This window comes from Epinephelus lanceolatus, chromosome 14, assembly GCF_041903045.1.
Source record: "Epinephelus lanceolatus isolate andai-2023 chromosome 14, ASM4190304v1, whole genome shotgun sequence".
NCBI lineage: Eukaryota > Metazoa > Chordata > Actinopteri > Perciformes > Serranidae > Epinephelus > Epinephelus lanceolatus.
The window spans coordinates 15,777,036-15,921,214 of record NC_135747.1 but is presented as its reverse complement, the minus strand read 5'-3'; the positions used below and the strand labels follow the sequence as shown (position 1 = coordinate 15,921,214).

Below are 144,179 nucleotides of genomic sequence, written 5' to 3'. Positions count from 1 at the left end.
TGGGAAGTGTCAAGCAGCATGCAACCTCTAACCCCAGGGCCACAGATGTGAATTCTAAAAGGAAACCAATCACTCAATCAAGTTTTCCACCTTATACTGGGCAGCCTAAAGGGAGATACCTCAGCACATTAATGTAAAAGCTAGTCTTGACCTGATCTGATGATAGAACTGTGTTGTTCAGACTTGTATTAAAAAAAAAATCAGCCACAGTATTATCTTCTAAAAGTAAGCTAGAATCTCATTAGGGTTTCAGTGAAACTTCAGTGTTCTCTCACTGGCAGAATATTGGATGTGACATATTTTGTTAGTGCAATATTTCTAAGATATGGCTATCATCAATATGATTTGCCAACACTGTAATTCAACAGATATTAACACAAGGTTGTGACAAACATGATGATAAAACCTAATCTTTTTTTTGGTGTGGAAGATATCTCAGTGCAGTGACACTGCCTTCTGAGTGAGCAGGGTTTTAATTAAAGCCCCAAACACAAGAGCTATCGATAAAGTCTTCACAACTTAATGCCTTGTGAGTTGCTGCCATGGATGTGAAGAGATTGGTGGGGTTATTTACACCATAGGGGCAGAGTTAATCTGCCTTGATGCTCTTAGATCTCTAATCAAATACAAAGAGATTGTAAATACCACAGAATAATCCACCCAACTCAGTCAGATGACTTCCGGAGTTTATAAACAGAAAAAAAAAAAGAGTTCAGTTTTTTACAACAGAGGGACAAGTTGATCAGACAGTATGCGGAGTAAATGCTCTTGTGAGAGCATTATGTTTGTTCCACTATGAGTGATGCATCAAGCTACTTATAGAAATATCAAGTTCTTGTCATGCTTAATAAAAGCCAACAAAGGCCACATCTTACAGAAAAGCGCAGCCAAAGTGGCACTGAAATTGCAATTTGCTCGTTCAGTCTCTCAGTCTTTCTATACTCGGCTGAGACAAAAAAAATCCACAAAACAAATCACAAATGAGAACATTTGTTGAATACATATTTTTAATAAAAAGAATAACCAGAGTAAAATATGAATATCAAATGAAACTCTGACGTGTTGCAATTCCAACCCATATCGGCCAATCAAGATTCATTGTTATTAATGTGAGATCACTGTTAGTCTCTAATTACTACTATTATAAGCGTAATCTGAAATCTTTCTACACATGCACATTTTCAAATTGTTGTAGTTGCCCAAAGTCTCCACTTCAATCAGCGTTTATTCAGTCATACTGCAACTCACAGTGTAAACTCAAAGTGATAATAGTTTCACATTTTGAGGTGTGAATGACTGAATAATATTACTGCCATTTCTGCATTCACAACCAAACACCCACCACTGACACAAGTGGTTTGGTGGTGCAGACCATTGACTCAGAGCAAAAAAAGTCTGTGGTTTAAATACTGCTGACCAGCTTATGACTCTATCTTCTTTATAGTTTCTCAGGCAACACAACCTAGCCCTTAGAAATCAAACTGCTCCACTACATGTGTTTATGTGTAGTGTATTCAAACTTTTTTCTAGGATTGTGATTTCTGTAGGATATAAATAAATGAAACATATCCTCCCTACAAATGCTTCCCTTTAGTATGCACATCTGCAGCTGATTTGAAATATGGATAATTTTCCATGCCTAACTGTCCCTAGCAAAGTGCATGAACCTTGGTAAATCCAACAGAACATACAATTAACCACACTTATCCTATCTCGCTCTACATGCACAGCCCTCACTAAAATGCAAATGCATTTGGAATAGAGGGGCATTTCAGTGATTGCATGCAAGATGTGCTACAGATGACAGGCAAGAATTCCATCCCCAGAACAACCTGTCCCCACTCTCAACTTGTCAAATACCAATGCTTGGTCAGTGGCTCTCGGCATCAGATACCAACATACAGAGGCACCCTGTGTGTTTTGTCACGCGACCTTTATCACATGACATACATGACATTGGTAAGATGTACTTGTTTTAACCCAAACCATGATCTTTTTTCTAGACCTAACCAAGGACTTTTGTTGACTTAACCTAAAAGGAAAGAAAACCTTAATTGTGAGTTTGAAACGAGACTGCATGCATTAAACATGTTCACATTTCCTGTGAACATGGACGTTTATGTTGAAAAGACACAATGTATGTAAGAAACTGACACTCTGTCCCGAAGCAACTAGAGCGGCATAGTTTAACATGTAGGGCCTCTGACCAACCGCTGGTATTTGACGAGTTGGAAGTTAGAATGTATGATAACAAGGGGTGTAATGGCACACAAAAGTCATGGGTCTGTTCATACCCTAGTTAAAGGAGAACTATTATGCTTTTCCTCTTTTCTGTGAAGAAAGACAACATGCACTCTCAGAAAAGAAGAAAAAAGTCTGGAGGTGCTCGGCCACAGAACAACAGTATTAACAAGAAAAAGCCAGCAATACTCGGTGTCCTTCGTTACCCACTAGGGCTGCACGGTATATGCGGTAGATGGTAGAAATGATATACATTTGGCCCACAGTAGAGATTTGCGCTCTACCGTCCTATTGTCGATGACATCATCGCACCTGCCTCAGTGTGAAAATGGCTGCGAGCAGAGACAGCGGAGCAAGAGGAGCTGGTTCACGTCCGTGATTTAGCGTAGCTCGTGCAACATGTGTTGCTGGAGAACTTGTGAGTGAGTGAGTTATTGTCTTATGAACAGCCCGGGACTTTTCAGACTCTTTTAGCGACTTACCACTCAGAGGGAACTCATTCAGTGTCTCCTCTGGCAGCAGCACAGCGTCTCTCCCTCTCCTCTCTCGCCGTGCGCACACGGGAGTTGGTTTTTGGCAAGAGAGTTTGTCATAAACCTTTGGTAATGTAAACCTATGTGACGCTAGGGGCTCCACAAAAAACTCCCTATGTGAATGTGTGATAGTTGTGGTATCATAACAGCCTGTCACAGGTTATAGCCTGATGATTAGAGGAGAAATGGCAGAGCATAAAGGTCCAGGTGGAAAAAACACAACTCAGTCATTTAGGATTTTGCTAAAAGAAGGAAATTACCTTTTGATATAGATCCCAGGGGACATTTTGCACCATAGAGTACTGGGTTTTAATTTTGAGTTTTGAGATCTGCATTCTGCACAATACATGCTCTAAAAAATACATTATATCTTTGCTTTTGTTGTTGTTGTTGTTGTTTTTTTTTTTTTTATCAATTTAGCTTTGCTAAGGGACTACAAAACCCATTCAGAAACACTTCTATTATAACTTTTACATTTAAATTTATACCGCGATATATACCGTTACCGTGAAGGGATTCGATTTATACCGTGATATGAATTTTAGGTCATACCGCCCAGCCCTATTACCAACCTTTAAAGGGACATTGTGTAACATTTTCAGTTGTTTATTGCCAAAAATTGATGTCTGCATTCATAAATATGTCATCACTGGTGTACTATTACCTCCACCAATAATCTGAGTTATTCTCGTAAAAGGAGAATTTCGGATTTGTTTGTACATTGCGCGGGTAAGTCGTCTGTGGGGTTCCATTACGTTTCGCCATCTTGAGAATACACCTGCCACCAAGGGACATACAGCACCGCCTTCGGCGTTTTCGTTGAGAGCCAGGCCAGCACTGCGTGACTGAGGAGCCGAAGGAGAGGAGCAAGAGGTGCTTCGCTACTACCCTGGCAAATTTGAAACAAAGTCCCACTCTTTGAGCATAATGCAGGATCATGCATATGCAGCATCATGGGAGACGGAATCCTTGTCGCCAAGAAAGCGCAAAAGGGAATAGAAAAGGCAGCGTGACCGGCGAATTAAAAAAAACGAAGGCCCACATCGGGGTAGCCTTTCCCAGGTAGAGAGAGCTGCTGAAGGAGAATGGTAATGCAATCACAGGCCTGATCACAGACCTGTCGCTAACAGCCTCATCCCTCTCCTCGCATCACTGCGCCGCTGTTAGCTGTTAGCCGCTGTTAGCCGCTGTTAGCCGCTGTTAGCGCTGGCCTGTGATTGTATTACCTTTCTCCTTCAGCAGCTCTCTCCACCTGGGAAAGGCAACCCCAATGCTGACCCTTGTTTTTTTAATTTGCCGGTCACGCTGCCTTTTTGATTCCCTTTTGCACTTTCTTGGCGACGAGGATTCCGTCTCCCGTGATGCTGTATAATGCATGATCCTGCATTATGCTCAAAGAGTGGGACTTTGTTATGCAGCAGTAGTGCCGCTGGCCACTAACAGCTGTTAGCGGCGCAGTAATGCGAGGAGAGGGATGAGGTGTGTGAGGTTGAGCCACTTGTCAGTTGTCAAAGGACAAGACGTGATCGGTTTGTTTCAATTTACATCCGTCCCAACAGTCCTACGTTGTAAACACAGCCAGCATGGTGAGGAGGGGGTTTGTCAACTCGCGTCGCATGTGTCTGTGTAGGAGCCTGAATGAATACTCCATGTAGTATCGGATGACATGGTTTCATCAGTGTTATCATAGCTTTTTGGTACACAACGGCTACCGTTGTTGCAATACGTGTTTGAAACAGTGAGGCGCTAGAGTGCGCCATCTGTTTGAACACAATATATGATTTCAACGTTAGATGGGAGAAATTCCTACACACTGTGGCTTTAATACCTCACTGGTACAGGCGATCAAACACACAGACCGGTTTCGACAAGTGCCTTCCTCAGTGTGTGAAAAGCTATAAATGTTGTTACAATGTTGCATACCCGTGTTAAACGATGCCAACGCGTCAAATAATGAGGTTCGTGCATTTGGAAGTGAGCCCCGCAAGCTGTTTTGGATGGCTCTGCACGCTGTGTTTTACAGTCTTTTTTTAAACAGTGTAGTCCGTGTGACGTTAATGCGTGCCGGACTTACTTATATGGGCATGCCTAGGCATGCCGGCAGCACTCGGCAACCCTTCGGAAGTCCTCGGGAGTGTGACCAATTACAGCGGAGTGGGCTCGGTGGGAGGCGAGGGCCGGGGGTGGAGTAAATTACACAGACCGTTTTCGCGGGATGCAGGAAATACAAGGAAGCAGTGCAGCGAGAGGCACAGCGTCCTGAAGATCTACAAAGCTTTATGTGCAGGTAATTGTGTGTAGCTGCTCTATAGGAGTCCAGAAATCAAATACAAAGGCCCGAAAATGAGTATAATAGGTCCTCTTTAAGGAGCCAAAGTTCGGTACAAATTCAGTACAGTGAGAAAAAAAAAAACCTAAATGTATAAGGATATATTTCCTGTCATTTATTTTGAACAGTGTCAAAGACAAACAAAATCCTCTTGCTTGGGACTGAGGTAACGTTTTTGCCCACGGGCAACTTTGATAAACTATTTTCATCATAAAAATAAGGAACATGCGAAAACACTTCTGTATCAAACTGCATGAGCACTAGGGCCGTAACGGTACATGTATTTGTGTCAAACCGTTTGGTACGCGACTTTCGGTTCGGCACGACCCTGTACCGAATTATTGGGCGCAGGATATTATTTTATTTTATTTTATTTTATTTTGTTTTATTTTAATTCCGTTTTTGCGAGCCGAACCATTTAAAATATCTAGTTCCCCGATGGACATAACTGAGTGACGGACCGAGTCCAACCGTAAATCTCCGCTTTCACTTTGTGCAAACTACGATATCGTCGTCGTTTAAAAAGAAAGAGCGTTTCCCTGACCATCGTGCTAAAGAAATAACCAACGCCATTGGAGTTAAGTAAAATTGTTTAAGCTGCACTTTAGATATAAGCATGTTTTGTTTACTGCACTTTAACAAAGTGGGAAAGCTAAGTAAGTTCCTAGTAAAACTGAATCTGAGCAGGCTATATTTAAACATTCAAAGCAGCCAAACATTTATTATTCCACTAATTTGCACATCTGGATGATGCTGTTTAATATGTGTTAGCGTGTCAGATATTTTTCCATTCACATACTTACAATGGTGGAGTAATGCTGACACAACATCATTGTCTTGTACACAATTCTCTCCATTGCTGTCCCTACAGGCGGCTCCCCCAGCTGCAGCGTTTCATTTCCATAGCGTGACTGACTCACATGACAATCTGCTAATTGTGCTAACCTCAGCATATGTTGCGAACAGCACACGGCTAAATATTGCAGGGCGGAACTTGTAAACTTTGGTTCCACATTACGTGCAGCAATCAGCATGTGTTTTCTGCCTGCACCAAACCGTGAGCCCCATACCGTGACATGGATAGACCATTACAGCCCTATTGATAACAGTCATGCACATCTCTCAGCACAGAACGCATGAAAACAAGGTTTTGCAAATCATTATTATTATTTGTCTTTTAAATTAAGTTTGAACACATCAAACTATGATACACTAGAATAAACTAAAAGCACACATAAGCACATACTCAGGTGTAAGACTGGTGGCCAAAAATACAATGAATTGATGCAGAAATTCTACAGTAAGGCACGGACATCAAACAGAAAAAGTTTTTTGCTTTGATGTCTAGTTAGTGTCTTCATAGATGAAATAGTTCCAGTGATCTTGTCCAAAATGAGGCAATGTGCACAGCCTCTATACTGGAAGAAAAGAGCTATATATATAACTCCATTGTCCATCTCCAATGAAACCAATCACACTCTGAAACCAGGTAAAAAAATATAAGGGGGGAAGTCTTTGATTCTTCAATACACTGTGGTTTATATGCATATTTCTTGGTTTATTCATATCTCCCATACAACTGTGAGAGCCTTAAGGCCAAAACCTCTGCTGAAAGGATTAAGTTCAAAGGCAAGCGAGAAAATTACTCACAGACTCAAAGTCTTCAGCCGTGCAGTGGGCCTTCTTAAAGCGACAAGACTTCACCATGTCCCACAGGCAGTGAGCTGAACGGTCGTATAGCCTTTTCCAGTCAAACTGGCCACAGCATGGTAGCTCTGCTTTGGTCCCATTGAGGTATTTGAAACTTTCCCTATTCACCTCAAACATAGGACTTGTGATGTTCTCTGTATGCTCTGCAGGTATATGCCAGATCCTCAGATGTTTTATGTCACAGGCAGTGAGTGTAGACTTTCCAAGAGGATTTATATTACAGAATGTAAAGGCAGGGAAGGTTTTCTCTGACGCCACCTTTTCTTCGAGCTTGGTGACACAATGGGACTGAAAGTAGTACACGATCCTGCTAATGCTGTGGTAGATGAAGAAGCTGAGAAACCCAATAAAAGCAAAGGTCCAGAGGCAACACTGGACTCCTCAGGATCCCTTGTTGACGACATGCACCAGACCATGCAGAGAGGTCTTTCTGGCAAACTGCTGCAAACTCCCTTCCTCTGAATAAGTGTGGGAATGGTTCAGACAGGGGGGTGACAGTGGGTCAGTGTGACCCCAGGCCCCAAGAGAATGTGTTGTTGTGCAACTCATAATCAGCTAACAAAACTAAAATGGAATCTATGGGTTTTAATAGGAAACAATGGGTGAGGCAGAGAACAGTAGGAGGGCATTACATTATCTTTATACATAACAAAACCTTTTTCATCAGCTATCCATCTCACACAAACAGGAAGCCAAGTTCAAATCTATGTAGGCCATTAAAAAAATAAAAGCAACGTTCATGCAAAATGGAAGTTAATGAAAGCTCCCATTAAAAGCTTTTTCTGTCTGACTGAGAGTGAGGAGTTTCTAATGAAACTTGTTCCCACTGGTCTTGATAAAAAGGCATGATAAAAGTTCACTGATCTACAATTAAGTTTAATTTATCTGCCACAGCGGCAATAAATTTAAGAGGATTCAAAATGAAGTTTTAGCTTGAAAGCACTATAGCAAAACAAATTTGTGTTTTAATTATTTTCTCTGTAAACAATTAAAGTCTAACTCTCGCTTGACAGTGTAGAGTACTAAAAATGTATGCAAAAAAAAACACAACCAATGCCTACATACATGTCTGTGTGTGTTTGTGTGTTATGGCACCTATTAGGGGAATACCTTATTAACATAACATCTACACATCATCTAACATCCCACAATTAGGTCAGTATACTTCCACAGCATACAGAAATTAAACAGCTTCTCAAAAAAAGCTTTTTATTCAGGGTGAACTCAAACCAAGTAAAAAAATGCTTACAAAAGAAAAATGTATTCACCCCTACTGCTCCTGTGTTAACAGATACATGGTATTTAAAGGAGCTGTAAGCAACATTCAGGACATTAATATAGCCTCAAAGAAAAAAAAGTTGCTATGTAAAGATATGGGGGAATAATGGCGTCTTGACCCAGGAATGTGGTCACACTTATACCTCTGTGTGTGTTGTTATCCAAACTTCTCTGTCCAGTGTTGTGGTAGCCGGTCCAACCAGTGTGCATGTTAGTGCATGTGAGTCCCTGTGTATGTATTTCACTGGCTAGCTAATCATGGCCGCTCTGCACTGTGCTCATACGGCAGTTACCACTAACCCACTGTGGCAGCGCCAAAGCAGAGCACCCATCACAACCTTCATTCAACAAGGAGGACACATTGAGATTAAAGCCAGTTTTGCAGACAGGGTCAAATAGCAACAGCAAACAAAAAACAGAAATATTTAGTGTTGAGTTTATTAGTTAAATCAAGCAGCTGCAGCTAGCCATGACCACTTCCTTTAAATTCTTACTTGATTTTTTTTATTTATAGTTTTACAATTCAATGTTTTTATGACTTTTGATCAATTTAAAATTATGGTTTTGCTATGATTAGTGGGTGGTGGATTTGACAGAGAAAGACTGTGGAGAGTTCTATTTGATCCACAGTGGTAGTAGATCCTGGGGCAGCTGTTGGCTGCACCCAGCACAGACAATATCCGCAGTGAGGTTAGCTCTAAAGAAGACATTGGGTTAATCAGTGTCTGTTGGTGGGTCTGTGCCCATTGGGAATTATAGCTTCTGATTGTTAATGACGCCTGAAGGCCTAAAGGGTGACACAAGAAGAAATATTATATGAGAGTTTGATTAACAGGATGTCAAATCACCACCACTTTTAAATGAAAATTGTAGAATCAGTTAATCCATGTTTTAAACTATTTTTAAATGTCCGTTTATACTGAATAACCTTGTCTGTGTTATGTTCATTCTGTCTATTTTCATGTGAAGCACTCGGTGCTTATAATGTCCTTATGTAAAGCACTCTGTTATGCATTTCTTGTACAGCAGGTGCTATATAAATACAGGTTATTATAATTATCATTATTATACATACTAAATTTAAAATCATTTAAAGGGATAAGGGTCTTGAGTTCGAGCTTGGCCTGCAGACCACTCCAGCACCAGAGAGCAGCCTCTGTGCTGGTGAAAGGCACTTGAAGCTACTTATGTGACTTACAATTATGACAGATTTGCAAAGATAAAAACTCAGGCTTACGTTAGCTGAAACTTTATCTGAGATATTCTCATTGACTAGAATGTATCAGTGTCATAACCAGGGTTTGAAATTAGCACCAGCCAAATGCTGTTAAAATATGCAAGTGGCTGCTAGATTTGCTTCACTTACCAACCTTAAATACAATGATTGCCTAGTAAATGGATGGTAGACTGTGGAATTCACCAGCCACAGTGGCAGGTGGGCTAAAAATTTACTAACCAACCATGGTTGTTACCCATGCAAAGTTAGGGATGACCATCCACCATGCTGTGTAAGGCACAATGATAGGTCCTGATGCTAGATTTAGTAATATACCTCAGGGCTGAGTGATGAAGGGTCAAGTCTTGAAAAGATGGGCGGTGAGGCACATTTGCAAATAGTATCACCAAAACCAACCAGTTAGAGATAGGCAGGAGAGTGTTTTCTCGATGCAATGGAAACACAGGACTTTAGCCTGTACAGAAAGACTAGTGAATTTTAAAGTTTTTTGCAAGATAGTCAATGTGGTGTTTAAAATTGAGACTCTGAGATTAACTAAATCCCCAGGTATTTTACATTATTAACAGATTGGGGGGAGAGGGTTGAAACCTTTGTTTGCCTGGGGAGAAAGCCATAATTTTAGTTTTGGTTGAGTTTAAAATCAATTTTAGATCCCTAGGGGCATGCTGCAGGGTGTTAAATACAGTCTGCAGATTTAAAAAGCTATCTCTGCAGTGGGGGCACAGGAGTACATGACTGTGTCATCTGCATATAAATGGTACTTGCACATTTTTAACTTAACACAAATATTATTGATATAAACTAAAAAAAAAAGCAAAGCCTGATGACTGATGTCTTTCTCCCTGATTTTGTGTTTAGATGGGAGGATACAATTTCAGAGTTTAAAAAACTCCCTACGTTGCAGAACCAATAGTAAATCCGCAGGGCAGTTTTTCGGTGGCTCGCTGAACTCTTGTGCTTGTAAACTTAGTCCGACTGCATTAAAAGTTTTAAACAAAGTTGCTGTAAGGAGGCAATCACACAGAAATGAGATGCAGAAACGCGGACGCTTCAAAGACGCTTGAAACACTGGAAGCGCTTATTCAATGCGCGCTAGACAAAAAAAAACCAGCAAGGAGCGCCTGTGGAGCGGGGTGCGTGCGCAACCGGGCGACACACACACACACACACACACCTCCTGTTATCTCCCCTTGAATCTAGTGTTTCCCTCAAAGACAGCAGAGAAAGTAGTTTATATGAAACTAGTACTGAGGTGTGCATGTGTTGTATAATTCTTCAAAATCAAATATTGTCAGGATAAATTTCTCGTTTTCGGATTGCATTGTGCTGTCTGTCGCTCGTAAGTACCGTAAAACTGCCGTAACTGCCACAACAAAACAGGAAGGAGGATTTGATTTGATTGGTGCTACTGGCGTCTGACACTCAAAAAGTTGAAAATATTTTAACTTTTCAGCGTCTACGCACATCTAAAAAGACACAGGAAAGACACCTGTCTAAAAAGATACTTGAACGCCGGTGGCGTCGCGCTTCTAGCGTTTCATCTCGGTATGATCTCCCCTTAAGTCCTTCATTTCCACAGTTTTGTGGACAGAGCACACGTTTGATAAAACAGAGATGAATCTCTCAGCATCCATTTTCAAGCTCTCTGTGTGTTTGTTTTCTTGCGGACAAGAAAAGGGGGAGCGCACATTCACGGGGGGATGTGTCCTTTTCAAAAATGAAAGAGGCGTTGCTGTTAAACACACTTTAGAAAGGAGTGTCCCCAGACTATCAGAATGCGGAGACCTCTGATTCTCTGGTGGCGAGACTAACGACTGCATAACTAGATCTAAAATCTGAGTACAATGTCTCCCAATATAACGAAGCAAACAAGATCCTCATAGTCAATCAGGAGAAAGATAAAAGAAACACTGCTCTCATTATCAGTTGCCAACCAAGACTGTAGATCACAGACAATGTATTAGTTGAGGAAATGACAGACCCATACAGTACCAGTCGGTCACATACTTGTGGTCAGTCCAGCATGGCTCCTTACACACCTTCCCAAAGGCAACATGGGTTATCTATTCTGTGTTTACATTTTCTCATGAGCAAAGTGTCTCAGAGCCCCTGAGGTATGACTATCAGTCAATGCTGGGGCAAACAATTTTAAGGAAAATATCTAGCTGTGATTTTTCTGACCAATTGCCAGAAACACTGCCTTTATAACCGACAATATTGACGGTCACAACTTCACTAAACATTTCTACAGCTTATCATCATTATTAAAATCAGGGCATTTGCAATTTGAAAATTGCACTCTTTCAAACTGTGATTTAAATATGAAATTGGATAATTGCTAATCCCTAGTCTCTGGCACAGGCTGACAACCTGCTCAGGGTGTTTACTGATGCAATCTAAGAGAGTCACTGAGAGCATTAAACCTCAATAGATGGATGAAGGAATGTAGAGGGACTGAAGAGGATGTCAGGGAGACATTGGTGAAGGTGCTCTGCAACAGTCGGTAGCTACCACTAACTCTACCACCTAACACTGCCAGTGTTTTTTAGTTTGACTGGCAGGCACATTAATATAGAATTCATGTGTATGTTTTTTTTTTGTTTGTTTTTTTTTTAAATCAAAAGATAACCATTTTTGATAAATTAATATTATATCAAAGCCATGACAGCTTGACAGGCTGACACCTGTACCAGTCCTACTGTGATATGTCAAAATGTCCTCAGTTAAAGAAAATGTATAAGCCCATGCCAGAAAACTTTTAAAGTAACACTGTTCGAACACAGAGATCTTTTACTGATGTTCTGGAGCTCTACTGGAGGAAAAAAAAGTGTCATATCATGCAGGGTGCTCCTATGCCAGCAGTAGGAGAAGTAGTAGTTTTCCCCAGTGTGGTTCCTGTGGTTGCTATGGCCACTAAGTGCCAAGTCAAAAAAAGTTAAATAGTCAACTTGCAGCAAACAGGAGCAGTAACAGTGACAGCACTCCTGCATCAGACACAGTGTCAGTGGCAGAACTGTGATTACACTAGAACAACAAATGTATTAGTGATAAGCACTTACTATTTAAAAGCACAGTACATTTCTTACAGACAGCCTATTCAGTGAGAGTAAAACCTACACTGTTGTAACGTGTTCATTTCTGACGATTTATTGCAGACAGAGAGACCCTTCTTTAACATGCTATCAGTTCCCATTGCAAAGTGCTGTTCTACTAATGCAAACAGTCACCTCTATGGGTAATGAGCCATTCTTGGACTATTGCATATGGAGATCTGCAAACTGTTGAGTGGATAGGAAGGTGAAAAGAGAGTAAAGAAAAAGCCTTATGGAGCATTTTAAGATTAGAACACAATAATATATATTATTAGGGCTGCCCCTGACTAAGAATTTTCCTAGTCGACTAATAGCCGTCAATTAGGGCCATTAGTCGACTAGTCGCCCACATGTTTACAATATTAATATAATCATTAAATCATATATTTTGGGCAGGGCAACACAATGATTTGAGTTTACACTCTGAGAAAGAATAGTATCAGTAACATTGTTAACACTGTGCTACATTACAGAGAAACACAAAACCGTACTAATGAACCTTCATTAATATAGGCCTATATTTTATCTACAAGTGCACGTCACACACTGAGTGAGCCGCCTGTTAATGACGCTATCGGCAAAGCCGTACTGATTGTGCAAGTGGCTAATGGGCATGTAGCTACTTCCATGTTTCAGATGATACGTCATGTTTGTAGTCGACCAATGAAGATGAGTTTACATATCACCTTGGGTTCATCCTTCACCTTCTCAAAATGATCCCACACTTTGGATTTCCTGCCTGACATGTTATTAACTAGCCTGTGGAATAACCGCAGGTACCAGCCATGGAAATTAACGTGACTCCTGTCTGACTGCTGAGCGTGGCCGCTTCCTGTGTCTGTCCTTTCAAATTCAATTCCCACATGGTCCAGTCATGGTCCAGTCAGTCATGTAGGTTTTGATTTATTTTGACAAGGCACTGCTCCTATTAGAGTTTCCTGTTTGTTTTTTGTTTATTTGTTTGTCTTCTGAGAGTAAGTGACCAATGAAATCTTGCCAACTAATGACCTTTCTGGTCGACCAATGTTTGGTCAAGTATTAGGGGGCAGCCCCTATATTGTACTATTGGATCATAATTATTGATGCATCTATTTGTTAATTGCCCTAATGTTGCAGCTGGTAAATGTGCAACTAATTTTTATTTATTTATTTCATATATAACTTTACACACTGCTGAGTAGTTTGTGAATTTCCCTTACCTATAAATCCTTATTGATATGATAATATCATAATTAATAATTTCCTGTTTATGTTTTGTACTGTTAATCTGAACTAAAGTAACTAAAGCTGTAGGACAAGTGGGATAAAAAGAACCATATTTGCTAGGGCTGTAGTCTCCTGGTTGACTAGTCGATTATTTTGCTCTCATCCGACCAAATTCTCATTAGTCGAATAATCGGCGTGTTACTTTCATAAGGAGAAAAGTGCTACATCAATAGCTTTCCAGGATGAATCCATTATTTCCTGCGGCGGGGGGACAGGCTAAGTTACCTGTGAACCTTGTTGACAGAAAGTTGGACTCGCCCGCCCTACGCTCAGCATGGCCGTGATGCAGACCTCATGTCTGTTTCTGTGTACCCAGTGCCATAGTGAAGTTAAGCTGTTAAGCTCATGGAAAGCTCAGATAGATACAATGGTTTATACCAAACTCCAAGATATGATTTGTGTTACCATACCAAAGGACTCAAAAACAACCAAACTCAAGACAGTGAAATATGTAGTTTTAAAGACAGACGAGACAGATAATCTATTAAAAAAAAGAAATAATGCTCTTTCTCCTCCTTGTATTATTTTTAATCATTTATTTATTTTTGAGTGGTATTACTTAATTAAAATGAAATTTATTTTGTTCAATTCACCTGATTTGCATGTGTCTGAAGTGCGGGAGGAAACCGGAGTACCCGGTGAAAACCCGCGCAGCCACGGGGAGAACATGCTCACCTCACAGACAGGAAGAGGGCCAGGAGCTCCTGCTGTGAGGCCACAGTGCTAACCACTGAGCCACCGTGCTGCCCTCAGAAGATCTGTGATAGTTTTTCTATAGCACAACGCTGGAGAATCATGCTAAAAAAAAATAAGGATGCATAATATCTGCACGTCATCGGTTAGTTATTAGCCATCGGTTATCCAAATGTGTTGTTATATATCAGCATATTGACCAAAAATCCAATATCGTGCATCCCTAAAAAAAAAAACTTTCACAGAACTTCACTCGTTATCTTCTATATCCTTTTGATGGTGATGGAGCAGCAGAATGTTTTCCTCATCCAAGAGAAGAAACGCCGCACACAGTTCTTCTTCTTCGGCTCAGCCTCCAAACTGATTGAACTGTCCTCATCTTCCGTCTGCAGCACATTTTTAGCTGCAGCAGGCCGCACCAGGATCACACCTGATGGATGGACTTGAGGAGATAATGCTGGATGGTGGCGGTCTGGATTGATGCTGGTGGTTCTATGTCTTGGTTTTTCTATGGGAGTCCTCGAATAGGAGCTGTGGTGGCCACTAGCAATGAATGGATGAGTGAGGACCTCAGTGGGAGAGATCCTCTCAGTCCCATCCAGTTTCAGCATGGCCTTCAGGAGATCAATATACTGCCCTCGCTTCACAGCCTCCGCTGAGTTGTTCGGATCCAGGTGCAGGTGTTTCAGATCATCCAGAGCGTTACATAATAAGCTTAAGGGACTCCTGGAATTATTCGGTTCATACTCCTCTTGTGTCTTGAGCCTCCAGCTGTTGGACTCAGTCCTGGTGAAATAACACTTTGTCTTATGTCCATTATTTAGAAGATAGTCTGCCGGCTGACCCAGGATTCTATTAATGTACTGCAGTAATTCATACTCCGTTCTTCCCAGGAATAGTAATTGACCATGGACAAAGCAAGCCATCATAATACCCAATGACCACATGTCAATGGCCTCAGAGAATGGAAGGCCCAAAATAATTTCTGGAGCTCTGAAGTAACGGTTTTGTAGCATCTTGCCCTGCTTGGCTTTGGAACATTTTATGGCTAAGCCAAAGTCTATGAGCTTGACTTGGAAGGGTCGTGTCCGGTGATCCACCAGCATGATGTTGTCGAATTTTAAATCCGTGTGGATCACTCCGATGCCTTTCAGCGCCTTGAGTGCTTTGGCCAGCTGCTGAATGATGGTGCTGACGTCACTCAAACGCATCGGGGCACAGTTGGTCTTCACCATGTAGTCGCGCATGCTCATGTCCAACATCTCAAAAACTAGAGCCCTTCCATGGCTCGTGTTGAAGCAGCACAAAAACTTGATTATATTGTGCTGCTCTAACTTGAGACGCTTGAACTTTTTCAACATGGCAATCTCACTGTTGAGACATTCTGATGATTTGGGGATCTTCACAGCCACAGTTTCTTTCGTGTCCTTCTTCCAACATTTCAACACCGTCCCGAAACTGCCCTCTCCCAGAACCTTGAGGAACGTGTATTTGCTAGGGAGATGGAACGCGTCATAGCTGGGGCATGGAGATGAGTTCAATTCGCTGTCTGTCATTTTGTTTTCTCACTAAGTTGAATCACAGGGGTTTGATTGAAGTCCACTGCGTATTGCTCGGTCGATATATTTCTTGAAGTCGAGGGTTGTTGGTTGTCCAACTGCTATCATCAGAATCATCAGGTCTACTTACTATGTGTCTCTCTGTTGTACTGTGATGTCACCAGTTTAAATGTGAACATTCCGAGATCCATTCTAGAATTGGAATGCACATGAGTTGGGCTTGATGGTCAATGCCAACAACATGTCGAGTTTTGTGTTTTATACAGTTTTGTGTGCTGATCAAGTGTTCCTAAGTATTCATCCCTTAAACTGTAGATGATGGTGTCTCAGAGGCTGATTCACCATCATCCTCTGAGACACTGAGACCTGCAGACAGTATAAAGTGAATGAGTATTATGGACATTAAAGCTACAGTTGGTAACTTTTATAAGGATGACTTTTTGTCATATTTTCTGAAACACTCATCACGTCCACACAGTAGTACACGAGACAGATAATCTGTAGAAAAGAAATCATGCTCCTTCTCCTCCTTGTAGTGCTTCTAATGATACTTACAAGAATCTACTACAGCTGGATTTAAACAACCAATCTGAGCTGAGGAGTCTAACACAGCTGTCTATCTCACCTCAGATGTTTTTTAGAAACATATTTTGGTGCACCGTTTAGCTGTAAAATGAGAGCGTTATGTTCGTACATAACTTTCTTTCATGATAGCATTGTGGTGACAATGTAATCACTGCCTGAATTATGTTCGGAGAGGTTTTTATGAGGCAAAGAAACACTGCACTTATGTACTGCACTAGGGGCAGCTGTGGCTCAGAGGTAGAGCGGGTTGTCCACCAAAGGGAAGATCGTCTTCTCCAGTCTGCATGTCGCCGTACCCTTGGGCAAGATACTGAACCCCAGTGTGTCTGGTGGCTGTCCCATTGGTATGTGAGTGCATGTGAATGATTACTAAGTAGCAGGTGGCACCATGTATGCTAGCCTTGGTTACCATTGTGTGACTGTGTGTGTGAATGGGTGAATATGACATGTAGGGCTCTAGTTTCCCGGCACAGCGCAGGTGGCGCAGGGTGGCGAACCCCGCGCAGAGCTAGTTTCGAGCAGTGCAACCCGAGGCGCGCTCAGTTTGGTAGTTTGGCAGACCGAGGTGCGCTGAGATGGGTGTGGCAGCGCAGCAGGGGGAGGTGTCGACAGATCTAGCTTGGCGCAGTGACAGTTTCGTGCCAAAAGGCTTTGCCGAAGGTGCGCTAAAAGCTCGCCATCTGAAACCAGGTCTACTGTCAGCGCAGGGGGAGCCCAGCCGGTGTAAGCCAAAGTTTGTCTCATAGGAAGGTTTCCAGAATATCAGGCACATTAATAAGGCAATAAATATCTAAAAAAACACTATTCAATGCAACTATCTGCAATCAGCACATAAATGTATCCCTATACCGACTGTCCCGTTACATCTGATGTCAGATCAAAGGGGATTGGCACCGTTTGGCACGTTTGGCACGCGTAATGGAAACCAAACCTAATTTGATTAACACAGCCTGCAAATTAATGAGTTCACATCCCTCTCAGCCAACCACAAACAGCCACAGCATCAGATAGTGAGTATATATTCAGCATCTGTCATCTTAGAAAAGTCAAAAGAAAAGAAACAGAGTGAGACTGCGAGAGAGAAAGAGAGAGCGCGCGCGCACGAGAGAAACGCAACATTGATTTACAATTGTGGTGACCTCCTCACAGGCTATACCTTTGCATCATCAGCCCGTGGAGGTCTGCTCGGAGTTCCATATATTCGGACACTGCGAGCTTGGACCTCCCGGACCAAAACATCAGTTTCCTCCTAAGAGAAGTTTGGCCGTCTGACGCTGCTGCTCTCTTCTGCCATGGCGAATTGAGTAAACTCTCATTACGCCTTTGCGCGGCGCATTTAAAGGCGAGGAGAGGGGCTCATTTGATTGGTGTGATGTGTGTAAAACCCACTCCACGCCTTCTCTCCTTCCTCTTTCCAACTTGCGCCGGTAGGAGGGACGGAGGTGGGATAGGGGAGCAGCTGCACCAGGGCGCACGGTGTGCCAAACTTACAAAATCCACTTAGCCACACCCAGTTGGCGGAGCGCAGGTGCGCAAAACTAGACCCCGTAATGTTGAAGCGTTCTGAGTGGTTAGAAGACTAGAAAGGTGCTATACAAGTGCAGTCCAGCGGACCTACAAAGTGCATTAATATAGCAGCATATCACTATTTGCTATGTACAGGTATAGTGGAGTGATGGTGTCCTGAGCAACGAAAGAAGTCATGCTACCTGTGTGTGTGTGTGTGTGTGTGTTGTAATCTGAGTTTTTCTGTGGTTTGTTGTGGTAGATAATCCAGCTCCATGTGCACATTAGAGAATGTTTGTATCCCACTGGGTAGCTCATTGCTGCCACTTTGCACTGCGCTTATACGACACTCACTTATATTAGGATGGCTTGCAGAAGCATACCACCAACATTCTGGTTTCCCCCTGGTTGATACTGTTTCGTCTGTCAGCACTGTTGCCGTTGTTAAGTGCTCTTTATGGAGTTAGCACTGTTAGCTGCCAGCTGCTGGCTCAGCAATCTCCATGTTGAGAACCGTGTCCAGACATTTCAAACACTCTACATTTCTCATAGAGCCTCTTTAAGGTTAGGAAAAGGTTGTGATGAAGGTTATGTGTTTTCAAAACACCCCCTTTGTTGACAGAAAGTTGGACTCGCCCACCCTCGCGCTCAGCGTCGTGGAGACACATACCTCCTGTCTTTTTCTGTGCACCAACACCAATGTAAAACCCCATAAACTTGTGCTAATAACGTTAGCATGTTGTATTGGTGGGGGAAATGTGTCCAGACAAAGACAAGTGTTTGTCTGTCAGTTCTGCGATTTACAGTGAAGCCAATTTGCGTACTTGTGTTTGAAATTGTCTCTATTAAGCCATATTTAATGTGTGTTTTGAAGCAACTATATAAATAAAGTTTGATTCGAACTAAACTTTACAGCACTTAACACAGTCCTCCACCACCAACTAGTGCTTTGGAGGTGTAACTGCAGAGTGACACAGACACACCACCGCACATTTGACTCATTTGCCAAGAAGTCATTATCTCCCCATTCACTAAGCACCCCCCACCCCACCCCAAAATTCCCAAGATCTACACGATTCATATGAATGACCTGGCTGACGCTAAAAACAGCTATCATCCTCAAAAGGCAACATGTTTGCAGGTTTGATTATGATGTCGCTGCATTAGCTTATAGTGTTAACATTGAGAGATTAGTGCACTGGTGGGATGCTAAAATGGATTTTTACCCTGTGATCACAAGCTAATGATGAAAAAACTTCAGGTCAACTCATACAAGTAGGTCTATATGGGTGTGTGTATTGTATTCAGCAGACTTAGTTGGGGGGCCGCACTGACCATGTTCCAACCTCAACATATCTGCCTTCTACTCATAAAAATATAAGTGATAGGCACTCAATTTCTGAAACCTCATCAGTACCTTTAAAACTGAAAAAAGTAGGGTCTACCTTGCACTATTATTTTTTTTATAGAGGCTTCATGTCATCTTTTGTAATGGTTAGCTTCACAGACTGTATATAAACCTGTTGATGACAGGCCTAGGTGACTTTAATTACCACCTTAAAGTTTAACTTCTGCCTACAATTTAATTTCCAGGTCCAAGTCTTTTGCCTTTGCAGTGGATGCTCAGGCCATAAAACGATGAATAAAGAAAGCATTTTAACAGAAACTGTGCTTAAGCTGGAATGGTCTATACAAGGAATGGTTGATCATAATACAGAGTTTTCAAGATAAAGTTTGTTTTACCACCTTTTGGCAACATCCTCCCAATATTCCTGTTTGTTTTATTATTTTATTGCTATAAAGCTCTGCACAAAGCCTAACTTCAAATAACCTTGAGCTTTTGCAACAGGGAATAAAGTAAACTGAGTAAAAAGGTGTGCTGCATACCCCACTGGTCACTGCTACAATGAAAATAATCATTAATTCAATGTCCAGAGCGCACAGTTTGAAATTCTCCAAAGACCTCCATAATGACCTTTTGCAGTTTCCTTCAAAGCATTATTAAACTATTTTTTTTTCTCCTTAAATTATTCACATACAGTTCAAGCAATTTATCCTGGTATGTTAACTCTGGAATTGTGAAAATACACTTTCTGCTGCACTCATTTCAGAGTTGTTAATTAAGTTAAGAAAATTCAGTCTCCCTCTAATTGTTCCTGATAAAGCCCCAGGCTATCTCTCCATGTCATCACAGATTAGGGATTTAACTCTCTTGTCTACAAACACCAACTGAACAGTCCACTTACATCTAGATGACATGTCAATTCTGCTTCAGGGATAGGCCCTATCTCTTAGACTAAACCAGTGTGTTTTAAAGTATGTTAAATAGTCTATGATAAATCATTTCACTTAAAACTTGAATTATTACCATTTCTTAATATTATTTGTCGCTTGACTGCTGCATCATTTCCATGCCATTACTGTTATCAGCTCATTCACCAACATGATTATCACTTTTTGGTTATCGTAGGCAAGTTAGTCACAAACATATCTGTGCATAGACAGGATGTGCAGCTTCATTTTTACATTGCATCGTGTAATTTATTCAATAATGTCAAGCCATCAGTGGTCACGAGCATACATTATAACACAGTGTGTTAGACAAGGCAGCAAAATAGAGAAAAATAATAATCTGTAATCTTCTTAGTGTCTGTTTATTACTGCTGCAATGTATAAATATTAAAATCACAGGATGACAATGGATGTTCATTAAACAGTGATAATGATTTTTTAATCTCACTCGATTTGAGTTTCTCCATAATGCTCCAAAATTGCCCTGAAGTAGCTGAGCAGAAGCAGCCATGGTTTTACCTCTTATCATCCCAAATAGAATGAAAAAACATGTTCTGTCTATATAATTAGTTTCACAAAATTATAACACCCAGCTAATTAATATTTTCATGTCTATCCACAGTAATAAAATGATGGATTTGATGAATTACATTGCCCCCCTGCAAGACTCAGCTTAAATGACTATAAATATATGCAAAGAGAGGCACATTTTAAGACCATTTTAGGGGGGTTGGAAACTATTTGAAAATATATTCATGAATTTGCTTTCCATGTACTTTCCTTGGAAAGAGACTACTGGAATCTATAAATTACTGGAATGCTAAAAAACGTGAAGCAAGGTCCATTATAGGAGGCTACAATGTGGCAAATACAGCAGTGTACACTCTACATCTATGGCTTGTCTTAGATGAACGAACTGTGGTGACAAAGGCATTTAGGTACTTTATGGGTACCACATAACAGTTGCCACTGACTTTCCTGTTTCTTTCTTATATGCTACCTATGGAATTTTATTCAGTTTTTCTTTTAAATTTGTCTGCTTTAGTTATTTCTTATGCTTTGTGAGTGTGGATGACTTATATATGCATGGCATTAGGTCCCTCACTCATTAGACTTTACCGCCAACTGTATGCAGCCTCACTGACTTGCTGTCTGGAAAAATTGACAACCTTCACTGCGACTAAAATGGCACATTGATATGTTGGACGCATCAGAACTCACCAAAGGCAAGGAAACTATACTAACTGGTAGAGGCACATGGCTGCTCACCACAGAGTCTTGGTTTTGTTTGAGGTTTCTGCCTCTTAAAGGGAAGTTTATTCTTGCCACTGTGGCACAGTTTGCATGCTCTTGTTGGGAATTTGTTAAAATTCTTTGTAAATCAAAGGAGAATGGTCTGGACCTGGCGTACATGGAAAGTGTTCTGAGATCACTTTAGCTATGACTTGGCATTACATAAATAAAAACTGACTTGACATGATCTGGTGTTTTTCATACTTAGTTTAGATATCATTTAATGAGGTGTGGGGCATGCACGATCAGCAAACTTTCTGTTGCTGCCATCAAGTTTGAACCAGGGCCAGATCGCAAGAATGCAGCCAGTTTCATCCAAAGTAGGTTGAGGTCCATGAATCCAATCTCATACTATATGCATAAAATGAGAGTGTTGTTGTTTGAAGAAATAGAGCATTCTATTACTATATGAACTTACCAATAGTGAAGTGAAGCACATGGCAGTCCTCCTCTGGGCACTCCTCAGACGGAGTGCCCAGAGTACAGTGTCTGCGCTCTGAGAGTGTGGTGCTCTGAATATCCGAATGGTATATATATTCCAACAGCACTCTGGATTTACAAATGGTCCCAGAGTGCACTCTGGCACCAGGAGCGACTATTTATGAATGCACTCAATGTGTTTGTCGTCGTGAGAGTGCGACAGTGGGATGAGCAACTCCAAAAATAGAAAATCAATATGTGGTGGGCGATGTTGATATTGTGGGGGGCTGCGTCAAGTAAATCAATGTGAGGGGAAACCCCATTATGAAAAAAATGTGAATTGGGCAAGCGGCAACCTTAGTGGCTGAAAAATGAGGCCAACGTGGGAGTGGGCAAAAACTGCAGTTCTTCTAAGGGCCACTTGAGGCCGGCTCCAAAAGCGAGCCAGTCCCCATAGACCCTCACGTTAAAATGCCGACTTTACAGCAGCCTGGTACAAAAAACAGTTTTGGTCTCAGTCATGACAACGGCATTAAGGGGTGAATTCTTCTATAACTCAACCATTTACATTTCATGCATCATTAAGGGCAGGTCTGCTTTGAGTGACAGGATGTCTGTGAGGCATCACCACGGTCTATGAGTCAGATCCACTCCTCGCCTCTCCACAGCTCCACCCTCTTGTCAAAATTGGTTACTTTGGACTACAAAAATCTAAGATGGCAATGGCTAAATTGCTAAACTTGAAGCTTCAAAACAGGAATCCACAAACCAGTGGGTGATGTTCCGGTAACTATGTCCATTTTTTTTATACAGTCTGTGTCTATGTCCATATTTCCATTTGCTTTGGTATTATTATCCTCTTGAATTACACCCATTTTAAAGTGAGGCAAATTTTGTACTCTTAGTTCAAGAAACTGAGGTGAAGCTGACATTGTTCCCCATTGACCAGTCAGGATCATAATTTTTACAGTCTAATGCAAGCAGTTTTGAAGTCCTCTTAAAAGGCAGCAGTTCATTAGATCTGGAGAGGTGTCCAAAGACTACAAGACTAACACTGTAGCACTGTATCTGCAGTGGACTCTCACACAAAACCATGATCTTATTACAAGCCAACACTTATCCAAAGCCACAAAAAAAATGCTCCTGAAAAACTCACTGAAGAAATGTACATGGGTGGACAGATTGCACGGATGTCTTGGTACATTTTGTAATCAGATGTACTCCATTTTTTTTGGTATCATTTATTGTAAACTGTCATTTTCTTAACCACATCCATACAGTATAAAGCACTAAACATACTACTGTGTGTGTAGATGTCACTGTCGCACTGTCAAACTGACTATTCTCATAAGTCATTAATATACAAAACATCGCTTACTCACTATTCAACATTCAACAAAGAGATCTCACAAAGATTACAATTGTTTCTCATGCTGCCTATAAGAAAATAATCCGTCATTCAGTCCTGTTGTTTTCTTCATTCAATCCCTAACCCCACTGGACCTCCCTGTCCCCAAGCACTGCGACCTGGTTTTACAAAGACGACTTTTTTTAAAAAAGAAAAAAAAGTGCTATTCTCAAGAGAAACATCTCAGTTGAACAGAGGGAAGTAATATAGCACCAATATCTCCAAAGGGGACTGACTGATTCACATTGACCTTGAAAGTCAGCAACAGTCCTACTGTCTTTCAGTGTTGGATCAAACAGAGTGATCACATGTCCAGATTCATTTTAGTAATCGGGGTAGTACAATCTTAACATATATATATCAAACAAACTCAATGTAGTATTGACTGGAAGATATCTAACCAGTTATACCTCACAGCTTTAAAAAAGTATTGAATGTTGAGTGTTTTTCTTCACGACTGAACAGAACTGATGCAGCTTCTTGGGTGAGTGGAAAAAAAGACTTCAGCTGCTCAAATCAGTGGATTTTGTCTGTACATTTTTGGACAGCTTTACTGACAAGTTGCAGGCTGTGTGATGTTGAAATATGAGACATTCTTAAAGGAGAAAAAATTTTGTTACTATCAACCATGCTATAAATTGCAGGATTAAGTTCCTTTACTTAGATTCAATTTTCTTTTTAAAACTTATAGTGTAGTGCCTATGTAAGTTTGACAGCTTTGACAAGTGAAATTAGCTTATGCACATGGAACTTATTGCAACTGTCACTTATAATCATGAACCACTGGTTTCAACAGTTTGCCTGTCTACTTGGACTTTTTTTTAAGTCACGACCTATGTTATTCTACAACTTGGAAATTCTTTATTATTATCATTATTACGCCCACTGTTTTGTTTAACTCCTTCTACATATTTCAACATTTCAGCTTCATTTAAACATTTTTCAGTGACGTCCATACTAATTAAACGCAATCACACTTTCAAAAAGCCTTTCAAAAACCTTGAGATATTCCACAATATTGGTATCATTCTGCTATTCAATGACATTCATACACATTTACGCCAGCATTGCAGTGCAGCATCAGTTTGTCCTAAAACAAGCAATCAGCATTACAGTGTACCGTCAGCTTTCCAAGAACCTTGAAATATTGCACTGTATTGGTATCATTCAATTTTTCAATTACATTCATGCTAATCAAGCCCATTCCCACCTTTCCATCTATTTCTTATAATTCACCTTCTTCCTACACATTTAAGCCAGCATTGCAGTGTAGCGTCAGCCTTTCAAAAACCTTGAGATATTCCACAGTATCAGTATCATTCAACTATTCAATATCATTCATACACATTTACGCCAACATTGCAGTGCATCATCAGCTTTTCATAAAACATTCAACTGTTCCACATCATTCATACATTCGTGGTATTTTTCAGCGTTTAAAGCCAGCATTGCAGTGTTGCATCAGTTACATCAGCACCCGCAATTTCTTTAGAAATTGCATTCTCTAGTTTTGCTCACCTGAATGCAATTCTACAGCATGTTGAGCTCTCTTGGCCACTCTGAGCACCTTAATTTGACAGCTATACCTTTAATACTAAAGACAGTTTGATTTGTAACAGTAGGAAAACCAGAGGTTAACACTTTAAAATTAATGATGGCTGAATTCCATTTAGCTGCTTTGGTTTTAGGGTCCTGGTGTGGCGCGTGCAAGCTCACTGTTACACTGTCATGGCTTAATGGCACACTTGAGTAGAGCAGTGCCATCGTTAGTGTTATTGGTAACACCTGTGCTTTTCCTGCCATGACAAGTCAAAATATCTGCTGTGAAAAAGGCTTCTTTTGTATCTCAAGACTCTGAGTTAAGAAACACTATAAAGAGCAATGCCCAGACTGCAACTGTATTGCCATGGTGTTACAAATTTCTAAAAAGAACTGAAGCAACATTCTTGTTTTAAGTACTGTACTTATTCTTCACTCCTCTGGAGCATATATTTTTGTAACAAAACTCCTCTGATTAAATCAATAGTTCCAACCATCTGAAACGCACTCCTCTTGTCTGTCTCTTTGTCTGTCTAATACTGTACATAAGATCATCAATTCATTTAAACACATGGTTGTTTGTTGCAAGCCATCCAAATTGAAAAACTTGGGATTTACAGAGACAGCTGATAACCACGGTTGTTGTTCCAGTCATCTGGGACAATGGGCCAGAGTTTATTTTTAGTGAACCAGTGAACTTAGAGATGCATGTTGAAGTTTATGAGACAGAGTGAGTGATGACAAAGACATCTCTCAAATGATGATACTTATCAAAGATAGCAGCTGCACTGAATCCATTTTGTTGAGATTCAAAATATTGATACAACACGCTAATTTCCTTTCACTTAAAAGAAAAAGCCAGGGAAGAAAGAGGGAAGAGATCAAAGAGGGGTTGTGTTTAAACACCAATATTATTTTATGACCCTGTAAAACAGGGTTTCTTCTCATACTCACTGTTTGTTATGTTTATGTGTGGATCCCAGGGAGAGTAGCTGATGTATCTGTATGGTGATCCTATAAATACAAATACATGTTTAAATTATATTTTCATCATCAATGGGTTACACACCTAAGCAGTGGTTATAATGTTAACATTTACATGATTGTTATGCAGTGAAGGAATGAACCTTTGCTGTTGTTGACAAAACATAATGTGCACTTTAGTTTTTAGTAAGATATACTATTTTAAAGAGACAGTTCACCCCAAAATTCAAAATCAAAGCACCAAAAAATACACTTGGAAAAACTAAATATAACTGTCTCTTTCCACAAATCATTACCTGGTTACTCAAGGTGATCCACAGACCTTGTTGTGAGCAGTTTTGTGTAGGAACTATTTTTTTTCAACCAAATTACAGCCACCAACCATATCATCACACTGAAGAAAGCTTGCATCTATTCGTTGATGAGAGGCTCGTGTTCGTGGCAGCATGAGATGTGAACATTATGGCATCCTCCTTTGCTGAGCTGTAATGTTAGCTACCGTAGTGGTGCTAGGTGAACTAGCGCTAGATGCACGCTTCCTTCTGCATGGTGACATGATTAGTGACTGTAGTTTGGTAGAAAGAAAAAACAGTTCCTATATGAAACTGCTCACAACAAGGTCTGTGGATTATCTCGACCTGGTCATGATTTCACCACAAGCCAGATGCCATATAATAATGTATAGTGTATAATAATCTGTTAATGTATATGTAATGTAATCCGTGAATGTACATGCATTTTTGATAATGTTATGTATGTTATGTTTTGTTTTATCTGTTTGGACCCCAGGAAGACTAGCTCGTCACCTAGGTGGCAGCTAATGGGGATCCTTTTAATAAATAAATAAAATAAATATAGTTCCGCTGTATGCGAGTGAAGGTAGACAGTTGTACTGCCCATATCTCCAACACTCTGCAACTCACACCAAAACAATCTAGACGTAAATAGCACCACAGGTAAGAGGAAAAATATGTAAATATGTATATTTAAATCATAGGGGGAACTGTCCCTTTAAGCTTGTGTACCTGCTCATTTTCTTTAACTCATAACTTGGGTTTGCTGAACCTATAAATGCACCTGGAGCCTATTTTGGAAAATGGCTATGGCCCTTACTGTGAAATAAATGCAGTAGGAACATGAATTACAGACTTTAAAAGTGTATCATTACGTTTAACCACATACCCACAGCTTATTATTGATTATCTTTAAGTTTCACAAGCATCTAACAGCATTCTTAAAGAACACTTGGAATTTTACCTGGTCCCTTTGTGTAGTCAGTGTGTTTGCTGTTGATTTAAAACTCATCTAATTAATTATTCAAGGGTATTATTTTCTACATTGAATCTATTTCCTGCATCAGCGATGCCAGTAATGGCTCCCAGAGGATTCTGGAGTGCCACGCTTTCACCTCCACTGCTTATAACACACTGCCTTCATAATGGTGCTGCAAACAAATTCAACACGCATGCACATACACACAAACACACAAATCAATGTTTCAAGAGCTTGCAGCATTTAGCAAAGTACTCTACTAAGTGAATTTCTGTTCTTGGCAAAGTGCAGGGTTTTTGTCAGTGTTCTCTGTCCAACTGAAGACGTTTTAAAGACGTGATGCAGATAGTCCAAAGCATGGTTGAACAGTATGGTTGAATTCAAAAGAGTCTTTGGTTCTAAATTGAGTTTTATGTGACTCATGGTGCTGTTTCAGAACCAGTCTTAAGTGTTTGCTGAGTTGCGTTCCTCAAAGGAGGTCCTGTGACATTCTTAGTCAGTTTTGGCTCCGGACACTGGGAATTTTGTCCCTAGCTTGTTTCTGTCTTCTTCTTTCAAATAATGTATGAAGTTAAATACTTTATTTTAACTGTTAATTTGAGACTGACGTCTAACATTTCACATGACAACAAACACCCAAGATCTGGACTACAAGGGCCATATGACCTGTGGTTGACAGCCAAGAATCACTCCAAATTAGATCAGACTTGATAACATTTAATTATTTGCATGGAAATAGTGTTTTTTTAGCAGGAAAACCAGTATGATTTAGCAATGGGAATGTCATGAATACAAGCAGACTTACTATATTTAGAAATAAAGTATAAGGTGCAAAGAACACTTTTGTTAAGCAAATGAGGTACTCAACAGAGATGCTGTTGCAGTTTTCACAGTAACACTGGGGCTATATGACTTAATCACAAACAAAGGAAAATGTTTTGTACCTACAAGGAACAAACACGCTTTGAATGTTACCAAGCTATCGTTTGCAACGGGCACAAAACTGTTTTCAGAAACCACACTTGTTTGGAGTTTAACTCTTTGCTCCTGTGTTCTTTAGAAAACATCAGGAGCACAGTGTTTGAAAAGGTGTCAGCCAAACTTAGAAGCACCTCATCCAGAGATTGAACTGGTGTTCCTGCCGTGGTGGATGAGTGCTTTTTACTCTCAGCCAACAGGGCACTCAAGGTGTGATCCTAAATGGTGAAAATGATGTAGCCAATTGAGCAGCACTGACATGCTGAATGTGTGCGCAGTATATTTGGCCATTTAAACTTTAGGTGAGGAAGTATGAACAAATGTTTGTTTTTAGTTGGTTAGTTTACCCATATCACAAAATAATTGTAAATATATGTTTAAGGTAGTTCAGAATTATTGTCACAAATAGTTTGACCACACGGGAGCATTGTCAACTGTAAATGTCCCACTTACCGAATCACATAAGGGATATTTATCAAAAAAATGTATGTATAAAAATACAATAAATCAGCTAATCTTATCTTACTATATAATGACAAAACTCTGTCTGTGGGTGTGTCTGTTCCATGTTTTTCTCCTCACTGACTTGGTCAATCCATGTGAAATTTGGCACAATGGTAGAGGGTCATGGGAGGATGTGAATGAAGCAATATTACATCAAGTGGCCAAAGGGGGGCGCTAAAGCAACCGATTGAAATTTCAAACTTTGAATGTGCATATCTCATGCCTTGTATGTCGTAGAGACATGAAACTTTGCACAGAGACGCCTCTCCTCATGAGGAACAAATTTGCCTCAAGAACCCATAACTTCCGGTTATATATATTTTCCGCCATTTTGAATTTTTTGAAAAACACTTAAAATCGATCTCTTCCTAGGAAGTTTGACCCATCTGCATGAAACTCGGTGAACATAATCAAGGGACCAATATCTAAAGTTCCCTCTTGGCAAAAGTTGGAAAACTTACTAAAACTGAGCTTCTATAAGGGAATGAATATTGCAGAGGGCGTGGCTCATCACATAAATGTGTATAACATCTCAAGGGTTTCACCGATCACCACGCAACTCTGTAGGCATATGACCACACATAATCTGAGGGGACCCCTCCATTATTGACCCCATCAAACAAAATGGGGGCGCTAGAGAGCTAATTTCTTATCTAGGCCTAACCGCCATATCGATTTTTACTAAACTTGGTAGATATGTAGAACAGGACACCTCAAGGTGACTGGAGAAATTTAACTCTAATTGGCAACTGGGTGGCGCTATAACAACAGAAAAATGCTTAAAAATGGCTAAAATGCGACCGATCACTGTGGCTCCCCCTGTGGCCGAATGCTGTTGTTTTTTTCTAATTTTTGGTATGACTAAGTCATGGTATGGTATGCTGCTGCAACAAGGGCTAGCCGCACCTTTCCCATGTGAACTACCAGTGCGCCCCACTTTTAAGTCAATACAGCATATAAACACTTTAACTATCTGCCTTTCAATGTGCTACCTCAGCTACTAATGTACAGTTTTAGCCCACTAACTATCCCACTATTGGCAATGGTACTACTGTAATTTCAATAAAGCAATCGTTAATTATACGATCAAATTCACAAAAACTCTGTCTGAATACAATGCTCTTCTTAATGGGTTCAGTTGCAATTTCCTATGACCTGTATCCCAAACACACACCATGTGAAACTGTACGTGGGCAAGTGTGCACTCAATGGGTATGAACTAGAATATCATATTTTTGTAACCCTCAAGTATCAACATCAGTATCCTAATGCAAAGTCACCAGTCCCAGTAAAAGCCCTCTTGCAAAGTAAATTGTGTACATCTGATATTGTGAAGTATGTCTGAGGCTTATTAGGTTTTAGTTGAGGTTAGAAGGTGGTTCAAATTGGTATTTGATCATGGTTTGGCTTTAGAAAAGGGAGCTGGTGAAGAGCTGCAAGTGCTTATTATATTGCAGTCTAAGTTCACATCAAATTTTTATCACAAATAATCAAGACAGACAAAACCTTTTATTGTTATTTGTTTATTTATTTATTGGTTTATTCAACAGGGACTGTGCACTTTGATAAACACTGCTGTAATGCACCAGAGTTAGACAAAAGGCTGATTTTCATCTGCAGTCCCTGGACAGATGCAGATACAAAGTCACCCTAAAACAGAATATTAGATTAAAATTACTTTATAATTGAGATCATTTATATGCATGCAGAGCAATGATAAAAATATATTATTATTAGGATTATTACAGTTATTATGTTGTTTTGCTGTTGTTGTTGTTGTTGTTGTTGTTATTATTATTATTATTAATGTAAGTAAAAAACATACCATATTGGCAGGTGGTATTTAAAACATGCAACACAGAGGCACATAATGTTTGACATCCAAGGCAATGAAATGGGGCGCAATGATATTAATAGAAATTCTGCCTTAATAAGACATTGTCCTGCAGTATTAGACACAAACTGAAACATGTGAAGCAGAAGCACAGACATAAATCTCACATGCAGTATTCATAATACACAAATCCCTCTGGCACAATAAAAGCAAAGTCACAGTACAAGACAAACATGTAGGTATAAACAGAATGGCAATAGCAAGCTAGTGATGGGTGACAGCAGACAGCAAGGCAAGTTCACAGCACAGACAGACTGATGACAGTAAGATGCTATTGATTTTTCGAGCCGTCAGAGCTCAGTGCTAATTATTATCATTATTATTTTTTTAACAGGCTCTAAATAAACCGTTAAACAGCTCCAGTGCTATATAATAGTTGCTGGAATAGAGATCCATTCTAAAGCAGCTTTAACAGAGAACACAGGCTGGTTAAAAGCATTTCTCTCTGTGGAATAATGCAATCCCCTCTTGCTGCAGCCCTTGTGAACTGACATGCAGTTGTTCTTAACTGTCTGGGCAGAGGAGGGTCAAGCTATGTATAATTTTGTGCATAAGACAAACATCTACATTTTAAAAATATTCCCAAGTCAGCATATACACTGCATTTTTTTTTAATACTGGGCAGCGATGAAAATTTTTTAGTTAACTGTCACTACGATTTTAAGTGTTTGCTTGCACAAAGACAAATGGGTGTCATTCACCAATATCTTTTTTTAATTTGTTCCTAAGAGAGATCCTAAGATACATCAGATTGACATGTTCTTAAACCATTCACTCACACAATGTCAGGCAGTATTTCTGTAATTTATTAATAACTTACTTGGAATGTGGCTTGGTCACTTTTTGTCCTGCCCATCCCGATTGCCAGTGATATTATCTAGCATGATTATTCACTAATTATTAGATGGCATGGTTACCATTATCATAAGTGATGTGATGTGAATTCAAGTGTTAGTGTAGCGTTTACTTTACAAGACCATAATGGTTTTTGTTAAAACTATTATATTATTTATTTATTCTAAAAAAAAAATTCTAAAATTATAAAATATTATTGTAATATAAATCCTATATTATTATACATCTGTAGAATTGAAAGAAATATAATAACTAATTATTCTGCACAAATATGTCAGCAGAAATGTGCATAGGAGTGCTTTTCAATGTGCATTGATTCTGCTCTTACCTACAAACAAATCTCAAATAAGAGAACACTGGTGAATGTCAGAATCTTCATGAAAACTGTGCAAGTGAGTTTGAAGAAGAAATTTCTTCTTAAGAATGGTTGGTGAATGAAGTCCAATGTTTTTAGAGTACAGTGTGCTAGTCTGCGATTAACAGTTAGCGATGTGGAAAATGACCATAGAATACATGTACATCTTGGCCACCTCTTCTGACATGTAATCTCAAATTAAACTGAAATTTGAAAGACTGAATTTGACCTGGTTACAAACCTTGAAGGAAAGGTTAGAATCAATCAGAACTCTGAGGTATTTGCATTCTGATACAACCTGTCTCTGCTGATACAAGACATCTGCCTCGACACCGCAACTTGTGTCATACTATACTATGTACATAAATTAGAGTGTTGTGTTATCTGCATACTGGAGGTTAGTGTCATGGTAAACCATTGATGCCTAATGTAAATAGCAATGGGCCCACAACAGATCCCTGTGGAACACCTGCAGACAGAGAGGGGGCAGCTGATTGATGAGCTTGCACTTCAACATAATAAGACTGATTTAACAAATAAAATTCAATCCATGTAAACACATCTGAAGAAAAATTGAAGGCAGAAAACTTAGACATGAGAATTCTATGATTTTCAGTGTCAGATGCTTTCCTGAGGTCCAAAAACACGGCTCAGACAAAACCATCCCTATCCAATACAGATTATTTTCTTTGTGAAAAAAAACAACAACAATTGGCTGTCTCAGTGTAATAATTGGCTCTTAAGCCAAATTGCATTGGGTGCAGGCAAGCTACATGGCTGCCCCTCAATTTCTCAATGTGAAATATGTGCAGAAAAAAATGCTGTGGCGATACACCACAGCTGAATTTTCAGCACCACAGAAATGTTTTGTGGATTGTATTGCACAATGTGCAGTGATCTGTTGTTTTCTTGTCTGCTCTGTTCATTTGTTGTAGCTAGCTTGTGTTAATGCAGTAAGACACTGTTGAAATATGAAAAATGAATGCTTGATAAATTAGTGACAGATAATCAAACATAAAGCGCAGTACAGTCCATGGCTAATATACACTGTGATATTGGTTGTTTGATCCCTACACAGCTGAATCAATGAATTCACTGTGGATCTTGAAGAAACAGACTCCAAGAGACCTTTATGTCTTGTGAAATCATGTCAAATTGTACAAGTGTAGGCTGCCATTATCTGTCAACTGCAACAATGTGTTGGTAAGGACTTTACTGAAAATGTTTTCAGGTAAAAAAAATGAGTCACCCGAGGGCTGAGTGGCTGGTAGGCTGAACAGCATTTTATCACAATCACTGCAGTTGTAATCTGTTCTTTATGACCACTAACAGTGCTGAATGTTGCCACATCCTGGCCTACACATGACGGCAACTGCTCCATGTATTCTGTTCAGTTATAAAGAAAAATAAAATATCAATACTTTAAATCATGAGTAATTACAAGACTGCCTGTTTAAGCATATATCTTAAAAAAGGATAACTGCATTACTAAGAATTTCTCTGACACTTATATCTTAAAAGTGAATCTCCACAGGTCAGAAAAATTTGGGGCGCCCCAGTAGCTAAAGCGCACTCACCATGTATGAAGGCTGACTCCTTACCGCAGCGGCCCCGGTTTGATTCCAGCTGAGGCCCTTTGCTGCATGTCATCTTCCCTTGCTCCCCTGCCTTTCTTCTCTTTATCAAATAAAAAGTCAGAAAAGCTTGGAAGGGGCACCCACCAGCTGACAACTGGTTGTGTTGGTAAGACACGAAGGGCTAGCCGAGAAAGTGCCACTGGATTGGCGGGGGCACTTGCGAGGGTAATAGAGAGGGGAAAGCTCTTGCAGTGAATCTCACTGCAAGCAGGTGAAAAACAGCAGCCCACAAGAACAAGTGCCAGAGAGTATTGTCTTGTGGTGAATCAAGACAACTATCAGCACACAGATCTTAGATCATATTCTTGTAAATTTGCCTTTGTGATTCTCATTTGGGAGTTCAATAAACAAGTGATGCAAAGTGATCCTTAAAAAATTAAGGAATCTGTGTGCGATGCTGCCCCAATGTGAAAACAACAAAAGAATGATGTTATTTTCATAGTATGAGGCAAGATAACACAGCCATCATGATGCCAGTTATCTGATATCACATTAAGTCTGTCTCATATGGATGCAGAGTGAACCAACTTGTTAACAAATGTTTTTTCTCTCAAGACTCAACTGCAGTAAAGGAGACAATTAACAGCAATGTCAGTTTACGTCTCATATAGATAAACCCCATTTTATTTAAATGAACGTGCCAAGTAAATCCAGTGTCTCGTTGCTGCTTGCTGATAATTTTGAGTGTTTTCTAAACAATGTTTTGTACAGCCAGGAGCATAACAGATTCTGCACGTCTCTCCCCATCAGAATGAGACTTTTTTTTTTTTTTTATCAACAAGCCTCGGCAAAAGCATTTAATTTAGAGAGCAAAACTCTATTTCTATAATCACAGTAGGATTATATACATAGGAAATGACAGATGAGGAGACTGGAAAGGACACCAATAATAAAATGTGTGTGTGTCTCTGTGTTTGTGTGACTGTGTGTGTGTATTCATGTGCAATAGAAGAAGAGTAAGGGGTGGTAGGGTACGGATAGAAAGAAAAAAAGGAGGTGAAAGAAAAAGATAAATCAGAAATTACTCCACACAAAGGATCCAAAGGATCCATTCATATAACTCTGCCCGTTTCTCAGTCCAACAGACAGAATTATAGAGACTGGATGATGAAAGTACTAGTGGAGTGGAGACTAACCTGCAAGATTTCAAATCATTCTTCTTCTCTGATGTATCAATTCTCATTTGCATCACAGTAGGCAGAGTTATACTATTCATTTAAAATTTTATAGAAATGTTCAAAGACATTTTGCACATTGGGTCTATATTAATGTTTGTATCTGTGCTCGCACGGCACAACGCTGCTTCTCTTAGAAAAGGCAGTAGCATGAGTCATGAGATATTTAAGTTTACATGTCTGAATCAACATCCCGGTGATAAGACTCATGTGTCCTCATGAATATATCAAAGACTAAACAAACACCTGCTTTTAGGCTTAGGCATGCATCTGCATCTGGTGGTGGGATCCCAGCCTTTTAATCTGCTGCAAAGGTTTGTTAGATCAATAAGAAATGTGATGTATTTTAATTTTATGTGTTTTGCTGTCCTTACAGGAGCACAGGGAATGCTAGAAGTTAAGTAAACGGGAAAAAAAGCATCCAGTGCTACCCTGCATCTTATTTACTGAGTGCCACAAAGTCAACCAAATACAACAGCTTTGCTCAAACACTGTAATCACTGGGGGGGGGGGGGGGGGGGGGTCGTCACACACAGACACACAAGACATGTCTGGCCTCAATGAATACCCACAGTGCCCTCTACTGGGTACAAAGAAATGCACCTTTAAACCCAATCTTTGACAAGAATAATGCTGAACAGGAGTCCCAGTTTAGGAAACGGGTGTTCACATGAAAAAAAGAAATTTTGTTCCTACCTGTAGTAGCACTGCCCTGTGCCTCAGCCACACTGAGAAATTAGAGTGCAGCTTGACTGGATGGTGAACCTCTGGAGATCTGTGAAAAGAACAGTCCAAGAAACAAATAAATAAAAATAAACAAGGCAATCTATTCTATAATTTATTGTATAGATGTTTTTAAAATAGCAATCTAAAGATAATTTACCTTCAATCAGTAGGAAATGTTTGAATAATATTGTTCTGGTATCAGCAAAGCTCAGTTTGTGCAGTCATGTAAAATATACCATGATGGAACCTAAAAGGACAGTTGAGATTTTTTGATGTGGGGCAATGCATTTATTCACAGTCAGTGTATTAACTACAGTGGGATGTGGTTGGTATGCTCCCAGTTTAGAGAAACAGACAGGAGTACCGGCACTGAAGCTAAGTAATGTATGCTATATGTAGAATATTTTCACCTTTACTTTGCTTTGCCATTTGACAGCCCTTTTCTTTGTCACTATATTTTCACAACCATAGAACTTCTATATTCCTTCGCATAAGTGCAGCTGTGCTTTGCTACAGATCAGGTGTTTGGTTCAGAAAGTGCTGTTGCAAAAACGTACCATCTGTGACATCTTTCCAACAAAAAAAAAAAAAAAAAAAGAAGTTCAAATTTGAATCTGCTCTCGTAAAAGCACTCCCTGACTCAAAAAGCTCTACGGCATAATAAAGTGCACAGCACAGCTGGGCATATGTGCAGGAAGTTACAATGCGAAGAAGCGGTTGAGGAAATGTAGCGGATGTCTGAAGGCAAATAAAGCAGTGAAGATATCCTGAATAGTGCATACTTAAACTGTTATTGATATTTTTAGACGGCCCTTCTTCTAGGTGGCTGTAATACATTTTGCTGTGGTTGCCGTCCACAGCAGTACATTAGCTTCTGTGCTGGTACTTCCGTCTGCTTCTCCTTACTGGGGCATGCCGACCGCCATCTACTGTAGGTAATAGCTATGCTGACCATGGATAAGTATCGCATGACACTAGTACTATACATACTGCTACTGTAAGTCCGTTACAGCAGTTAATGTTGGGCAATGAACTTCAGCCTGAGCTAAATGTTGGCAGTCTGGCTCACAGGATGTAGACTGAGCATATAAGCCTGCCATTGGTTGTCTATTTTAGACAGAATTCTCCTCCCCCTCTGCTATCTTTCAACACTTAGCAGTACCTTAGCAGCATCAAGGGCTCTCCAGCAGTGGCACAGAGCTAAAATAAAGTGTGGCTGTGAGAGACTAATTTGGAGCAAACTAAACCTCATCTGGAGTCTGTTTGACTGGTGAAATACTCACAGTATAGGTATAGTTTAATTCAACAGCAACTATAGCAAGTAGTTGAAACCAGGGGTATTTATAGGTTATGTGTTTGCTATAAACTTGCTTTGAACATAATGGAATATCCAAGAATATAAGTACTAACACACACTGCTACTGGTATGGCCTGAACATATTACTGTGACTGCACAATGTGCAGTCCATTCTGTGTGAGTAACCAGCTCACTTAGAGGAAGGGAAGCTGATGTGTTAGTGAACATAACTATACTTTGACAACACATCAATATACATAAGTCTATTTTAATGCAGGAGCTGTCTGACAGCTGCTGCAAGCACAGCAGAAGCAAACACCCCCCAGGACAGGGTGTTCCTCAGACGCTTTAATCTTAGATGTACAGAATGTGCAAAATTATGATCTTATGGAAATGATGCAAATAATCACACTGCCATCTTCCATTATGTGTATGTGACAGCCCTGCATTATGCAACGCAATGCATAGTGCCCTGTCCACCTACCACTATTGCATTCAGAATGCAGAGTGATGGTGTGCATGTCTAATAAATATTGCAGGAGGATACATTTGGACCATCTACCCCACTGCATAAATCAAGAAGCTTTCCAGCTCCACATTATCAAGGCTTCACTTAGCTGCGTGGCTGCCTGAACCTTCTGCTCTCCAGCAACTGTCAGTGGTTACTCCTGAGTATCTGTGTGACTGTCTGCTCTCTCTACGGACTGGGGTCTACACCAAACTACACAAAGTTGAATACACACTTAACTTAATGTGGTGTTGTGCAGACCACCCCTGCAGTCTTTTTGAATTGCTTAAAACAAGTAAATGACTGAGAAGAAGAGCTATAGTTTCAGGGTCTGGAGGTCTTCCCCTAGAAAATGTTTTTTAATTTCAAAATTACCCACTTAACCCCGATACTTTACACATTTCATTATAACTGCAGTTTTGAGTTTTCAACATCATGGAAAAATGCGCAATAAATCCTGTAAATGGAGCTCTATCAGACAAAAATAAATGGCAGCAAATGAGGCACATCTACTAGACTGTCAATACATAGCGCAAACATTTAGTAATTAATTAGTTAGATGAATGCTCTATATTACATTTTCTACCAAATGCTATTTATTATTTGAAGCACAATGAGCTGGTTTGAGGATGTTGGCCTAATTATGTCATGAGATACACATAAACAGGTAGCCCTAGTAAGTTATATACAATATGATTTAACATTACCTGTGTCTTACTGGCCCTTTTTATGGCAGCATAACTTGTCACAGCTGGAGAAGCACAGGTGTTGTGAATGACATTAATTATAGTTCCCCTCCACTGTCCCAGGTAGCCAGTGACCTCCCTACCACGACCCTAGTGCCAATTAGAAATGATATTAATTACACCTGTGCTTTTATGATGCAATAACCTCCTGAGACTCGAACTTTAGTTTGGTTAGCATTTTTAATGTCTCCTAGCTATGTGGAATCAGTAGGACCTGATAAGCATTAAAAAACTACACCTTTTCAACAATACGTCTCAATGTCCTCAAACGAGACGAAAATAAAATCCCAATGTCCTCAAACGAGTTCTTCCTAATTAACAGTATCTTAGCTTGTTCACGCTGCTAAAATTGGTAAAAAAAAATTGTTGCCATATCAAACTACAAACATTATTAATTATAAATAAAGTTTTAACCATAAAATGTGGTCAGGTTTTGACCCTTGTCCACTTTTGTGTCGGGATCGGCTGCAGACTGACTTGGCAAAGATGACTGCCATCTTGTTTTTACATGGATTAGTGTATTGCGCTCTTACTACCACTAGATGGCACAAAAAAGTGTCCACATAGAGGACAACAGGTTTAAGTTAGGCAGAATGAAGTATAAGGTGCAGGAAACCAAAAATGCAATTTCCTCATATGAGGACACGGGGTCTCAGGAGGAGAGAATGCGGCCTGTTTAAAAACACTGAATTAACTTACAGTTTGCTAATTTGTTTTTTTCTGACATTATGTCCTACACAGCTAACTAGTTAAATCGCAACTGTAGCGGACAAATGTTTTTGGAAAATTTAAGTTGAAGAGATTGTTTGCAGTGTTTTCCATTAAATATCTGTAATGTTAATTTGTACCAATAATGTTAGCTACCTTTCTATGTCTATGACTACCAGAATTGGGTAAGGGTTACTTTAAAAGTACTTTACTGCATTACCTTTTTAAAAAGTAACCAGTTACTTTACTGCATTACTCCCTGAGTAAAGTAACTCAATTACTTTAAAAGTACTTCCAACGTTACTCCCTGAGAAAAGTAACTCAAGCACTTTTAAAGTACTTTTGAGTATTCTACATTTCCTATTGGGCAATGGACCACAGGGCGCTAAGCCTACATTTTTTTGTCTCCAAAATTAAAGTTATGGACCACTTGCCCTTCACTGAGATCCAATTCTCCCATCACAGCCGTCACCTTGACCAGTAGAAACACAGAATGATCTGCTGCCGTAGACAACTGTATGACAGCAACACCCCAGCATTTTTAATATTTCCTCTGGGGATGTTACCACACAGAGTAAAAGGGGGAAATGATGGTGTGAAACAGCAGAGGCACTTTGTCAACCCGCTGAGTTAACGTTACTGTCATTAGCATCAAGCTAGCAAACAATGGTACATCCTCATGGTCGGACATAAAGTAGTAACATTAACAAATAGCGGCGGGGCTTTTACTCACCACAACTGCAGAGGCTCCCAGCTTCATTTGAAACAGACGGGCTGTTATTTATTAATCCCTCTGTGTGTTTATATATTTACTTTTTATCTGCTCTGTTGTCTTTATAAAGTTAACATACAACAACATTTCAAACTCAACACTTCCTGAATTTCTTTCAGATTAAAAACCCCTTATAACCTCGGCTAGAGATCCCTCCATTTTCTAAATAGGCTTTTATTGTGAAACATTTGTAGGAACTTGGTTGTGGAGGATACAGTAGCTTGATAGTTTACTTCAAATGTAGCTCCTGCCACCTGCTGGCGCTTTTAGGTGACTACAACAACATTTCAGCTGGCACATGAACAGACACACAGTGACTCAAATGATAGTAATGAAAATAAGACAATAATAACCCGACGACATCACACACGTCATGAAAGGTGAGCGGGGATAATTGGTGAGTACCATCGTGTAGTGTGTCATGTCTGTCAGCCAAGTCACGGCACAATTTTAGGACTCCACAATCGTGTAATGTGACATAGTGACTTTCAGAACGGGCAGTCGTGTAGTGTGTACCAGGCATAATGCAAGTCCTGAGTCTGACCTGTCTGTCAGCGAGTCCTCCTCCATCTTTTTTTAGACTCCACCATAGAGCATTTCTCCGACCACGTAGCGAGCCACAAGCTCCGTGGCTTCTTTCAGACTGATAGGTTTAACGTTATCTCTGTTATTAGAACCAAAAGACAGCCGTTGCTGTTTCGGAGCTGAAGGACCAGCGTTCTAAAAGTAACGGAAGTAACTGATGGCTTGTTTGAAAATGTACACAAGTAGGCCTATTTGATTACTCAAACAACAAACTAACGCGTTAGGTTACTCGTTACTGCAAAAAGTAATCAAAGTACTCTTTGTTACTTTGTAACGCGTTATACCCAACTCTGATGACTACTAGCACTAAACATGTATGTCTCATGTTTCACTGATCATTACATGTAGTCACAAAGGTTTTAAGACACTATTGTTAGAACATCCTCTATCCAGCTGGGATGAAAAATATTCCCTCTACTGCACAACATCAGTGCACAAGTCTGAAATGTAAATATGTGATTTACAGCATGACAGAAATGCACCGGGGCTACATTACTGCTAAGCTAAAAGTATTACAGTAAAGTTTTACAAACAAAATTTTATAAAGATTTTTTAATCTTTCATTTTGTTCACTTTAAATAAAGTAGGCTTACCTACACATACACAAAGTCAAATACAATACTACACCTTTTAAAGAGTGGCTTCATAGCAATATAAGTCTCAGCGCCTGAGAAGTGTTGGCTATTTGCAGTGGTGTACGAAGTAATGATACTTTGTTATAAGTATTATTTGGGAGCATCTGTACTTTACTTGAGTTTTTATATTTCTGTCAACTTTTACTCCATTACATTTCCCCTAAGCATCTTACTGACTTACTTACTACAAAATAGGGAGGGAAGGAAGGAAGGAAGGAAGGATGGAGGGAGGAAGGGATGGACAGATGAATGAAGAAATGGGAGGGAAAGAAAAACTTGTGAATACCTAATTTTTCTTTGTAAGCTCAATTTTTTAAGGTGGTGTACATTCTGACCACTTGCTTTTCTATAAACAAAATTTACTTGTACTTTTACTTTCAACACTTTATTGCATTTATTGTTGTAAAATCTCTTGATTCTTAAGTTCAGTAAATCTCAGATACTTTAAGACTTTTCCTCAAGTAATATTCTAAAAGGCTACTTCTACAAAGGTCATTTTCTGGGAAGATATCTGTACTATAACTCAAGTGTGGCTTTCAGGTACTTCATGCACCAGTGACTATTTGCAGGATCTGATGCCATGCAGTTAAAACACTTTTGAAAAAGCCCATAGGTAGAAAATCAAGGCAGCAGGATTTCCAGTGTTGCGCAATTTCTTACAAGGTTTCATAGTTAATAGGATCAAATGTGTGTCATGCTAATTGAATTGGTTTTAAGTGGATGCAATATGGAACCAATACCTGATATGAAGGTACTGACAGCTTGTCTAATTTTTTTTTAATTTTGTCAGTGAGGAGGAGGCAAATGCGTTGCATGACTCAGAGGGTAGAATTTCAGGGGCTACTGACATGGGAGGGTTTGTCAGCCTGTCAACAGTATGAAATAAGGCCAGTGCATTATTACTGTTCATAATGATGCCTTGCATTTCTCAGTCTCTCTGGATGATGTATTAAGATGCTTTAAAATACAGCTTGACATGTGGAGAGAAAGAGACAAGCAGTGAGTTTGGTCCTAGCAGTGATTGGCTCTTTTTTTCTGGTCAGTGACCTCCAAGAAAGTAAAGGAGGGTGAGATGGTGACTGGAGAGGAGGGTGATCTGGATGGGGTTAGTGGGATAAAGAAGGTGAATCCTCACATGTCGTGACTGGCATATGGAGTGGAGAATCCTTGTCTTGGCTCTGATGTCCCTTATGTTTTAAACTAAGATAGATAATGGATTTTCACTCTGATTTTTCCTGTATCTCGAGTGGTTTAAGACTTTGAGGTAACTCAAAGCTTCATGCTGAGCTGCGGCTCATGAAATACAAAGAGCTGCTGATGAAATCATAGCCAAAGCTGTTCTAGAGCTGAAACTGAAACCAACAACCAGATGAATGTGGATATTAAAATGTACTGGGGAAAAAAAACCTGAGGCAGCTAGGTTATCATGGTGAGGCTGTCAGATAGCAAAGCTGGAAATCTGTGGTTTTCACCTGTACTGTATGCCCTTACCTTACATTTCTGCAGGGCTAGAATATTGGATTTATTATTATTTATCAAAAGGATATGAAGTAAAGATTTTTTTTTTTCCTCTGGGGTAATAAGTCAGCTGAAACATGGACAGAGCTAATATTGCAGTAGTCAAGAATTCATCTTCTGGTGTATAATTTTTATCATTTTTGCACTGCATCACTGCATGATATGTTCTACCCTGTAGTCGAACCCTTGCACCATTCAAGAGCAAGTGGATGATTTGAGTATTTTTTAACCTGAGGGCAGGCTCAAACTTTCGGCACCCTGTTGGTTTTCCAGCAGTTGTAGATGCAGCTGATGGGTTCTTGTCCATGAATGCAAATACATTGCATGTCTGAATGATGGGCAGAATCTCCACTGGCTTATTGGGATCACGAGGGAGCTGATGTCACTCTGCACAAGAGCAGTAAACAGTAATAGATGCACTGCCCTTTTGCAAAAAAAAAACAAATCTTAAATGGTCTTTGTGATTAATTACCGAAATGTTGTCATTTATGGGCTCTTTTTCACACTCATCAGCTATAATAGATGTTTAAATTGTAGCATAGACGCATAGACGTGCTAGCAAGATGTCATTATGTATCAAGATGCAATTACTAAAGGGAGGTTTCATTCTAACTTACATCTAAATTGGAGCTGGACACAGATTGGCTGGGAATAGCAGCATTAAGCCACACAAACTGTGAGTAAAGTAGAACAACACCATAACTGATCACCACACTGAATTGTCATTGAATATCACTTAGTTATTATGCTATATATTAAGTTATAGGCTTATATACTGTCTTAGATGTGAGATAGCAATGATTCAGAGGTCTTGAATCCGGCTACAATATCACACACAGTGTCTCAGTGGGCTTTACAGGCCCAATTAGGGGGGAATGGGAAATGAACACAACAAAGGTCTATGTTAAATTGGGAAACAGGGAATCCAGCTGAAACTCTTTGTGAATAAATAGAGGAGAAAATAAGAATGCCCTTCCCTAAGTTGCATAATGTGCTTTTTGACCGCCGTGGGGCACCGACAGATATCAAACACATAGTAACAGAGCCTCTATACAATATTGACTTCTCCAGTGCTTTTGGACGTACTTACAGAAACAAAACAACACAGGCATCCCATTTGAGCCCTCTCTCCAGCTACCTGTCAAACATTCGTCCGAGGATAACTGCTGTTTTGGCTATTTGATCCGCCAGCTCCTGCAGAAAACATCATGGCCTCCTAAATGTTTGACTCTTTTCATCAGCCGCTGGTTTGGTCTGATTCACCACTGTTTATAATTAGACATACTCTGCCTGCACAAATATGTTCCCAGGAGCAGCCAAGTTTTTATGTTAGTGGAGGGTGGGATTCAACTATGTGGACATTAGACGACAACCATGAGCTCAGGAGACTTTTAAAGTATTACATGTGTTGACATATGGCAGAATATGGACGACATGAATTCACTCTAGACTTAAGAGTCGAGTAGCAAATACTGATATGAGAGATGTATGTTGATCGCACATCCATCCATTTTCGAAACTGCTTATCCTCTTCAGGGCCGCGGGGGGGCTGGAGCCTATCCCAGTTTACATTGGGCGAGAGGCAGGGCACACCCTGGACAGGTCGCCAGACTATCACACAGCTGACACATAGAGACAGACAACCATTCACACTCACATTCACACCTAAGGACAATTTAGAGTCACCAATTAACCTGCATGTCTTTGGACTGTGGGAGGAAGGCGGAGTACCTGGAGAAAACCCACGCTGACATGGGAAGAACATGCAAACTCCGCACAGAAGGGCTCCCTCCTGGGATTGAACTAGGAACCCTCTTGCTGTGAAGCGACAGTGCTAACCACTAAACCACCGTGCCACCTCTTGTTTGCAATCACCAGAGTATAATGAAACAAAAGAAATTCGTTTCTTGAGAAACTGCAGTGTGAATGCTTCACTCCAAAGTGGTCAAAATCCGGCGCTTGGGATACTGACGAAAAAAGCCGTCCTATAACATCAGCATGATACGCAGCCAGTTGCTGTTATAGTTTAACAGCTTGATCCAATAAACACCGACTTTCACCCAGGGGCGAGGTGTTCGCATCCCGTAAGATTCTAAAGCCAAACCGTGTTCTTTTTTATGTTAAATTTCCTGTGAAAAAGGAAGTGTATTTTGACAGAAGACAATGCATGTGACAGGCAGAACTTGACATAGCATCCCAGAACATCAACAACCAACGCACCCAGGGTACCTTTCATGTCGTATCTGGACATTGAAGGTCCATGATCAAACACTGATATGTGACGAGGTCGGAGTGAGAATGTGTTGGACTGCTGGATGTTGAAAAGCTGACACTACACTGTTGGATTAAATGTGTAAGAACAAGTTGAGACAGTAGGAAAGCTGGAAAAGTGGCAATGGGTTTAATTAGTAACAGCAATTACAGCACCAGCTTGGATAAAACCGACACCACAGCCATTGCATTGATGTGTGAATTGTTGTCAGTCATTTGGGTTACATTATAGTATCAAACCCTAGGTTTGTTTGTTTGTTTATTTATGAATCCCTGTACAAGATTTCTATGCGCCCTCAACAGCAGTTTCAAAAGGAGCCAAGCTGACAGACTACAGTGTGCTGTGCTGTACAATACAAGTTTATCACAGCATTGTGCATTTCAATTTAAAAAAAGTTTACACAATTTCACGTTCATGCAGTCGTACTGCTCCGCATTTAATGATTTCTCTCATTGTTTGTGTTAAATCCTGTGCTAAGAGGTATTTGACCAGAGAGAGCGAGCGAGCAGCTGAGTTTATGAAAGTTCAGTCTGCTGAGAAGTGGAACTAAGACTGTTTTCAATGTGGGGATTCTGACTTGGCTTAGCTCCTCAGTATTAAACTTGCCAAAGCATACAGTGAAAGGCACAAAAACACAAATGGAGGTGCAAAACATGAAAATTGGGTTTTAATCAAATTGCATGGCAACCGCGTGACTTTATATTTCAAGAGCTGTAACTAATGCTACATTCAAAGTCAGACGAAAATTGCCAACTGGTGGAGTGTAATCACTACAACACTGCACAGACTTTTTTTTTTAAAGCTGGTATTTAGTGCTATGAAGTTATGAATCACAGTGTTATTAGTCAGACTGTCAACATCTGAGCAAAAATGCATCAGAGCTGTATTTATCTTGCTAAACCCTGACTCAATGTGGCCTGCAGTGGCTGAAATGAGCAGATGGTGTTCAGTTGTTGGTGCAGACATGTTCAAGGACGGTTTTCTTAAAGGGATAGTGCACCCAAAAATGAAAATTCAGCCATTATCTACTCACCCATATAACGAGGAAGACTCTGGTGAAGTTTTAGAGTCCTCACATCACTTCCGGAGATCCAAGGGGAGAGTGGGTAGCAACACAGTTCCACCTAATGGAGGCTTACGGCGCCCCAGATTCAAACGTCCAAAAACACATAATTGAAGTGAGACAAGCGAAAGCAAATGAACACACATGGACGCGGTGCCCATGTCTCACGCAAGCGCACACACATGAGAGGCAGTTAGAGCTACAGGCTACAATGAAGCTATAAACAGAGTTCAAATGACGTTTTTCCAAATAACTTTTTATGTCTGGGCTTCAGGACACTTGGATCACTACAGACAAGCAGTATGGAGATATTTTGTGGTTTCAAATATATTTTTGGACGTTTGAATCTGGAGCGCCGTCAGCCTGCATTAGGTAGAGTTGTATTGCTACCTCCTCTCCCCTTGGATCTCCACAAGGGATGTGAGGACTCTAAAACTTCACCTGAGCCTCCCTCGGCATATGGGTGAGTTGGGTGCACTATGCCTTTAATAAACCTCATTGTGTACATAAAGAATAAGAGGTGGTTCATTGACGAACTTCACATTTATGATGTAGACAATCTTTACCATAGCAAGATCTCCATGATAAGTAAGCTAATGTTCTTCCCACAACAAACACTTTCAAACAACACATATAACTGACAGCTCAGAGATAAAGAAAAGACAGTCAAAGAAAACACATTTCATATGTCAGGTGATTCAGTAGTGAAAGATACCTTGTATTTTAAGGATTATGAACAAGTTGAAATCCGTATTCCTGCACAGTGTTGACAGACTGTGCTGTCATGTTTGTGCCGTAAATGCAACTTGAAGCCCTCAATGTCGAGACAAGTTTGTCATCTAGTTGGCGTTTTCTGTTTCAGGGGGCACTACACCGCATTTATCAAAGTCAGAAGTCAAAAAGTCTGACTTAACATTTCTGGAACACAGCACATCTGCTGAGTGAGGAAACAAAACGCCAGCTTTACACCTCTTAGGGGAACTCGGGAACTGGCGCTCTTTGATGTTTCAGAGCACAGTTTAGCACAACATTAGTATTCACTGGTGATGCATGACAGCCAAATGCTATTTTTCTTTACCGTATGAATTTGAGCAGTGTAAGATGTCAGTTTCTATTTGACAGCTCATTTGTCAGTCCTTTAGGCTTCTGGTAGGCATCATCCTTTTCAGTGTACAGACACGCAAACCCTCCACCTGTCCTCTCACGTGGAAACATCCCTGGACCGCTGCCCGTAGTCAATCTGGCCTGTGCTGCCAGACCCACACACACACACACACACACGTATACAGTAGCTGGGAGGAAACAACGAGCACTGAAGCTGTTTATATTTTATCTATTCCCTTAATATGAACAGACATGGGTTTGTCCACTGTGGTTTTTAACCTCTTGGTTGGTTATTTCAAAGCAAACGTTACAATCTGTGTGTACAAAGTTGGAAATGCATCACTATCAATGTCTCTGCATTCAAGCTACCAAGGCAGGAAATACATGGACAGCTGTGGTAGTATCTGTTTGTTTGGCTCTTTACAACACCAGATATTTTAGCATTCTCCTTAAATTTAGTGTTGCACTCTTATAATATTTCTTTTTCAATGCATCCTTCTTTCTTTTCAAAACCTGGCACCTATATTAGCCATTACTAAACTTGGTTGGACATCTGTGTGTGTTATGGGGAGCATATCTATGTTCCTAGGGTCCCCAAATCATATAAAATCATATCATAAGGGTTTCATGCAAAGCCTTTTTCCACTATATGTCAAATGTTCAGTGCTTGTGTCCCTGGGTCATTATGTTGAAACTGCCAACCAAGTTTTTTTGTACATAGACACTGATGATTCCACAGTGGCTGAATGGATTTTTACAATTTAAACTGCATTTGAAACCTTCATCTCCCTTCGTTTTGTTTTGGGGTTTTTTTTCAGTTTCAGCTGCAGAGACAGCCTTCACCAGTCTCTTACAATGTTGCTTTATATCAAGAGATGCTCAAACAAACTCAACACAAGGCCAGACTAGGCTCTTGGGACCACATAACCCTGGGAACATATGGAAGGCTCCTAGAGTTATACAAGTAACAGCTATTGTAGCCTCGAGCCGTTACAGCCTCGAGCAGAGATGAGGAGCCGGCTATGGATGTCTGGTAAATTCACTTCTGTCTAACTCCACACCCCAAGATTTCTTTTCATTTTCAAACTTGTAGTCTTCGGCCACAGCCAACAAATTTATCAGACTTCACGCTGCTCCCTCTTGAACCACAAAAGGCTTCAACCATTTTTTTTTCCATATTTGTGGTAGCACTGGTTGATTTTAGTGCTTTAGTGCTACAGGAAATTATTTCAACGTCCGATCTTGAACTGTAAAAACTCAAGGTATCTCAAGGTATCTCAAGGTAATGTCCATAACAGTGGGAGTGTGTTTTCCTACCTTGTATGAGCTGTTATAGTGTTTGATCTCCTTCATCTATGAGTTCCTTGTCTCCTTTCCTTCATATTTGAGGAAAGACTTAACAGAGAACAAGGAGCTGAAGAGGGAGGCATGCATTGTTTATGCTCAAAGTGGACTTTTGTTTTCCGTGGCCTTGTCAAGGATTGCTTAAGAAAAACTTAAAGAGCCTCTCATCACACTCTCAAAATGTCAAAGCACCCGCACAAAGAATACAGATTTTGATAACGTGATTAAAAAAAAGCTTCAAGGCTTTCTAAAAGCACATCACTCTCATGTTGAGATTAAGTGGCACTGGAACTGCCTCAAAGCCCATTTTAAACAATCACTGAGAGCAAATACAACAATGACAGTGACTAATGTCTGCATACATTTTTTAAAGAGACTTTTTGAAGTCTGGAATTTAAGTTTACTAACCTCAATATTTTCAGTGGTTGGAGCCAAAACCATTTTGGGCAAATGACAAATAGAGGTTGGATGGAACTCAGTAAGCGGCAAGCATAAGAGCTGAATGCTGAAGATCGAGAGACCTGTTTATCAAGACGCACTCTCGTCTAAGCATCATTATCCTAATATGAGACTCATACAACGAGTCTTTTTTGGATACACTATCTTGCAGCCTTCAGAGGGACACACACGCACAGGCTGGATCAATGTAACCATGGCCTCAAAGCAACTGGTAGTGTGGCCACATAATAGGTCAGATGGGCTTTGGTATCTATTGGACAAATGGATCCAGCAGAGTGGGAGTTGCCTTGAAATGGAGTGCAGAGTTAATGGTAATCAATATAATTATTCATCCTTTTAGTGCAGGTTATTTCCTTTCCAAAATGTCAGTGTGATAGATGCAATTATATCAATCATCAATCAGCATTTTTCTTTACACGCTGCCATTCTTGTATAGGATACTCACCTTGCTTTACCCCAGGGCCACTTTTCCAAAATGTCCTAAGACCAGCAGCCAGTTAATAAAGACACAGTAACAATTATGTGTATATATTACAAATGAATTGCCTGTTTTCAACCTTTCCATGTTTGTTGTCCTTACGCATCTTTGCTAAGAGGCAAATCTAGACACAAAAGCTTTATTTTAATGCTTTTTATGCATTCTGGCACCTTATTTACATTCAAAGTACAAAAAAGTACCCTGGGTGAATCCATTTATTTTCATTGTGAATTAGAAAATGGTCGTCATGCCACCTAGTACTCTATCTGGCCTGCAGGCTGTAAGGTAAGTATTGCTGCTTCATAAGTTCGGGAAAGATCATTTTGCCTAAATGCATTTCACCTGTGTGCATGCTTCTACATATCCCATGTGTATGTTTGTCTATCATTGTATGCTTACACCCTGATATCTCCAGCAGCTCTAGTTTACTAAATTGGCACTGATGTGAAAATTTATAAGCACCTTGGCTAGTTTCATTCCCTCATTTCCCTTTCTAGTTACAGAATGCCTGTCCTGTCACATCTTGTTGCCCTCTGATCAGCTCATAACTCTAACATGTGCCCTCACTAGAGATTTCTGTTAAAAACAGAATGCATCCAGTCACAGGAGACTTTCCAGAGGCTAATCGAGACACTTTGGCTTCCCTCACGCTTCATTTACAGAAGACCTGTTATATTGTACTGACCGCCCTGTGTTAAACACTATTCCTGGCGCAACAATGACTTGTCAGATTACAAAAGCTGTTAGTATATAAGCTTGAAATGAGTAGCTAATATGTCATGGGAATACAACACCTTCTGTGTAATTCAGTCTGATCCTGCTGCCCTTCAACAAATACTTCTATTGAGCTTTACATGCAGGCTGTGTTGGTGCTGTATGTCTAATTTTGTGGTCATGAAGCATCCACAGTATCTACTAGACTACACTGCTTCATCATGTGTTTGCTTCTTCTCTGATTCCCCTTTAAGAGAAACAATTTTTGAACTATCAATGAGCGAAAATATGTAATCCAACACCACTTGGATGTCGCCTGGAAAATCTAAGGCTTCAGCATCAGTGAAGCACCAGGTCTTTTACTTGTAATGGCTGCTGAGTAGTTTGTTTGATGCTGACTGGTTCTGTCCAATTTTACCCCTGAGAGTGCAGTGTGAAAGTGACCCCAGTTTGTAAATCAGAGGCAAGAGATGATTGAGTCGTTGTAGAAGTATCACAGGGGGCCCTGCAATTTGCATTTGTTTTTGAATTTTGTTGAACTGCAGCATCTCAGAAGCATTTTGCTATGTTGATTGTGTCTCAGTTTGACACGTTGTCCCCCCCCTGAAAAGAACTGACAGTGTTTTCCGTGCAGATGCTTCGCGACCGGCATCTTTCACATTACACAGAAAACAAAGTGTGGAGGAAATAAGGATATCAAGATAGTAACAGCACCAGTGGGGTTTTGAAGTTTTATTACGTGGTACACTCTGGATACAGACACTTCTTTGACGTCCTGGACAGGTTTTTCTTCAAAAACTAAAAAGGCAGGAAGTTTTGAACACAAAAGAAATTCCTTAACATCATGTTCACAGCCCAGTCACCAGAGTAAAATGTTGGAAGTGCACATTTCTGCAAACCACCTATATGTTACACTGGTACTTTTCATATATACAGCATAGTTCAGATAACGTGTATTAGCTAAGTTTCTCTTTAGGAGGAGGAGGGGATGGTGGATGGCGTGACGTCTAGGCACTACGACTGTAAACCTGCAGAACCCTTTTCAACACCAACAAAAACAGGTAATTTTAATGACAATTTAGGTAATTTCCAGCCATGTTTATAGCAAGAAACACGGGTATTTTTTAATAAATGGTCAAGACATTTCCAGCTGTTGCAGCAACGAATGCAGGTATTTTTAATTAGGGGGTTGGGACATTTCCAGCCATGTCTCAGGACTTGACGCTAACTTTTTTCCCCAAGGAGCACATGTGCTCCTAAGTTGAAAAAGTAAGGAGTGCACAAAGAACTTTAGGGGCACAATGTAAATTGATCAAATAATGTGTTTTCCGTAATAAATGTGATGCAAATAGACATTTACAAGCAAAATTATTTAATGAATTTGTATACAAATGTACAGAAAGGTAAAATCAACAAGTTTTGAAAAAATATTGCGATTTAATTTTGTCTTTAATGTTATTATCTTATATATCTCTGCAATATGATTATCTTATAGCCTATAATGTTCAGTGTTTCCTCATCCCTCAATTGGGACCCATGGTACAATACCAGTGAAAGTATCATGGTTCTGAGGCAGATGTGCCTTTTGTCATTTATAAAAAGATAAATCACTTTTCTATAATACATCACTGATATTTCAATGGAATAAATTACTTATTGACTTATTCGTACTTCAAAAACAGCATCAATAAGTGATTAACATAGGGTGGATCAAAATAAAATAAATAAATAAAATAAAAATCAACCAGCCACCCTCCTCCCCTGACAGTCCCTTCATAAGCAATGAACAGTCCCTAAAGTTTCTCCTCTGATAAGACACATACTGTGTGCCCCCATGGCTCAGCTGTTCAGGTACTTTTGGGCAGTCATGACAACAAGTTATTCACCTGGAGCCAGACTTCTTCGCCGGTAAGCCGTTATAATGCGCCGTATTTGACAGGAATACGTATTCCTGTCCGTGTCTGTGACCCCCGTTCAACCCACAACCGGCGGGATTCGCCGTTGTTGTTTATCGCCTCACTGCCGACATTTTACCCCATCCGTCACCGCACGCTGTTTGATTGCGTTATCAAAACACGCCGCTATTATTCGACCTTGCTTTTCACTTATTCCACCGAATACCGAATGTGTTGTTTTTTGTTTTTTTTTTGCAATATTCGGCCGAATATATTCGGTGCATCCCTAAATAGGAGCCTTCCCCCACTCCCCACTCCCCTCACCGCTGCTCTCCTCACTGGCTGCTGCGCTGTGCAAGTGCACAGATGTCTGAGTGGTGGTGCATTTGCAAAAATGTTTTGAAGGAGCAGCAGCAACGGCAATAATAACGAATGTAGCGGAAACACTGATGTTATTACTATCCTAAAACATTCTCCAGGTCCTCTGAAACTCTGCAGGACTTATTTCCATCCTGCTCAGCAGCGGTACCGTGGCGAACGGTACCTAACTGCGGGGAGAACGGAGCAGGCCTCCCCGGAGGTCCGCCGCTTTTCCCGGTCCGTCTCCTTCACACTTTGACTTATTTCCACGCTGCCGACAGTGGGACTATAGGCCTATTCACTGTGCCGACAGTGGCTTGGAAAACCGGCCATAACGCCAGGGCCTGCCCTGCCTGCGAAGCGCAGCGCACCGAAATTCTCCCGCGAGCCAGAGCACATTTCTCCACGCTGGTCGACAAGCGGTTCTGCTCCCAGCTGTTGTCTCCGTCACATTTGGGGCTGTTTTTACATCATGGGTAACTACCCAGCTTGACACATTAGCTCGCGGCTCGCGCAGAAAATAGACCAGACGCCGAAATGATGGCTGCAGGGGCGGCGGCGGAGCTGCGCGGTGCGGCCGGTGTGGATGACACAATCGGTTAACATGGACGCCGAAAGGAAACTGGCTTCACTTCTCGGCGCTTCGAGGCTATTCGCGGCGCTTCCGCGGGCGGTGTGGTTCTTAACCGTGTCACATGGGGAAGAGGGAAGAGGGAAGGCGGCTGGAGTTCCTCCAACATTTGTGGTTAGATTATCATATTTTTTTATTGACAAAAATATAGGCTGCTTCGGCTGATTTTTTTATGCGCACACGTGCCCCTAAATATTTTTTACAGTTCCACACACCTACTTTTAGTCGCAAATGCGAGTGAAACGCTCACACTGTCGAGCCCTGTGTCTGTAGCGACAAAAGCAGATGTTTTTAGCAACAGGTAGGGAAAGGTTTTAGCCATGTTTGAAGCGACAAAAGCAGGTGTTTTTAGCAACAGGTAGGGAAAGGTTTTAGCCATCTTTGTAGCGACAAAAGCAGGTGTTTTTCAGCAACAGGTAGGGAAAGGTTTTAGCCATGTTTGTAGCGACAAAAGCAGGTGTTTTCAGCAACATGTAGGGAAAGTCTTTAGCCATGTTTGAAGCGACAAAATCAGGTGTTTTCAGCAACAGGTAGGGAAGGTTTTTAGCCATGTTTGAAGCGACAAAAGCAGGGGTTTTTAGCGACAGATAGAGAAAGGTTTTAGCCATCTTTGTAGCGACAAAAGCAGGTGTTTTTCAGCAACAGGTAGGGAAAGGTTTTAGCCATGTTTGTAGCGACAAAAGCAGGTGTTTTCAGCAACATGTAGGGAAAGTCTTTAGCCATGTTTGAAGCGACAAAATCAGGTGTTTTCAGCAACAGGTAGGGAAGGTTTTTAGCCATGTTTGAAGCGACAAAAGCAGGGGTTTTTAGCGACAGATAGAGAAAGGTTTTAGCCATCTTTGTAGCGACAAAAGCAGGTGTTTTTCAGCAACAGGTAGGGAAAGGTTTTAGCCATGTTTGTAGCGACAAAAGCAGGTGTTTTCAGCAACATGTAGGGAAAGTCTTTAGCCATGTTTGAAGCGACAAAATCAGGTGTTTTCAGCAACAGGTAGGGAAGGTTTTTAGCCATGTTTGAAGCGACAAAAGCAGGGGTTTTTAGCGACAGATAGGGAAAGGTTTTAGCCATCTTTGTAGCGACAAAAGCAGGTGTTTTCAGCAACAGGTAGGGAAAGTTTTAAGCCATGTCTGTAGTGACAAAATCAGGTGTTTTCAGCAACAGGTACGGAAGGTTTTTAGCCATGCTTGTGGTGACAAAAGTAGGTATTTTTCAATGAGTGGTCGGGACCTTTTTAGCCTTGCTTGTAGCAATCAAACAAGGTATTTCAACCTTTCCTCACCTGAATCAAGTGCTTTTTTGTGCCTAAACATAACCACATGTTAACCACATTGCTGTCAAAACATAAAATTGAAAATTGAAACAAAGTTTCAACATATCCCTACAAATGAAATAATTGCAAAAAGCTACAATGTAAACATTTGCTGGTGTTTGGACTGATGTACAACACTGTTTATTTAAATAAACACTGCATATCAGTCAAGTTTGACTAGACAACACTAGTACTGTTACCATTCCCAATGCCATTAATTTGTGTTAATGCTCATCAGAAGAAAGGTATCACACATACTTCTACATGAACAATATTTTAACATGCCTGTTATGTCAGATCTCCTACTTAAGCTTGTCAACACAGAGCGTTGCACTGTGCATTACGTCACAGTGTAAAGACTAATAATAACAAACATGAACACATTCAGTCATTTAACACATTTTTATGTCAAATTATAATATTAATCAATAATGGTATCAGTAAACCTCTAAATGTTGTCAGGTGATAACAATGAATGTAACATAACCTAAAATTAAGAAATCAATGACAACAACCTTTTCAAAAACCCCACAAAGACAACAAAGGCTGTCACAAAAACTAAAGGAGCAGAGAAGCCAAAATCTAAAAAACACTATCTGATCTAATGAATTTTAGGATTGCCTTTTATGTGAAGAGCATCAGGGGTTTAAGCCCAATTACTGAACATCCCACCAAGAGGGTAAAAACAGTGTAATGAGGGGCCCTCGACTGGCATGAGGCAGTTTTACTGGAAGCACTAAGGCACCTGAATCAACAATGGAAAGCACAGGCACCTACATATAAAACCTGAAATAAACTATATTAAAAAAATGTACTTAAACTTGTTTTTTCCGCTTTCACTGGAGGGTAGTTTGTGAGGAGACTTGATTAAAATATATTATACTGCAGTTCCAGTATCATAATTTACATCGCTCCTTAATAGACACTCTCTTTGCAATAATTGGAACAAAAGTGCTGAAGTGATCATGAGTGCTCGAGGGCTTAATAAGTAAATGTTAATGTGCTGTATCCATAAATTGGAACAGTTCCTCCAGTGATTGCGGATGCACAATTTAAGTATCTGCTGCTTATATGGCAGAGTCTCAAGGCCCCCTGCTAAGTTCACATTTTAAAAGGCAACATCACTTGATTGCAATGTAAATCTCAAGCCCGCTGATTTATTTTGATGGCAGTCAATTTTTGAGACAAACAATGAAGATGCTAAACGGTTTTAATCAGAGCCCCACACAAATAATCACCTCTAAAAATTAACCACAGTCAGTAGCGAGGGATTTTTATTTTCTAATAATTCCTCTTCTCATGCTGAAGTAACAAGTCTCAAGTTTATCAAGGGTGCCCTTGAGAAAACAGCATGGTTGTCTATAAACTTTTTTTTCTTTTAACATCATATTACATCCAACCAAATATATTACACTAGTGTCTGCAGTAATTTTACAGTTCGGTAAAGTTAATAAAAAACCAATATAAACCTCTGGCATGACAGCACTTTTCAAGGTGAATCAACATGCGTGATTAGCCTCTCTCGAACGTTGCTGACACCCAATGATGCATAAAGGCTCGAGGACAAATATATAAAAATCTATCTTTCAAAACTATTTAATGAATGTCCCCTATCTTCATTTTTGACATCTTATATACAGTAACTCAGAGGCAGTGCCGGCGTGCGTCCAGCAGCATCCTTCATCGGTGACAGTAAGTGGACAAAAGCTTGAGGAAGATTAACTAGAGAATAATTTGGTTTTTGAAGCTGCGGTTGAGGTCTTTGTGCGGGAGGACAATCGAGTTGAGTATTATCACCTCGGAAGGGATGGTCACATTACAACCTGAGAAGAAAAAGCAAGGCTGTATTTAGTCTGTGCAGTGTGGTACAGTACAGAGGACGAATTATACATCAGTAGTAACTCACACTTATGGTGTATAGGATGTGACCTATTTTAAATTTCTGGTTTGTCCAAGAGGAGCTAAAGGGGAGCATCACTGAATAAAACTTACAGAAAATCAAAAATGAATAGACAATAATAGACAACGATGCATCGATGGATGTACTGTTTTAACAAGTGATCTCTGAGAAGTGCAGTGCAAACATTTCAAAACAATTAACACTGAAAACATAGACGATGGCAGATTTATAATTCAGTGATGCTTGTGCCATGTTGGCCTCTTATTGCTAGAAAATGAAAAAGACAAATGCATGCACAAATATGTCACATTACTATTCAAATACATGCTTTAGACAACTGCTGGGACCGATCCCAGCATGGGCCCAGGAGTAACCCTTGTCTATGCAACCAAAATTTAGAAAACAGAAGCATTTCCCCTCGTTAACTTTTAAAAAGAAGAACTATAACAAAACGCTGAAGACAAAAATACAATTACGATACTGAATACAATGAATAATTATCAATGCATCTGAGGAAGGCAAGTTTCACTTCAGGTCGGAGCACTCTCACCAAGAATAGTAATGGAGGGTGTGAGTTTTCCGTCTCTGAAGAGGGTCTCGCTGTCAATCTTTGCAAAAGGATCATTGGGGTTTGGGTCACTCGGCGTTCCTTCTACTCTTGCCCACTTGCCAATGGTGCTGTCCCATCCCACAATGCTGTTCAAAACACAGCAGTGATCCTACAGGAAAAAAACGACATGGGTTTTCAGGTGTCCATAATGTGTGCTGTATTAGAAATGTGGAGGAAAAAAAAAACAGTGATCAGGGCCAAATCAGAGTACTTATAATTTCAGATTAAAAACAGGTAGTGTTTATTTAGAAATATAGCTCAGCTAACAAATTGTCCTTGTAGGCAGTATGCAATAAAAGCCAATAAGTCACCCGCAGTCTGAATTCATTTTGAAGGCACCCAGTCATCACTGGAGACATTGGATTAAATTATGCCAGCCTCCAAATCGTTAAAAATGACATCTTTGTGAGAGGCACAGGCAACAATATTTCTGGAGTGACAGAAGAGCTTAAAGATAAATTCTAGACAAGTCACTGTTGAAGTGTGGATAATGTTTCTAATAAAATGTTAAGATGTCACCGGCAGTGAATGGCCAGATAAATTTGCCTTCAGCTCACTCAGTTTAAGTCCCACTTTAATTCCAAAGTTGGAGGTTACAGTGCAAGTGAAGTTAATATTCTCAGCAAAGACTGCTCTTATTTGAAGTGGAAACAGACAGGTTTTTGCTTTAGCTTATCATTGTGAAGTCAGTGTTGATTGCACAATGTAATGGCTGTAGAACAATGACACCACCAGCATTTAGACCGATTCCCTATTAGCCTTGTTTTCACTATGCAATTCTGTATGTTGCAGGTTTAATGTCACGGGAAGATTTACGGCACAAAGGAGGTGCGTCAACCATTACACAACCTACACAGGAAGAGGATGGCACTTTTGCTTCCCTGGTAGCTATTGGTAGCTTTCCTGTTACCAAAGATCATTCTGCAGTTACTCTCCCCAGTACCAGAAATGGCAGATGATGGAACAACCAAAGCAGCTGTGGAAAACAAAATGTAGTGTGTCTTGTGTTGTTAGACACTGTTAGGCTCTGAGGAAAACGAAAGGCGAGGGCTGAACCCATCATAATTCAGCACTAAGGGGAAAAAAAAATGTTTTTTTTTTTTTTGTATTTCTTTAAACTAATCGCAAATGTCTTGGGTGACGCTCAGCCCAGGATGCAGCAACAGCGCTCTTGTGAGATCATGTCAGAAAGGAACTTGTTTTGGTGAGGAGGCGAGCCCTGGCATTAAAATGGAGAAATACCCACAAAAGAAAACACCACATAAAACTGTAAAAGACATTTTCGCATGGCTGCTACCTCTTAACTTGTTGTTTCACATGCAGCGCTAAAACGTGTTGAGAAAAACAGCGAGACTAGTTTTACTTAGCGACAGGGATTTTGAGACTGAAGTAGGTAGCAAATAAAAGGCCTTATACCCACAGTCTATATCCTATGAGCCAGACTGCATTAAGCAATCAATTGAAAATAGCACTATCATTTCATATTAGACAGTTCCTACTGTGTACTCTCAATGAGGTGCATGGCAAGACACCAAATACCTAACCAGTACAGATGTGGAAAAGGCTCTAGGGTGAGTCCTGTGTTGCAACAAGCCCTTGCTGGTCCTTTTTAGGCAGTAATAGGAAAGAGAGGACATTTCACAGGGGCTTACCTGTAGAGTTGCACCATGAAGGATGACGGATTCTCGAACTCTGACCCCAGCACCAATTGTCACTCCAGTGCCAATGGAGACATTAGGACCCAACTGGGTTGATAAAGGAAAAATAAAAAGTATGATACACCTGTATTTCACTTTTTAACCTTTAATAACAGCTGGATATTTTTCATAAAATGGTTATCTGTTAAAGGTTCCTGCTCATTTTTGTGTATTTACGGTGCAAAGTGTGACACAATAGGGAAGGATGCTTACCATAGCAGTGGGGTCAATGTTGGCTGTAGGGTGAATGTAGACATTACCTGGAGAAATGGGAGAAAGTATGAATAGATTTGCCGCTGATACAAGACAGAAACAAAAGGAGATGAAAGAATCTTACCACTTATTTTGGGACCTCCCTCCTTATTTGAAGCCAATCTTTCAGGGTGAGTTGTGTGATACTGGTTGAGGTACAACCGACTGGCATAAATTGCAGATCTGGGAAAAGATTTCAAAAAAGGCATCAGTATCTACACTATCAATATCACAATGTTTCTTTTGGATTGAGGCAGCAATGTATGGTCCTGCTGTTTAAAGCACATTTTAAATGTTTAAATGTTAACCAAGGAATCCTTCAAAAGGAATAAAAATAGTATTCAGCTGTGTTCAATCTGACCACACCGTCATTTTTCATAAATACCATTTAAGCCGATATGTATGACAGTCCAATGTCTCTCTCCTCCTCCAACCTTTTTACAGGCTGCAGGGTTGTCACTAAGACAAATATATGTCCTGTTGAATGTGACAGCATTTCTGACATGTGCACTCACCCTGCGGATTTAATCTGGCTCCAGAAGCTGAGGGTTTTATACACGTAGAGTTTGCCCTGCCCTGCCAGGGCAGTGAAAATGTCCTGCTCCAGCCTGATGGCCTCTGCTCGGTGCCAGCCGTTGGTTGGCTCCTCTCTGCAGGAGACAGATCATCAGTTTATGGCACCGAGTTACAAACCAGGGCTGGGGGGCTCATTTATTAAAATACAATCTTGCGCACAGAGTTAGGGGTTAGAATGAAATCCAAGACAGAGTTGGGATCTCAACAGAAAAATACACTGTAAACTGAAAATTGCATTTAGCTAGTTCAATTTTCACTGCAATAACAAAACTCTCGGGGTACGGCTGCCATTATATCAATGTTTTCTCCCCATATTTTTTGAAAAATTGAGTGAAATGTTTTTTTTTTTTAAAATGAGGCAGCTGATTTCCCCAAAGTGCTGTCCCTACAGTAAAGTGGATGTACTGTATGACTACCTAAATAGTAGGCAGATGATGAGACACTGCAGGCAAGGATTCTATATCTACAGTCACTAGTGACACTGACAGCACAAACAAACCTATGTAAGTCTTTTGTGACCAATTTTATCATTCTGCTTGACTACCTAATAAGCAATTTATATATACAGTGTGTGTTGTATTATCATTTCCTTGTACTAAAAATTATGCCAGTAAAGAAAAAGCAATACTTTAAGAATTAAGGATGAGTTCCTTTTCTCATTACTCCACTTGTACTCAAAAAGTCTTTCATATTTCTGTAATATCCGGTTCAAACCATCCAAGTGGAGCCAATAGCTCCAAACTTTTCTTAAAGCCAAGTAAAAAATAAACAAGAACTTATTGCCCTCCTACATCGCCCCTAGAATAAAATGAGAGCAGTGAGTTAAAATGCATCAATGATACTAACTTTGATGGTGTCAGTGCTGGGTTAAAACCAAAGCTGATTACCTAGTAGTGATCCAAAACTTAAGCAGAAGCGTCTACGTGTTCCACATTAATCAGGGTCTCTGGCATAGTGTATTGTGAGAGCCCCAAGATGAAACAGTGTTAAATATTGATGAAAAGAATATTTTAAAGGATTGCACCCATAATCGAAGTTTTAGCAAAAAGGAGGGGATGTGGTTAGAGGCAAAGTGCTCCCCTAGAGATTTCTGCAGTATAAACCATCTCATTTCTATCAAGTATCTCTGATGTGTTCGACAATTTTGCTGATTCAGTGCGCGGCTTGATTTAAGTGCTATTGATGTCAGCAGGTGAATTATGCACAGCGTGGTTTGACCTTTTGTAATATATTTCAGGTGTCACCGGGGTGCCAGATGTTAGGTCTCCTTCACCACAGTGAACATTTGAAAACACAAAAAAATTCCTCATATTTCCACAAATTGGGAAAAAAAACAAAACAAAAATCAAATCCCTGTATTGATCCCATGTGTTATTATGGCTTCTGTGAGCAACCAGTCCGTCCACATGCACATTTAGGCTGTGATCAGACAGGAAGCTTTTCTCATGTTCAGAAGAAAAACACAGCTGGGAGTGTAGCAACTAACAATCAAAGCAAGAACTCATACAATAGAAGACTGTTACATAATTCTCATCGGCAACTGTGTTACATAAAGTTTCTCCAACTGCGAGACATCTTATAAGTCTTTGCTAGCTAACCTTGAGAAACAACAGGAACAACTTAAAAGTAAATAAAAATAGATGTGAGGAAGTCAGTTGAGTGCTTGCCCTTAAGAAGATGAACAGACCATTGCAAAATGCAGGATGCAGTGTTAGACACTTGAAAGAGCGAGCTACAATAGGTTGATTTTTTCTGGACAAAAATTATACCAGACAAAGAATGTTTTGTCTTAACTCTAGGACTTGAGGCAAAACTTAGACATTTTGGGAAAACTGTATTCGCTTTGTGGCTGTTAGGTGAGAAGCCTGATAATCTTATATCTCTCCATTAAATATGAAGGTACAGCCAGCTGCCAGATAGCTTAGTGTAGCACAAAGACTGGACACAGCTAGCCTGCCTCTGTCCAAAGGTAACAAAATCCACCTACATTTTATCCCCAACCAAGTTAGCAGAGGGCTAAACCGGAAGTTGGCTGCTAAGCTGGAAAAGTCTCTAGTGCACGTGCTCAATGGGCCCAACGATGCAGAAGATCTGGGTAATTTTATACTGTGGAAGTCAAACTTTTTTGGTTTCATAAGCCTCTGAGCAACTTTCATGGGACTATATAAGGCCCCGCCTCCAATGCTGTATCCAGTCTACATCCATGCTTTCCAGTCTTTGTACAAAGCTAAGCTAACTGCCTGCTGGCTGTAGCTTCATATTTCCAAACAGACATGAGAGTGGCATAAATCATCTCATCTAATACTCCAGTACAAAGTTACAGCAAGATAAATAAGCATGTTTACCAAAACGTCAAACTCCTCCTTTAATCTTTGACAGGCAAAGACCCCGTAGTGCCCATCTCAAGGACAAAACTTGCCCAAAGACAGAATAAATCAATAAATACATAAAGACAAGCTGCTTGCAAGGAGGTGCATAATTTGGCCAAAAAAAGTGCATAGCAAAAAAGGGCACAGGCAACATTCACAAAGCAGCCTGTGAAATTTCAGCCTTAACATGGGTTATCTTTCTACAGCTCACACCATACGCTAAGTGCTCTATGACTACACCGTGCAGCCTAAATGTACCAACTTACCCATCATATGGATATCTGATGATTGTGTGAGCAAACAGAAATCATGGCGAGGAGGAGAAGGGAAGGAAAAAGGACAAATGAAGAGAAGCAAAGAGATGGAATAAATGGTATTAACATGCATTCCCACTCACAGATCCCCGTGAGGGAGAGCTTCAACTCACAACAGCATGTCCTGCTGGTTCTTCTGGAAGACGGCACCGATATGCTGGAAGATTTCGGGGTTAAAGAGGTATATGCCGCAGTTTATGATGTCGCTCACAAATGTGCTCGGCTTTTCCACATAATGCAAGACCTGAAAAAGAAAAGGGGTACTTGTTATTTCAAGGCTAAATAATAATTAGTGAGTATTAAGGAAAATAAACTAGGAAGGGTTAAATACCTCATTTGTTTCCTCATTTTCAACAATACAGCCGTAATTCATGGATTGCTTTCTGTTTGCCTGATGAGAGAAGAATGGCAGCACAATTTAGGATACATCAAATTTTTGAAATCAACAAACCCAGATCTGATATTTCATTACATTCAGCATGCCAGAAGCAACAAAAAATAAATAACAGAAAAACTTTTTGGAACTCTACTCTGACTACATTTCACGAGTTCTATTAAAGACAGTAACAACTGTCAATAATGATTTCTCACCGTTGTCCCAAGGATAACAAAGCTGTTTGGTTCTCCATGTTCCTTCTGGAAGCTGAGCATCTCTGCGAGAGGAAACGCTGAGCAAACATCAGCATTCAGAACAAAGAAAGCCTCTGGACTGCCGGAGACAATCTGATCTCTGAAGTGATAGATGCCCCCTCCAGTGCCCAGGGCTGCATACTCCTGCAAATACCTGTGGTGCAGAATCAGGAAGAACAGCATACCTGCAGTCATTCGGCAGCAGCAGTGCACCGCAGCAGGAAAAGTACCACCACTTGTACAGAAAACATTAACTTAAAAAGTACAAGTAGAAGCAATATATTAGGTACAGTGCTTCTGTCAAATATCATCACAGTTCAGAGCAGCTGAGAAACAGAAATATAAAAAAGGTTTGCAACTGGTCTCTACTGTTTAATGAATGATGTGTAATTAAGAAAAAGAAGAATTCTTGTCATGTCATAATGTCTTAGTGTTACTTTAGACCTTAGCTGTACATTCTCATAACTCCTACTATTACTTACACAATATAATATACCTATACACTGTATGCAAGTAACTAGGTATGCTTGTACTTGTTTAATGAGATAGCTAAAAGCTATTTTTGTTTACCAGTTTTTGAGCTCTGTTGTTTACCTGATGGAAATTTTGAACTCCTGCTGTGCATTAAACAGGAATCTGGTCAGTTCTTCATTTGGCTGATAAAAGCCGATGAGCAAAATCTCCTTCATATTCGGTACCTTGTAACAGAAAAGATGTTTATTACTGGACTGACAGATTAAGGGCCCAAGAGCCGAAACGTCATGAAAATAAAATAAATGTATATGGAGCCAGAGTGTGCAACACTTGTTTTCTATGATCAAGTCTACTGCTAGTGATCAGCACCTCGTTATCATTCTTGGTGTCTATTACTCTTGCATTTTAAAGAAATTTTTTTGCCAACCAGCAACTGGGAGGACATGCTCTTCACTACTTTAACAACCAGTTAGGCTAGAACAGTGGTTCCCGACTGGTTCAGCCATGAGACCCAGATTTCTCCTTAGTCATTCCTTCAAGGTCCACACAGTTGAATACATTCAGCATGACAGTTTGGCCATGTCGTCATGCTAGACTACTGTCTCTGTCAAGTAGCTGTCCATTAGTCATTAACTCTACAGCAGGAAACAGCACTTAAAAAATACAGCTCTGTGTCGGAAATTCATCATATTTTTTAAAAAAAAAAACTAAAGAGAAAGAGAAAGAGTTTTTTACAACCCAGACATGTTTACTTGTCACTTGCGGTCCATTTGGAACGGACCCGCAACCCATTTTTGGAACGAGACCCACTAGTTGGGAACCATATGCGAGAACACAATGATTTAACTTGAATTTCATTTTACTTTGATTTAATTGAGATTTAACACTAGCATCTGTTTACTAACTAAATGCAATCTGCTACTTGACTATATGACGTATCCATGTTACTTTCAAACAATCTACTTCCACAATTGCCCTGCATTGTAAACTACCTGTGCTAGTACTGAAGTATTGCAGTTACACCCACCTTGGCACATGCTTCAATGTGATGCTGCAGCATGGGTACACCTGCTACTGGAAACAAGGGTTTGGGCACCTCAAATGACAGCGGCCTGAACCTTGTGCCTGCAAAGCAATGTCAGCCATTACTTGCACATCAGGTTAAAATGCAGATCACTTTTTTGTCATGTTTCTAGTATGCACCAAAACTACACAGAGCCCTAAACTACATTACAGGTGATGTCATGTCCTTTGATATAAAAAGAAAACCCTATCAGAAATGTGGTATTTTAAATCACCATCCTTATGGACAGGCTGGTGTCTCAACTTGGTTTTATTCTACTCTCTTGTTAGTATTTCTGAACTGCATGGTGGACTGAAGTCATGCCGAACTTATGAGTGTGTCCTAACGCCACCATTAAAAGCATTTCTTAACGTATTCCTGTAATAAATGAGCAGTAATATTAAAAGCCGCCATTCTTAAATTGGAGTACGGTCACTTGCTATGAGAGATAATGGGTTTATGAGGTGATTAAATGAGCCACTAGTAACTCTCACCGTTAGTCAGTCAGTTAGTGTTGTGGTCATAACAATATTAGGCTATACAGTAAAATGTTCTGTGTCCATATGTTTATGTGGTGCCCCCTCATTATGCCACGTCAGTGATATAAACAAGCTCAGCGGGTCTTCGGATGTCTTGTTAGCATGTTAGCACACCTAGCTTCGCTTTAACCCCGCACAGCTGACAATACAAAACACGACAAGGAGGAGATTTATTCTCACCTTTCTGAGGGCCTCCAATTAAAATAACAGCCTTCAACATGTTGACCGAGAAGATATGTTTTGTGACAGACAAGTCCTGCCTGAAGACTACACCTGTAGCCGCTTGGTGAGTATTTCCGTATCCACTTCCTGGTTGTGACGTCGACGAGATCAGAGTGAAAACAGGGAGCGGAATTAACGTGATGAAACGGAGTGGAGGAGATTATAGAGAGGTGGGGGCGGTTTGCAGTGTTTCCCAACCTTTCTCCCTTTTAAAGGACAACTCTTTTATCATTAGGTAATATTTTATAGATATTTCATATTATATTCACTGCATAACAATAACAGCACGGAACAACTGATAAACTGGACAATTCACCCAAAGAGTGGAGACAATAACTGCAGGAAGTTTGTGTAAAACGAGCAATTTGGATGAATTTCGAGCAGATTATTTCCTGTGAAAATTACAGAGTTTTCCTGATATTTTTAGGGACTGTTCTTTACTTACCACAGAACAGGGGTGGCTGGGGTGTAACTTTTTTTTTTTTACTCCAATGTCCCAAAACTAAAAATATTTTTTCTTGAGCCTCCCTTAACCCCCATACATTAGTTATTCGATTTTTAAAACTTACCCTTGATGTTTGAAAGTTAAAAGTTGAAGTTGAAATCCTGAAGTTGAAAAAAAAGGCTCAATTTTAAATGAGACATAGAAGTGTGTTGGTTGAAATATCACTATTTTAAACTCAGTCTCAGTTATGTTTCTGCTGACAGAAGCATCTGTTGCACATGTTGTGTCCAAGTTTTGGTTATGATTAATGGTGTAATTTTGGCAATTTTTAAAGTTAAAGAAAACATGCCTCCGAAGGCGTTTTCTTTAAAAATCTGTAATAAAATAAATACAAGGTACAGCCATTTCACTTGTATGCCCCTCCCCTGAGCCAAAATTGAAAACATTAATCCCTCCCCCAATGCTTAAAAAATTATTTGACATGCCTCTCACTTTTTGCACCACCCTCTCCCTCATAGGTAAAGAACAGTCCCTTGGGAACTTTTTACACAACTGTCTGTATTACATATTTCTATTTTGAACAATCCTACCTCGTAGGCTTTTTATATGACAAATTCAGTGTTTTCTTCTCCATTAGCTCAGTGGTTATTTTAACTGCGTACCTTTCTGATGCAGGGCAAAGCTGTTTAGCAGAGACTGAAAGCTCTGTTAGTGTAGGTTGTGTTTAGGTCTTCACAATGCCCTTATCCTGTGAGATTTTCATAAGTGTGTATCTCAGGCTAAATGATATTATAATTTAAACTTAAAATTAAACCAATTTAGTTTTTCCTACAGAAATGAGTGAAATCCTGAGATATAGGCCTACTGTATATTTAAAACAAATTTCGTACATCCCTTAAAATTAAGAAGCCCTCATAACCCCACATGAAGCTTTGGCGACCTCTAATGGGGGTCAGGACCTCCAGGTTAGGAACCAGGGGATTAGAGCAACATACACATTACAAGGACACCTGTTACAGTGGGTGTTTTTTGGGTGATATGCAATATTTATCTGTATTTAATGATCAATAAAAGAGGCAGCAAAGGATCCAAAATGAAAAAATAAATAAATAACTGATTAATAATAAATAACTGATTAATAGTCCAATAAGGGGATACAGAACTATCGAACAAAGGGATTTCTGTATTTATCATTTTTAAAAGATAAATTAATGGTTTTCCTTTAAAATGTATTAAACAATCAGAAAACAGTTTATGAAGTTTAAACGGTGACAGTCTGTTGTCCACTTGGCAAATGCTGATGTTCAAAAACATTAACAAAAATGGTCTTGTTTAATAAATGCAACAGCTACTGAATATGGTCCTGTAAAAATGCTTTGAAAGTGTACTGTATGTGTGATAAATTCCTGAAGTATTAAGCAGTTACATTTAATGATTTTTCACATTCTTGACTGCTGCAAAAACATAAACCAGTTCCTTGTGTGAAATTGTCACTTAGAGGTATGTTGTCAAGTTATATGTTTGTTTCCTCTGTACAATCATGGTTATAAAAGTTATTTGATTTACAAAAATTGAATCAGTGATAGGGGCCTTTTATATAGCAGATATTCTGACTTATGGCAGGGAAAGCACAGGTGTTACAACGAACATTAAGGAGTGCTCTGAAGCAGCTAAATAGTTAGACGCTTTATTTATCCCTGGGGCGAAATTCACAATGGAGTTCAGCCATCATTAATTTTATTATTTACACCTGTGCTTTTACTACTGTGACATGTCAAAATGTCTTTGGTTTAAAAGACCTAAACGGAGGAATGATAATAAAATAAAAAGGGAATAGTAATGCCCGTTGCCCTAGAAGAGATGTTGGATTGTATTTTGTACATGGCTTTATGATAGACTGAGTTTGTGTAAGTCAAGGCAGCAGTTTCTGGTTGTGGTTAAATAATGTTTTTTATTAATGTATCTGTGAAAGTATTGAGAGCTAATTCTACAAACAACAGTGTCCCTCTGATTTATAAAGATGACTTTGAATACCAGAGGTGGACCCAAGACACAGAACACTGATTTGTTATCATGCTGCTGGTTGTTCTGTTTCATTTCCCTGCTTTGTCAACACAAAGTTCAGTTACCTTTGTATCTTTTGCATGTGCATAAAGTAGGTTACTCTCTAATTTCAGTTGAGGGAAGTTACAGCAGTGGGAAAAATAACTCAGCTGTCAGTTTTGAACACTCATAAAGACAACAAATACCACATACAGGGCTCTAATGAAGGAGTTTACTTTCATATTTCCTCATTAAAACGTAACCTGAAGTAAAACAGACTCCCATGTGGTGGTATTCATAACTCAAACATATGCAAATAAGATGGGAGTCTGCATCAAACAAACAGAATAACATTTTAGTCGACAATCACCAGGGGACAAGGTGCTTTGATACAAGCCCTACTGCAGGAGAAACGGAGGAATCTGAAGAGCGTTCGGAGCTCCTCAAAAGTTTAAAGGTTTATTCCTTTGCTTTCTGGCCCATCTCCACCTAAACAGTGGCTGCATTATGTTTCTTTTACAGAAAAATCACACAAAGACACAACAGAAACAAATGTACAGGGGAAGAAAACAGTTTATTATACTGAAATTATTCCATCGTATTGTCACAGTATAATAATTCCTTCAATATATTAAAAAATTATGTACAATTTTGGTTTCCAACGTCTTCAAATTGGCTATAAAAACACCTCTGGAATTTTAAAGTGAGTACCACAGTCAATGTCACATTGTATTCTCATATTAGGAAGAAAATGAAAGATTATCCATCACTGTCTTACTCTTTAATATGACACATTTTAAACAAAAATCCAAGTGATTGTAAGACATGGGTGTGTATGCCAGCAGATGGGCTGATTCAACATCACCCTGTGCGTTTAATTTTCTACATTCTAACACTAGATACCAGTCATCCCTTTAACAGCAATTCAGTCATGTTTTATACACTACAATACCAGTCACATCCTTCACATATGTTGCTGTGGTGCAAATACTAACACTTGAAAAACACAGTTCTAAATGATGAACAATTGGTTCGGCAAAAACTAATTTGCTGAAAGGTACAAATAAAGGCTGAAGTAGAAAATGTGTTCCACCTCTAATACCTGGGATCTATAACATAAAACTTGTTGGGGAAAGAAAACATCATAAAGACCTCACGTCAGCATCATCTCTTTTAAGCCAACATTTAACTGGCTCTTAGATTCAGCTAACAAAGATTCACATGAAGGGCTAGTGTACAACCTTGTTTCTGTACATTGTGCTACTGACAGCAAAGAGCGTCTCTGATTTGTTAAATTAACCGTACCATTATTGCTGAAAAAAAAAAAACGACAAAATCAAATATTCTACTCAATACTCAAGTCCCAAAATCACAACTCCCATGGAGAAGCTAATTACTCTTCAGCAACTAATAAAAAATGTGAAACAGCGTACCTAATATCTTAATGTAAGGTTTCTAAAACACTGTATTAGCTCATATAAACCAGGCTGTGCAGTAAAAAAATACAGTACCTAACATGCTAAATTAACCCATGTAGTGTGCAGATCTGCTTCACACACCAGAAATCTGCCTGTAACTACTTGTTAACTAACAGAAAGCTATTCATGCAAATCTACGTTAGTGTTTATGTCACTATGTAAAAGAGGCAATGAATGATCATTGTTCTGTCTATAAATAAAAAATCAGCATAATGTACAGTACGTGGAAAGGTAATCAGCTTATTGATTAGTATCATGTCATGATAAAATTGTGACTATGCTCCTAGTGGTCTCTGATCCAGGTTGATAAAGGTCAAAAATTACTTAATGCCCCTTCACCAGATTCTTTAAACAGATTTAGCCTTTTTTTCAGTACCTCAGAGCTCCGCTCATCGTTCCTTTACAACATACCACTGTCCAGTACAGATGAGCTGGCTCCTCTGTCCGCCGGTGTAGTTGTAGTGTTTCTTGTACTATCTTCTGTTGTAGAGGTCTTTGCGTTTTCGCAGCTCCTCCAGCACCCGAGCTCTAAACTGGGTCCAGTCTTCATCCTGGAACTGCTGGAGGCCCAGGGCCAGATGGAGCTCCGCAGAGTGGCTGCGCAGAAAAGGATTGTACTGCCTCTCTTCTCCAATGGTGGAGGGACTCTGAAAATGAAGAGCACGTCAAAAAAAAAAAGGCAGCCCTCCTCAAAACTGATATGCACTGTCTCACTCCGGCAGCCACAATGATTCACATGCCATTCATCCGTTTGCGAGAGAGAATTGTGGGGTAACGAGTGATTCCTGCCAACTTACACCGGCACGGCTTTGCGTTTCTGCACCTCTGCCCCGATTCAAATGCTGCAAAATGTCTCCTCGTCAACAATAAATCACCTTTTAGCTTTCCATTTTATGCATTTAATTGAGCATAATCCACAGTGATTGCCAATCGAGACGGAAAAACAGCTTCTTTCCAAAAGCTGTGGCACTGCTGAACTCACACGTCTCCTCAGTCTGGCAAGACTGAGCTGCTATCGTTGGAGTTTATGCAATATTTTCTTACATGTCACTCCAAGCCAGCGATTTTGTGCAGTATTCCTACACCTACCACACCATACACAGCACTCCATATGTGTCACACTGCACCTTTACTGGACTTTGGCTGCTTTACACACTTGTTAGTTGTACTTTATCATTACTGTATTATATTTGATATTTCTTACATTTTGCACTATTGTTAGATTCAGGTACTTTTTACTGCCAATATTTATGACCTCTTATCTCATTTGTGCCTTATTCTATTCTTTGTAAATATGAATGAAGTCTTAAATACAATGTATCTATTGAGGCTGGTGCAACTGCAATTTCGTAGAGCTTGTATAATGACAATAAACTTATTAAATCTTGATGAAACCCTGGATCAAAGAAGTTGAAAGCAGCATTTAATGTAAAGCCCTCCTTCCCCACCACAAAGCAAATTTAAGTACACAGCTAATAGACTGTAACATTGTCAAAAAGCTAGTGGAAAAATTTAATTAATATTAGCTGACTTTAATCTAGCAGCTTCAGCTTCAGGGTCCTGGTATTGTTACAGCTTACTGGGACATTTGAATAGAACAGAGCCAACGTTAATGTTAGCAGTAACACCTGCGATTTTCCTGTTAAGACAAGCCAGAACGTTTGTGGTTAAAAAAAATTGCAAATGTGTGAAACTGCCTCTAGCGCCATGCTGTATAGATGTCAGATAAAAACTAATCTAAATTCTGGATAGGCACTTCACTCAACAGTGACCCTTTGCTCTGCTGCAGACTGTATCACAGATGAGACTTGAGCTTGGATGAGAGGAGTGCTCGGGCACTGACAACACATACACTGTAGGCAGGTGATAAAACCTTCTTCCCAGGTGCTGGACAACATGAATCCTCTCTGGAACGGCGTGCTACAGAGGCATAACAATGGCGATATATCATTCTCACCGTGCACAGCTTCTGGCCTCGCTGCAGCAGCACCCACTGATATTTGTTTTCCCTGGCAGCGTTGCGAGGCTCAACCTCAGCAGCAAATAGTAGGTTGTCCTCTGCATACTCATGACCTGGGGGGTAGCCAGTCGACAAAAGAGTAAAAAAAAAAAAAAAAAAAATCATGCTCACGCACATAACCACACTTTAGAGATTATACTCTACAGAAGTCCCCATGCAATAACAGTCTGACTTTACCTCTATAAAAGTACCACCACCATCTACGTGACAAAAACCCCGACACAGAGCCCCTGACAACTGAGATGATTTTCCTACCGGGCCATAATAGCGTATCATCACTCAAGGAGGCGACTGTGTCCAGAGATGACAGCATTGTTGTGGCACTGCCTTCAAACATCCTTCCTGAAAACAACACCAGCAACAGGATTTACTCAACTCAAGAAAACATCAAATTTTAGATGGTATTGTATGCATTTAGAAGGCCAGACTTTAAAATGAACACACTATGAATTGGTCAGTTGGAAATATGACCCATTTCTGAGTCATCGGAAGTAATAGAGGTTATTCATGCATACTGTAAATGCACATTAAGCTGTGCTTAATAAAACTGGTTGTATGCCACTGTAGCTCTGCAGTACCCCAAATAGCACAGAAGGTGCTGGTATTGTATAATGAACAAAACTAAAAACCTCCATGGGCTATTCATATTTTACAATAATTTTAATTTTCAGTATTCAACATTAGCCATGCTATAAGGATATTTACAGACTATGTTAACTTGGGATTATAAAAGCAAAATTAGTTTGCATGCTTGGACAAAAACAGAAAGAGGTATGATTTGCATGTAGTAGTGTTCAGTAGGGATGACAGCGACATACATTCTCTGTTTACTGGACATCCTGCTCTTGAGTGCCTGCGGAGGAGCTCTGTGTGTTTAAGTGTGTAAGCATCAAAAATAGGTGTGTGAGCCAAAGCTATGAATTCCAAATGCATTCCCTGTGCGAGACAGATAGGAGCCATACAAAACAACTGGTCTTGAGGTCTATGGTTTAGGTAAGCCACCAGGTATTTGCCAGCTCAGTCACCAGAATAAAATGTTGGTATCGTGTGTCTCTGCAAACCACGGATAGGTTACATTTGTACGTTTCATGTGCATCATGTCAATGTTTCCAATGTGACGTAATTCTGATGATATGTATATGAGCTGGGTTTCTCATCAAGAGGAGGATGAGGAGGGGATGGTGGATCGCAGTGGTACCTAGGCGAGATTGCTGCCAAGCAGCAGACAGCAGCAGACCGCTGCTCGAGACAAACCAACAACACATTTGAACAACACATCAGGACACTTCCAGGCATGTTTTTGCCGACCACACTGGGTATTTTAAGCCCAAAAAATGTTTTCCTCACCCTAACCAAGTGTTTTTGTGCTTAAACCTAACCACACGTTAATCACAGCATCGGCACAACATAGAATTAAAAATTGAAATGCAAAGAAACTTAATGTTTCAACATATCCTATCTCTGCATGAGGACAAGTGAGGACATGCATTTCTTTTCACTGACCTATTGAGAACATGACACCTATTTATCTTAGCATTAGCAAACAGACAATTCATTATGTTCTTACAGTTGGTCAGTGGTCAATTAATGTGGCTCACAAAGACCCAGATTATGTGAAAAGTTGCTTCCCATTAAGTTGACACATAACAGAGATCTCTGTTGTGTGTTTTCTGGTCCTCTTCTGTGTACAACATACAAGCAAGTTGCTGTGAACCACAATGTCAGCTCTATATGATAATTTCTATGGATCCTGTTCTGTTGTAACTTACCACACCCTGAGAGGAACACCAGGTCACCAGAGAAGAGGCTGCAGGGAGCGTCAACCGCCCGGCCATCCAGGAGGTAGATCATGTGGCCCACTGTGTGTCCCGGAGTGAAGAGGGCCTTAAAGTGCATACGGCCAACTGTTACTGAGTCCTTATGTGAGAGAGGGCTGAGGACACAAGGAAATTATAGGTGGAAAGGGTCAATGGGAAGTAAATTGCTACAGTTAGAGCCAATTGATTTATTTAACAATAAATAATCATACAACGTTAAAACGTACTTGCCAATCTAAACAAATGGGACAACAACTAGTTATCTGGCCTCAAGGCGTGGGGGAGCAGTTTATCATACCATGATAATGTACCATGAAGTCAGCTGCTATGACTGCTGACAGACAGCAGGAGAAAGAGCACCAAGCTGTACGTCTGTTTGTGTGTACAGAAACTAGGAACTGGAGTCAAATTCCTCATATGTGCACACACACCTGGCCGTGTGCGAGCAGGGACTTACTGTGTGAGGCCAGGAATGTTATCAGCTGCGTTTCCATAAACTCTGCATGAGCTGTGAAGCCTTTTCAACCCTTTGTTTCCCCCACTGTGATCCCTGTAAATGGAACAGAAAGCAGATGCTTGCCAGTATTGTGGACACATTAGAAAATTGAGCGTTTGCTCTGGCCAGCAAATGCACACTAAGCAATTTCAACCACATACTCTTTATGTTAGTTTAAGTTTAGAAAGATTATCTGACGTATAAATGTTATGTCCAAATGTATTCGCATTAGTGTGGGTGTTTCCTTTTGATTGGGTATTATACATGCTAAAATATAAACACTAGCAACTGCATGTTTACCAATATTCACTTGATATAGTACACTGTTTTTAAGATCTGTCTTATTTGGTATATTTACCCCCCTCTTAATATGTTAATAATAAATCCCAAATTAAAATATAACGCATGCCTTAAACTGTTAAACTCACCAATGCTTGTGTGTACAGAGTATTGCTTCCAGAGTCACTCCCTCTTCCTCAAGAACTGCCTGAAAAAATACGTGCTGTTAGACTCTTCTTCAAACACCATATAAAACAACACTTCAGCTGCATTTTATTCAAAAGCCCACTGAGCTGCAAAATATTATACTTCAGACTGTTGGCAATTAAAATTAGTAATTTTACTTGTGTGCTCATAGTGGCTGCTGCTGAGAATGCACAAACATGCTCATTCACAACAACTACAGCTATTGACAATCAATAGCAGTAGCTGGAGTAAAATACATAAAATTCTAAGTTCAGAAAAAAAACAAGTGAACTGAAAAGCTGGAAAATCAGAGGAGTCGTTTTACAATGCCCAACTAAATAAGCGAAAGGCATGATTGTCACAGAGGCGGGATTGTGAGCTTGATAAAAAGAGGTTTGTGGTCACGAATTACAATCACACACACACAACACCAATTTTCCATTCCCATAGTACCTATCTATTTGCACTGTATTATGAGTCCTTTTCAACAAGCCATTTTCTTGTAATATAACCAAACTGTTAGAGCATCACTTCGACCATGCTCTTTCTCTTTTTATATTGTCCCCTATAATCCACATATTGATTTCAGTTTATATTTCGCCTCTTTCAGGTAAAACTGATCCAACCCTTGACAACACTTTAAAGGTGTGGTACACCTACAAAATGTTACTGAAATAGAGCCAATGCCCTTCATTTTTTTTAACCCAAAACATGACAGTGGAGTAGCTTAGCTCAAAAATAGGGAGGACTTGTGCACTTTGTGATAAAAGCCTGAAATTTGGTACACTTATAGCCAAAGACATTCTGAAAGTAACTGGATATGGAGCCATCTTGAATTGTCAATATGGTGGCCATGGCCAGCAACAACAGTTTTCTTATGTGGGATTGATATTGAGGACGTAATTAAATTTATTTACTATACCATTGTAAATTGCAGTCCACCTCACAGCTGAAAACTGGTGGCCATCTTGAATTTTCCATGATGGGGAGTGGGGTGGGGGTGTATGATAAAGGCAATTCATAATGGTATGGTAAATAAATTTAACAAATTGTGTCCTCAATATCAAAATATATCCATCACACATGAGACAACGTTTGTTGCTGGTGGCCACTTTGAAAAATGGCTGCCATGGCCTCCATATTAACAATTCAAGATGGCTCCATACCCAATTATTTTCATCACAATGTGCACAATTGTTTTGGTTATCTGCCCCACTAAGAGGGCTAAGTGCAAAGGAAAATGTCTATCATTACAACACAGATCCGAAAGCCCCTTAAAGACAAAAAATGGCTGTAAAATAACATCTATACACAGTGCACACAACTGTCAGTCGTAAAATTCACCTGAACTGTTTGAGGGTCTGCAGGGTCGACAACAACTGCAACACTGGAGGCTGTGTCAATTACAAGGTAGCTGTAGTTGTCAGACAATACTGGGATGGGAATTATTTTGATACCTGTGGGCAGACAAAAAAAATCCTAAATTAAATATACAGGACAATATTAAACTTTTTCATATAGTATGGTAGAAGTAGCCATATTAAAAAGATATACATATAAGGATCAAAGTACATTTGTTTGTTTTCTTGTGTAGCATAAAAGGAACATCAACTGCATTAAGTTGTGCAACCCTGTGTTGTAAAAGTACAATAAATTGAAACTATAGCACCTTTGTACTTATGGTAATAAAAATACTATTATCCTGAACACCAACAGACATGGCCTCTCTGTTTTTGTTAATGGCACTTAATATTTTCCAACAAAATTGTAAAATCCAGACTGCTGCATACCATTGAACTCCACGGGCTGAGCTGTGGAGTGTCCAGCAGGGTAATGCTCTCGGGCCTTCCTCATTTGTCTCTTGTAGTACATGTAGCCAAGTCTGGTCCTGGTGTAAAGTGTGTACCTGGGAGACAGACCAAAAAGCTAGGGAAACATTGTGTCTGGGAACAGGGGATGATTATGTAGTCACTGTCATTCAAAAGACAAGGGGGTCACATTTCCTCAACTAAAACATCTGCAAATTTAGCATGGGTAAAGTGCAACCTACATTAGCTAAAGTACCACTAAGATAACCACCTTTTCGACTCATTAAACTCACCTAATATGAGTTAATTTCAGCATGTTACTATAAACAACAAAGTCTAATATCATAAAAACTGCTCGTTAAAACATATGTTTGTGGCTCGTATGTATGCCGAACAAGACACAGTAGCTACTACCACTTTAAAAACAGGCTTCAGACCAAAATGTCAGCGTACTTTTGTCGACTGGCTGAGCAAATTAAAATTGGGACATATTTGAATGCAGTTTGGTGGGACGGCCTCCTTTGAATGGCTAGATGTTAGGGAGCTACGCTAACGAGAATGATAGCAACAAAATGTTATTTTATTAAAAAAGCAAATTTTATACTCACGCGATTCGGAACAACGGCTTCTCCGTGCGGGCCATTATTTTGTTCAACGCTTTCCTCCACAGCAGCTGTCCTTTGCGTCTGTAGCGGACACATAAGCATAAGAAACACAAGAAGGATGCGGCGGCTACCAGTGTTACTATCCAGTCAGGAAGCGCCATAGCCTCTGAGCGAGACGTGATGACGTAATACGTGACACGCCAACCACCGACTTTCGAAAAAATAATTTTTCAAAATTAATTTTTGTTGTTTTTTGTTTGTTTTTTCCCATAATGGCAGTTCTTACTTTATCTATTATAAGAATTGAAAATTAATATTTAGTAATATAATTTTTATTTACTTTCAGTTGTTTTCAGCTCTCGTTTATTGTTGTGTTCTTGTTTTATACCTGACGTTTTCAGTACATTGTATTGTTGAATAAAGTATTCGAAAAAAACAAAAATAAAATAAAAAATATTTCAAAATTAATACTGCATTGTAATTGTACAGACAGATATATATTTTAATTTTTCATTTTATAGCACTGAAAAATGATCATTTTAACATCATATATGAAACAAAAATATCAGACATGACGAAAGAAAAGAAGATAAAAATAAAAAAAACCGATACACTTACTTTGTTTTTATTACATTTAACTTTAATGTAAATTTTGTGACGTTTTGGGTTAAGACATTTCTTAAACACTACTAGCACTACTACTACAACAACTACTAGGCTACTACTAGTAATAATAATAATGATAACTTTAATTATTCTCCATAAAGTTGAGTCCATGTCCGCACAGACACATTCACACTCAAAGTTGTAATTTTAAGGCTGTAGCCCAGCCCTCACTGTCACTGGCATGTCGCCTGCGACTTAATTCCACTTTAATTAATTATTTGTAAACGCCGTCAATATGGAGTCGAGCCAAGTTTCGGTCACTTCTAAATAATTTAGCGACGCCTAACGTCTCTGATGGGACACTGATTCATATTAGGCTGTATCCTTGTGGCTGCAGCTCAAAGTGAGACACAGTAGGCTGTATGGTAATAATATTTGGGGCAACTTTTAGGGGAAATATAGTCCAATAAGGAAAATATTATCAGGATGACTGCTTTAAAAAAGAACGAAATAAACTCTATGTTGGGAGTAACAGCTAGAGCTTTGTAAGACACAGCAGTCTGTGGGGTTTGTTTTTCAATTGTAGGTTATTTTTATTATTTTGAACAGGAACCTGAACAACCGGAGTCTCCGTGTTTCCCGAGACGCATCAGTAACAGTGTAAGTTTCAGCGAACATATCCTATTACAAAGATGACACCCTCCTGTGGTGTAAGTCTGCAAACCTCCAAGGAGAGAAAGGACAGGAGGGAACAGTGCTCTCATCTCAGGCTAAAGCCAGGTAAGTAAAATAGCTTCCTTTCTTCTTTTTGTTTGTATATTTTCTTTTATGTGTCACTGTTCTGCTAGACTTTTCTAGCATGATTAGGTCATTTTATATTGTGCATTATTTATGCATGCACATTGCTTTTTCCACCAGATAACCAATACAGATATTTGGATGTTATCTTTGTTACAAGGTGGTTTTAACTGTGTTGTATGATGGTGTCATATAACCACCTGATTGTATTAAGTAACTGAAAAGTCTAGGTAAACAATAACTGATTGGATACTGACCATGATTCTGATGTAGCTCATGACCCTCTCTTCAGGGTGAGATCATGACATCTAAAACTGATAACCCTCCATCCTATGAGGACGCGCTGCACCATCCGAAGTATGGAAACTACCCTCACCAGCCACAACATGGCTCCCCTCTTCCACCACCTCCATCTTACAGCCCCAGTCCGGGCATGTGCCATGGCCCGCCTGGCTACTGGGGCCAGGAGGGCGTCTACCCGGCAGCTGGGATGTGGGCAGCCCCTGGCTTCTCTCCATCTGGGGTGCCCACCACAATACCGACTCTGTCTGCTGGAGTGCCTGCATCAAACCAAGGTTCTGAGAAAATGATAGAGGACTTTAGTTAATCACATCCTGCATTATATTTATTTTAGCTTCAAGTGTAATAAGTATAAAATTGTTATTCCCGATTCTGCAGGAGACATGGATGATTTTCTGAGCACGCAGTGGGAAAGCACAGCTATTCGGCATGCCTTCATTAAAAAGGTAAGCTTTTTTATTGATCATCAGACTTTTAATGTGCAAGCCAATGACAGTCCTGTACATCCACTGAAATGTTTCTTTGTGTGCTCAACAGAACTGCTTGGTTTTGTGTTTGTGGGCAGGTTTACTTAATTTTAACAGTGCAGCTTGCCGTCACCTTTTCAGTTGTTGCTGTCTTTACGTTTGTGTAAGTGTCCCTGTTCATCCCAGTCTAATATTCCAGAGCTTAATGTATCTTGATTGGGGGTGAGCAACAGTTAACTCCCAGTGATCCCTTATGTCTGTGCTTTCATTAGTGACCCAGTGAGGCTATTTGTCATCAGATACCCTGGCATCTACTGGGCATCTTTGTGAGTTACACTCAGGGAACATCACATACTTTCAGTGCAATTAGATAAAAAAAAGAGATAGAGCTACTCCACAGAATCATTTATTTCCTCTGTGCTATTATTCTCATCATGACATGCTGTTGTTGTGCTTTATCTCTCCATAGTGTGGTTTATTTTTTGGTTTACTGCATTCTGGTCTGCTGCAAAGGGCCGAGGTAAGCACGGCCTCTCTGAACAAGTTAGAAAACACTTTTACCACTGATAACGCTATGTCTTATTTACATATTCATAACCAGTAATGGCACTTCTGTTTGTTTACATTTTAAAATGTTCATCGCAATTTGTGTTCAGGAGGCGTTTCCCATGGAATCTTGTGCTGCTGGGAGTATTTGTGAGTATTGTTTGTAGGGGTCAGGAGTCCATTTTGTGTATGGTCCACTGGATCCATATGGCCAAACTAAGATATATATATTGTGAGGAGTGACTGGAATAATAAAACAAAATAAAGCCAGTAAGAAAGAAATGGTTCAAATCCTCTTACTGTTTTCATGTTATCTCGCAGACTCTCGCCCTGTCTTACATGTCTGGAACAATCTCGAGGTTTGGCTCCAACTCAGACAATACCCCACAATACACATATACAGTACATTTTGAAGATGGTGTAATACACCCTGTGATATTTTGATGTTTTAATCACTATATGTATCTTTCACAGCTATTATGAAACAAAGGCAGTGCTAATCGCCATGGGAATAACAGCACTAGTTTGCATAGCTGTCACAGTCTTCTGCTTCCAAACCAAGGTAGATGGAGATGTAAACTGTGTCTCTGTGTAGCTCAGTAGCCCGTGGCTTGTCAGAGGATGTCTTTGTTGTCAGTGTAAAAGAACGCCTTTGTCTCGCATTACAATGGGGCACTGAGTTCCTTTAAATATTTATAACATTTTGGGATAAGACATGAACCCAGCTTCTCCGTCTGATGCAACTCGAGATGAATAAGCTACATTTTTCAGCTGGCACGTCCACCAAGCGTTTATTTTTTCTTTTAACCTCATTCTGATCCTCTTTCAAATTATCTTGACTGCTGCCTCATTTGGCTTGAAGCAAATTAACTTCACTTTCATCCCACTAATGACTTGTTTCTCATCACAGGTGGACTTCACCTCCTGCGGGGGGTTTCTCTGCATCGCTTCCATCGTGCTCTTGATCATCGGGATTGTTACGGCCATCGTCCTCTCCTTCCAATATGTGAGGACTCTTTGGTCCAGCTCTTTCATTTATTCTGTCTGCTCGTGTGTCTCGGTGTGAGGAGTTGCAGCTCAGTAGGGTGTATCCCTGTGACTGATTTCACATTCAGAGGCCTTTCTTATATCCCTCAACAGGTCCCTTGGCTGCATATGCTCTACGCTGCAATTGGAGCCATCGTTTACACTCTGGTGAGTCTACGCCCACATGAATTTAAGGGGAGCGTTTGAGTCTGGTGTTTATTACAAGGTTATTGTTGACTAACAAGTGGCACAGTGATCCTTGCACCTTGTAATACATGAGCGTTCCCCAGCTCTTACAACATGCTGAGAATTTGATAGTGCGTTAGATTAATCTGGTTTGTCTTGATGCAACAATCTGCCTATACACGCTATCATTCATTTTCCGTAGCCACTTATCCTGTTAGGGGTTGCAGGGGGGCTGGAGCCTACCCCAGGCGGGATATACCCTGGACAGGTCACCAGACTATCACAGGGCTGACACATAGAGACAGACAACCATTCACACTCACATTCCTACACACACACCTACGGCCAATTTAGAGTCACCAATTAACCTGCATGCCTTTGGACTGTGGGAGGAAGCTGGAGTACCCAGAGAAAACCCATGCTGACACAGGGAGAACATGCAAACTCCACACAGAGGGGCTCCCCCTCCCCAGAGTTCAAACCAGGAACCCTCTTGCTGTGCTTCGTTTTGGCCTGAGAGTGGTGCGAAATGGAAAGGGTTCACTCTTTAGCCGTGTTTGAGGTATGGCTCTTGGGATGCCATTGTCAGTCTGTCAGCTGCTCTGTCAACCATTCAGTCCAGCATGGAATATCTCCACAATTACTGGATCACTTGTCAGATTTTGTACATACATTCATGGTTCTCGGGCACGGTATCTGAAATTTGGTTATCCCCCATCTTTTCCTCTTGCACCACCAAATGTTTAAAGTTTTATCCAGTAAAATACTTTGACAGAGTCATGGGTGGGAACAAAATGTTGCACATTGAAAGTTCCCAGAGGATGTATCTAAATGGCCGTGGTGGTGCTTTGACATTGACATGTTTTTTTAGCCCAACCAAGAGGTTCACATACAGTGCCCTCCAAAAGTATTGGAACAGTGAGGCCAATTCCATTATTTTTGTTGTAGACTGAAAATATTTGGGTTTGACATCAAAAGATGAATATGGGACAAGAGATCAACATTTCAGCTTTTATTTCCAGGTATTTACATCTGGATCTGATACACAACTTAGAAGATAGCACCTTTTGTTTGAACCCACCCATTTTTCATGAGAGCAAAAGTATTGGAACATGTGACTGACAGGTGTGTTTTGTTGTCCAGGTGTTTCCCAATTACATTGATTATTCAAACAATAAATAGCACTGAATGTCTGAGCTCAGTTTCAGATTGGGTACGATAGGTTTTGCCTGTGCAGACTACATTTAGAGGTGGAACCAACATGAAAACTGAGAGCTGTCTATGGGTGAAAAAGAAGCAATTGTGAATCTGAGAGAAGATGGACAATCAATCAGAGCCATTGCACAAACATTGGCCATAGCCAGTACAACCATTTGGAATGTCCTGAAGAAGAAAAAAAACACTGGTGTACTAAGCAACAGACATCGAACAGGTAGACCAAGGAAAACATCAGCAGTTGATGACAGAAACATTGTGAGAGCTGTCAAGAAAGACCCTAAAACAACTGTTAGTGACATCAGCAACAACCTCCAGAGGGCAGGAGTGAAGGTATCACAATCTACTGTTCGCAGAAGACTTTATGAACAAAAGTACAGAGGCTACACCAGAAGATGCAAACCACTCATTAGCAAGAAGAATAGGAAGGCCAGGCTGGAATTTGCCAAAAGGTACAGAGATGAGCCTCAAAAATCCAAAAAAAATTTTGAGATGAGCCTCAAAAATGGGAAAAAGTTTTATGGACTGATGAGACAAAGATTAACTTTTTCCAAAGTGATGGAAAGGTGAAAGTTTGGAGAAAGAAAGGATCTGCTCATGATCCCAAACATACAAGCTCATCTGTGAAACACGGTGGAGGTAATGTCATGGCTTGGGCTTGCATGGCTTCTTCTGGGACGGGCTCTTTCATCCTCATTGATGATGTAACACATGATGGCAGCAGCAAAATGAACTCAGAAGTCTACAGAAACATTTTGTCTGCTAATTTAAAGAAAGATGCAACCAAACTGATTGGGAGATCCTTCATCATGCAGCAAGATAACGACCCAAAACACACTGCCAAAACAACAAAGGAGTTCATCAGGGGCAAGAAGTGGAAGGTTTTAGACTGGCCAAGTCAGTCTCCAGACTTAAACCCAATAGAGCATGCATTTTACCTGCTGAAGAGGAGACTGAAGGGAGTAACCCCCCAAAACAAACAACAGCTGAAAGAGGCTGCGGTGAAAGCCTGGAAAAGCATCACAAAAGAAGAATGCAAAAGTTTGGTGATGTCAATGGGTCACAGGCTTGATGCAGTTATTGAAAGCAAAGGATTTGCAACTAAATATTAAGTCTCATTCACTTTAATCTATTTTAAGTTTATATGTTCCAATACTTTTGCTCACCTAAAAATTTTGTGTTCCATTACAAATAATGCTATCTTCTAAGTTGTGTATCAGATCCATATGTAAATACCTGAAAATAAAAGCTGAAATGTTGATCTCTTGTCTCATATTCATCTTTTGATGTCAAACCCAAATGTTTTCAGTCTACAACAAAAGTAAACGAATTGGACTCACTGTTCCAATACTTTTGGAGGGCACTGTAAGTGTTGCTTTTGAGTGAATTGTGTCATCAAGTACTGGATGTGTTGCCATGACATTCAGGTTATCATCAGGATATGTAGTAACTTTGCTTAGACTTTTATTTTGCACCATTATCATGACAGAAATTGAATTTGTCCAATGCTACAATTTATGACCAAATACCTTTAAAAATAATGACAGTCCCATCAGCCTCAGGTGTACTTGGGTGTACCGGCAAATGTTAACATGCTAACATACTCAGTAAACATTAGCATGTCAGCAGCAGTAAGTCCAGTCTCACAGAGCCACCAGTGTAGCTTTAGATTCTTAGGGTGCTTTTCATCATACTTCCTTGCGCCCTCTCTCCTCCGGAAAATGTACCAATCCCTTAAATGCACCATAGAGCAAGAAAACAAAGGTGTATGCTATGAATCTCTTCCTCGCTTCCCTTTCTCATATCTTGCTTGGAGGAGCTAAGGCGATATGGAGAGGGAAGTGAGGAGACACGTAGGATTAAGGAAAGGCACCCTTTGTCTTCACTATGTGCAGGTGGAAACTTTGGCCTGGTAGGAGCATTCAAGGAAATGTCAGGGGTCACATGGACATTAGGAGTCATTCAGATAGGGAACAAGAAAATCAATATCAAAGTGTTATGGCAATTTAGTTGGCTGTTGTTTAAATAATTTGTCACAATGATCTTTGAATGCAATTTAATGCTTGTGGCTATACTTGAGGTAAACAGGGAAAAATGTCTATTAGTTTTTACTTAACTTTGTCCCATCTTCTGTTTCTCTGTGTTAGTTTTTAACATACAACACCCAGCTTCTTATTGGAAATCGTGAGTTGGCACTCAGCCCAGAGGAGTACATCTTCGGAGCGCTCTCTCTCTACATCGACATTGTTCACATCTTCCTCTTCATCCTTCAAGTCAGTGGAGCTGCCACTGAATAAGCCCCATAGTAAGAGCACATCTACTTCGACTTACAGGATATTGTGTTTGACGTTAAACATAATGCTACATGTACAAAAGTGTCAGTTAGGATGTCTCATTACTAGCTACACCACTGTTGAACTTCCAAACTATTAATTTAGCTATGTATTAAGTTTTTTTTGTTTTTTTTTACATCAGTAACACTTGAGCACTTTGATTTATTCTTGCGCTGTATGAAGCAGGGCAGTGAATGAAGACTTCTTACCTAACTGTGAACGAGGAGAGAAACTCAAACATATAGGCCTCATATTGCTACTTAATATTCTGTCTTGCCGTTTTGTTTCAGCAAGTGTTGCTTAAGTAGATCATGCAGGCTTCATGTAGCCATGAGAGATTACACTGAACCTGTACTGAAAGGGGCATAAAATGTGCATGCTTAAACAAAGCATTCTTACTTGCATCAAACGTTACTGCTACTGAAATTCAGAAGCAGTACACACGTAAAACATATTCAGAAAATGGAAACCAAGTAATCAATGTTTTTAGAAGTTTTTAATTATTTGTCTTTAGTCTTCTAATGACATACAAAACACCTGATGTTACAGGCATACTGCTGGAGACCACAATCATAAGTCGTTAGTCTTCTGTGCTGGTAGTAGGAGGGACTCAGATCTGTATTAACGTAGTTAACATCTCCATAGAAAAGAACTTAGACAAACACTGACTGGATTGAAAGATGGATTAAGTGTGTGCAGCTTCATAGAAACTTCCTGAAATTTCTGGCCAACCCCCTTCACTCTGTTACGTATATTATCTGTTGTTATTAGACAACAATGTACAGCAATCAATAAAGTACACCCTACTGTTGTAAATGCTTCGTTCTGTCATCTTAATGGTTAATCATAGTGGCACATTAGAGTCACAGGGTGGCACGAGCTCCTATACTCTCCCCCTTTTCTGCATTGTGGATTAGTATTGTTTCCCATCACCGGCGTCTGCTTTTGTCTACGTGGTTGAGGGTTCAAGGCGTCAGGCGCTTGGGGTCACGTGGGAACATGGAGGTCTGACGTACGTTGTGGAGACCCAGGTACAGCATGCAGACTCTCTCCAGGCCTGGATGAGATGACAGTTCAGTCACTTAGCAAAACTTTTGCCATTAAAGACCAACCTGGAGCTTGGACTGGGACAATTTTACTGCGGCTCACGATGAAAAAAACATTCAATGAGTTCTTTGTGAATTTCAATTATCGGAATAACTGTGAATATTGTGTCCAGCAAAGGGATTTCTGAGCAGCTGACAATAAAAAGACTCTGCAAAAACAGGCTGCACACCAACCTCAAAAAATGCACTGGCATATTTCAACTCAAAAGACATGATGTCATTCCAAGTAGTTGAAAAGCCTGACTTTTTAAGGTTGTTGTTTTCATGAAAAAGGATGTTCACCACAAAAACGTTCTGATAATATTCTTTTAAAACAGGTAATGCGTTTTTAGTAAAACCTCTGTCTCCTGTGTACTCCTCCTCCTCCTCCAAAAAAAAAAAGATCATTCTTACCAATGCCTCCACCACCATGTGGGGGAGCTCCATAGCGGAAGGAGTCGATGTATGCCTTGATCTTCTCCAGATCTGTCATGAAAGGAAAAAGCTGCTTAAAAACTTGTAATGAACTTCCAACTAACCATCCATCCAATTAAATTTCTGGTGCTGCAATTCATTCTGCTCACCAACAGAGGGAGACAGAAGCTATATATAAATCCCTCAATGCACCTCAGTTTATCAGAGCGATCTCCACACTCTGTACTCTTACCAATCTGGTGATGGGTGGCTCTCTCAGTCAGCAGCTGAGCATCGTGGATTCTCTGAGCTCCAGACAGGATCTCCTCTCCCCTCATGAACATGTCATAGGAGTTGGAGTTTTTCTAGACAGAAAATAAAAAGCAAACGTCACCTATGAGGTCAGGAATTAAATGTAAGGAGAGGAAAAGACCAAACAGACAAAACATAAAGACTTGGACATTAAAAGACGGACTGGGAGTTTAAAGTGTTGCAGTCTGCATCAGTCAGGGTGTGTATCAGTACAAAACTCCAGAATCTGTCCTAAACTGGTTGACAAACTGGAACTAGAAGCCAAATTTAGAGTATTTTCAACATAGATTAGCTGTGCAGTGGCTTTTCTGTGACACTGATATGAAAAAATTCTGTCAGTACTTAAAGGGATAGTCTGGATTTTTGAAGTGGGGGTGTATGCGGTACTAATCCATCGTCAGTGTATGACATACATGGCATTTACATACATACATAAATATACTGTGGTCAGCACACCCCCAGTTTTGAGAAGCAGGCAGGAGTATCACCACAGAAACTAAGCAATGTACTGCTGTGAAAGGAGGCAGCAGGAAAATATATTTCAACCACCTGAAAAAAAAAAACTCTGATTAAGTATGTGCTATACTATTAGAATATATTCACTGCTTTACTTTGCTGTCAGACAGCCCTTTCTGACAGGGAGCTAAACAGGAAATTATCTATGCTCTCTTCAAAGCCAGATTCCAACAGCAATTTTAGCTTGCTGAACTCAGGACCTGCTGGTCTACTGCTGACTCGATCAGTGAGTTTGCTATTGTGTGACTCTGCTGTTCGTTTCGATACATCAAAGTGAACAATAACAAAAACAAACTAACCGATCGAGGCAGCAGTAGACCAATAACTCCAGTGTTCAGCAAGGTAAAACAATTTTGTCAAAGGGGTCTGGCTTTGAAGGGAGCAATAGAACAGCTTCAATTCCCTGTCGGATAGAGCTGTCTAATGGCAGAACAAAGTGTTGAAAATATGAAACCAATATATATTTTTTTTTAATCGGCTAAAAGATGTTTTGCTGCTGCCCCTCCCACAGCAGTACAATGCTTTGCTTCAGTGATGGCACTCCTGTCTGCTTCTCCAAACACGGGGCATGTCGACCGATATCTACTGTAGGTAATACACTGACTATGGATAAGCACTTCATACAACCCCACTTTAAAAAATCCAAACTATCCCTTTAAGTTAAATTCTTCATGGCTACATTGCAAGGAGCTTTACATATGCAACAAAATCCAGTGTGCTTTTTTATCATCCAGTACATCCAGCAAAGGACAGACGGGTAAAGAGTCTTTGGCAAGTCTAAAATTGTCGCTGGCCGCAATGCAGGTTTACCGCAGGTCAACCACAACACTCATTTGCAAAGATTTACGTAACATTTGTCACTGCACATTTCTTACTATGAAGCCAGTGTGTGTGTTCACTGCATGTGTGTGTATAAGTGAGTGAGAGACTTACAGGGTTGTTTGGATCTGGCATCGTGTAGAAGGGTCTAACAGCCAGTGGGTACTTATCCAGCACGTAGAAGTCAGTATCATACTGAGGAAGAAAGAGGTGATACAAACAGTTAATAGTTGTTTTAAATGAGATTTGCTGGATAGACCAGACACCTGTGGATGAATCAAGACAATAGTATCTCCTTTTTTCCACTACAGTTTTAGGGTTGCAACTAACGATTGTTTTCATCGTCAATTAATCTGCCCATTATTTTCTCAATCAATCCATTAATTGTTTTGTCAATAATTAGATCATCTTGTTTTTTGGAGCAACCTGATGAAGGCAGCTGATAAGTGCTGACTTTTAATGCTGCAACCCTTCAAAAGATGACCTTTTAATACTTGAAATCCATCCACACAGGTGCAAATCGCTGTTTTTTTTTTCCACAGTGAGTGTCCAACCACTAATATTCATTATTTTTTCTTTACACTAAATTATACATTAAATGAATGAAACGCATTTGAACATACCTTTTCCTTGACAAGACGTCCAAGCAGCTTTTCATTGGGTGTACTACAGAACAAGCAAAAAGAAATTAACTTGATAACTTTGTGTTATTGTGTCACATGTCTACCTGTGATGCCTAAAAGTAAATATTGTACAATTATTTATTCTCTTCTAGTGTTTTTACAACATAACAAAAAACAGTTTTTATGCACTTCTCAACTGTGCTGTAAATAATTTAATACAAAAAAAAAAAAAAAAGATCACAAGAATGACTTGTATTTTAAAATATTGCAGAGTTACTAGTCTGAGGTTTCGTTTCCTCTCTTTAAACTCGTGTCTACTTGCATTTCTGCTTTCATCAAATCATCTGACACAAAAATGAGTGGGATGTGGGACACAGGGTGTGTGATGTATTCTGACCTGAGGTCCTCCTCGTCTCCCATCTCGACCCCGGCCTCGCGCAGCATGGCCAAGGCCTCGGTGTACTCCAGCCTCAGAGTGGGCTCCAGGAATTTGAAAGGCTCACTGGGGAACTGCTTGTTCACCGTCTGGATCTCTGTCTGGAAGCTGATGCAGACAGACACACATTAAAATCTACTAACCCAAGGTTCAGAATTATTGCCCACACACAGCCAGATGCCAGAAAAATAATCTGCCTTTGGTAGTTAGCCTAACAAGGGTCACAGCCCACGCTGGCTGGTAACTTTGTGCAATAATATAAGAAAGGCCTCTTACAGTTTGTACAGTGTTTGAATTTCAAACGTCATCCCTGCTGGTCAATAAAATGCTCTACAATCAACAGAGCAAAGCAGAGCTAATGGAGGTCAAAAAAAAAAACCCAATTTAAATGTAAAAAAACCAATGCTGACTAAATCACATTTAGAAACCCTACAAAGGGGCTGAACATGAACATTTTAAACAGACATCTATTTTGATACATTTTCAAAGTAAAATGAGACAACTAACAGATCTCCAGGGACAGCAAGTCAACTTTGCGTGAAGTACTGGAACATCGCTCAGACGCACATGCAAAATTACATATTACGTCAAGGAGGAACAGTCTAGAAAGTAATGAGAACAAAAGCAAACAAACAAAAAGAGGAACAGTGGCTGTTGTTGAAACTGACAAATTGTGACTGACCTTTGCACTATAAAGGGGGCTGTTGCTGCAGCTACATGAAACCTAATATGACCTCTGGAGCAATGTTTCCCATGTACATTTAGTTCAGCATTCAAAATGTTCTTATATGAAGTGGTGAAGAAACTGAAATGTATCCATCCATTCAATGTTTGAGCCCATCGGCCAAATCTCCCTGCATGTTTATCTTCAACAATACAAGCATGGCTACAGAACCCCCAGCATGTCAGCAATAAATAAATAAATAAAAATAGCAATAGGTTAAAATAAACTGCCACTAAAATGCAGAATAACTTTTAAAATTCATCTTCAATTCACTCAGCCTGTGCGTCAGCTAAGAAGGCTCTCCTTGTGTCATTTCCTGTCAGTGCTGTCTCGGAGCCATGCTGCCATGACAGTGGGATTAAAGAAACAACTTTGGGTAAACCAAAAGAGCTTTACTCACTGTTTTTATTTACCCATTCATTCTACTTTAACAATTCTCTCCACATGCTGCACTGGTTCACACCACTAGGAGGCAATAAAGCCACATCAACAGATTTGCGACAGAGCTGACGGCAGTGGGTGACACTTGATATGTATTCAACAGTTGATATAGTAGTTTTGTTATGAAATACAATATTTTGACTTGTTGCCACGATCTGAATTTCCACCCAGGAATTGGTCCTGTCAAAATTCACCTCGTGTGTTGAGTAGGAAAATAAAACTTGAGCCTCTATGGGGTGAAATTTGCATCAATTTCTGGTGTAACGTCACTTCAGCTTCCTGAAGATGCAAGTAAAGCAAATACTGAGAGAACCTTTTCAAAAGTCAAAACAAAAATGTCAACCTATTAATCAGAGCTGTATATGAATCCTAATCTTACTTGTCTCTCAGGCCCTTGAAGATCTGCACCATGGTGTCAGTGATGGAGTCAATCACTTCGTGGTAATGGTAGCTGAAGGCCATCTCAATATCCAGACCCACAAACTCAGTCAAGTGACGGTGGGTGTTGGAGTCCTCCGCCCTGAAAACTGAGATGATGCAGATTTAATATCCAACATCTGAACCAAGCAGGCACAATTAGAGGAGAGATGACAGGCTGCAATACATCTTCTAATGAAATTGCCTTTTATTCAATGTCATCTTATCCAGGGGGCACTGAATCCTTAAATGTGCAAAGGGTCACCAAGGTAACAACCTGGCCACTAAATTTAGCACTATCGCATTAAAATCTCATAAAGTTCAGACAATGTGTTAACATGCAACATTGTGCTTCATCAAAAAGTATTTTTTCACCAGAGAGAGGCTTGTAGGAAGAGTAGAAGTAGGCGAAAAACTAATGCTTCTTAAACCAAAGCATTTGTTACTGTAGGAACTTTAATTTTATCCTTCGTTTCGTTGTTTCCTTTATTTCGTTAGGAAAGTTCGTTAACACCCTGTGATAAGAAACTACATCAGCACTGATTGCAAGTACTTGTATGATGAATTAACATCATGAGCACTACATATAATTAGCCAGAGCTGTGAATTATGGTTGTGCAGAGGAATGAGTGCTGTGGCAACGTTGGAGAGTCTCACTAATGTGCAACTGAGCTTCTTTCTTTTTGCTCTTTTAATTGACTGGTGTTCAGACGGGTGGAGCGGTGTCTACATATGCATGCAAGCAGTTGATTAAAGGTGCGTCTGCGTCCCACATATGGCTGAAGGGATCATGCACAAGCACACAAATTCACAATGACTAAGATTTATAAAACGCAGCCATGCATATGTATGGCTTTATAAATCTGTCTGTGTATATGTCTGCTTTGGTATGCACACAGAGTGTAGAAGCTACAGTTTTATGCACCTGACCTCAGCATACATTTACAAATGTAAAACAACTCCAAACATAGCTAATATGACATCTGCTCATGAGACCAGCCTTGTGCTTACATCTGCTTGTTCCCTGATGGACCTCTTTAGCTGATTTCAGATGGTGGTACCACAGTTGTGAAAGCAACATTTAAAAACACCGTACTTCTAGCCACTGGGATTTCGAGGAAAGTTGATCCCAATTCTCCTTACTTGCTGAATAGGTGCGACCGTAACTAAGGCAACAGTGGTGAGTACATTGTTGCTTTTGAAGCAGTGATGACCTTAAGCCCTTTGATTTCTCCGGTGGAGCTACAGAGAAGCAAACAAAGACCTCAGTCCAGTCAGTAGAATACCGAATGAGCACCCCTCTCTCAAATGTTTTATTTATCCTTGTGGAGGATTTGAAAAGGTTTGAAATGTTTTGTATTCATGCATGTTGTTTCGTTACGTACGTATACGTATTCAATCAGATGGGGGCAGTGTTTGCTTACCTAAAGAGCTGGGGGGGAGAGGGGGGGGGGGTCTCTTAAACTTAGTACAGCACCATAAAGTCTTTTACAAGTCCCATTGTGTCACTAACACACTAAACCCTACAGCAGCTCTGACCACAGTGAGAGCAACAGAGGGAGGTCTGTTAAAGTTTAACAATCTAAATGCATTTGCGGCCATTTTCAAACTGTCATCTCAGTTAATAGGGTCTGCGCATTTCACGACACTCTCGCCGCTCGTTTCATTTCGTGTGCCATAAGTGAATGAGAGTGCAAGTGGACAGTCGGGAGGCATTCTCACCTGGACCCACACAGAAGACCTTGTCAAAGTCAGCACAGATGCACATCTGCTTGTAGAGCTGGGGAGACTGGGCCAGGTAGGCGCTGGTTTTGAAGTACGACACCGTGAAGACGTTTGCTCCACCTTCGCTGGCGGCTGAAAGTGGACAAAAACAACTTTTAGATATGGAAATGAGGTTTTTACAGCCCCATGGCACAAAATGACCATTGACTGCAGTGGCTGACACACTTTGCAGGAAACTGAAGGTTTCTCACTTCACAAACCCAGACACTTCCACCTAATGATGATGTATATGTCTCTTGTTCAGTAGATGTTTCAGTTGGAACTCTAATGAGTCAGCTTACAGTCATTTTTCTCTCTTTTTTGCAAATAAGAATATTTCTATGACTGCTTCGGGCCAACAGGAACAGCTCCACAGTACATCTCTGACCTGCTCACTCACTGTACCCCCATCAGACCTCTCAGGTCTTCAGACAGTGGCCCTAAGGTTGTACCCAGAATAAGATCAGGGGGTGGTAAAGATGTTTTTAGTCAGTTGGACCTGTCCCCTAGAATGCTTTGACCGATAAGCTGCAGTCTGTAAAAACTTTGTCTAAATTTAAAGTTAAGCTCAAAACCTTCCTGTTTCCTCAGAGCTATGAACATTGTTAGTGTCTCTGTGTATGTGGGTATTATGGGTATGTATAAATATGTGTTGTTTTTCACTATTGTTATTGTTATGCCATCAAGTTGCACTTGCTTGATATTTTTATGCATCTTTTTAAATGTAAAGCACGTTGACTTCTTTGTAATGAAATGGCCTCTATTAAAAATCATTTAAAAAAAAACTATGCAAATTATTCATCAGAAAAAAAAAAAAACTACAAAGCTACCACGCATGTTTTTCAAAACAAACAGGCCTTGCTCCGGCCCACTTACACAACATATCTGCGGTTCCACATTCGGCATACACGTCAGAGGTTATAATCTGATATTAGCGTGTCGTCAATAGCAGGGTGGGGGTTCACACGGCACAAACTGTTCACTGTGTGTACTGTGGGTGTTGGCAGGCAGGAAGATGCGGTTTTCGCAAAAAAAAAAAAAAAGGGGGGGGCACACAGTGTTGATTTACAAGTGCCGCCAAAATAAAAGAGCGCCACTTTTGAATTTAGTCGTGTGAGGCTAAGTTGATATCATTGGCTCTTGAAGAAAAGAGGAACTAAGAGTGTCACAAGTTTCATCACATTTCAAATCTGAGAGGCACGTGGGAGGCCGAGGGCTGGAGATTAGTGTACACGTTTATGTCTACGTGTTCTATTCACTAGTATACAACTTTCATTATACATCATATACACCTTACTGAGCATTTTCTCAAGGCTTTTAACAATTCATTCTCTACAGCTGGAAAGTGGAAAGGTTTTCCACAAGGTTAATTGTATATATGTAGAGTAGCAAGTCATCTCTCACACCTGATGTTGAGAAAGTGATATCAGGATAAGAGAAACACTGTACGAGGAAAGCTCAAAAATAACAGTGTTTTCTCAATGTCAGAGGGAAGATTTCAGTTTGAATCTTAAAGTCGTATCTTTCCAGTCTTCTTTTCTTTCAGTGAAGTGGGATAAGGTCTTTTGGGAGCCAGCTTAAAGGAAGGCCTCCCCTGTCAAATTAGAAAGGCGCTGGGTGGAAATGTGAGTTGAGGAGCTGATGTGAGAGTTGGTCGATGCATCAGAATTCCCAGTGGGATGGATTAAAATCCTGATAGGTCTAAAACAATAAAAATTCTTTCTTATACCTTCTTGTATTTTGTTTGTTTGCACATCAGATGTGCGTGACTGTATTTGGGTTCAGAAACTCTCCGTTACTTATTGAAATAGTTCTGTTTTGAGCTTCAACTGAGCTTCAAGTTTGATATGAACTGCAGTCTAGAGAAAAAAAGGACAGCTCATACAGGAAGTCAACCTTACAACTGTCACACGATGACTCACGGGACACCTGTGGGTGGCAATATGGAAACAAGAGTGCCTCTTCTGAAGCATCTAATCAAAAATGATTCAACGCATGTTAGTCTTACTTTCACCATGGGGCAGGATCAACGTGACAGAGAGCATGTTTGTACCTGATATGATTTTGGGGGTCTGGATTTCCACAAAGCCCTTTTTAGTGAGGGTGTCTCTGAAGAGCTGGCAAACTCCTGACTGCAGGCGAAAGATGGCCTGGCTGGTGGTTGTCTTTGGGAGGACACACACACACACACACACACACACACACACACACACAGCCACACACAGAGAGGCATTACCACACTTTGCGTGATTCATTGGATTTATTACACAACCATGGGTGAAAACAAGACCGCCAGTTTCTGTTCATGCACCTCCTCTCGACATGAAGGGTGAAATATTTATTTGCTGGCAAAAGGCGAGATATGCATTCAAAGCCAGCGAGAGCCCCAGGTACTTCAAACCTATCATTATAAATGTAAATGCTGAAACCAAGGCGGGGACAAAAACAGCTCAAACTAAACCAAGAGATTATTGTAAAAAAAACCTAAGCCCAAAATCCCCCCAAAACAAAAGAGGACACTCCCTTTCATCAACTGACTCATCTCAGATGACCTTAAGATTTCTACAATTTAGCCCGACTGGCTTTCAACTCCAGTTATTATACTCCTTCTTGAAGACAAACTCTGGTCCGTTCAATTCAGGATGCACAGGTCTGTGTTAATTAATAGGCTTCATTTCTCCCTTTTTTCCATTACTAGTGGCTGTCCAGCCCTGAATAGGCCTTGTCTGACGAACAGTTTGCGGAATGGAAAGGTGATAATGTCCAAATACTGGCATGCTCATTAATCTGCAGACAATGCCTCAGGGCTGTCTGGCTGTAACTTTTCCTTCAGTCCCAATCTGAATACTTGACAAAAAGAAGAAGTGGAGAAAAACTTTCCGTCTTCAAAAACACTTTTACCGAACCCTTTAAAAAAGCAGTGAACCAAATTAACCATGTGAACCTCGTATGACTCATTTGTGTCGCGTGTTACACGTTGGGCTGTGGCCCGTGTTAAACCTGGGAAACCCAATGTAAAACCAGTCTGTGCAGGACCACATTCAGAAATTAGAAAGCACTTCCTGTTTACAGCATGTCTCTAGGTGTCAAATTGGGTGTGTGGGGTGGCAGTTAGTGTTCTCTGAAGCTGGCACGTCGTCTGATGGTGTCCCAACAGTGTGGGGAGTAGGGACTCATAAAACCTGGCGTACCTCGGCTTGAAACCTGCCTGTGGTGACGATCCACCACAGGCAGGTTTCAAAGCACAAAAATCAGAGTTCAAATATTCGCCTGAGTTCTTTCCTGGGCTCACCTTTATTCATCTCTCTAGTAAGTCAGCCGGTTGATAATTATTTTAACAACAGTTGAACGAACAGATTCTCTTTGTTCACTGAAATTTGACATAAATCAACTACTTCAGTAATTAATTTCTCACGCCATACTCCAAGGGGAAAATGCCAAATATTCACTTGCTGCTTTTCTTTTTCTCATGTCCCAGTAAACTCTTTAGACTTTTTACAGAAAACTAGCAACTTGAAGACATCGCCTTGGGCTTCATGGTATAGATTTTCAAAAATCTCTCACATTTTATAGACCTAACAAATCGAGAACATCACTGGCAGATTCATAAAAAATGGATAGTTTAAGCCCTTACATTTGAGCACATGGTTCTCTTGTGGTTTGGGCTGATGCTTGTGTACAGTTAGAGTATTTCTTACATGTCTGTGATGCTGAGGTGCTGGCAGAACTACTGTTAGTGCAGCACTTATCACCCTTTTGTGTATAAAGATCCACTACTTACGGTTAAAAAAAATCTCAGGAACACCCTCCCAAATAAATCAGAAACATAACAAACTGGGCTTTAAGTATGTGTTATGCCACTGTCTGCTGTTATGACCAAAACAAATGATTAATCCAATTTTTTTCTGTAATCGGGGTGATAGTTCCTCATCACAGGCTTTGGAGCTTTTACTGGCACAGGGTTGTCTCACACATCACTTTTTAGTTTTAGAAATGGATCTATTTTGTGTCACTGCATCCAAGGGAACATTAGCTAGCTGGATAACAGTGGCAAAGCACGTTGGTGAACTGTGTCTTGATTGACACAGTGATATCCAAACAGAACTGGTCGTTAACTATGCATAATAATTAGACATTTTTTATTAATGTGAAGAACAATTTTAAACTACCAAAACTTGAATCTGAGGCCCACTGGTTGTGAGTAATTGTGTCAAGAGGATTCGTCTCGACTCGACTCAACTCAACTCCAGCTAACTAGTCAGGGTGACTGCTCAAAAACACTGCCTACCTGTGACTCCAACTGTCTTGTACAAACTAAATTAATAGAAGTTAACTTTTCTACTTTGTTTTAGCGCCTTATGTTTAAGGATGGTCAAGTTAAAAGGGGAGTTCCGTAGGAGCTAAATTATTATTGGGGGAGGTTTATGGTTCCCTTTTGGAGCGCCTGTCTGCCAGTGTGGGAACCACTTTACAGCTTCGCGAGGCTCTAAAAAGCACAACTGATGACAGACCCGTGTCCATGAGCTCAAAGTGCACAGTGTTATAGAAACAGGTGTTGTTTTGAGGCTCGTGAGCTTCGCGGCTCTGTGCTGTGGTGTGAGTGCCTTCCTGCCTGCTGCATCATACACGTGGGAGGCACAGATCAAAACAATGAGACGCTTTGTGGCTCCGTCTCTGTTGCTGCTGACATAGGTTTAGCACATCTCCCACACTGCAGGGGACTGATAGCATCAACCCACTAAAATCACAGCCATGTCTTTTTCACTTTAAAGGTGAAGTGCTTTGCTTTACAAGCTTATGAGGTTGTCTGCTTTCCTGTTATTGTAAAAAAATACTTAACATTTCTCCTCTAATTGCTTTAATTTTTTAAGCTTCCTATATTACTAGATGAAATTTAAGAACTTTATTATAACTATTGCATTTGTATATTTAAATAGGAATAATCAAACTTACAACTTTAACAGAAACAGTGAATAACCAGGTCTGAAAAGGCTAACTTAAACAGGTGTTGCCTCAAATATCTAAACCAACACCTTTTTTCATCTCACCAGACAACCACTCCTGAACCACTCAAGCCTCAAATGTGAACATGTCACTTGCGAGATTAGATACATCGAGGCAGACACTCTGCGGGCTGTGTCACAAAATTCAGTGTTTTTCCACTTGTTTTTTCCTCAGCTCTGGTAGCAACTTACCCTGAGATCAATCACCCTGTTGTCCAGCTTGGTGTCCTGGTTGACTGTGGCTCTGCCTTCCTGAGGGCAAACAAAACATTATCACATCACCAAAAATCCTCAGACTATGAAATATTCAACAATGTAGCTGTTCTAGCAGCTCCCGCTCTGTTCTCCTCTTTTCACAGGAGTGTTTGTGGCCAGTGATGTGTAAATGCGTTTCAGAGGCTTTTCAAATCGCACAAGGAGGGCACTACAAGGAAACATCTGATACAAGTCATTTTCTGTAGAAAATTTCTAGGTCACATACCAGCTATTGGCAGACTATCAGCCTGCAAAAACAATAATCTACATGCCATTTTTCCTGATTTAAACACTGTACAACAACCATGCTCCTACTCCTCCCAGCTTTAACACCAACAAGTAAAAAATACAGTTACTTTCTTCCTTGTAGTGACTATTACATGGTCAACCGCAGCAAAATACATCTACAATGTGGGACAACACAGCAATAAAATAGAAAAGAATAAAAAACAAATAAAAGTATAAATGTTTCATCACGGGAGGAACCTCTGCTTCCAGGGTCATGGATGTCAGGCTTCCTCAGGACCCGCTGGGGTTTGAGCTAATAGCCTGTGTAGCCACATCCTGCTCCAAACAGCCCCACACAGAGGGACAAAAGGTTAGATGGGCGTACAGTCGGATAGACAGGGCTGTTAAGGCCCGTGTCTCTCGGGAAGGCAGGTGCTGCTGTAAGTGTGTGACTGACATGTTGAATCCCCAGCAGAAAGCACCTGGGATGCTGCTGCAGCTGCACAGATCGGCTTACTGGATAAACACGGGCTGGCTCTCAGCTGTGTCTGGTATGGTGACACCCATATATTGTTTTCCTCATGATACATTTACAAAGTAATATGATAATATAAAATTTGATATCAGAGCAAATATTGGGGTGTGGCAATACTTTTACCTGCATCCATTACAAATGTTGTTGATCTGATGGCTTTAATCTCTTAATAGGAAAGTTTGCATCCAACAGCTGTGGCTGCAACATTATTGGTAATCACGACAAAACTTGAATTGAGCAATGAAAGATTCTTCAGAAAAATATGTGTTTTCACTGATATGCAGCTCAATGTCTCTGCCAACAGGTATTTTGGTTCTCAGGGTCACAATTTTCATTTCACAAACAAACATGCCAGCCAAAGACAGCCACCACACATTTTTGATATTTCTCCAACAACAAGTCAGAATTATAGCAACATTTCTGTTTCCCAGAGACAGATGGGACAGCTTGATAAAAATATCTGCTGTATGTAAACTTCACAAAACTACATTCAGGTTCTGCAGGAGCACTACTAAAGCATCAATCCACCTGTTAAAGTGATGCAGCATTTCCAGCAGCAACTCTGAAGACTCCAACTGGTTCTCCTAATCTGCCCAGAGTTAATGCTTTCAACTTTTTTGACAACACACTGAGCCAAATGCAGTAGCTGCTGTAAAATGTCAATTAGAAGCCCAGTCCCTTTTACTAGCTCGGTGTGGCTGCACATTTTGACAAATAATCTCCTGTCTCAATCAGACACCTGGTCTGGTTGCCAAGCAGTTCATTTTTATATCAGTTCTTTGAATGTATAAAACCAGATTGTCGGCTACCTCGGATTATGCATCCATACCTCAATTACCCTGTAACTTATTTGTATTCCTCTAGTCCGTAAGGGGCCTCAGATCAAAAGAATTAAACGTGTTTTTTGTAAAAATTAATCCAAGTTGTGAGTATTGTTTTAACAGGATAAAGTGTTGTTGTGTCGGTATGCCTAATCCTCGAGTACCGTAACTCATTCTCTCTCTGATGTGCTGTTGGAGCTAGATCATAACTGATCTATCTAACTGACATTATCTGAAGCCTTATTTTTAAACAAGCAGTCTTCATACGGGTTTAAATGAACAATCTGATCATATTTCCTGATCTTTGCTGAGCAACAGTTTGGTGTGAAAGGAATTAAAGGCCCGCCCCAAATATAAGCCTGTTGATTTCAGGGATTTACACAAACAATAGCCCGGGCTATTAATTGAAGTTTTTCGGTATTTGCACACATCAATAGCCATACAAATCACCAACCAGTCACGCCTGAATCGAACTGACTCACGAGTAAGCCAGTGATTCATGCTCCAAAAAAAAAGCAGCCTCAAAGTTTAAGGAGGACCTATTATGCTTTTCCTTATTTTCTGTCATATATAATGTTACAGTGTTGGATGTTCATATCAAATGTGGCCAAAGTTTCAAATAATAAGGCAGACATATGTGAATGTAATCCCTTACGCAAAAACCTCAGGCTTCAGACGATTCTGAACAAGATTTTTTCTACTTTGGCTACAAGATGGCATCAGCTCATGATGGATCTCTTTATATGTCCATCTACTCCAGGCATGCTACTGCAAATGTCTGCATTTTATACACTGCTACATTTGCTAACCTCAGGGAAACATATAATCCTGGTTGCCGATGTGTTACTTTATCCCAGATTTCAGATCATATTCCTGCTGGAACATACACAGTTGTGTTTAGAGGCTTCTATCATTGCTTTTTCACAGTAGAAGGTGCTGCTATACTCTGTTACAGTCGTTCCCCACTTGCAATGACGTGCAGATATGCAGAAATACAAAAGACTGAAAACTGCTAACCAGTGAGATCAAAATGAGCATATTTAAGGAATGGGGGCTTAAAGAGACAGGTGCTAAAAGAGTGTTTCACACAGAGGGGGAATTCAGGTGTTTTTGAACATTAAAGCATGTAAACATGTTCCAGTAGCAACCCAATACACAAGTATCAACCTGAAGATGAGCATAATAGATCCCCTTTAATGACCATTTATGACTACCTACACTGTGGGTGGGAAATATAATGACTTCTTGAATGCATCACGATTCTCTTAAATGATCTGGCATTGATGCACAAATCTCCTTAATTGGAATTCAGAAGGCTCCCTAAACCTCGGCTGCTGGCTCTTATAAGCACGGCGGGATGAAATCACAGTTTGCATGGAGAAGGGGTGAGTCAAACAAGGTGATATTACTCACTGAATGTGATGTTAATCAGCGCGAGCCATTCTGCTCTCAATCTTGTTTAATTTAACCAGGCTTAATTACCCAATCCTTGAGTCTGCCAAAAACCGGAATCTCTATTGTCCTGACTGACACCTTTTCTCTCTGAAGGACAAAGTGAGGTCGCACATGGATATGCAACAATGTAACATAAAGTGTACAGATACATTAAGGCTTAATTGTCTATTACGTTTTTGTCACGTATAGTCATGGATAATCATGAACATTGTGAGACAGTGGGCTCTCACACAGTCAGTTCCTGTGTCTCGCACGGTGAGGCTGATGTCAGAATTTTTTAAATTAAAGCAGAGTCTGGAGCAGAGTAACAGATGTTTTTTCTGTCTGACTGAGACTGAGCTGTCTTATTGGCATTACATGCTGATTCTTTTCACCTGACAGAAAAAAAAAGTTTCACCTTGAGAATGTACCACAGTCTATTCCAATCGAAAACTTCTAGATTGTTGCTGGTTGGATTTTCTCTTTTCCAGCCAAACCAAAACACATAATGGATCCTTAAAAGGGCATTAATCACCTACCTAATGTCATTCAATCAGTGCGAGCTGCGGTGTATTGCTCCACTGATAAGAGTGAATAAGATCAAGGTTGTCAGCCAATACTTCACATTAGTAGGCACAGCAGAGAAAATAGGTGAAATGCGCTTTTCATGCCCTCTCATCCACCTGTACACTCATCCTCACCTCTTCCCCCTCTCCATCAGGCCTGACGGCATCCTCCAACTGCAGGGGGAGACGAGGCTCTGCCGGGCTGATGACAAAAATCTGGGAGGGGAGAAGAAATGAAGAGCATTGAAATTCAGAAGGCGACAAACCACCAACGTTTCCATTAAGATGTTCTGACAACGGAAAGTACCTGGAGTCCACGCGGAGACAAAACAAGTCAAAGTGAAAGACACTGACAGCCTCATCTGTTAAAACCTCATCTATGTGTGAAGGACTATGTGTGGGAAAGTTGTGAGTTTCCACGCTGCTAACAAATACAAACAGAAAAAACCCTGTAGAATCTAATACAATCCACGGAGCCCTGCAGTACTGTACATCTTGCATCACATTTATGTTGGGTTTTCCTATTTTAGAGACAGTATCAAAAGAGTTTGTGGTGTTGCATTGGATTGCATTATATTGGAGAATAATTTGTTCTCCATCACTGAAGTTTTATGTATTCGCTACCTTAAATGCAGCTAGTATAGTGTAGCAATTACAACATAAACACACATGATGTTTTGGAGTAACTAATGATCAGTTTGAGCGTAGAGTGTGTTGTGTATTAAGAACTGTGTGTGTTTGATGATTGTAGTGAATAGCATGCCCACCCTCTCGATGTGCAGCTCCACGTCCTGCTGGGAGCAGCTCTCGATCTTCTGCTCCACTTTCCTCACCGATGCCTCCACATCTACTATGCTTTCCTTGGTGATGCTGGTGGAGACAGTTGGGAGGGTGGAGTGTAAACAACGGATAGCACTTAGAAAACAAACTCATCTGTGTGGGAGGCTAACTGCCTGAGAAAAATATTTCTATTAAAGTGTGACTGATGCATGCAGACAAGCATTTTCATTTTTCATGGTGTGATGTGCAGGGGGCGGTGTAGTGGGATAGGGTTGAGTGCTTTTGAGCCGGGTGGTGGGGTGACATTAGCTAACCGGAGGGAGAGGGGCATGTTGAGATGCCACAGGCTTGTGGCTTTCATAATAAAACCGCTATCCTCCTTTCTATGCTCAACACAAACATGTGTCTACTTACGTTAGGCTCAAATAAACAGGTTGAGACAGGGAAGAAAATGTTTCACGTATCTTATTTGAGACAGATTTGGCAGTCTGATATGGAATTGCTAAAAAAAATACGCCATTACGCAACAATTTTACTAACTTCAAAACAAATTCTGGGACCCTAAAATGATTCCTGTCACTATACTGTTTTTTCAAAAAGAAGCCCATTTTATTTTTTGCATCTGGTGGCATCACACTGTGATTTTGAGCGGTATAAAGGCCCTAACTTAACCCGGCTATCAAATGGGGTGTGCACTATTAAACCAGCACCAGCTAATTCCACAGCAGATGATAGGCTGTATCGTAGTAATGTGCATGATCACACAGTTCAAAAGCCAATCAATCAAAAAGGAGAAGTAAATAAATAGAGAAGTGGGAGGGAGATTGTGGAGCTTTGAGAAAAGGTGTTGCAAAAGCGTTACAGCTTACATCATTTCACAGCTCCTGGGAAGTACCCAGCTCTACTACAAAAACAGTTTGATTCTGACCACAGCCGTAAGAATTCCCCCATCACAGTTTATAAAGTAAACAACAGCATGTGAAGAGAAACCGATTTCTAATTTTTGGCTTCTCAAAATAATGCAGCATCTCAGGCTGCAATACAGGCTTCTCACTAAAACCTAGTGCATCATCATAAGATATGAAGAACAACAGTGACTGTCATGCAGCGCAAGGCCAGATGGGAAACCCGCTGTAATCCTTCACTCCTCCTCATTAAAAAGCAGTAATGAGGGACTGAACACTGGGGTACCGCTGTCCCTTCAGCCCCACGACAGCTGCCGCCATAGTCCTTCCCCTCTAGTCGTAGATCAGTTAGATAAATAAATCCCCCACATTAATAACCTCCGCTGCATGGCCCAGAGGCTGGCAACAACGCGTTCAGAGCACACTGAGGGAAACAGACTGATTAACTGAGAGTTACTGAGAGCTGACAATATCACACGGAGACGAAAAATATATGACTTGGAGAGAAAAAGAGGGGGAGAGGCTGCTTTTATACTGAATCAGTGTCCCAGGAACACAACAGCACTCTGACCATGAAAGACACATATGGCCAATTACTTCAGCTGCTAATGCATCACCAAACCAGAAGGGCACTTGGAGAGCGCAGACCTCAGCCAAGGCCAATGCCCTATCTCGCAGTGTTAACAAAAGTGAAAATAACTTGTGTTTCTGCCCTGTGATTCCGATCTGCACCAAAATTTTATGGGTCCTTCATTGGCCCATGCTACATCCTTTTACCAAGTTTTCGTAAAATCAGGTCAGTTGTTTTTCTGCAACCCTGCTGACAGATGAACAAACAAACAAGGCGAACTGAAAACATAACCTCCCTGGCAGAGGTAATAATGTAATAGGCAAGGAGAGCTCACTGGACTGACTTTCCAATTTCAAAAGGTGAAAGACCATACAGAGAGTGGATGTTTACATCGATCCTGTCACTCTCCCACAAACAAGTAGCGGTGCCAAACGTTACCCTCAGAACCTGACATGTCACTTATACTCTCATTATGCTCTGAGACTTCTGACCGCTTTATTGCTGAGGCGAATAAAAAGACAGACAAAGATTAAAGATTCAGAAGAAACCACTGCTGCAAAAACAGGCCTTCTTTAAAACAAACTAGAGTAGAACAACATTACAGTTTCTCAGTCTGATGCAGGACACCTACTACTGTTTAATGTCCTGTTACGTCCAGTTTGGGGGGAGACACTACATCCAAAACTGCTGCTATGAAATTGTATTCACCTCCTTTGTGTTGGAGTGGAACAAAGAAATCTCAGTGACAGATATCTAAAAATCTCCACACAAAAAAATAGAAAAATCTCCACCGCTACATCTCAGTAGAAGTAAGTGAGAACATTTTCAATAAGAGTGAACTAACCCTTTAGTCTACTTACAGCTAGGGTTGCAATGGTATGAGATTTTTACAGTATGACAACAGTCTCAGAAAATATTGTGGTTTCACGGTATAACTGTAGATGGTACTGCACAATTATTCAATTATTATTATCAGGTACAATGACCCTTAACCCTCTGAAGTCTGGAGCGACATTAGTTTTCTTGTGCTTCATTCAGGTGCCTTTCGCAAGTATTAAAACCTTTGAACCCTGAGCAAATCTTTCAGAAACATGGGGAAAAACCTGGTGAGAAATGTCCCACAAATTCCCCCCAAAAAACAAATAAAAAATTAGAAAACTATTTTTGAATTTTCTCTTTTTTACTAATTTCTTGCAAATTTTTGGGGGGTCATTTCTTCTTTTTGTTGCCGATTGCCTTCTTCCCATGTTTTTGAAAAAAAAAAAATCAAACCAACTTACTCAGGTTTCAAAGGGTTAAAGGAATGACAACTTCTTCTGGTTGAAATGCTTTATTACTATAATTTTAATTTGAAACATTGTTTAGTGAAAGTTTGCGTGAAATGTTTCCTTTTGAAAACAACTTAAATAAAGGTGATTCTCCGTCTGGTTGCAGTTTTTTTTTTTCAGTACCGAAGATCGGCAAATGTACCCAGTATGATAACCACAAATTGTCATACCATGGTATACCTTGACACCAGTATATGCTGCAACCCTACATACAGCTGGCATTTTAGACAGTGTTAGGGCTACTGCTCTTGCTGACTAATGAAGGTCTCACACACACACACACACACACACACACACACACACACACAAACAGGGCATGCTAAGATTATAACATGTCATCTAAATCAGCAATTCTTCTGCTCTGACTCTGAATCAGCTCTGACTGCATCAGGTGAGTCAGGATTGAATTAAACCTACAAACTTCCCGGTACACAACAGTCAGACATGATTACTGTTATTCCAGTTCTAAAAGCCATATCAGCCACACTTCCCTTCTGCTTTACACTTGGTACTCCTGAGGTACTTGAGCAGAGTAAAGGTAGCAGAGTGTGAAGATCACCTTATTAAATTGTGTGAGTGAGAGGATGACTTGGACATACAATATGTGAAAGGAGACTACCCCAGCAATGTCATAACTGCCCCCCGCATGATTATGAGAGGATTTACTTGTAATCCGGGGTCTTACTCGGCTTGTCAATCATCGTACCAAAGTGTGTGAAACCACATGTGGGCCAGAAAGCCACAGCGACCGATCGTGCCACCTGTTCTTAAAGATTTAAATATTAAAACCACTCATTTCGATGCCAGCTGCGCGATCTGAAACACTCTTGGTAAACTGTTACGCTGTGGCGTGACTTCGCTATTTTTGGGTGTTGTTGTAAGACCATGTTGTCTCGGCAACCGTGTCATCACTTTCACTCGCTCCGTTGTTAGGTGGCAATGTATTGCATAACAACCTAACTGTCCTACCACAACATTGCAGAACCAGACTGAGAAACTGCTAGGCATAAAATAAATCATGCGACGGTTACAAAAATATACCAACATGTGTGTACAATATCATTAACACAATATCCTGTGGCATTCGGCAAACTTTTCCACAACATTAAACAACATGCAGTTTGAAGTCACTGGTGTTCAGTGCTGAAGCTGCAAAGCACTGCGGTGTAACAGAAGCTGAATCTCAAAGACGGCTGGGAGCAGGTCAGCTGAGTGACCGTGGGGAACTACGGCAGGGTCAGGGGATTCTGACGCTTCTAACAAAGTGGGGTCAGCCTGTTCAGGCGGCAGAGGTCAAAACTCTGGTCTGTGCAGCGGTGACCTCGCCCTCGTTAGAAAAATGTTCTTGTGCTTGGGTTCAGTTCCCTGTAAACCGCAACACACTGCAACAAACCACAAAGAGGCTCCAAGGGTCTCATTTACAAAACATGAGAGTAATGAATGTGTGAAAAATGGTAATTTATGCATATTTGAGTATTCATCAAACATTTAGTAGCGCCGACTTGTTTACATATGACTGAGGCAGGTGTGTGCGTAAACTTCATCATTCGTCAGCTACTTATTTTATTAAGTTCTTCATGTTTTGAAATTAATCTGGCTTTACTGAATGCATGTCCATGTTTCTCAAGGTATTACATGAATTACAGTTATTTTATTTTGTTGTAAATGCTATCTAATATACCCATTTTTAAATTCTATAATACAGACAGTTTTGCAGCTGCTGTTTTCAGGGTGTCTACAGCTATCACACACTTCACTTAAACACTTCTTAAGGCCTTTTAAAGATAATTTTACCCAAATATAAGACTGGTTTTGGAAAAATTATCCTTTCTTATTCAAGCATTGCAAGTAAGCATAAAGTTAAGTAGTATATGTGTAGCCCCATACGGAAGTAGATTTGCATGTAGATATTTTAAGACTTTTAAGGACATGCAGACATCCTTATTTTGCGGCTCAGTCCTAAATGATCATGGGAAGTGAGAAGCTGAGAAGAGACACTCTTCCTATGGTCAAACCACAGTGGTCTCAGCACTAAGGTCAAACTGTCTAGAACAATAAGGGAGCCTGACACATCCCACGTTTGACACTGCTTTCTCAGTGACGTGCTGCTTAGTTAACAGTTTTAATCACACTGACTTCTTTCGACTTTTTGTAAGATTCTCTGGGAGGATGAAACCGCAGACACTTGTTCTGTCTGTCTGTTCTGTTTCTGAGAGGCTGTAAGGCTTTGATAGCTGCGTGTTTCAAATACAGCTGCAATCTCTGCATTGCTTAAGTTCTTCATTATCCAATGTCTTAACTGCCATTTTGGTCTGGTAGATTACACTTGTGGGTGTTGCCCTTTGACTAATTTAGCAATATCTGAGGAGGTACCATCAAGGTAAGACATGATAATTATTGTTTACCCCATATACAAATATACTGAAGTCATCAAACAGTGGTAGTAATGGAAAACAGATGCTTCCAAACATCTGATGAATGCACTGTTTCAACACAATACATGAATGATGTCATAAATGTTATATTTGAAGAAATGTTTCATCCTCAAAATGTCCATTTGTGTATTAATTAGTCATGCTGTGTTGCCATGAATTCATGGAGAAAACTTTTTCCTCACACACCTCCATGGGAAACGGCGAACATACGTTAAACAACGTATCTATATTAAAACATCTGTTCACAAACTCTAATACTACTCTACTGCAGTATAATCCAAGTCTCATACATCCAGTTGTATGCTCAGAACTTCCCACACACACATTATTCAAACTGAACTAAAAGTGAAACTCATCCACACTCTTCTCAGTCAGACTCCAATACTATGGTTTTTAACAAAAATGCATGTTTGTAAGTACTGAGCATACGATGGGATAAATGAGACTTGGATTATACTGCACGAGTTGTGTGAGAGTTTGCCATTTTCCGTGGCAACATGTGAGAAAAACAAAGTTTTCTTGACAAATGCAAGGTAACACGGCATGACTTACTGACATACAAATGGTCAGTTTGTGGGTGAAATATTTCTTTAAAGTCCAGTTTTAGAATTATTTCACACAAGCACCCCCTCGTGAACATCACATGTCAGTCTAGCACAGCATTATTATCAGCCCCTCCCCTTGAGCCCTTTTAATAAAGTGCATATCCGCTGATAGACGAGTTCATTCATAGACTACCAGTAATGGGCCGGAGTTTGGCTGCTAACATGAATAATGATGCTTGGCTCTTAAGACTGTCTTCCTCCTCTGATCCAAGATGCTGTATCTGCCATCTCGACAGGAACAGCTCCATTAAAACACTGCTGTAATCCCGCCCTGTTAACAGCCAGCTTTTGTTGTCAAGTGAAAAATGATTGATTCCCCCACCCTCCACCTCGCTAAGAATGTGTGAAAATGGATCGGTGTACGATTAGGGCCTCGGATTTTCCCACCATTGTTTGTGCCCTCTCTGGCAGGAAGAGCAGTCTCGGTACTCACTTTGCAGCAAACTTGACCATCTGCTTGCTGGCACGATCTCCCACTGCGACCAGTGCCTGCACGTTGAACTGCTGTTGACGCAGGACCAAGAAGCATTGCTTCCCTGAAAACAAAACAACAACAACAGTGAGTAGTGCCGGGCTGTTAAGATCTCTATTATGCAAGCTTAACAAGCTTGTCACAATAAAAGCTCAGGCGCTCTCTCTGAAGCAATGTGCCTTCATTGTTCAGTCAAATGTCTACGTGTGACTCCTGATGAAGAAGGTTTCCCCCAGCTGTAAGGATCTGCCTTGTCATCTACAGGTAAAGTGTCAAACATTTGTAAACGGAGCTTCTCTTTGAAGAGCACTGTGTGGAGAAAGGGTGATTGCTACCTTCCTAACAAACACACACACACACACACACACCTAGGAAGAGTGTAAACAAGTTAGCCAACAAAAACTTGGGGCAGTAGACAGTCAGACCACCCAGGTACTTTGATGTCTGTTGTCTGTGAGAAGGGGGAGGGTGGTGGGGATAACAGCAATGCCAAAATCCCACCAACAGATGCACCTCATCCCAGACCAAATCAGGATGTTATTCTGCTCACACGGACATCCTTACAGCGAACGGAGAGAATGGAGACATGAGTGGAGGGGAAGTGACTCTTGACTCTGGAAGTTATCTTGAAAGGAAATGGCAAAAAGATAATCATTGAGACCTTAGTTTATTTGTAATCACACGTTTAGCTAAGCAGCCAAAAGGCTCTGCGTTTCATACAGAGATTTAATAACCTGGCAAGGTTGAGTGGGTTCATTGTATTCCACTAGAGCAACTCCATGGCTGCCAGTAGGTGGAACCCGACAAATGGAGGTTATCTGAGCTTCCAGTTGGCAGCGACATGCTCGTCTGACAATGATATCAAAAACACCCTGAGGTTGTCAAACTCTGCTTAACGTGGAAGGAATGGGGGAAAAAAACTGCTATGCGAGTGTCTGTACAATCCCACAGAGGAATATATTGTGGAAAATGGGAGGGGAGTCTTATCAAATAGTTAGTTTATATAGCTAGACCTGTCTTGTACTGTGCCATCGCTGGAGAAAGGTCTGGATGAACCCATCATAATTATGCACGTAGGGGAAAAAAACTCTCTTGGTTGTTAGTATTTCTTTAAACCAACAACAAGGTGCTGAGTCCAGGATGCAGCCACGGTGCCCTTGCAAAACAGTGTCTGGAGGGAAGTTGTTTTGGTGGAACATTTGCATGTGGGAGGTGGCGCCCCGACACAAACATGGCTAAATTCCCCCCAAAGAAAATGCCACATTAAACTTTAAAAGGTGTTTAAGTGTGTAGGTTGCTAGCTCGGAGGTTGTTACTGTCACAATCACACAGTGATGGGGATTTTGACAATGATAACACACAGCCTACATTTAGTGAGCCTGACTAATTATAAGATACAGTTTGCTATGTATTTTTGCAATGAAAGTCGCCTGATTCTTTTATAGCTTCTGAACTTCAGTGTTGATCAGCCTGAAGAGAGTAATATCAGTCATCTAGGTCATGGGAACTCTAAAGGAAAGTCAAAGGCAACCGGTGATGCCGTTTGGTCTTTAGAACAAGGGGGTGACGTGGCGTAGTGGCCTGAGGGCAAAAGCTTCAGACATTTCACTATAGTACACCTAGGATTAGCACAGGGGTCATCTAATATGGGCTGTTTGTGTCTTTTGCACAAAACAAAGTCACTCTAAGCTGGAAAAAAAAGGTGAACAAAGATTGGGGGGGGGCTCACCTTTGGCTCTGCTGGTGTGGACTCGGGCACGCAGCCAGATCAGCTGGTCAGCTTTCTCAAGAGTAAGGTCTTGGATCCGCACCAACACCCTGTCTAGCTCACACACACACACACACACACACACACAAAGAAGTCATTACTTCAAAGGACTTTTCTGCCTCTATCCCCCCCCTCTGTGTAAAGAATCTAGTCCCCCTCCTCCTCTCCTCTGCACACTCCCAAAGGCAGAAAGAAATGTGAATAAGCAAGCATGTGCATGTGCAGACATACACACAATAAATTGCTCAAATTACAGACGTGCCTAATAAATAAGACACACTAGGAGGGCTGCTGAAAAGCTGTCTAACTCACCCATTCTCTGTGGGCTATATGACAAATTGACTCTAGTTTCACCTGTGTCACTCAGAGGCATGCTTTCTCCTTATTATCAGCGAGCAGGAGAAGCAGACACCGAGGCTACACCAGAGGTAACAGAGCCGCCCTTTTGGCTGCAAACTCTACGTCAAACCCACATGAAAGCCCTCACCCTCCGCACCCCCGCACCTCCAAGCCTGTCCCGATGGCTGAGCTTGGCATGCAGGTGAGCGAGGCCCTAGTTTGTTTGCTGCCACTGAAGCTGAAAGAGCATCCAGACAGATGGACGACCTCGACAGGTCCACCTGCTGCCTCTTTCATCCAGGAGCCATCACATACACTATTAGCTGCTGCAATTATCAGCGCTGCAATCGTGTTGAGAGAAGGGACCAGAAGCATTTTTCATGATGTTTATCAGATGTAAGCGTGTTATCTGTAACTTTTGACAGCCAGACTAAGGTAATCTGAGAAGTTCTGGATCAGGATGTCGACTTGTATCAAAACATAATTTGACAGTTGCTGCAAGTTCTCCATTTCAGGACGCCATGTCTTTTTTCATCATGTTAATTTCCTCACCTCGAGAGGGGATGTCGAGGTGAAATGTGTCAATTTAACCCTAAGTTTCCCTAACACGGGGCTGACAAGTGTATGATGATATATGAATGACTTGCAATGTCCTTGTGACAAGAAGAAGGAAGAAGTGATCTTGAATTGACCTTGTAACCCCAGCCTGGTTTACAATTGCATAAATAACTTTTTTCAGACATTAAACTATTTCAAAATACACTGTCAAGCAAATCTTTAAATGAAAGACTTTCCTAGGTAAGTCAGAGCCAACACACATAAAAATAAAAAAAGCTTTTAGAGCTATGAGTTTATAAGAGACTTCCATTTCTGCTAAGTGTCAAATGATTGACAGGAAATTGAGAATAACGCAGCACACAGATATGAAAAAAATAACCGAATGCACTCAACACTGGTACCTGGAAATGATACTAAAACAGACGTCTGTTTAAACCAAAGGAAGTCTCTCTGTTTATTGTCTTTGCCGTGTAATCGGATTCTGTGAATTTGTGCGTGACAATGGATGAGTACATTTTTCTGAAATGCACATCTTTCATTCGCTGTGCTGACACGTTTGTGGGAACAAGGACAGATGGCACATAATGAAATACACTACAAAATATCTAAATAGACTGATCAGACAAATGTGATGAATTGAGACAGGGGCAGGCCAAAATGTTAATTCTATCTAATTAAACTATACCTAAAATACCAAATTTACCACCGTATGTGACAGAAAAATGTGTCTATATGGTCAATAACCTTGTGGTCACAACAAGGCCAAGCAAATGTTTCAACCCTTCGTCATTTGCTCCATTGAAAATCTTGAAAAGCACAATGAAAGGGTGTTTGAGTGACTGATGAGTGAAGGATATAACTTTGATACTAACCCAGTTTTTGTTGGGACTGGACCATGGCTGACACACCATACCTGTCCTTGGCAAAGTCCTGAAAGAATAAAAGCTCGTCATCTTAGCAGCCGACATCAGCCGTTTCATCAAACAGCTAAATAAAACATCACACCACTTTTGGCATGCGCACATCATCTCTCTATTGTTCTCAAAGGCAACTCTGCCACTTTGATTTCATAAGCGTCAGTCTGTCTGCCACATCTGAGATAACAGACCAACATAACAGATAATGAGGCTTATCACGAGCTAAGGGGAAAATTATTGAACAGGAAACAGAGCGATTCCAGCATGCAGGTATTTACATACAAACTCTTGCAAAGGTATGGAAGCCAAGGTAGAATCAAAGTCAGACAGAAAGGCAGAGAACTGGTCTTAGAGGATGAGTACTGCGGTCCGTGGGGGATACTTACATCTTCCTCTGCGCCTTGCTGTTCTGCAGCCTGAAACACAAAGAGGCAGCAGGGATTTAAAGGGCATTGCAAATAGCCGGGAAACAACAACAAGAGGACTATCTATTAAATTCAAAACATTAAAAATGTTCAAAAACATTTGACTTCAAATGGAGCAACTTAAACCGTTTTGCTACAGCAGTCATGTAAATTGTGTTTTCATCTTGTGCTATCAGGGATTTGAATAAAATTAATAAATCATAGCTCAGTCCTGGAGCCAAGCCTCAGATCCCTGGAATGCACAGCCCCTTCTACACATTGCTCGAACACATCATAGACAATGAGTAATGGCAGGCGGAGATATTGCTTTGTAATAGAAACAGCATAAGTGGACAGATTCTTTATCTCTGCACTGACTCCTAGGCAAATGACTCCCACAGTGCGATGAGATCGACTCTTGGCAAAGTTACAATTCCATTTCCTATGCAAATTGATATTGGTGTATGGAAATGGCTGGTGGCGGTGGAGTGAATTGGAATCGCCCATCCTTGATATGATAATCCACTCACATGATGGATGATATTGCAGCTTATGATCAACTGGATATAGACCTGCTATGGCCATGAAGCAACCAACCCACACCGGAGCCACTAAAGTGACAAGTGTCAGCACAAAAAGTGCACGGCGGCAAATAACAAAGCTAACACTCACTCAATGAACATTCAACTCAGCTTTCAGGTCTCCCCCTAGGCAGTGCTTCCTAGGCTGCACTGATAAAGGCAGCAATAGCCAAGGTATTAAACAGTGACAACACCTGCTTCTTCCATGAGACATGCTGACTGGACAAATTCAGCAGACTTTCTTGCTTTCACCTATAAACGCCCATTGAATCATGACCCACTGATGCACAGGGTGTCTAATTAGTCTTGGATAAGTCAGTGTCAAGCTAGATGATGCATTTGCTTTGAGGGACTGCCTAAGGAAAAATTTAGAGACGGACTGCTGCACATCCAGAAAGAGGCTTGCCGAAAAAAAAAAAAAAAAATCAATTTCAGTTTATAGTGTACACTATATTGAGAATATTTTCATGGCTTTACCTTGCTGTCAGACAGCCCTCTCCTACAGGGAACTGAATCTATGCTTTCTTAGAAGCCACCAGACATCTTTAACAAATACAGTACTTTTACCTCAAAGAAAACAGGACTTGCTGCTCTGATTGGTAATAGAATGACTCTGATGGTTTATAGGGCTAATTTAGAGTCACTAAAGTCACGAAATAAAATAACCCAAACAAACTAACAAATCCAGCCAGCTGTAGACCAGCAACTCTTGTGTTCTGGCTTTGAGGAGAGAATGGATGGATACAACGGCTTCAGTTCCCTGTTCTGAATAGATTACCATTGTTTTTTTGGCTGGTGAGTGAAGCAAATCTAACTGCCACTTGCATATTTTACCAGCATTTGGCTGGTGGCCAATGCTAATTTCCAACCGTGCTTTAATTTGAAAGCAGCGGTAGGCCATTACTGTGACATCGGATGTGGTGATTATGCTGCACATTTTTTTTTGTCTGCAAGTAGTTTGGAACCACTGCATCGACAAAGGACATTCATGATGAATTTGACTAACATTATTAATGATTAATAAAGCTCATACGACGTTGTTGTGACAGTGGCCCTTACTGTGTACATCCATCCATCCATTTTCTAACCACTTATCCTCTTGAGGGTCGCGGGGGGGCTGGAGCTTATCCCAGCTGACATTGGGCGAGAGGCAGGGTACACCTTGGACAGGTCGCCAGACTATCACACAGCTGACACATAGAGACAAACAACCATTCACACTCACATTCACACCGGACAATTTAGAGTCACCAATTAACCTGCATGTCTTTGGACTGTGTGAGGAAGCTGGAGTACCCGGAGAAAACCCACGCTGACATGGAGAGAACATGCAAACTCCACTCAGAAGGGCTCCCGCACCCGGGTACTGTGTACATATGCATGTCTATCTTAACACGCAGTTGCATGTTCAGAGCTGCTTATATGTCATGCACTCCATGTAGAAAAAATAGCACTTTGTTTGGGTGGACATAAACAAACCAAAATGACAGGAATACTTAAACAATGGATACTCTTGCCCCCCCTGCAGCTAACCGACCCTCTCGGACCCACAATGCCCTGCAGAGTTGCACGTCACAGCCCTACCAGCTGTAAGAGGGGGCGACGGATGTGAAACAACAAAACAGAAAAAACAAAACAAAAAAATACAACACTGACCAGCTTGGCCTGCTTCTCAGCCTTCTTTGCAGCTTTCTCCGCTTCCTTCTGCTGTTTCTTCAGGCCTTTCTTTGACTGAGCCTGCTGCTCCTCCTCCACCGCTCTGAAACAGGAAGAGGTACACAACATAAACATTTAAGTCAACTTCCACCTTCTATTCCTCCTGTATCCCATGAGGAAGTTGTTGACCGCCTGGGAAAAATCATTCCAAGCCATCACCACCTCCAGCTTTTAAGTCTGTGCTACCTGCATCCCCATTGTTGTTTCAAACAAAACATCTGTAGCCTGTGTGAATTTAGGGATGGGAGTTTGGAGGACGGCTAAAAGCAGAGTTGTCAGAAAGTAAGATTAGCGAGATAAACAATAAGGCTTTAAGGAGACAGTCGTCTCAGCAGCACTTTTAATCTAGTATAGAATTTGTGAGGAATACAGATTATCTGATTATGATAACATTCAGTTTTATCTGAACCTAAAGGTGTCTTTATTTGTTAAATGTCACTGCCTTGCAACACAGCACAACAGCGTCAGTGCTGATAAAGGCGTGACATTAGCCTATAAAGTAAAGTTTGTTTTGTGGCTGCAACAGAACAGTAGACTAAATACACTCTTAGCTAGGCTTCTCACTGGTTTTAACAGACGACATCACATCACCCCTATCCTTGCTTCCCTTCATTGGCTCCCTGTCTGTTTTAGAATTGATTTTAAGATTTTACTGATCACTTTTAAGGCACATCTGGGTCTGGCCCCTAGCTATATAACAGAAATGTTGACCCCATATGAGCCTGTACGCAGCCTTAGATCCTCGGGCAGGGGCCTTTTGGTTGTTCCAGAGTCGAGGCTGAAGTCTAAGGGCGACCGAGCTTTTTCCATCAGGGCCCCTCGGCTTTGGAACGACCTACCCGAGGATCTAAGGTTTGCAGATTCAGTGACTTCTTCTAAATCACTTCTTAAAACCCATTTTTATAGACTTGCTTTTATGTGATGTTGCCGTTCTCCTCTTTCTCTTGTATTGTTTATTTATTAGTGTTTTAGTTGTATTGTATTTACTTATTTTATTCCCTTTGCTGTTTCCTCCTGTACTCCTTGCTGCTACCTTATTGCTGCCATGCTGTATATGTCTGCCTCTGCTGTTTTGTGTGTTGTTGTTGTATTACCTGCTGCTGTTATATTGTTGTTTGTACTGATTTTGCTCTGTTTGTCAAAGCACTTTGTAAACTTTGTTTTTAAAAGGTGCTATATAAATAAAGTTATTATTATTATTATTATTTTTATTATCGAGATGTAACAGATCACAATACAGCGGGTAGGACAGCAGAAATGCACATGAATCTAATTATTTAAAACTAATACAAACCTTCGAAAACAGTCATAAACAGGCTGTAGTTAAACACAATAGAGAACAAGGTCACATTTTTGTGTATTTTAATAATAATATTTAATCACATATTTAGTGAAATGAAAACATTGCCTTTCAAACTGAAATAAAGCATTCAAGTGATGCATGCTGGTTTTTAATCAGGGCACCATTAAAGCAGCAGCTGTGGCCCAATGACTAAGTGATATGCCAATATTTCAGGTCAAAGAACAAAAGGTTGTAAAATAAAATAAGCTGTAATAAACCAAGTAGTCACAGATTTAATATTATAAACAGTCTGGACTTTACACAAATGCGACTTGCAGAGTTATAAATGTGTGCTAAGACTGCAGGTGAATGGGTGAGTGCTGTTTGGTTTTCCTTATGACCAGGTGTCTGGACCTGAGGGAAGCCTGTGAGCAAAATGGGAGCTGCTCCTATTTAGACACAGGAAATAACAAGAACCAAAGGCCAACTATACATAGCAATAAAGCCTAAACAAGACACAAAAAAATCACAAAACATGATATCCTTTTCTTCTGAGCGGGGACTTCACACGAAGTTTTTTACTTCCCTTATGGCTAAATTTAAAACTATCATTGTTCCAACAAGTTGAAGACAAAATTGTTTGTAACACCTGAAAGTAACTAAATTTGGTGATACATTTCTTTTGGAACACATATGAGTCGCCTATTGCTACCCTTTGTTACAGCAGTGCTATTACAAACCTGAACTGAAGGTGAATTTAGGACATAGATTATTAAAGCACTTGGGCTTTAATAATCTGTGTCCTAAATTCACCTTCAGTTCAGGTGAAGGTGAATTTAGGACACAGATTATTAAAGCACTTGGGCTGGTCTTTATGTGCTCCACCAACTGGTTGGATTTGTTAAACTGGATTAACAATCTTTTTCATCCTGAGGCAAGTGAGATGGGCTGACTCTCTGGAGCAGCTGTCTGCAATCTGCTATCAAATCAGTATGAAAACAAATTTTGTGGTTCTCCATTCTTTACCTTGCAAATTTAAGTACTTGCAGACCAATGAATATATGTTGCAAAGTGAAACATAAATGGCGAGTGATATTTGGCAACTCACAACAATCAGTTAACTGCCATTACTGAATAACAGACATCATAACGGAAACAGGTGTATTCATAAAAGGCAATAAATGGAGAGAGCAGTTGCACATTAAAAAAATCTCTGCTATCAGTCCTTGTCTGAGGCTTAGTCATCCAAAGTACACAGAATTCCAATTTAAAGTTCTTTACGATGAAATGTAATCCAGTGCAGCAGCCCTACAATCTTACATTTGTGAAACAAATAAGTCATTGATTAAGGGTGTGAGGGGAAGGACAATATGTTATTGTGATATTTTTGCATGGCTACACACCGTGCCAACTATCCTTTTTTTTATTGTATAAATTATTAATGTACCAAATACAAATGAAACTTTTGGTAGCCTATAGAATAATAAAATCAACAGTGTCCCTGGAACACTGTGCGACAATAAAAATGATTAGCTAACTGAAAACTTTATCTTATTATATAAAAAAGATGTTAAAAAGTTTTCCTTTGGGAACATTATTTGCACTTGAAAAAAGAAATTAATATCAAGATATCGCAATATGTGTCATCACAATACTCAGCATATCGCAACACGGTGAAAATTGAAATTGTATCATCTCGTGACTAAAGTATCATATCAGTATCGTAGCCAATCTGGTGCGTACCACCCTGATTGTTGACAAGGTTTGATTCAAATCACCTGTAATTATTGAAGCTACTATTTAATACTATCGTACTGATCTGTATTATACTGTAAGGTGCTACAAGATCTTATACTTCTCCTTACTATTTGTAAGTGAGGTATACAAAACTTTAGAAACAGCTTTTGTTATAATGCTGTTTTGTACCATAAAATTGAGGTAACACACAAGTAGAAGTAGTTATTAACCAAATCTTAATATTTTAAGTAATGTAGTATTTAGTGCAGGGCTAGTTTTGCATTGACTTGCATCACCCAGGATTTACTTTTTGCAATCACTCAGTGTATTTTCTGCAATAAAATGAAGTTATTTAAGACAGACTGCTTAACTGACACCTCAAACATTCCTTGTCTATAACTACGATTTTAACACTGGAAAGGACGTGGTCCATACCCAGAGGCGAAACTGACAGGTGTAACTTTACAGCAGGGGGATGTGCCTACTGAACACGACCTAATGTGGATGAATGTGATTCAAGATGTCTTTAATGTAATATGGTGATGAAGCACATAAAACCGAGACTGCACACACACACCAGCCAGCATGCAGGTTCATCTTGTGTTTATGTTGTTGCTATTTAAACTTTCTGTTCATACAGGTAAGCTTTTGACATGCATCTACTTGAACTGTCAGATGATGCAATCTGCTGCTTATGTAGGTAATGCTAGCTAGTTGCTAACTGTACCGACGTTAGTGTTAGCATAAGCTAGTTAAAGCGCAGAGTGCTGGAGCTGCTGTGAGACGTACAACGCAACTTTCACTTCATTCTTACCCCTGAGCTTCCTCTTTAGTCATGTCGGGTTATGTTCTTGAAGAATGAGGACGAAATGTTTCACGGCTGTCTGTCAGAGAGAAGCACCACATCAGCTGTTCACAGCATGGACGTGCACAGGAAGGAAGGACTTGTTTCAGCGGAGCACCAAATGGCGGATGCTGAGGGTTCCGGCAAGAAACGAGTGTCTGACGGGTAGTTCCGGCTGACTTATATTGTTATTCCTGCGCGCGACAAAATAGACAAAATAATGGAAAAAAACCTGAATGGCTTTAGAAAAGGGTTAAATTTATCATTTTTTATATAATCAGATCATATTATGCCAAAAAGCCACATCTGTAATCAACTTGAAAATAAATTCTGGAAATAAGCAGGCTAATTTGATTGGAAGTGAGGGACATTTTCAAATAACATTAGAAAATGGACATTTCTGTAAAAAAGGACCAGATTGAATGTGAATTGATAATCGTGTAAAACTGCAATAAAGGAAAATAAATGGTGTGGACTAAATGCAACCTATGGCAGTATGTAGTGGTTGTTGATGAGGAGGGTGTTTTATTAGGTCAGGGGTCAGTAACCTTTACTATCAACCTTTACTACTCTGCTGTGGGCTATTTATGATTATTTGGTACTTAAACTTTGCAGTTATGGCAGTGGAAGACAACAAATTTGTCCACGCACTTTTATAATTTTTATTTTCCTCTTAGACTTTTCCTTTTGTGGATTTGGAATCCATAGGGAGACTCAAGACTGGCCACTGCTGCAGAGGTTTGGCAAAATGTAGAGAAAAAGACATCTGAACTACATTATTATTGTCATTATTATTTTTATTTTATTTTATTTTATTTTATTTTATTACATTTCATTTCATTTCATTTTATTTTAATCAAAATGTTGTTCATTTTCACGCCATGTTTTTTGTCAAGGCCACAGGGAGCCACTGGAGAGGGGCGTAACAGCCACATGTGGCTCCGGAGCCACAGGTTACCTATAGGTAACAGAGGGAAAAATGGGTATATTCTCCGATATATTCCAGCTTTTTGGCTGATAGACAGGTGTGCTGAAAAAAGCCAGAAAAAGAGGTGGGAGTACCCCCTGTACCTGCGTATATCCTCCATACACAGCTGAGTACATTGTTTATCAAGGTACAGCATTGTTTGGGTGTTTCTGTTTCAGATGCCAAAAAAATTATAGGGCGGAATATTAGCACCCAACTACCCTGTGCAAACTGTAGTCTGTGGTCTAAAGTATTTGGTTAAGAAGGTGCCCTAATGCTGAAGAACCTTATAATTACATACTAGTTACACTATTTTGTCATTAGATGTATACAAGAAAAAAAACATGCACACAAACACCAGCATGTGTGGCCATGTCTTAGTTTTACCATATCCACATGAACACTAAAACTGACACCCTCCGTGAAATTACTTTCACACCCTCGGTCGAGTGCACTCAGTGCATCCAGGTATCCATTGACCTTTGCAGGAACGGCCAAGCACAGCTAGTGACTGTGGTTTGAATACAGTGGGGGGTCATCAAAGCTTTTCTCAGGCTGTTGGCCACAGGAGCTCCCAGTGCAGGAAACAGCCTTCCTGCTGCTCACTTTCCAACCAAAACAATGTAACCATTAGTGGAGCATGTCACTGCCCAAAAGGAACCTGTGGTATTTGTGTTCCTTTCATGCTCAGTTTGTATTAGCCCTTTAAAATAATCTCTGCACTTACTGCTTCTCATAAATTCAGTACATCTCAACAGCAAAACCTGAATGAGGCGCTGCACATTCTGGACCGTGGTCTCAAGTTGCAGTTAGGAACTTGATGCACACTGGTAATGAATCACCAGAAGACTACATTTCCTGTCCATTTCAACAGCTTTGCCCTTTAACCCATAATGCAAACAAGAAACTCCTCACTACTTCAACATACACATATGAGTTTGTTTTGAATAATATATAAGACGTCAGAAAGGTTGGACTTTTGCAATATTGCACAGGAAGGTGATATTGATGTTTTGCAGGAGGCGATGACTACAGTATCATGAGAATATTATCATGTCAGAAGAGCCTGGTCTATGTAAAATAAACACATATTTAAGCTGATAGAACTGAAGAGGCAGTATACGGATTTAGATGTGTATGTTGCTAAACCGTGAATATTTTCTCATCACACACAGCGAGCAAAGGCTTTAATTATGAATGAAAGGACAACTCATTGCACCCAAGGGTTTATTCCCAAATGGGCTCTGAGTACTGTTTGTGCACTGAAGTGGACACTTTGGATGATAAAGATAAAAGCATTATAGTTTGTTATGGTGATAACGGTTAAGTATTTAGAAAATGGCATGTTGTACATCAATGGGAGCCGAATAATCAGTAAAATTCATGAAAAAAAAATATGGTGAACTGTTAGTAATGTAAAACCACATTCATCTTGTTGTCTTGACCAGCTAGATAGCCTCTGTTCAAATCATGCTTCTGGTTTAATCTCTTTTAAAGTCTTTTGTTGGACAGAAGTTTGCAACAGTAAAGATTTTCTGATTATATTTTATATCTGTGCACTTTTATTTAAAAACATGTACTTAAGATATCCGATGTGTGTCTTAGGTCAATATTAACCTCACATATCAGCTTACATGAAGTACAGTTCTGCATATATACGGTGGTTGATCTGATCCTAAAGTCTCTCACAACATTTCTGGGTGACAGTAAAAGGAGAAGCAGATGAAGACAGATTCATCTCAGCACTTGGAAGTGTTAATCACATATCTGTCTCTGCACAGACTGAGGCAACGCAGCTCATATGCTAATTCCGAATCATCTGGGAACATTTCCAACTGAAAAAAAGCACCTTTTGTTTCATCCTGTGTCACCGTGAGAGACCAGAGCCACAAATTATCCATTAACCTTGTGGCTTGAAGGGGGCACTTCACACCTTCTTTTACACTTAAAGAAATGGAAATGTTGCTCCGTTGGAGTCTTGAATGGATGCCAGCATTGCATTGCAAGGCGGCCATTTGACAACTTCATCTTCCTCAGGATCTATTGTTGCCAGCTTCCTTTGGTCTCCAACTTGAACATCACCCTGTCACCAGTCAACCCAGATTAAATCCTTACTATGTACTGAGAATAGAAGAGCCTTCAGTGAGACTGATGTCAATGTGTGTGCACAAAACGTGTCATTTTTATGTTGGATCTTGTCACTTGAGAATTCTGCAGCTTTATTGCTGATGATATATTGAACGAGTGCTCAACAAAGACTATGTCTGCCTATATGCATTGTCAGAATATACAACCAGTGTCCTGAATGCTATTATTTTTTGTTTTGTGAGCTGGGAGATAGCTAAGTTGACCCACTGACCCACTCTGTGCAGTGAATGAGGATAACACTTGTTTACAAGCCAAACATAATGGAGGCAGTATATCTTGCAAACTGAAAAGAAAGAAAATGAGTCAAAGGAGAACTTAACATGCTATTTTCTTTGTTAAGGAGCCATATGGGTGCTAATTATAACCAAAGATTTTAGCTTTTGTGTCATGGCTGCTTAAGATGTAAAAGTGCACAGATGTTCCTGCAATTACAGGGCCTGCCTGCTCAGTCGTCCTTCTGCTTTCTAGGCAGATCAGGTGGAGACATTTGTGTTAGGACCCCCCCCCCCCACCCCCCCCCCCCCCCCCTCCACCCCACCCTTCCAACACACACACCTCATCCCCCACCCCCTGAAGGAAGGAGGAGCTGGTTTTAGCTGAAAATGCACACCACACAGTTGTATTAGAAGCACTAAATTTTTTATTTTTCCATAAAAAAACAAATATAAAATGGTTAAAAAAAAGCAGCATGCATTTTCTCTCTTTTACAAAACTTCCAGTGTGAACGACAGCAATAAATAATAGCTTTCAGATAGTCACACAACTTAAGTGCGAACACACAAATGCTACAAACTATATACAGGTTTCCAAGAGCAGCTACCATCCCTAAAAACAGAATAGGGCATCGTATGCCTGAGCTTTAATACAGCAGCACAGATTGTAAAGATGAAAACACAGAAAATGAATCTTGATTGTAAAGCTGAACGAGTGGAAATGAGGCACTGCCTGAGGACACAATCTGCTTTGAGGGACATAAAACTTGCACAAATTGCGATAAAAACACAAGACACACAATCGCAGTTAACAAGGCAAACAAATCAAAAAGTATAAAAACTCTTTCTTTTTACATCTGTACAAAATGTAGTAAGTTCTTTGAAACTGAAGCTTAGTTTTTCTTTCTCTCCTGAGATTATCAAGTCACAGACTCAGATTTTGACTGTTTGTTAACTTGACAAAACACTTGAGGACTCGGACTCTGTTGACACAGATGAAATTGGCCCTCGCTTTTTTGTCATGAGAGTCACTTTCTGACTTGATCTGCTGCTGGCTGTCAGTGCACTCCTGGCCGATTTCTTGAATTTAACTCCCAGGAAAGCATAGAGGATGGGGTTCAGGCAGCAGTGAAAAAAGGCCAGCGCCTCTGTGATTGAAATCCACTTGGACAGTGCTTGCTCAAGTTCACAAGAGGGAGAGATCACTTTCAGAATTATCAGGTTGTTCAAGAAGATGCCAACACAGTAGGGCAGCCAGCAGGTGAAAAAACAAACAATGAGGATGACCGTGGTCTTCAGCGCTTTCTTCTTCAGAGTCTGGCCCTTGGCACCTCGCGACAGCTTGGCGATGATGATGCAGTAGCAGATGAGGATGACCAGACCGGGCAGTATGAAGCCCACCAGGATGTGCTGGAAGTTGAAGGCAACTATCCAATTTTGACTGGTTTCTTGCGGATAGATGCGCTGGCAGCTGATCCGGGAGTCTGCAGTCTCCATGGTCTCGTCGAAGATGAGAAAGTTTGAGAAAGACCCTGTGTCCAGCGTCGTGGCAAACACCAGGTCAGGTACAGTGAGCACAGCTGCAGGCAGCCACACACCCACATAGATCACTCTGTTTGCAAGCAGCTTCCTTGTGGCTTGGCTGTTGGTGGCATGCACAACCGCCAAATATCTGTCCAGACTGATGAAGGCCAGGATCAGTACGCTGCTGTACAGGTTCAATGTGTAGATCATGTGCACAAACTTGCAGAGGAAACCTCCAAAGTACCAGCTGCTGGCTGCATCCACGGCCCAGAACGGCAGCGTGATGACGAAGAGGAGATCAGCCACAGAGAGATGGAGCCGGTACTTGTCTGTCATCGTCTTAACTTTTTTCTGGAAGCCCATGACAAAAACAACTAATCCATTGCCAGAGACTCCCAGAATACAAATTATTCCGAAAACTGCTGGCAGGAAAATCTTGTTGAATTCGCTGCTGAGCGCTGTGCTACATGGCTCCTCATAGTCCATGATGTAGTCTACAGACTCCTCTGACATGTTGTCAGTACTGTTGTCATCAAAGTCATATGAATAGTTCAACTGCAAGAAAAAGAAATGGTAAAGTTAGACGTAAGTTGGGATCTGGTCAGTCGTTCACATTACAAAACCCAATTTCTCTTAAAAACATCTTTTAACTTGTATCTAAAGTTGCAATTGTGTAAAAAGTTTCAATTGTACTTTTCTCCATATCATTTCTTTAATAAAAGTGTTCATTTAAAATAAAAAAGCACAATGAATAACACCACTATTAGCACATGTGATGCTTAAACAGATCAAACATTAATTGTCTTTCAACAGCCTCAAGCAAAAACAGATTAATCTACCACATGTTCAAAAAGTAGCAGTAAAGAAACTCACCGTCATGTTCAACAATCTGTCCATACTCTAATGCTCGGACCAGTGTGGGCTCGCATGAGAAGCAGGGTGATCAGTTTGTTGCCTGTAAGAAAACAAGTCATTATATACCACCGGTGCTTCTGACCCCTCCCCCGACAGGAGGAGGAGCAGCACGCGCTCGTCTCCAAAAACGGGTTCACTATATAACCAACTACTCTGCTTGTGGTGTGGGCGTCAGTTTGTGAAACTTTTTGCCCCAAAAAACCCGTGTCTGTTATTTCATCAACCTAAAAAAGAAAAGCTGAAGCAAGTCTCTGGAGACAGCGTGGAAAGGTCTGTTTGTTTAAGAGTGAGTCATTATATTAGGTCTACAAAGGCCACTGTGACAATTATTTAAGGACAAATGAATTAGATTTCTCTAGAACTGATTTCTGGTGATTTTTGCTCTCCTCTGTATCAACTTATTACATGCAACAGGAAGTCAAAATCTTGACAAACAAGAGCTGTCCTAATCCTGTGACACATTTGGGGAAGAATCGCCTGATAGACAAACAACATGACACTGCAACAACTGTTAAAGAGATGCCACTGGAGTCAGAAAGCACATCAGGATCACAGATACACTATCACACAGGAATTTGATAAATATAATAAGAAATATTCATATTGATAATATGATGATTAACTTATGCACTGAAGAGTCTTGCCATGTTACTACAGTCGAAAAACATGCTGCAAAGTTCAAAATGGTAACTGTTATTAATACTACATTACCAGTGGTGGATGACGTATTCAGATCTTTAACTGAATTAAAAATAATAATACAGTGTTGGATACTCCGTTACACGTAAAAGTCCTGCATTCAAAATCTCATTAAGTAAAAGTACAAAAGGATCAGCATCAAAACATACTTAAAACAGATGATGATACTATATAGATGATTTCAACTACTTCATATACTGCCGAGCAGCTTTAATCTATAATAATATATCATCATTTACTTGTTGATTTATTTTACTATATAATGACGAAAATTCTGTGTGTGTGTGTGTGTCTGTTCCGCGTTTTTCTCCTCACTGACTTGGTCAATCCATGTGAAATTTGGCACAGTGGTAGAGGGTCATGGGAGGATGCGAATGAAGCAATATTACATCAACTGGCCAAAGGGGGGCGCTATAGCAACCGATTGAAATTGCAAACTTTGAATGGGCATATCTCATGCCCCGTATGTCATAGAGACATGAAACTTTGCACAGAGATGCCTCTCCTCATGAGGAACAAATTTGCCTCAAGAATCCATAACTTCCGGTTATATATATTTTCCACCATTTTGAATTTTTTGAAAAACACTTAAAATCGATCTCTTCCTAGGAAGTTTGACCGATCTGCATGAAACTCGGTGAACATAATCTAGGGACCAATATCTAAAGTTCCCTCTTGGCAGAAGTTGGAAAACTTACTAAAACTGAGCTTCTATAAGGCAATGAATATTGCGGAGGGCGTGGCTCATCACATAAAGGTGTATAACATCTCAAGGGTTTCACCGACCACCACGCAACTTTGCAGGCATATGACCACACATAATCTGAGGGGACCCCTCCATTATTGACCCCATCAAACAAAACGGGGGCTCTAGAGAGCTAATTTCTTATCTAGGCCTAACCGCCATATTGATTTTTACTAAACTTGGTAGATATGTAGAACAGGATGCCTCAATGTGACTGGAGAAATTTAACTCTAATTGGCAACTGGGTGGCGCTATAACAACAGAAAAATGCTTAAAAATGGCTAAAATTTGGTATGACTAAGTCATGGTATGGTATGCTGTACTCAATAGGACTAGACTAGTAGTTTGTATTATTAATCTTTATCTGCAAAGTAACAGGTAACTTCAAATAAATGTAGTGGGGGGAAGTATAATATTTCCCTCTCAAATGTAGTGTTATAGAAGTATACACTCATTAATTAATTCATTTACATTCATTTACCATAACCACTTATCTTGTTAGGACGGGGGGGCTGGAGCCTATCCTAGCTGACATTTAAAGCAGCATAAGATGAAGATACTTAAGTACAAGTACTTCAAAACTGCACTTGATTAGAGTACTTGAGAAAATGTACTTAGTTACATTCCACCACTGTGTATTACAGCTGTCCATCCAGGTGAGTTATTGGAAAATTAAAGCAATTTTAGGATAACACATGGTTCCCTGTAATTTATCACCAGCGATGAAGTCTAACATTTTGCACCTCCCTCCCCATTCTGCATGAAGCGAGGACTGACATTTAGATTGGTGTTCAGGGACTTGTCACAGCCTCATATTTCTTCCTACAAATCACTTTATAACTGTGTCTGGTGACAGTTTTCATCAGCGGAGGTCTGAATCCGTCCTCACCTTTATACACACCCTGTCTCTTCTCAAGTGCTGTTATGTCTATGCCACCAAGTGCTAAATGACCCCCAGTGGATTTGAAAAGAAACCACACACCCTGTAATGTGGGATTTCTATCAAACGGCTATCGAGCCTCAGAGTGTAGAGCATTCATTTTCTCACAGCTTCACCGACCCTCTCTGATTTCAGTTAAGGTAGTGATGACAGGGCCGGGCCAAACGAAACTCCCTGCCCCTCTTTTCAGACTGAGTTGACAGTTGTCTGAAACTGAATCTCCTGCATGTGGCATGCAAATACTGCCTCATGTCTTTGATATATGAGAACAAGGATAGATTCAATGAGTCAGTCGGCATCATTGATTTCATTGATGTCCCCTGCTTGTGATAAAGAGGGATTTTTAGAGCTGCATGACAACATAACATTTTGGAAACATCAGGAAGTCAGCACATTTTCACATTTGTTTCTTGTCTTGATGACATTTATATGGATTTATGGTGCATTAGCAGATAATGTTTTTTTCTTTTTGTATATCAGCACTGAAAACATTTCTCCACTGGCTATACTGTTCCTGTCAAGCGTAGTCAAAGGGACAGTTCACCCCAAAATCAAAAATACATATTTCCTCTTACCTGTAGTGCTATTCATCAATCTAGACTTGTGAGTTGCTGAGTGTTGGAGACATCGACCATAGAGGCATCTGCCTTCGCTCCAGTATTATGAAACTAGATGGCACTCAGCTTGTAGTGCTCAAAGTGCCAAGAAATTACATTTGAAAAACTCAACAGCGATGTCTCTTTCCAAAAACTCAGCTCAGCATGCAGAAGGACATGTGCATCTACTAATGGACGATGTAATGTTAGCTAGCTCAGTGCTGCTAGTTGAGCTAGTAGTAGATGCATGCTTCCTCCTGCATGGTGATGCGGGTGGTGGATATAGTTTGGTAGAGTTGAGTGCCATCTAGTTCCCTCATATTGGACAGAAGGCAGACATCTCTACAGCCAATATCTTTAACATTCGGCAACTCACACCAAAATGGATTGATAAATAGCACTACATGTAGGAGAAAACATGTATTATTGATTCTGGGATGAACTGTCCCTTTGATTTGGTTGATTGAGGTTTTGCAACTTCAAACCTCTCTGTTAAAGGCAGTACATCACAAAACCTCATAGCCTGAAAGCCCCCAAAACTCACCTCACTTCACAGCTGAGTTCATAACATCAGCAGTGACCTGTGATAACAGTTTATACGGTATTATGCTCACAAAAATGAGGAAGTTTAGCAAGTGATTGCCGTCATGGCTGAATCATAAAAAAACCCTGCCATTATTAACATGGAAAACCACTGCTATTTGTGTTGTGACTATACAGAGTAGCACTGAAAAGATATTATCTCCGATGCAAAATAGTTTCATATGATTATAATATTTTTGACACTGAGCTGAATAATTTAAAAAGGCTCTTTTGCTCCACTCAATTAAATCTGTCAGCACTTCATGAAGGATTTGCTGTTCCAAACTCCTGGTGTCTGGTACAACTAAAATCCCCTGGTGTGAGGATACATTTTTCTTTTCCTTTTGAAATAAGGGTAGTTAGCATGGGACACATCTGCAAAAACCCAAGGAAACACTTACAGAGTTTGATTTACAAGCAGTCCATTGCAACACCACACCAATTTCAGTGCTGAGTAGAAAAAAATGCAGACAATGAACAAATAAGGAGCTCGGTGATTATTACTTTAATACAATAACAAAACATTAATGAATTAATAATCTGATAATCCACAGATGGTTGTAGACTAATCCTGTGTGTGTGTCGTCTTCAGATCCTCCTGCAGTTGGACTCCTGAGGAGAGGAACAGGGGGAATCTGCAGCTCAGAGAAAGGCCACTGTATTGGTATGATGCTCTTATCAACGTCATTCAGACACACAGACAGTTTCTCTGTTATCTGTCTGCAAGCAGAACTCCTGGTTTTCATTTGTGTGTTGAATCACATATAGTATTTTGGTCTTTTACATTCCCCAAATCCCTTTCACCACAGAGGGGAATTCCACTAACTCAGTTTCTGAATTTTTTTTTTTTTCATTTTCAGTCGTATTTCTCCTGAAGCACTCATGCGTTTTTAAAAACTACACATTTCACTCGAATTCCCCAAGGTTGTTTTTAAATTCAGTACTATGTTTTTAGAGTTGTGCGGTCTTTGAAATGGTGCAGTTGCATGGTATTGGATCACTTTGGCATCCTTACATGAAACATACATTTGTAAGCGAAATGTCTCTCATATTTACAACTCAACAAACAGCACATCACCACCAACAATGCAGCAGTCATGGGATTTTTTTTCCTTCTTAAATGAGAAATGTTTACTATAAACTCATTGTTGTAATTTATTTTTTATAAACAGTCCTTAGAGTGCATGAATCAAAACTCAGTGGCATGTGTAGGGATTTTAGGAAAATGCTGAAATTGGATGTTGAATTACAAAATCAGGCCTGGATTCATCAAAATACTATAGCTTTGGTACAAATAAATGGATGGGTGACACAAACTTATTAATGTTTTCACCTGTTTTGCAGTATCTTTGATGATTTTTGATGATTTTGATGGTTTATTCAACATACCATCATTACATTTGAGAAAAGGTCAAAAAGAACCATTTCCAGTGCAACACTGGCACCCTGCCTTGTAGCTTTTTAGGTGTAATCAGTGCACTGCAATCAATCTGCATTTGCAATTTACCTTTCATCATCTGCAGAGTCTGTGTGTACACGGAGCTTATCGTTTTGTAGGATTTCAACAAAGGAGATTTCACTCCTCATAATAAATAAGACCTTTTTTATTTCTTCCTGGCTTCAGCAGGATATCTGCAGCCTCCACTGTCAGCGTGAGGATTCAGATAGCTATCGGTCCGGAATACAAAAGATCTGTGAGCTACTTAGAATACAAATCACAAGAAGTGTGAACGGCAGCGAAGGGGGCTCTTCGGTGAAGAATGGCTATTGAAATGAGGCAGAAGAATGCCAGAGAGATAAAGAGAAGAATGAGCAGCGCTGTTCAGTCAACACCAAGCCCTCCAGTTCCAACTCATCCCGGCCCCCTCAACAAGTCGGCACGGGATAATTTTTCATAATGATACCTCTGTTCAAATATCACCTTCACTTCTTTTCTTTTTTTTTTTTTTTTACAATCACCACATACAAAATACATCCAACCCTTTGTTGTTGAAGCTGACTTTGGGTGTTGCCCATAAATGCACAAAAGGTTTTTTGGTAACTCAAATACCTTTAATCTCTTGTCTGAGCACTGAAGAGTGGCTTGTGTATTTCAGCTCAATACATGTTCAGAAGAAGTGTGTGCTTGCCAATGCATTGTAGGCAGACATATTTGTAGGAGTGCAACTCTTTTTTTTGTTCTAGGGATATTTGTAGTGCTCCTTTTCACCAGCAGTTTGATTTATTGCACCAGAAACATCCTCTACTTATTAAAATGGTGTTTGTTTTTGTCTCACATTGCAGCCCCCACACTATTATTTACTCTGCCTCTGTAGTAATGTAAGTATCAGATCTACGTGGTGGTGTATATTGTGTATTTTTGCATCTCAATGGAAAGCTATGACCTTCATAATGTCAGTAGGGGGTCTGAATCATGGATTTTGTTGTTTTTAAATGCCTCAGGATGATCTGAATGTCTCTGCATTTTTGTGCATGACACATGTTCATTATTCACACCGGAATGCATAACTTCTTTATCTATCTATCAGCCTAGGCTCTATCAGGGTGTTTTCATTTTCCCGTCTCTACATGGCTGGTTTGTGAAGTCAGGGAAGAAGGTTGGCGGGGGGAGCCGAGGTGAGAGATTCATCCTTCATTCTCTCCGATCCTTTGTTTGGGTTTTGTCTTCTGTCAAGACGAGATGCATCAAGCCTCAGTGAATAAAAACATGACACCAGAAATATGATGCTCTAATACACAACTTATCACAGGACTTAAATACTGAATGCAAATATTGTGGAAAAGTGACCATAATCTCTCAATGAGGCCTGGTTTGAGAGACATGTAGAAGCTGTCAGTACTAGTGGAAACTTTTTTCCCCCACAAAGTTGGCACAGACAAATATTAATGATTATATTCCCACACAGAAAGAAATATTTGTAAAAGCATCCGGTTTGCTTGCTTGCTTAAATGTTTGTGTTTGAAAAAGGAGCTTAATGTGAACAATAGACCCACTTTAAGGACAAAGCTTGCTGCTTATCTTTGGAAGGCACCCACTTAAACTTCCTACTGTGCTGCGTTGCTGCCCTTTTTAAAACTCTTTCCTCGACCTTGATCAAGGTCACAATGGCCCAGTGAATTTAATATGACATGCGGAGGGGTGTGCAGAAACAGCCTGTCTGCCCAACTGAAATTACATTAATATTGCTGACATAGTATGAAGTAATAATCATTTAGCTTTTCAGTGATTTTTTTCCATGACAAATTATTCAAATTGTATTGGAAGTTGGATGGATGCATGAGTTACTTCCCTGGAGAAAATTTGACTTCTAATTTGTCTGTAAGAGGCATAACCTGGCACAGTCCACTAAGCAAAGTCTTTGCAATGGTTTTGTTTGAACTCATCTGAGCGAAAACTTATTGGAGTCTTCAATTACAGAAAGAGTCTGGGGTATCTAACTTTAGTGGATATTAATGGAGGTGTTAATATCTATTTCTGAGGGTCCAAAGTAAAATTTAAAGGGGGGTTGGTGGGATGGGTGGGAGGTGAGTCCTCTGCCAGAAAATTCTGAGCATTAAACACTTAATTTTCTGCATTCTTTCAAGGCTTTATACACAAACTTTTCTGTATTGATTTAATGTCTTTAATTCTGTCAAAATAAAAGTCCTCTGCTGCTTTCATGTTTTATTTTGGGAGACAAATGCAAATATTTGGGGTCACAGTAGCAACACACAAGTGATTTATTTTCATTTTGTCTAACTGGAATATGAGCAGGCTCACTCCACCACTAGTCTGACTCTGACAACGTTGGTGGCCAACAACTAGAAGAAGGAGATTTTTTTACTCTAAAACATTTCCATGCTGATTACCCCGAATCCTGCTGCTGCCTGTCCTGACACGGAGTCCCTGCAGAATTAGACAACGGGGCATGAACCAATAAAAACTCAAATGGGTGACACTGCCCTGGAGCAGAAATATAGTATCTCCACATGTGGCACAGATCCAAAGCAAGCCACAAGCCAGTTGAGCTTGTTGTTGCATAGGAAGGGTGTTTTCAGTAGGTCCATGATAAATGCAACCGGGGTTCCCTTTCCTTTTTCACCAACGTCTCCACTGTGGTTTTGCCTTGCAACAGTATTAAAACTCTGGCAAACGGCCTCCAGTGCCCCACAGAGGTTCATCTGTCATGTGTATGCACTATACAAAGCAATGCAAACCATCCTGCTTAGATGCTTTGAATATATTCATTTGCATGACAGTTTAGATGTTAAATTAAGAGCCTATCCTTTTCAGTTTTTTTCTCAAAAGAAACAAGGTTAGGCTATATAACTGTCACCACCTCAGCATATCATAGACCTGTTGTAGTGAGAATTTCAATCACGTTTTGAATGAGCTCCTCGAGTTACTTTTTCTCCAGACACTGGGAGATCCCTCTGCTGCATTTGTGTTCGACAGAAGATCACAGCCAGTGTTCTTTCAGGGATCTCTGCAGGTGGAGGTCCTCCATCTGGCCTGTTTGGACAGTGGAGGAGACTGAAAATGCGAACAGAGGCTCAGCTCAGCCCTGATCACCTCAGATAACAGGGACAATAGGCCAGATGACAACAGATAAGCTTTCAAGAGTCGAGTGACCAGAGGAGGGAGAGAGGGCATAAACCTGCTGCCAAGTCAGACTGCCTCATTACTTCTACTGTCGAGGGTCTTGACGGAAAATCTTTTAAAATTACATGTCAGCAGCAGTTGTCTCACAGGCGATGGCCAGCGCTTTATTTTTCAGCTTCTTACACTTTTATTGATCATCATAAATATTATTTGAAATCAGGCATGTGTATGGTTGTATTTCAATCTGCAAAGGACCAATTTAGCTAAGAAATATCTTTGAATAATGAACTGTAGTTTCACTTTGGATTTAGTTTGCAAGATTGGTGGCTTTTAAAACAGTAGTGGCAACCGTATCGCTTCATAGAAGGAAGAGTGCATCTACTTGTGGATGAGAGGCTCTTACTTGTGACAGTGTTAGATGTAAACATCAATGGTGTCCTCCTCGGCTGAGCTGAAATGTTAGCTAGCGCTGTGGTGCTAGGTGAGCTAGCAGTATCAAATCATTCCACACCTCCGTCTGCCCACTAAAGAAATGAAACTGCTCACAACAAGGTCTGTTGGTTATCTTGAGACTGATTTTTTCATACATATTTTTTGGCACTTTGAGCACCACAATTCGAGTGTCATCTAGTTCCATTATATTGGAGAGAAGACAGACATCTCTACAGCCGATATCTCCACTCGCCAACTCACACCAAAACAATCTGGATTAATAAGAATCACTATAGGTAACAGGAAAAATGTGTATTTTTGATTATGGGCTGAACTGTTCTTTTATAAATCCCACTGTGATATCGGAGACTGTTTCATAGGACACTGTGGGAGAAAAGGGCAAAGAAGTTCTTACTATTCTCTTACTCAGCATCTTTTTTTCAGCAGCACCAGAGTAAACATGGGGGCACTGAGCATCACCTCTTGGTGTCAGATTATTCAAGTAAACCTAAACATTTTAACCTTTCCAGAGAGGCTCTGTGCGTCCAAAACTGTCCCCTTCGGCACTTTGCTTTCAGTGCTGATTTATAGCACCACTCAGCCCAAGAAGATGGGCTTCATTCATTATTTAAACCCTGTGATGGAAAACCGACTAGCTTGATTTGTGCACATGAGCATCCTCGGCGATGGACGGAGCTTCCTTTGACGAGTGACATAAGGCTCTGGCCTGGTGCGAGGTGGGCAAGTGTCCACCACCAGACCAGAACAAAGCATCAGTGGAGGAACATCTATCAGCCTTGGCCAGAGGGACGCTTCACCGCCCCTGTGGTGCCTCCTTGTCTGAAAGATGACACCGTCTACACTGAATGCCTGAAGCTAAAAGAAAACAAATAGTTGTTTTATTTTCCTCTTCCTACAGTCATCAGGAAAGGGCAGCGGGTAGTAAAACCGTCACTGTCTTTTAGCACAAGAAATTTTTCAAAGTTTTCGTCCCATTCTCAGCTGATGAGTCACATGAGTTAATCATCGTCTACTCATCAAACTGGAGCCTCTTATGAAGCAATTCAAATCAAGTGCCAACTTTCTATTTTTCCTGGAGTAAACACAGGTACACTCACTGTTTTGCTGAGTGTCTTTTGTTTGCCAGTGATGTCGGAGCTCTTCAGCTGATCTGAACTGAGAATGTGGAAACAAAAGGAAACTCTCAGTCTGAAATGCGTATTATTTCAAAAAGCAGAACATCATAATGCCAATGAAAGGAGTCTCGGATTGTTTGTCCTCATGTTTGTATCGAGGCAGACAGGGAGACCCCCTGTGAATAAAAAACTACCAGGATTTATAGCTAAACAAACCAACCCTCTGTGCTCCCTCAACCCTATGATAGAGTTTCCTCCTCGAGCCAGCTCTTCGGTCAGATCCTAAAGGCGCTCACTTGGGACCCATGGGCCCTTTGTATTCGGCTGCCTTTGGGTTTATTTTCTCGGCACAATTGAATTCTTTTCTTTTCTAAAGACTGCAATGACTGTAGATCCCTCCGCTGATACAGAGTGTTGCCTTTCCTACCCCCCACTGCCCCAAATCTGTGAGGATTATTGTGTTTTTGTGTAAACAAAGATGTGGGGTAAATAATACATTTGGATTTGCTGTGCTACACCAGCATCCGGTTTTCTGACTTTTTGATTATTTAGCAGGCCCGTGCTTTAGAGTTGTTTATGACAGGAAATAGGATGGGCGATGGTCACTCTGTCAGCATGCCACTGTATTCCCACAGGAAGGCTATTGATCAGGATATGACAGGTGTTGTTTGTTTCATTGTTTGTTTTGAGTCTTGTTTCTGCTGTGCTGTTTGTTCTCATTATGCTGTTGGAAATTATAATGGTCTCCCTTCAGCCTCAGCAGGCCGAACAGGTCAAAACACGCTCTTTTTGTGACAAACAATGAGGCAGGAAAAATCCATTAATGAATTATTAGCGGCGAGTGCACATGACTTATCAACACTGTGCGTTTGAAGAGCAGGATGTGATAGAGTGTTGCCTTTCTGGGGGACAGACAGAGGTTTTTCAGGCCTCAGGTGGGAGCAAGCTCCTATGAACTCATATTGTTTAGACTGATTATTATCTGTCAAGCAGCGAGACACTTGGATATTTGCTTTGAGCTGTGGTGGCCAGAGAGGACGACCCTGAGGCAGCTGGCAGAATGTGTCATTATCAGGAGTGTCAACAAAGCTTCTGGGTTATCATCAATAACATCTGTATGACAGCGAGAGTGGTGTTTGTGTTTCAGTTAGCTCCATGCTCTGCTGTGATTCTCTGTTTACTTTGCTCTTGTACCGAGATAAACTTTGTGTATTTTGAAGTGTTTATTGCACACTAACTAGTAACCTCCATGCCCTACTTCCTCCACCTGCTAGTCCTTAAATTCCCTACCTTATTTTGTCTCCATCATTGTTCTGCTATAGAGTTTCCACTCTGTCCCAGAGTTTACCTGTCAGTCAAACGTATGCGGATAGTACCGGGATTTTTTTTGTTTCGAAATTTCTCTTGATAAAATATTTAGTTTTAGTTTCTGTTCTTCTGTTTATTTCAGACAAATTGCAGGTGCAAAGCACATTTCCTGTGCATCACAGGGGGTTTCCTGAGGTAACCAAAACAGTACATGTAAAAGCTTTTGTGAACTGCAGTTGCATATTGAATCATTGTTGTGACAACTGAGATCAACAATAAACTGATTCATTTGTAGCAGGAAAATGCAAAGTAGGTTTTTGCAGTCAAATAAGATGCAGTCAGTAAAAGTCTAATTTGCTAGTTACATGACGTCAAGAAACTCAGGCCGTGGTTGAATGCAACTCAGGACATTTACTCAACTACTGTACTTTGGTAGCATTTTTAGATACCAGAGTATTTTCATTTTACTGCTACTTACTGCTTTACTGTTCACTTCTTCTTTACCTGTTGCACTTTTTACTCCATTATATTTATCTGACAATTTAATTACCAGTTAGTTTTCAGATTCAGATTTCAGACATGGCCATCACTCTGACAAACACCTAACACCATTCCACAGTGTCAGGAACAATCAGTAAATTTCACGTTTCATAGTTTAAATACTTAGTGTTTTTTACCTTAAACATCATCACAACCATATTTTCATTAATGTATAATCACCTGAAATTAAGAATTGTTGTGCTTTTGCTACATTAGAACGGGCCATATATATCTACATAATGGGTCCTCGACTACAGAGTCCGCCATGTTGTTTCTACAGTAGCCCAAAACGGACAAACCAAACACTGTCTCTACATAGGGCAATTTGCGTTTACTCATCGGCCACCTTAGTTTTCCTGATCACTTGGCACATGGGGCAAGTTTCAGTTGGTTGCAATCTGCAATCTCACCACTAGATGCCACTAAATTAGGGGTACCAAATTTGCTTTGCTCGGGAGCTTCTTTGCAAAATGACAGGAGGCCAGTTAATAAACTAATAATATAATAACTCATTTATACATTTTTAAACCCAACCTCTGTCAGGAGGCCCTGGGAAATCCTTCCCTGACACCTTTTACTTATTTAAATACATAAACAAGCTCTATTTTAATGTTTTTTTTAATGTACTCTGGTATTATTATTTACATTCAAAGTACAAAAAAATCTTCAATGTGAATATGTTTTTTATAAAAATTGTGAATTAGAAAATGTCACACAAACTGGCCTGTGGGCAGTAAGTTGAGTATTATTGCAATAAATCCTACACACTAGACCAGTGATACTCAATTTATGGCTCCGATAGGGTGCTGGGTATCTCAACCTCTACCAACAAAAACATGTAAGTGTTGCATGTTTTATTGCAGGAAGCATTTTATGGTATGGTGTTGGTGCTTTTGTTAAATAAGTGATGTGAGTACTTCTTTCACCAGTGCATACAGGATATTACCAACCCAATTTATTCTGCAATGCTTTATGTGAAAAGACGAACAAGAGAGGCAACAGCCCTAACTGTGGTGGTTACAGTTTTGTTTGTAACTGCTTGGTGCTGTTTAGCAGACACTTTTCTATTTTACTCAGAACTTGTGATTCATCACTTTGTGGAGAAGATTTCAGACGAGTAACCAAGATGACTTTATCATTGGCAAACAGGAGAATCTCAGGTATGGGGGCCTCTTCTCTCATGTGAAAAGACTGTAAAAAGATTTTGTACTTTAAAATTAAACTCTTGTTTAATACAGCTTTAATGACTGCTGTGCTAAAATATTTTTTCCACATATGTATTACAGTGTGTCTATTTGTGTGTCCAAGAAGCAACAGCTTAGAGATGGAGAGGTGGGATAGCTGGCAGCTGGGACTCGTTTCTTGTTTCCACCCTGTGAATCAACAATTCATTTCCAGGCGATTTGTACAAAAGGTGATTGTTAGCAGCAGGTCCAGCCTGTCCACTTACAGTTTCCTGAGTGAACCCTCCAGACAGCCATTGCTCAATCATGGTTCACCTCTCTGGCAGAGGGCACGGACGGCGGCTTTCACACTCACTTCAAATCAAATCAATGTCTGATCCATCATGGGCCTCTTGCCTTCAGGGCAGCTTTGGATCTGTAAGAACTACTCTCTGTGGTATCCACTCGCTGCTTATGTCTTGGACTGATGTGTGTGTTTGAGTGCGTGAGCGTGTGTGTGTGTGCACAGAGTAATTGAATTAAAGAGGGCCCCTGTCCCCCTTGGGAGCTTTCCATCTGGTTTTATATGTTATCTGACAAAATTAGGAGACTTTGATATATATACATTAGCAGATGTTAAGACAGGATGCTCTGTTGATGAGGCTTCTTTTAATATCCTGAGCATCTTAGGGGAAATAAATGTCTAGGGACTTGTCGTATTCTGGGGTACAAAGAGAAGTAACTTCATAGCTGAACATTAGAGATCATGATTTCATTTTTGTACCACCCCTCATGTCCTGTGACTTTTGGTTTCCTACTGTTCATAGCTTCTCTTGTTGGGAAAACTGTAGACAAGGCACTTCACTCACGCCCAACTATGAAACATTTGATCTGCGTAATCAAAAACACAAGTTCCTGTTTCCTTTCATCACCACTTTTCCATGTAAATAGAGAATGTCATGAGATGAAATGGCATGTGACAGCAGTTAGAATTTTTTATATCTAAGTTTCTCCTGTTGCTATCTTAAGCCAAGAATCTACCTCACACATATAAGCCCAATAAAAACACACATCATCATTTTCTGAAAAATCTGACAAAGTAAAATCACATAGCTTATGGAGTTAGGTTCTGTGTTTACTTTTAATACAGGCAGGGTTTTCCATCCAAAGTTTCACAAACAAGTAACACAAAACACATGTACTGTATCAAAACCAAAATCCTTGTTTAAAAATTCACAGCATTACTTCGTCAATCAGGAACACCTGCTTTATGAGGCTGTGGGTTGCTGAACCAAAGAATTTTGGCACAGTTAAAATGACTTTCCCTGTCATAAGACAGTTTTATGTGTCCTTAGCTAAAGGAGACAGGTAGGGAAGCCCTGAAGCTCATTTTTGTGGCATATCTAAATTTGATCAGCTCTTACCAAAACAACTCAATCAGTTGCGTACCATTCAATCAGTAAAGACTTTCACTTTTCCTGTGTTTACTCTATTTAAAAACTAACAGCAGCTAAGTTATGTAATTTTTAAATTAACGTGTTTTCACAGCCCCCAAGTAGCAAAAAACTCCAACAATAAAACAAATCAACAAACAAAACAATTAAAAACAAAATCTTAGTAGTTTAACATTTTTGGGTTATACGCTCATTCTCTGAGCAAAAGGAAAGAGTTAGCTTACAAGGCAACAAGCGGGGACTCCAGGAAGTTAATGTGCTCTGTCAAGAGATAGATTACCGTTGTAAAACTTGTGCACACAGTTGTGCAGTTACACACATAGCCTACGCCGTTGTGAGCATTTATACTTGTTGTGTGTCTGTGTCACTCTGCAGTTACACCCCCAGAACACTAGTCAGCGGTGGGGTTTCTGTGAAGTGCTGTAAAGTTTACTTGATTCAAAACACACTTTAAACATGGCTTAATAGCAACAATTTGGACACATTTTCCTCACAAATACAACATACTACTGTTACTGGCACGAACCTATAGCATTTTACATTGTATAAAGTAGCTCAATTGGATGTAGAAGTATAAATCCAGCTTTATGCTTTGGTTATTGTTTGCATTAAACAAGAATGATATGGTCAGTTGATTAGTGAGTTATAACAGAATAAAGCAGAATTTTTTTAAAAATATTTTTTTGGGGGGGCATTTTGCCTTTAATGGACAGGACAGGTGACCGTGAAAGGGGGAGAGAGAGAGAGGGAGTGACATGCAGCAAAGGGCGACAGGCTGGATTCGAACCCGGGCCGCTGCAGCAACAGCCTTGTACATGGGGTGCCTGCTCTACCACTAAGCCACCGATGCCCCAAAGCAGAATTTTTTTGTACGTGTGGACAGAACTAGGCTGTTTCCCCCTGCTTCCAGTCCTTATGCTAAGCTTAACTGCCATTCATCACCAAATTCTTGAAAGCTCCTTGCGCTCATTAAGGGTCCCAATATTTCAATAATTCTGATCCAGTTTTTGTCACCAACATAGCAAAGAAACGGCACTACTGAAGAGTGACAAATAACATCCTCATGCATGTTGACAATAGTGAACATCTTGGTCCTGCTTGACTTAGCTGATGCATTTGATATTATCGATGACTCCGTTCTGGCTGAACAGCTCCAGAAGTGGATTGATATCTCAGGCTCTCAACTGGTTCTCATTCTTCTCATCCTGTCAGAGAGACAGTTTGAGGCATTCATAGTCTACTTATACTGTGGAGCTCTGCAGGGCTCAATTCTTGGTCCCATCCTTGTCATGTATGTTCTGCGCCTGCATCAGAGGAAATAACTTGCCATACCAGCAGGCGCTAACAGTCTAGTTTTTGTATTTGTACTTGGAAACCGGAGGACTGACAGGATGAATTCAAGACTAGTTAGCCAGTTAGCATATTGACAACACACCCCGATGTTGAAAGAACAAATATTTATTGTGTGCTTGCGAACAATAACACAAACAATTTAGGAACTGTTTTGGCTAAAGAGCTCAGTGGCTAAAAGCACAATCTTACCTAATATAACATGTTTGTTTCCTTCTCACTCCCTTTTGACTGAAGCCGTTTGTTCACCTTCCCCACTTCTGTTTCTCCTTTCCAGCACTGAGCTGAACTGCCAATCAGAGTAATTTCATTCACTAATGGGCTTCATTCAAAGTACTGGTTCGCCCCCCTCCAAAAAAGCCGTCAAGGTCGAACTAGTGCCACTGGTGTAGGACACACCATAATAGACACTTAACGACAATGACCAATGGCCGACTGTCAGCTTGGTGTGTCAGGGCCCTTGCATCCCGAAACCATTTCTAGGCCACTCAGATCATCTGACCAAGGTCTCTAATTTATACCCTGGGCTTTTGCCATCAGGGTCTTGTCCCTCTTAAACTGTCTTTCCTCCCTCTGTTAGATCATCTGAATCTTTAAACTGCTTCAAACTACTTCTTAAAACCCATCTCTACCAACTTGCCTTCCCTTCATAATGGCTGTGATGTATCTGTGTCCTCTGTATTAGTAAATGTATGTATATGTATGTGTCTTCCTTCTCTGCATCTTTATCCTGTGAAGAACTTTGTGACTTTGTTTTAAAGAGTGCTAAATAAATAAAATCTGCTTGCTCCTGGCTCCAGCTCCATAATTAACACATAAATGTGAGAGTGGTATTGATCTTCTCATCTAGCTCTCAGCGTAGGGGAATAAGCACATTGCCCAAAATGGTAAATCCCCGTATTCCTTTAAGAATACACCCCTGATTTATTTGTTGATTTCTCTATTATTAATAGAGACAAGGTGTTGGTTTCTGTGTTATGTCTGGGCTGAGTCATTAACTGGTTTTATTCATGTTAACATGGAAATTTAATCACACCTTATCACGCAAGAAGTTGAGCTTAAACAGGACCTCACTCCATGCATGTATTCACAGGCACGTATTGCCAGGGTAAACATGAAGCAGCAGACTTTCTCCTGCACCTGTAACCTGATCTCGCTCACCTTTCTGTTGTTCAGACTTATTATTAGTCTTACTCACCTAACATTGTCTGTAGTCTCTGACAGGGCTCCAGTGATGGTGACTCATGCAACACCCACTGCATTTTACCTTTTTCCCTTCCCGGCATCATGCACAGCTACTTTTCCTTATGGGCTCTCCTTTTCTCATCCCCCATGATTCATTAAATTTACTGTGTTTGAATGCCCAGCGGCTGGCTGCCATCATAATAGGTTGAGAACGATAGTTTCTTCCATCATCAGGTTTCTAAATCATCTGCGGGGCTTTTCTATTTCTCCCACATAGATAATGATAGTACACCGGCTTTGTAAGACTGAGGCAGTGAAATGTCATAAATCAAGTTTTTTATAACGCATATCTCTGAGAAGTGCTTTCGATCCATCTCTGAGCTGTCTCCATTCTGTCCTTTAATAATGTGATGTGGTTTCACATAAGACGCTTTCATTCCAAGCTCCCAAAACATCTCTAAACCTAACCCAAACTTGTGCACAGCAAAGAGAGGAATTATTAAATCTATATTTTGAGTGTCAGTAAGGCTGTTTACTGATGTTGCAACATTTTACTGTTCATATAATCAGATAATCTCTCTAACTTCAGGCAAACGTCTGGATGAAATCTTTTACAAATAAACGCATATGTAGCCAACGGCTTGGCTGCATCTCCGAAGAATGTGAAGCATCAACCCAGTATTTTGTTGGCACCATCTATGAAGTTTGGCCCAAGCAAGCACATTTTTCACTGCCTTGATAATTAAATACAAGCTGCAGATAGTCCGCTTATCTCTCTTACTGCTGCTTTTTTTAAAAATACAACTCAGACACATCTTGTTAACTCTTTGCATGCAAGTAAACACTTTAACACTCTCATACAAACATTCAGTTCACAGCAGTGGAGACTGGAGGGTAGATAGGGAGGGCTGCGGGCAGACAGAAGGGGAAATAAACTGAAATAGGACAGAGAGAAACAAAAACAAGTTGCTTATGTCAGACTGGTAGAGAAACACTGTGAACTCAGGGTGAACCTGTTTGTCTTGCTGGTGTCGTCTGCCTGCTTCATCACACGCGCACACATAAAAACACTCCACTCTGCCCTCACATCCTCTCTCTGATGACTGACAACCCTCCTGATAGATGCCACAGATGTCCACAGTGAGATCAATACCCTCCCAAACCTCCACCCCCCAGCTCTGCCACAGATCACGGGACAATACAGCAGCCATGGTCTGCCTGAGTCGCACTTCCCTCATCTCAGATTGCGTGAGAGGGTTTGGGAAGATGAACTATCGACTGCTGCAGAGAGGCTTGTTTTTCTCTCCTTGTGCTGCCGCGCTGGCGTCAGACTGTGTCAAAACACCAGCTCTCTCTTGTCGACACGGCTACGGAGTGTTTAGTCATGAAATCTTACGCAACAAACGATTTCAAGTCTTAGCCGGCGCTGAGGTGACCTTTGTGATGTGTTGCTTAAAAAAGAGCCACAGGTGATTTAGTCATCAGTACTATAGTGGCTGAGCCGGTGCTTAGGGAGACAAACAGAGCAGCCTCCTCAGATAAATGTGGAATGTAATGTGTAGTGTGGTTGCAGAGGCTGCAGGTTGTTTGACAGCAAGAGGCATAATGAATTTTTAACAGCAGAAAAGTTTTGCTCATTAGTGGATTCCTCTGATCTGGTCATTGTGCTGCTGCTGCTGCTGAGGGCAGATGGCCGCCCCTCCCTCAGTAATGGGGGAGGGTGTATGTGTGTCAGTATTTATGTTTTCTTTGTGTGTCTGTATCTGTGTGTCCTTGGGTGTGTCACGTCTGTGTGTATATGGTGTGTTCCCCTTTTCTCTGTGTGTATGTCTCATAAAATATTCCCATTATGTGTGTGTGTGGTCACTTCAGTTTATTGCAAAAACAAATCTCCAACCGCAACAAGTCATTTGCCCAATTACTGAGTCCTAAGATCAAAAACAGGTGGAAAAAATTCAGATAATTCCACCTGTTTTCAACACAAATCTGCTTTCTTTGAGAAATTTCTCAAATTAACTGTCATTTTCTTGATAGCAATGCACTGATCCGCCATATTCTGTCAAGGCTGTTGCACTCACATCCTGTAAATTTCTGAAATGAGGGAAACTGCACCAGGAAATGTGGAATTATGTCACTCCACTGACAGATTTTTTTATCTTGTTTTGAGAAAAATGAGTCTTAAATGGTGAAAATGAGAATACATTACAGTTTTGTAGTGCTCAGAGTAGGCAGGCAGGCGCAAGCAGCATAAACGTTAATAGGCAGTTATTTCATTCTGACTCTGAATACCCTACGAGCGTGAGCCCGGTGTGTGTGCTTTGTTGCTGCAGACAATACTGAGTTGACAGCACATCTGGCATCATAGCAGGGCCACAGGGTTTGTCTCCCCCACTGGGATATGCTCTCTGCACCATTAGCTGCTCACTAGGCAGGAAAAGACCAGCGCTGTCCTACTGCCAGTCATTCATGATGCATCACTTAACACACTCAGCCCACGTCCACACCGATGTGGATGAAAGAACTGTATCCATGTTGAATGTTTCCTGTCCACAGTTAGCTTTCGTTCTCTGAGAGTTTGCCATCATCATTAAAATGACAGAACTGCAGAATGTAATTCTTCGACTGGCCAGTTGGAAAAAATGGCCCTTTACATCAAGGCGCCATCCTTTGTAGTTTGTTTTTTATTTCAGCTTTAGTAATCCAGGAAGTCTCATTTAGACCGGAAACAGAAGAACAGATTGCGTGCCAGATTCTTAAAAACAGACCATGCAACTATCGAGATGACTGAGCTCACAACACAACAAAAAAATAGTGGCCAATCTGAAGCATTTCCTAAAAAAGAGTTGCATTTGAAGGTTGGAACTTCTTACACCTTCTTGCAGCTATTTCGAAAGACCAACAACAAAAGCTAAATATGTTTCCACAGTTTGGGTGTCACAACACAGAGTGCAGTATACATTACTATTCCCTTTCTTGACAATGACGCGATCATTTCACCTTAGTTTGACTGTTTTTGTGTTCTTGCACTATAATTGCCACTGTCATTGCAATCCTCAGTACTGAAGAGTTTAGAGCACACTGAATGGTGCTATTTCATGAACAAAGAAGAGTTTTCTCTCAACAAAACGGCACTAAAACCCATTTTGTTCACCTTAAAGCCCAGGTTAAAGGTCAATGACTTGGGCATTCAAATGTATTTATTTAAAGTCTGGGTAAAACAAAATCAGTGATTTCTTTCAAAACACATTATAGATGTTAGAAAAAAATTGTTAAAGACACGTGAAAGGACTGGAAACTGTGTAGTGCTGCATTGTAGAGTCCGACCATTAAACAGTTTTGACCATCCAGGCATTTTTTGGCAGGCCTTAAAGCCCAGACACACCGAACTGTCTTCAAAGAATTGACTGTTGTGTCCCCTCACGTTGCCTGTGCCTCAGCCAAAAAACTGCACATGAACACACTGCAAAGACTATAGCCTATGGCAACCAGCACATGTGTTCTGTGCCTGTATGAGAGGAAATAACTCTACACACCAGCAGATTGCATAAGTCTGTATTTGTCATTCAAAAGGGGAAACCAGAGGACCATCTTGATGTTAGTTAGCTAGTTAGCTTGTTAGCACATTAACAGCACAAAACAATGTCAAAAGATTAGAGCATATTTACCCTGCACCAGAGAACCATCAGTTAACATTTATGCTAAAGAGTTCAATGGCTAAAGAAATCTAACCTTATGTTTCAAATTTCTTTTGCTCTCACTCCCATTTGACTTTTGCTGTTTGTTTACTTTCCTCACTTTCGTTTCTCTTCTTGTGCACTGAGCTGAACTGAGTGATGTCATTCAGCAACAGGCTCGTTCGGTGCTGTCACTGTGGCCAATGAGGGGCAGTGGTGATGGACACAGCAGGGCTACTTGGCGGCAGATGCTCACGGCCAAACACTGACCGTTGGCTTGGTGTGTTGGGGCCTTGAAAGCATGCTCGATGATGCACTGGAGCCATCCTTAACATAAACCCTTCCCTTATTACATAAAAATGATATTACTACAAAGAGCTCGTAGTGTCAGTGTCGTTTTATTCACCCGCTGTGTGTGAGTGGTGAGTTCAGTACATTCATCAAGCTCTTAGCTTTTTTAGTCTAATAGATACATAAAAACAGATTTGTTAAATGCCACAATCATATTAAAAATGGTAAAAAAAAAATTGCAGTCATTCATGTATTTTTCAGTCTTCCAGCCTGAATTAGTTGCTCAGTAATTGCTCACTGCTGCGGGTGTGTGCTTTGTGCTAATGTTAGCTGCTGAACAAGTGGCTGTTGCTGCGCAGTGGCTCGTTCTTCGACCTAGGGATGTGCGTTTGCTTTGTGCTACTGAGTTAGCTGCTTACAAGAGTCTGTCGCTTCACAGATCTTCGTTTCAGCCTCCTCAGTGGACATGCCCCCAGCGTCTCACAGTATACTGCTTATTTTTTCAGGATTTTGAAACCTAATTCAAATTTGGTGGTATGACAAACTAATTACACATATTTATTTTCTCTTTTCCTGGACTTCAAGCTTTGTCTGGTCATCTGCATCACATAAATTCTCATGATGACCAAATACAGTATTATGGATCAAATTATATCCTGCATCTCATCACTTATTGCTCCACTTTTCCCTATGAAGGTATTTACGCAGACTTTCACAGATTTGGCAGTAATAGCGTTACATTTTGGGACCTTAGGGTTAATTGAGGTCCCTAATCCAGAGTTCTGCCAGTGTTTCTGTGTCAGATTGGGAAGAGCCCTTCAAACAAACAAACAAACCCGACCTGCAGTGAAAGAGTGAAAGGAGAGCATTGTGACCTCCTCCCTGACTCTGTGTTTGTTCAGGGAATTTCAAGTCATTAAAGCCCTAACAAGCACAGAGCCATGAAAGACCTGATAGTAAGTAGTTAAAGTGACACACAAGTAATGGCTGAAAGGGGGAGAGACATTTGTACAATGACTTCATTTGGTCATGAGTCTTTCACAC

At 40.4% G+C, this 144,179-nt stretch overlaps 5 protein-coding genes and 1 long non-coding RNA gene across 7 annotated transcripts; 2 read left to right on the top strand and 4 right to left on the bottom strand.

The window, feature by feature from the left end:
* Positions 1 to 53,870: 53,870 nt before the first annotated feature.
* Positions 53,871 to 64,494, bottom strand: gmppaa (GDP-mannose pyrophosphorylase Aa). Of its 2 annotated transcripts, XM_033618240.2 has the most exons (13): positions 64,362 to 64,494; positions 63,607 to 63,704; positions 62,700 to 62,803; positions 62,067 to 62,259; positions 61,807 to 61,866; positions 61,589 to 61,719; positions 61,428 to 61,442; positions 58,732 to 58,866; positions 58,302 to 58,399; positions 58,178 to 58,224; positions 57,920 to 58,012; positions 56,208 to 56,376; positions 53,871 to 55,580 (listed from the first exon to the last, which is right to left on the bottom strand). In XM_033618240.2, the coding sequence occupies exons 1-13, from the start codon at positions 64,399 to 64,401 to the stop codon at positions 55,480 to 55,482; spliced, it is 1,284 nt and encodes a 427-aa protein (XP_033474131.1). In that variant the 5' UTR covers positions 64,402 to 64,494; the 3' UTR covers positions 53,871 to 55,479. The 2 variants fall into 2 exon arrangements, with proteins under 2 accessions (XP_033474131.1, XP_033474132.1); XM_033618241.2 differs by lacking the exon at positions 61,428 to 61,442.
* A 2,952-nt stretch (positions 64,495 to 67,446) lies between these two features.
* pnkd (PNKD metallo-beta-lactamase domain containing) lies at positions 67,447 to 75,758 on the bottom strand. The gene is made up of 9 exons (XM_033613606.2): positions 75,584 to 75,758; positions 74,958 to 75,073; positions 74,512 to 74,624; positions 73,131 to 73,189; positions 72,664 to 72,756; positions 72,159 to 72,322; positions 70,645 to 70,731; positions 70,327 to 70,442; positions 67,447 to 69,016 (listed from the first exon to the last, which is right to left on the bottom strand). The coding sequence occupies exons 1-9, from the start codon at positions 75,739 to 75,741 to the stop codon at positions 68,843 to 68,845; spliced, it is 1,080 nt and encodes a 359-aa protein (XP_033469497.1). The 5' UTR covers positions 75,742 to 75,758; the 3' UTR covers positions 67,447 to 68,842.
* Positions 75,759 to 76,889: 1,131 nt separating this feature from the next.
* LOC117251433 (protein lifeguard 3) lies at positions 76,890 to 83,873 on the top strand. Its single transcript, XM_033617713.2, has 12 exons — positions 76,890 to 76,966; positions 77,277 to 77,559; positions 77,663 to 77,730; positions 77,850 to 77,914; positions 78,024 to 78,077; positions 78,221 to 78,271; positions 78,408 to 78,447; positions 78,619 to 78,656; positions 78,772 to 78,859; positions 79,208 to 79,303; positions 79,438 to 79,491; positions 82,872 to 83,873. Exons 2-12 carry the CDS (start codon positions 77,286 to 77,288, stop codon positions 83,019 to 83,021), a joined length of 978 nt encoding a protein of 325 aa, XP_033473604.1. The 5' UTR covers positions 76,890 to 76,966; positions 77,277 to 77,285; the 3' UTR covers positions 83,022 to 83,873.
* Positions 83,535 to 116,821, bottom strand: dars1 (aspartyl-tRNA synthetase 1). The gene is made up of 18 exons (XM_033617712.2): positions 116,663 to 116,821; positions 112,770 to 112,872; positions 110,515 to 110,544; positions 110,084 to 110,141; positions 108,276 to 108,368; positions 106,508 to 106,610; positions 100,218 to 100,320; positions 99,586 to 99,666; positions 95,804 to 95,863; positions 92,662 to 92,773; positions 90,567 to 90,701; positions 88,807 to 88,954; positions 87,224 to 87,370; positions 86,827 to 86,869; positions 86,318 to 86,398; positions 84,810 to 84,921; positions 84,557 to 84,628; positions 83,535 to 84,114 (listed from the first exon to the last, which is right to left on the bottom strand). The coding sequence occupies exons 1-18, from the start codon at positions 116,683 to 116,685 to the stop codon at positions 84,023 to 84,025; spliced, it is 1,596 nt and encodes a 531-aa protein (XP_033473603.1). The 5' UTR covers positions 116,686 to 116,821; the 3' UTR covers positions 83,535 to 84,022.
* Positions 116,822 to 120,429: 3,608 nt separating this feature from the next.
* On the bottom strand, positions 120,430 to 122,557 carry LOC117249806 (C-X-C chemokine receptor type 4-like). The gene is made up of 2 exons (XM_033615541.2): positions 122,417 to 122,557; positions 120,430 to 122,098 (listed from the first exon to the last, which is right to left on the bottom strand). The coding sequence occupies exons 1-2, from the start codon at positions 122,438 to 122,440 to the stop codon at positions 120,971 to 120,973; spliced, it is 1,152 nt and encodes a 383-aa protein (XP_033471432.1). The 5' UTR covers positions 122,441 to 122,557; the 3' UTR covers positions 120,430 to 120,970.
* Positions 122,558 to 122,628: 71 nt separating this feature from the next.
* On the top strand, positions 122,629 to 129,725 carry LOC144466857 (uncharacterized). Its single transcript, XR_013493269.1, has 3 exons — positions 122,629 to 122,728; positions 126,613 to 126,684; positions 127,645 to 129,725. It is a non-coding gene; the product is annotated as an uncharacterized LOC144466857 (long non-coding RNA).
* The last annotated feature ends 14,454 nt before the right edge of the window (positions 129,726 to 144,179 follow it).

Coding starts and splice junctions, on each gene's coding strand:
- LOC117251433 (XM_033617713.2), top strand. CDS start 77,286: ATGACATCTAAAACTGATAACCCTCCATCCTATGAGGACGCGCTGCAC. Junction 77,915..78,023: donor GTTGCTGTCTTTACGTTTGT/GTAAGTGTCCCT, acceptor TGCTTTCATTAG/TGACCCAGTGAGGCTATTTG. Junction 78,078..78,220: donor GGCATCTACTGGGCATCTTT/GTGAGTTACACT, acceptor ATCTCTCCATAG/TGTGGTTTATTTTTTGGTTT.
- LOC117249806 (XM_033615541.2), bottom strand. CDS start 122,440: ATGGACAGATTGTTGAACATGACG. Junction 122,099..122,416: donor ACAGATTGTTGAACATGACG/GTGAGTTTCTTT, acceptor TTTTTCTTGCAG/TTGAACTATTCATATGACTT.
- pnkd (XM_033613606.2), bottom strand. CDS start 75,741: ATGGCGCTTCCTGACTGGATAGTAACACTGGTAGCCGCCGCATCCTTC. Junction 72,757..73,130: donor CTCTGTACACACAAGCATTG/GTGAGTTTAACA, acceptor TTCCATTTACAG/GGATCACAGTGGGGGAAACA. Junction 72,323..72,663: donor AACATTCCTGGCCTCACACA/GTAAGTCCCTGC, acceptor TTGTGTCCTCAG/CCCTCTCTCACATAAGGACT.
- gmppaa (XM_033618240.2), bottom strand. CDS start 64,401: ATGTTGAAGGCTGTTATTTTAATTGGAGGCCCTCAGAAAG. Junction 63,705..64,361: donor AATTGGAGGCCCTCAGAAAG/GTGAGAATAAAT, acceptor ATTGCTTTGCAG/GCACAAGGTTCAGGCCGCTG. Junction 58,225..58,301: donor GGGAGGTCCCAAAATAAGTG/GTAAGATTCTTT, acceptor CCATTTCTCCAG/GTAATGTCTACATTCACCCT.
- dars1 (XM_033617712.2), bottom strand. CDS start 116,685: ATGACTAAAGAGGAAGCTCAGGG. Junction 110,142..110,514: donor AGCAAGGCGCAGAGGAAGAT/GTAAGTATCCCC, acceptor TTATTCTTTCAG/GACTTTGCCAAGGACAGGTA. Junction 84,922..86,317: donor TGCCAGATCCAAACAACCCT/GTAAGTCTCTCA, acceptor TTTTCTGTCTAG/AAAAACTCCAACTCCTATGA.